This window comes from Notamacropus eugenii, chromosome 6 (genome assembly GCF_028372415.1).
Source record: "Notamacropus eugenii isolate mMacEug1 chromosome 6, mMacEug1.pri_v2, whole genome shotgun sequence".
In the NCBI taxonomy this organism is placed as follows: domain Eukaryota; kingdom Metazoa; phylum Chordata; class Mammalia; order Diprotodontia; family Macropodidae; genus Notamacropus; species Notamacropus eugenii.
Genome location: NC_092877.1, coordinates 217,304,087 through 217,448,265, shown reverse-complemented (window position 1 = coordinate 217,448,265; position 144,179 = coordinate 217,304,087). Strand labels below are relative to the sequence as shown.

Below are 144,179 nucleotides of genomic sequence, written 5' to 3'. Positions count from 1 at the left end.
ATGAAAGGATAAGTTGAAACCTACTTTTTCTAGAAATGCTTTAATCTCAATCAGTGGAGCTATACAGCCTGATTTTACACACACACACAGACACACAGATGTGTATATACAAACACATATATGTGCTTGTATGTATGTGTGTTGCATATGCCTCAGACAAGATGACTGTCTTCATAATTTAGTACTAGAAACAAAAATACATTTTAGTTAAAAGTCATTTACTGTGGGTTTTTTTGTACATGTGTATATGCAGCCCATCAACAGTCCCCATGATTGTTTTCTACTTTCTTTGCCTGTTTGCGCCCTCAGAGACCTGGCTTTTATGCTTCTAAAGTCCCCTTTTCTTTTTCAGACCATAGTGTGCGTGGGAAGTGTTCACACCACTTTTTATTAATTTACAATGGAGGCGAGAGGTAATCCACATGATTCCAAAGAGAAAAACAGCGATTTCTTGCAGGTGTGTGGGCAGAACTCACAGGTGCTGTTGGAAATCTAATCTGGGCACAAGGGTTTACCCTAGTTGGCACATAAAAGGCATATAATCCTTCAAGGGGTTCTTCACCTGATATCACATTTGTTAACATTGTAAGAAACTGTTTGGCCCTTAGTGTGAGGCTTGGTCAGGGTATAGCAACAATGGGAGATTATTTTACTGTAGTGAAATCACTTTGATAACAATTACGGATACGAAATCGTAATAGCATTGTGGAAGCCACTGCCCTGTGAAAATATGTTCTGAAACATAATGCTCCTGATCCAACATAAAAGAAGCTTTCACAACCATTCACACACCTCTCCAGGTAGTTCCTCTTTCAAACTGCTAACAGAGATGAAGCCAAGTAGGTTTAAGTCATTTACCTCAGTAGTTATGACTAAATTCAAAGCAGTTTTTTCAGAAAATAGTGGCTTGCAAATTTTCCATCTGATCACATTGGCCAGTTCTACTGTGGAATGGTTCCACTATATTTATAAGTATGAAGATTACTAGGTGAAGGGTAAAACAAAAAAAATTAATAATAAGAACCTCCCAACTATATAAAGTTTTATGGTTTAGAAAATGCTTTCCCCACGACCATTCTGTATGAAGTAGCTTGCTAAGACAAGTATTAGAGATGGAGAAATTGAGGTCCAGAAAAGTTGAGTGATTTGCCTCATGCAACATGAGCCAGGATAAGAACCCAGGCCTTTCTACTCCAAATTTAATGTTTTTTCTATCACCGAGTGCAAGCTCTACTGTACTGAGATATTTTGACTTTTCAAAGTCAAGCATTTTCACAGCAGATTGTACCTTTTAAGGGGATATATGACATGAAAACTCTAAATTCTTTAAAGCTGCAGATCTTTTAGATGCCTACATATTTCAGACTCCCACATATTCATTCCCATTATGTGTATACATATATATATTATATAATTATGCTAAAGAGTCAGCTATTCTACATACACTATAGAATTGCTGAAATACTGTAATGATGACACTAATATATGGCATTTCCTTTGGTCAATTAAAGGATTTTTTGTGTTTACTTGATTCGTTTTTAAATTGTTCTAACATGAATACTTTGTGTAAAAAAATAAACACAATTTAATAGAAGGAAATCACTTTCCCCATGGCTTTAAAAAAAAAAAAAACAGAATTGTCTAACGTTTAGTTTATATTCAGGTTTTGTCTGTCAAAATTCTAAAATATATTTTCACTTAAAGGTACTGTATTCAGATTTTTATCAAAATCACACTATAAACACAGTATAGTGTTATTCAGCATGTATAAGTTTCCTTCCTTCTCTAAAATTCTGATGGCTTTGGGACAGAACGTCCAAGGTGACTTAGTTACCAACATTCCAAAAGATTATCCTTATCGCCTATAGGCATGGCAGAATCACAGAAACTCAGAGTTAGAACACTGCAGTTAATAACATTCCACAAGATTATCCTTATCACCTATAGGGCACAGCAGAATCACAGAAAGTCAGGGATGGAAAGATGTTCTAATTGATATCTGAACAGGAGTCATCTCTGCAAAATTCTGGATAATTTGTCATCCAATCCCCACTTGAATACCTCTATTAAGGTCTATCTCACTCCCTACTGAGATAACTCATTACACATTTTCTTCCATATGTCAGCCCTTTAGTTTATATTATTGTGGACTTGACAAAAAATCATAAAATTAATATTTCCTCACATAAAGAACAGAAGGGGGGATTGTACAGGAAACTGTGAATTTGTCATCTCTATTGTTTAATTTTGAAATATGTATTAAGCTAAACAAAGTGGTTCTAACACCTCCTTGCTTGATTCCCCTTCTGGACTTCGTTCTGTTTTCTTCTATTTATTTTTCTTTTTTTATTAGTATTATCATCATTTCTCCACTCTCCCCTCATAACTCCACAAACTCTTTTCTCCCCCCAAAGACCTCCCTTATACCCAATAATTATAATCCAGAAAAGTGAATCTGCTGGCCATGTATGACATCCTTTCCCGTGTTAGAGTACCGTTTACATAAATGCTTTTCCCCAAGAAAACAAGCACTTATTAAGCATCTGCTATGTCAGACACCAAGAATTATGATTCCTCTACTTTTTTTATGGAAAAAATATTCCCAGTTTTTGTACTCACAGTTTCCTTTTGTGGCACTTTCCAATTCCCTCGCCATCCTAGCTGCCTTCCTTTGGATACACTTAATTTTATCAACAGCTTTTTTGAAATGTTGTACTTAAAACTGAACACAATTCTAGATAGAACTATTGCATTCCTCTCTTAATGTAGTCTAAGATCACAACAGCCTCTTTGGCTGTCAAGCCTCATTCTTGAATCATTGAGCTTTATACTTTTCCCTATTAAATCAGATTTTATTAGGTTTGGCTGATCATTCCAGCCCATCAAGACTTTTTTTTAATCCAGACTCTTTAATCCTTCCCAGATTCATGTTATCTGCAAATTTGACAAACAGACCATCTAGGCCTTCATCCAAGTCATTCATAAAAATTTTAAGCAGTTTAAGGCCAGGCCAGCACACATTCCCTGGAGCTACCTCTTTCCAAATTAATTTTGATAAAGGCAACTAGATAATGAAGCAGATAAAGCCACCAGCCTCAAAATAGTAAAACTAGAGTTCAAATCTGGACTAGCTTGGTGACCCCTGGAGATATCACTTAACCTCTGTTTGTCTCAGTTTCCTCATCTGTAAATTGAGAATAAAAGTAGCCTTACTTCCCAGGGTTGCTATGAGAATGAGATAATAATTGTAAAGTGCTTAGCACAGTGCCAGACACATTGTGGTAGGTACTATAAAAATGTTAACTATCATCGTCATTGTTCATTTCTTTCACTGACTATTCTTTGAGTCTGGTCATTCAATTATTTCTTAATTCAACTAATTGCATTCTCATCCAACCCTCATCTCTCCATTTTGTCCTCAAAGGCAGCTTGAGATATTTTATTAAATTACCTTAGTTAAGACAGGAAAGGATGGAATTTCCCTTGTCAGTTTTGTCAGGTTTTCTTTTGTCCAGAGTCTGTGGCAGTATTTCCCTGGTTATGTTTCACTGTAGTGGATACTCAGTTTGGATGCAAATTTATTTTGTTTTCTTGTGCCAGTGAAAAAAAGTTAAATTTATACCCACATATCCCCTGTCTGGTTTCATGTGATCAAATAGGAGCTGATTATTTTACTTTAGGCTATGGAAGACAAAGCAAAAAGGAAGCGTCATGTGAGCATTAAAAAAAAGTTAAAATATTCAAAAAAAAGACAAAATTTAGAGTTAAATTTTTTAAGAAAAGATAGAGATAGGGCTAACTTGCGGCTTCTTTGATGTAATGAACTGCCTAATTACAAGGATCAAGCTTGTTCTAGAAGGAGAGGTGTGAAATTATGTCTTCTTCATCTTTGCAGAAGTAAAAGACTACACGTGCAGAAGACTGCATATGCTGTCAGCCTTAGTTGATGAATTGGTTAGTTTTGCTATTTTTTTTCCTTCTCTTTTTTTTCTGCCTTATTTTTTGTTGTTAAAAATAATGGCTGCCATTTATATAGCACGTTAAGGTTTACAAGGGGCTTTACTATATGTATCTCATTTAATTCTCACAATGACCACATGAAACTAGAGGTTATTATTGTCCATGCTTCCTATATCTTGAAAATCTGACTTTTTTTTCTGAATAACTTGAGGGGAAAAAAAGCCTAGAAAATACCGTTTCTATCAGCCTTGTCAGATCTCATTGCCCTGGATAGGTACTTGTGTTTGGGAAAAGAGAAAGTGGGAAATGGCTAATGGCTAATGCTTTATCTTTCAGAGTGTGCTCTTTCCTGTTTCCATAAGAAAATATTTTAATTTAAAAATAATTCTTCTTTCATTCCTCCAGTTTTGTTGCCCTAGAACAGATGATCTTTGCTTTTCTGCTTTGTTTTCATTCCTTGTATCCTAGCCCAAATTATTTCACCACACTTTGAGTCTTTATTGCCAGACTGCTCACCTCTGTATTATGAGTTCTTTTGATATTCAAAAATGACTCTCCACCTTTTCCTTCCTTTCTTTCTGTCTCCTCTAAAGTTTATAACCAGCCACGCTGAAGTTTCAGTCATGGGAATGATCCCATACGCTTTGGTTAACTAGACTTGCTTGTTAACACCCACCTAGGTTGTTATAAGCAAACTATACAAGAGCTTGAATCCAGTCATTTTATTAAATGAATCATGTTTTTTAGTCATGTATTATTTTTTTTACAATAATTGCATCCTTCTTAATTTTTACTTTGGAAACATCTCCAGAAGCTGGGGCATTCAGTGACAATTTGTCTGGCCATTACAACCCAGCACGCCAGACAGATCTTTTGAGAATGTTGTATGGAAGGACGTCATCTGTATCAGTAAAGGGAAGATCCATACTAATGAAATTATGGCTCCATTGAAGTATTATACTACAGCATTTTAATATATCATCAACAACTTCAACAAATGTTAATGAAATTCTTACTACACATATATTACACTGAAAAGAGCATAAAGAGAACTCTAAGTGTGCCCCTCTTTTTGTAGATTCCCCAAATCTTACAAGTTCTATGTGCAATAAATTAATATTCTACTCATTTCATAAACATCGCATATTCCCTTTTATCATAGAAAACACTTATTTTACTGTTTTCTGAGCTCCAAAAAGAAAATGGTTTTCCTCAATCCATTTATTCATGACTTGTTAAAATTCTTCTCTCGACTTCGTTCATATTCGGCACAAGAAAGAGATGAGAGAACACTAACATTTTCCTACCCTGTGTCTCCCAAATAATTTGAGCTGCAAATAATTTTAAAATAACTTCCAAATAATTTGTCCTCATTTGAACAATTCTGAGCAAGATGCTACATAACACCAGTTATATAGCGATGCCTTCTCCTATCTGTACCTGTTTTTTGGAACTTATTAGTTATTTGTTTTTTAGTGGAATTTTTCATAGAATATGTTCAGACTAGACATGAATGTGCTGATTGAAGTAAATCACAATAGGATAAATGTTTCCAAGTGTATTTTTGTTTGAATATGTTTTCCTTATCAAAAATGGATTTTGTTTTAATGTTGTAAGACAACAAAAATAGTAAAGAAAAAATAAATCATTGACTGGAAATATATGTCACATTCCATTCCTGCCATCCACCAACATCTGACAGGAGCAAGCTTCATTATCAAGTCCCCTGAAGTCACAACTGCTCACTCATTGATTTAAATTCTGAAGTCTTGGAATGTTGTTTTCCTTTTTCTTTTTCTGGTCAACATATAAACCATCATCCTTGTTTTACAGATACAGATGCTTTGTTTTTCACGAATTCATACAAATCTTTCCAAATTTCTTTGAATTCTTCATGCTCATAATTTCTTACAGCATTATATTTTACATATATCATAATTTTATGTATATTATAATTTCTCCAGACATTGTACAATCAACAGGAACTCATTGATCGGAACTGGAAGGAATTACAGCTCTTTGTTAAAACAAAAAGTACTGCTATAAATATTTTTTGTGTATATTGGATTTTCCCTCTGTTTTTTGCCTCCTTGGAGTAGGTGCCTAATAGCATTGTTTCTGAGGCAAAAAGTACATATCATTTTGTGACTTCTTCAGTATAATTCCAAGTTATTTTCCAGAACAATATGACTAAACCATGGCTATTCCAACATTACACCAGTGTTTCTGTGTTCCCATAGCCCTCCTAACATTAATAAATTTTGTCTTTTATCATCTTCATAATTTTTTTGGTCTTTGGAACAAAACAGAGTTATTTTAATTTGTATTTCTCTGTCACTAGTGTTTTAGAGCCTTCTTTCATATGGTGTTTGTATACTTTAAAGCTTTTGAAAATTGCCTATTGCTTATCTTCTGACCAGTTACCCATTGGAGAATGGCTCTTATTCTTGTATCTTTGCATCAATTCAATATGTATCTATATTCCCATATGTAGATATATTTCTACATATCTATTTCTGTATGTGTGTGTATATATATATATATGCATATATATGTAGATAAAGAAATAGATAGTTATCAGACCTTTATCAGAGATACTTTCTGCAAAGATTTTTTTTTTAAAATAGGTAATTCTTTCTTTCCAAATCTGGCTATATTGCTTTTGTCCACACAAAATCTTTCCAAATTTTTGTGATTAAAATTGTCCATTTTATCTTCATTCATCTACTTCCTACCTATCTTGTTTGTCTAGTCACAGTTGTGTGAAGTTACTTGCCGCATTCTCTAATTCACTTACAACATGATCGCTTAAATTTAGATCATGTATTCACGTGCACTTAATTGTGGTATAGGGTATGTAGTGTTGGTCTAAACCTAATTTTTAACCAACTGCTTTCTAGGTTCCCTAGCAGTTTTTGTTAAACAGCCTTTCCTGCAGTAGTTGGTCTTCTTGACTTTATCAATCACTAGGCCAGGTGTGAGGAAGCTGGGGCCTCGAGGCCATGTGTGTCTTGCTAGGTCCTCAAGTGTTGCCCTTGGACTGAATCAAACTTCATAGGACAATTGTTTCTAAACAAAAGTTTGGCTTCAGTCCAAGGGCAGCACTTGAGGACCTAAAGGGCCACATGTGGCCCCAAGGCCACAGGTTCCCCACCCAGGCATTAGATTACTATGGCTAGTTGCTTCTCAGTCTTTCTTACCTGATCTGTTTCCTTGATTGGCATCTATTTTTTAATCAGTATCATATAGTTTTGGTGATTATTGCTTAACAATATAGTTTGAAATCTAGTTAGTGGGCCCCGTTTTTCTTACTTTAAAAAGATAATTTTCCTTAAAATTCTTGATCTTTTGTTTCTCTAGATGATTTTTTTTAATTTTATGAAATAATTCTTTTGTCATTTTCATTGGATTGTCATACTAAATCTATAAATTAATTTAGGTAGTATCATAATTTTTTTATTGGTGTGATCTAACCATGAACATTGAACATCTTTCCCTATATTTCATTTTTTGAAATTTTGACTTCAATATTTTCTAGATTCTTTGTATATATATATATACATGTACATACACACACACATATATATTATATACTATGTACTTAACTATACTAAGCAAAAATAAAACAAAGAAATAAGACACTGACACTTCCCTTTTGGAGTTGACTATCTGGTAAGGAGGTATGACCTATAGATAAATAGTTAGGATACATAGTAAGTGTGTAAGAGAACAACCTAAAAACTATATGATGTACAAGATGAGGAAGTTCACAACCAATTGAGAGAATGAAGGAAGACTTCAACATGCAGGCGTCGTTTGATCTAGACCTCAAAGAGCAGTTAGAATTTTAAGAAGCCATTATAGAGGGAAGAGGACATTCTGGATTAGAAAACATCAGGAATAATGTTTTTAAAAAAAGGTAAGAAATCCCAGAAGGTGAGGGGAAAGGGGGTATAGTGTGAGCAGTACAGTTTGACTGAAACTTAAACTATGTACAAAGGAGAACTGCGTTGGAGAAGCTTAGAAAAAGGAGGGTGGCATTAGGTTATAGAACACTGAATGACTATCCAAGGAGTGTATTCACTAGAAAGTCATTGAGTGGTTTGAAACAAAACACCGGCATGACCAGATCTGTCCAGAGAGAAGATCAAGGTGGGAACAGTATGAAAGACAGAAGGAGTGTCTTACAAAAAGTTAATGAGTGTTTTTTGAATTTAATTGTATGGCCTTTGGAGGATAAGGGGAGAAAAAGATCTGTTATGGGGCTATTGAAAGAGTGATGTCAGTGAGAATACAAAGTAGGAGACAGATCTAAGAAATCTTGGGGAGGTAGAATCAATAAAATATGACATCTTTGTACTAAAGGTAGGGAATGAGAGACATGGAAAAGTCAGAGATAATACTGAGGTTTCAAACATGAGTAACTGGTGAAATGGAATTCTACCTACAAAAATAAACAAGTTTAGAAGGGAGAGCACATTTTGAGGATAAGAAAATATCTTTGGTTTGACACATTGTTGAGTTTAAGATCCTGGTAAGACACCCAGATGGAGATGTCCTGTAAGAAGTCTGTGGTGCTAATTTTAATAGTTTTTTCTCATTTTTACTACTTTTTCTATTTCCCCCATTATCCTGAAAGCAGAGAGGCAGACTGACATAGCAGATAGATGGCTGACCTCAGACTCTTGAAGACCTAGGCTCAAACACCCCCTCTACATTGCATGCTATGTGACTGGGTCAATTCACATGATAAGACTGGCAGAGAAGGTGCCTACTTACATTAAGAGGGGCAATTTGCCCCATCTGAGTGTCTCCTATGTCAATGTACTCACAGGTATAGTCCTTAATATTTGCCTCTCCCCACTCCCACTTTAAAGTATTGGGATTTCTCAGGACTAAAATATATGAATGATAAGCACCAGACATAAAAGCATCACTGATTCCATGTACTAAACAAAACATTGGGAATTAAGAGTATTATAGCTTTAAGAAAGACATGGTGGCTGTTTCTTTGATGTGCCTGATTTCTTATCTTATTTTGCACTTCCTTCCAGGACTCTTTTTGCTTTATTTTAGCACATAATATTTCTTTTCAGGCGTAGCTTCCTTTGTTCTACTATCTCTGAATTTCATTCTGGGATATGGAAACCAAAGGATAGGTCTGGCCAGGACCGGGAAGGAGTTCAGCCAGATAAGAATGGGACTGACAGAAAATGGAAATAAGACAGGCCAGCAGTGATATCCAGGGAAATCAGTTAAGTCAGGAATCAGGTGGGTCTTGTGTGTTAAAGGAGGCTAGATGTAGCTGAGAATGAACAGTTTCTCAAACTGTAATAGTGCTGATCATACCTCTACTAAGAATCATCAAAGGATACAGGCATTAAGAGACATAATGAAAAATCAGATCCAATAACAGTTGCCCTTAGATGCTCTCCCCTAGACTCTCCACATCCCACAAAGGCACATTCTGAGGCTAGATAACAGGTACTCATGTAGATAGTGAGGATCTTTCCAGGGCAGAGGACTAAGAACATCTTACCCCTTTGCCACTCCCCCCCAAGCCCTCACTGTTTTTATCTCCAAAATCTGGATGCTTCATTATTCTAGGGGGTTTTGAGACAATTATCAAAACTAAGTATACATGACTGGGCTAATTTCTAGATATTTTCCCCACATTCTATTTTACAAACTTTTTTTATTCCCTTCCTCATTTTCCTGCTCCAACTCAAGTGTTTCTTCATTATAGAGCTATGTACAGCACTAGGTACTTAGTTGGGGGTGGGGATGAGGTAGTATCACAGTAGGACTTGTCTAAGCCTAATGGGCAAGAGGGATAATTCAAGGAAAATTCAACAAAGCTGGGATCAGGTACCAAGGAAGAGGCCAGGGCTGGCAAAGGTCTTGGGGTAGCACACACAGGTGGTCCAGCAAGAGGAATAGAGCTTGTTATTGATACGAGGGCTTTGTAGGATGGAGATTTCTTACATGCTTCCTGACTAAGAGAAGACATGGTCTCCAAATGTGCTCCAAGTTTTGAGCCCTCCCTTGAAAGCACATAAATTCCCTTGACTCAAGCAGAGGAATTGGAAAGTGGTGAACAAGTCAGTTTTTAACATTTCTGTCTTGCTTCACCCTAATTTGGGTAGATACAGCCTGACTTCACAGAGCCATCAGATTAAATAAAAAACATAGGATGGTAGACTTAAAGCTGAGACTGACTTTAGAGATTCTTTTTTGTGTAGCAGAGATAGCTAATAGGAGAGTTTCAACTGGAATGGACAGCCTATGATAAAGAAGAATAAGAAATAAGACAGGCGAAGTAGGTAGGAGTCAGGTTGCGGTCTGTAAATGCCAAGTTGAAGACTTTTTATTTTATCCTAGAGGAAATAGGGAACTTCTTGTTTCCATTTTTCTCTTTGAATTAATCATGAAGCATTTATTAAGAAGACGCTATATATCTGGTGTTATTATGCTAAGTTCTGTGGAAGATAAGACAGAGGATACTGCCCAGGGCTTAGTGTCTATGGAGGAAGACAAAACATATTGCAGCATCTGCTCCAGGAGTATTCTCCCAACACTCACTTGTGCTTGAGGATTGTTGGGTCCCCAGAGAATAGTCATTACTTTCTGATTAAAGCAGCAGCCTAAAACTGTGGCTCTTGAGCTCCTACCTTTGTGCTTACTTCTTAACAGTCAATCAGCTCCTAGCAAAGGCATTCACCAAGATGTCATATTTAAGAGTGGTAGCTACAAACATTTCCCCACAAATCCATAATTCCAAAAATATCATAGCTGTTTCTCAGTCATTTTGTTCATGTCTGACTCTTTGTTAAGAGTCCCATTTGGGGTTTTCTTGGCAAAGATATGAGAGTGGTTTGCCATTTCCTTCTCTTGTTTTACAGATAAGGAAACTGAGGCAAACAAGGTTAAGTAATTTGCCCAGGATCATAGAGCTAATATACATATATATAATATATGTGTGTGTGTATACACATAAGTACATAAACATATGTGTGTATATATACATATGTGTATACCTGGGATAGCTATTTCTTGAATTCACATTAATATCTCATCATATTTACTATTGTGTTAGGAGGAAGACCAAGGGAGACAAGGGAGAACATAGTGACAAAGTTCCCCCTACACTATATTTATATAAAACAATTAGGAAATTATATAAGAAAGTATATACAAAAGTATTAAATCGAATGTGCTGAATAAAAAGTGTATCAGAGAAGGGAAAGGTTATTGTAGACTGAAGAGTTAAGGAAGATTTCGTGGAGGAAGTGAGAATCAAGCTATGTATAAAGCATATAATAAGAACTGATTTATCATTTTGAAGCTATGAAATCTGCTTGTCATCTAACAGGGTCAGATGTGTGAATTTAGCTATATAGAAGCTTCTTATTTCTTGCTAACCACTATGTCTAAAATTCCATTTGCTTGCCATCAGATAAATAATGATAATGTAGACCCCACAATTAGATTTTCCTTAAATGTGTATAACTGACATAATATCTATACTTCTATATTTATACATTTTACCTATACTTCTACATTAGTTGGAATGTTTCTTTGGAAAAAATATTTATTGAAATAGCACAGGTATTTGATTACCATATATGCTAGTTATATACCAATTTAAAGATACAATATGGAGCAAGATTTAAAGATATATCACCCTGTAGGTACAAGTTAAGGATCTTCTCCCAGAAGATTTAACTACTTTAATCACTGCTTAATTTAACTCTGATATTCTTCCAGACCTACACTAAAATTTTATTCTCCCTTTCTTCCCAGAGCCATGAGCATTTTAGGCTTCTGGTGTAGTTTTGTAGATTTTCCAGGTTCTGTACTAAAAGACTCCTATAGATCTTTAACTAGCTGCTTGTTCTTATCAGAGCAGAGATTTCAGTTTTCCTCTTTATTTCTGTTAATTAACTCTGGAATCCAGAGGAGGCTATCAGTCTACTTCTTTTACAGCCAGCACAGAAACACCTCCCTGTGAGATCTTCTTTTATAGATAAAGCCAAAAATAGGACCCACAGAATATGGACTCAAATACGTGAAATGATTTTCTTTGTGATGACTGATTTCATAATCATCAGGAAGAGGTTATCCATGGGAATCAGGTCTAAAGACTGCTTTCCTGTTCTGGTTAAGCTGCACAGCTTGAACACTGAGGTAATATTGCATAGAAAACACTTATTTTGACTAATCCAGAAATGCCTGTTCTGGACCTCTTGCAAGTTTTTGTACATGAACATCATGTAACACAATGGGAATAAATATTTTTAAACAAAGTTATGTAGTGATTTCCTTGCAGAAGCACTTAACAAAAATGAAGCAGTAGAAAAAAGTGATATCCTTGGGAGTTTGAAGCATCTCATTTGCAAACAGCACGGATGCATCATGCACAGACAATAGAGACCTGGCTTTATAGTCAGAAAGATTTGGTTAAAACCATCCCTCTGACTCATGCTGACTGTGGGATGAAAGGGAACTTACCCAACCTTGCAATGCCCCAAGCAACACTTTAGTCTTTGAGATGCTCCTGTGTATCAGTGGAGGGAGTTTCTACAAGGGTAGAGCTCTACAAAAAGAAGGCTGTCATACTTTTATTGAGTTAAGAAATCAACAATAACCCTTACAAAGAAATAACTACTGCTCTCTATCATCCATCCTGCCCACTCCCAGTCTCAATCTTTTGTGTAAGAATGTTCTGTCAGTCAATGCCTACATTTGCTTCAGTTGGAAAAACCTTTGAGCCCATGAACTATCTCAACAAAAACATTCCAGGGCAAGACTAACTGTCTGCTAGCAAAATGTACATAAACTGGGCACATGTAAAGGTTAAACTATAGATATACCTTCTGCTTTTGCTTGGTAGTTTTAAAAAATGTGTGTGTGTGTGTGTGTGTGTGTGTATGTGTATGTATGTGTGTATATCTATCCTTCTATAATGCTTATCACCTTGACCCAGTAATAAAAAGGTTGAACTTCAGTATGTCTCTATCCCTTCTTTCAGCCTCATGTACCTTTCCACACCCCCATAGCGTCTTTATGCCCCCAGTTCTAGGATCTGATGACCTCCTGTTATTCTAAGCTGTCTGACAGGGGTATGGGAACTTCGGTTTCAAGGCCACATGTGGCCTTCTAGGTCCTTAAGTGAGGCCCTTTGGCCGAATCTAATCTGGGTCAAAGGGTCACACTTGAGGACCTAGAGGACTACATATAGCCTTGAGGCTGAAGGTCCCCCACCCCTAGTATGGTAGCTCAATATAGTGTTCTACTAATCCTGAGAGTCAAAACTTCAAAGTTCCCTATAAAAAACACATGCCATTTCTTATTCCCACAAGACCTTACCCTCCTTAATAAACAAAAATAGCATTTAATATGTTAATAAAATGACTGTTTTCTGTTAATTTGATAATGAACTAATATGTTCCTCCTTCCCCAGTTAAAATACGTGACTCTTTAAAAAGTTAATTCTAGGAACTCTGAACTCTGTCAGCCTGTTCAGAGGGATATTTTTGATGGATGAATGGCTTTATGTACTTACTCAAACACTCACTGCCAAGTAGCTGTGAACCTTACCAATGTTTAAGGCCAGCCCATAGCCTAGAATACTTCATTGGCTCCATGTCATCTTCCCATCTGTCCCAGTGCTCTGTGGGTGCTGTTACCAGCTACTTCTCTACCTATGCCTTGCCCCAAACCTCTGGCTAGGTGATATGCTTGGAACATCTCTGCCTGTACTTCTCTATATATCTTCTTACGTACAGCATTGGAATTGTAGGAACAATTAGTAGATATTAAATATCATAATGGCAGGTGTCATAAAATGACATGGCTCTTTGTGTACTTCTGTATGCTGGTGCTGTTGCCAGGCTTACTATTTCAAAGAATAAACCTGAAAAACCAGTTCTTACTTTGAGCCTAAGCTAATATCGTATCTTAGCATCAAGTACAAATTAGAGACAATAACAAAATCTAGGTAGGTGAATTTTCTCCCTCCTGTGCTTCAAAAGAAACACAAATTTTCCCCTTTGCTTTGGTATTTTTTGAATATATATGTAGTCTTGTTCTATTTAGTGCAATACAATGCAATATATTCTTATCCTAATTGCATTATCACATTTTCTTATATTATTGCATTGTCATTAAAATATAAATTTGTTTTTAAAAACTTTTTGATAATTTTATTTTTAAAGTAAATTTAAATAGATAATATAAGTAAATTTATAAATAAATTTAAAATAATGTTTTAAAAATAGAAATCACCAACAAACACATACATTCCTATATATAAAGAACCAGGAAGAGAATTACATATAAAGCCATAAACTTCAGTTAAGGGGTTTTTTTTTAAGTATATATTAAATTTAACAAGTTTGCCCTGTTTGTGAACCCTTCTGAACTTCTAAAAAATGTTTTGTTTATGAAACTTCATAGGTTTAGACAAGTTTATGGGGAAGAACAAAATATGTCTGCAAATAAAAGTATTGGTGTTGATTATTTGAAGCATTATATTAGATTAGATAATGAATTTATAAAGTGCTAACTATGTGACAGACACTGCTAAGCCCTGGGAATACAAACAGAAGAAGAAAGGCAGCCCTTGCTTTCAAGGGGATTCCATTCAAATATAAAAGGGAGTTGAGCTGGGAGGGGCAAGAGGGAGAAGAGGTATCCCCGTGGGAGAAAGGAGAAAAAGTCTGGAAGAGTTAGAAACTGAGCCAAGTTAGAAATGAGTATGGCTAGTGCTTCTTCAAATGGAGGTTCTTGGGAGTAACTCACCATTCAGAGGAGGGGTGGAGTCATCTCCAGTGTGGGAAAGTAACTAGGATATCTGTGGAAAAGTCTGGAGAATCAGGAGTCGAGTAGGGTTAAGAGTAATCATGAAACCGCAATTCACAGAAGAGTTGGCAAGAACTCTGTTCTTGAAGTCATAGGATTCTAGATTTAGATGAGGAAGGGATCTTAGAGATTATCTCATCCAGTCCAATCATTTTATAGATGAGGTCAACTGAAACCCTGTTGGTCAGTCGTTTCAATCGTGTCTAACTATTCAAGACTTCATTTGGAATTTTCTTGGCAAAGATACTGGAGTGGTTTTCCATTTCCTTCTCCAGTTCATTCCATTGATGAGGAAACTGAGGCAAATATGGTTAAGTGACAAGGCCAGGGTCGTACAACTAGTAAGTATTTGAGGCCAGATTTGAACTCAGAAGATGAGACTTCCTGTCTCCAGCTCCATCACTCTGAAGTCTACAGGGATTTAATGACCTATGTCAGGTTCCTCTTACATAGAAGAATTAGGGTTTAAAACCATATCTTCTGATTATGTATTCAGTATGCTTTCCATCTTGGGCCTTTGTCTAGGAAAGCTAGGTTCAAATTCCAGCTCTGAGACTTATTACCTCTGCAACTTTGGGCAAGCTCTTTAATCTCTTTGGCACTGGTTTCCTCGTCTTTAAAATGATTGGGTTAGATGAGATTATTCCTTAAGGACCCTTCCAGCTTCAAGTGTTATGTATAAATTGCCATATGGCTACAAAATGGCATATATGAATTATCTCATTTTATCCTAATAAGAACAATATGAGGCAGGTAGGACCTATACCATTATTCCAACTCTACCGTTGGAGAAGCAGGGGTGACTCGTCCTGCATGGCACTGCTAATAAATAACAGAACTTGAATTCCAACCCAGGTCTGTTGACTCCAAGTCTAAAACTCTTTCCACTACTGCATGCTGTTTCTCTATTGAAGATGAGTGTTTAGAAACTGTGGATATGGTTTTGTATGTTTTGAAAGAATGTTTTACTTAACCAGTCTTTCTACACTAGAGACCAATAAAACACCTCTTAAGCAAGGTGGAGAGAGTATGAGCAACACTGCCATTGGTAGCATACCATCTGCTTCCTGGCATAGAGTGAAAAGTTTCATTGGGGGTGGTTTCTCTTGCTTTCTCTTGTAACATGAGCTTTTTCTGGGGTGTGTGTGTGTGTGTGTGTGTGTGTGTGTGTGTGTGTGTGTGTGTGTGTGTGTATGTTTAGTTAGGCTTGGTTTAAATCTCCCATAGTTCACATGTTCACATACACCAAACACATTTCTCTGGGAGCTTTTTCTGACTTTGAAAATACCCAGAAAGAGAGGAAAGTTTAAAAGAAAATGAATGGGTATCATTTTTCTTCTTGGCTATCCCTATTAGCTATTGATTACATGTGTGCAGAAATAATTAAAAGTCTATGCCCCGTTTCTCCATTCCTATTAGAGGAATGAGACCGTAGCATAAGGGAGAAAGAAGACAAAAGAAAAATAAAGCATCCTTACCTTTAATCTTGGCTAACTCTGCAGCAGAAACAGCCCTGTGTTGGCCTGAGGGGACTTGAAATTCTAGTGGGTAAAAGTAATAGAAGCACTTTCAGCTCACACTCACAAGATTCCAGGGACTATAGGCCAGCATCTTTTTATGACTCCCACAAAAGGTAAATATCAAATACACAATGCCTGGACCATAATACTTTATGGGTTTTTTCCCTCTTGGCAAATGCTTGTTTCCAAAAACATTTTAGAAATCATTAGGTATACAAACCACATTTATTCAGCAGTTTTTATATTTGCCCACCTCAGTTATCATATATCACCTCTCTGTTAATAGGAGAAGCCTGACATACAATTGTGAAGTAGGGAAAGACTGTCTATAATCCCTTTGGCCTCTTTTTTTAGCTTTTATTCTCTTTTTGTATTAACCTGACCACGGATACTCGGCAGCACCCCCTACCCAACATACACACTGTAGCATCACATGAGCAAGAACTGTTTCACCACTAAAACTTACTTATCCTCATTCCTTCAGGGCTCTACAGGTAATTTAGGGGGAGAGAACAAACTCATGTACATGCACCTAATTCATGATGTGGTATTAATTGATGATAAGTAACTTGTCTCAAGTATATTTTTATTTTAACAAGGGGCTTCTTTTATTTTGCCCACAATCAATGCTCAATAAATTGTTGACTTTAAGAATCAATATTTGGTGAATTTATTTATTACTCAATGTGACACACATTGGTGTAGTGTAAAGAATGTTCCACTTGCAGTAAGGAGAGTTGTTGGTGTTGGCACTGTTGTCCAGTCATGTCCTACTCTTTGTGACTGTATTTGGAGTTTCTTGGCAAAGATACTGGAATATCTTCTCCAGCTCATTTTACACGTGAAAAACTGAAGTTAGCATGATTAAATGACTTGCCCAAGATCACACAGCTAGTAAGTGTCCGAGGCCAGACTTGAACTCATGAAGAAGTCTTCTTGATTCTAAGTCCAGTGTTCTATCCATTGAGTCACCTGCATGCCCAATAAGGAGAGCCTTGGGCTCAACTCTGATCTCTGACACTTGCTTGCTGTATGACTCTGGGTAAGGCAGTTCTTTGAACCTCAGTTTCCTCATCTATAAAATAGAGATCATGATATCTGTTGTATTGTATAATGCCTGTTGTATCGGTACTTTTTCGTGATGATCAAATGAGAACGTTATAAAGGGCTTTATAAACCTTTAAGAGCCATATAAGTGTCTGTTATTACTATCATTGCCTTATACTTGTATATTTCACAAATAACATTTACAAATGCTAAGCACTCTCATGTTCATTATCTCATTTGATCCTTTATCTTCTTAGACTAAAGGCAAAAATTCCTAATGATATAATTTCAGACCCTGCCGCAGACTTGTGGGAGTGTTTATTATTTTGGGAGGAAGTTGTATCCACCAAATCATGCCCCGTAAGCTATATACACGTTGAGTCCCTCCACCAATATTTGGTACTGCTTCCATATTGTGATGTATAAATTGTTCGTCATAATTTCTGAGTAATTATTCATTTTATTAATTATGGTTAATAATTAATAAAAGGATTGGTCATCTGTCCATCTCTTATGAACCAAAGATGGATCATGGTGGTCTATTGACACTTATCTGCCCTTGGAAGAGTGGATGTTCTTGACATATGGCAGTCAACTCTGATTGCTTAATAATTAATGAGAGAAAGAATATTATAATTCAAGGTGGACCTATTCTAATGAGAGACTTTATGTCACTCTTACTCCCAAACCACCCCCAGTCCCTGGCAATTTAGACAAAGAATCTCCCCACCCTCCCCTCCCTTCCCCAAGCCGAGTAGCTGTATCTTTTGATCAGATCAGATAAATTTGTCTGAACAAGATTGCAGAGAAGGTTAATCCAATCTCATTATCTAACCTATTCTTCGGGGAGTGGGGGGGGGGGGGGGCTGATTTGACCTAGTAGAAAATGAGGAAAGGGAAAAAAATTGTAGTTCTTCCTAATAGTAAATAGTTATTAATGTGAGAGAAATTATTACTAATGTTATTCATTATTTTTATTTTATATATGTTATTATTTATTATTAATTAACATTAATATAAGAGAGAAATAATAATTTCTCTCAATATCATTAGATCCAGAGAGTTGTAAATAGACAAAAATTGCTCTTGAGCTCTTTCACCTCTCTTATGATTCCCTTTCTCCCTACCCTACACTGGACACACAATAAGCCATAGAATCCAAACTGAAACCTCATTGTAGAATAGTTGCCTAATTCTTATTAGACCGTTTTTTTTTTTTTAACTTTCTGCGCACCAGGGAATATTTGCATAGTGCAGATAAGGTCTTCTTAGAAACTTCTGTCAAGAAATAACTTCTCTAGGGAAACTAGTCAACTGATTCATTAATTTGGCTGCTGTTACTTCCAAAATATTTACCTTAAGCCTCCTTCCTAACCCTTGAAACTATTTCTCCTTACCTATTACATAGTCTCTATACTAATAAAAATGGCAGCCCTCCCCCATAGATCAGCTCACAGCCCAGACCCCAAAGTCCAGGAAAAGAAATATCTCAATGGGGATTAGTTGGATTAAAGCCTAAAAATCAGAGTTTGGGAATGGAGTGCCTAGATGGGATATATCTCCCAGAGACTAGCATACAGTAGCAGAGGATGGGTCTCTGACTTATAGGAATTCTGCTCACTATTGAGGGAAAGTATGGCATCATAGATGTAGAGTTGGAAGAAACCTTAAAAGCCATTGAGTCTAGCTTCCTTATTTGCCCAGGATCCCTCTAGGAATAAGTGCCTGAGGCAGGATTTGAACCCTGGCTTTCCACACTCCAGGTCCATTGATCTAGGTACTATTCCATTATATCTTCAATATTTATATTAAATTCTTTATATTTTATTCCACTATAGCTTTTGATATTTGATTGTTGGCAGCCTTTTTTTCAGGACAACAGTACAAGATGATGGACTTTGAATTATATCAGCTGTTGCAATCTGTAACAGTGAAAACTCCAATTTTAGTATCATACATAAAAAACAAACTGAATTCCTACATGAAACACTTTTTAACAAAAAAAAATTTTGGATTTAGAAACTTCAGAGAACTGGTCATTTTTAACGTGTGAGATTTGTGTCTAATTTCTGGAGCTTGTAAAAGAAAATCAGTATATTGTGTTTATCCTGATTATTGTCCTTTAAGCATAATAGACGCTTTCAGCCTCAGGAGATAAGATGCCCCTTTGCATTTTCCCTTTTTTATTACCATTTGCCTCTGTTGGGCTCAGAGTAGGATGAAAAAACAACCATGGTTTGTTTGATTTGGTAACAACTACAAGGTACAGACATACATACAAGAATGATTATGGAAATGGGGTGGGGCAAGAATCAGATATTCATAGTCAAGTCCAGGGGTGGGGAACTGCGAGCCAGGGATGCCCTTTAGCCAGTTTCAACCTGTTTTTGTGAGCTGATTGTTAAAATTTCAGCATGGGTATCTATACCTCAAATATAGGCAAATGCTACAAAACAGGCCTTAACTTACTATTCTGTTGATTGTCTAGACTTAAGAAAGTGGTAGAGAAAATGTTAACTAGCAAATTAAAGTTTTGTCTTGTGCATGCTTTTCCCCGCAGGAGAACTAATTATTACTATTTCTCAACACACCCCCAATGGCCCACGAAACCACTAAGCTGCTGACAGAGGAGAGACAATACAGGATAGAACCAGGTTGGGGAGGAGATGATCTGGAGGGTGGCACCTAAGGAGAAAAAATGCTAAGAATCTGGTTGCTCCTTTTTTGAACTTTTTAAACTATGATTTCATTGATGTAGGAAACTTCTAACAAACAAATGCCATTTCCCAGGGCAGATCAACACCTGCTCTTCAACTTGCACTCTCAGGGAGTGGCTTAGGACACTGTAAGGTTGACTTGTTTGTCATTCGTCTTGATTGACGTTCAGCGTACCAAAAGAAAGAGAGCCCATAGACAGAAGGCAAAGCAAGAAATCTTTATTGAGGAGAAAAAGCTTATCATACAAGGGAGGATGGAACTCAGGTCTACTGGCATGCCTCAGGGTATTGGGTCCCCCAAACTTGTAAAGTCCACTGGGTAAGATTCTCATTTGGGTCCAGCAACATCATACATTGCAGCGAAGGAAAAGAGAGCATGGACCTGGTTTGTGGGTCAGAGTTGAGGGATTACAACTGATTCATGCTGCTGGGGAACTGAGAAGATAGTTGATAAACTACTTGTTGGTAGAAAAGAGGTTTTCAGTTCAGAGCTTACTTTGGCTAGATCCACTTAAAGATTGTGGGCTTCCCTAGCTTCTTTTATTTATCTATTTATTTCTTCATTCGTTTGCTTGTTTGTTTACTTGTTTATTTATTTACTTGTAGCAGGGAGGTGAGGCAACCCAAAGTCCTTAAATTTGCCCAGGTCACATAGGTAGTTTGTATCAGAGAGGGCTTGAACTCGAGTCTTTCAACTCTAAGGCTTGTTGTAGACCTGCTACCTCAAATTACTACCTTTATGCCAATCATTCTAACTAGGTGGTAGGCTTAGAGATTTCTACCTGATGGAGAAAAATAAATATTGTCGGTGCTTACTAAATTTTGGCGACTAAAGGAAAAGTCCCAATTGTTCTACTTTTCAGTATGGTCCTGACACCAATGTTGAAGATGGAAAGAGAAAGAGAGGTATAAAGAGTTACAGAAAACTCATAGCAAATAGAAACTTCATAGGTTCCCCAGTTGAGGTGACATAGAACTGGGACAGAAAGACTCAAAGTCCTTGACAAACAGTACAAGGTTGTTGGGGAATTAGGTGTTAAGTATTGAAACTAAGAAACTCATCAAGGGATTTACTAGTATGGATGGATGGTCCACTGTGGAAGTAGCATGCAAAGGGTTTTTATTTAAAGCCATAAAAAAAACCCCAGGCAATCTTATTAAATACAGCCATGCTCTTTAAACATGCCTTAATCATTGCTGTAATCATAATACCTGCTTGGCTGGCGATCCTATTTTTAAATAATATTGCCATATTTCAAACACTCTTCTGGAAGTCATTCTTAATGTAAGCATAAATGCTTCTCTTAAAAATAATACATGGGGGATGAAAAGCCATATGATTTTAATACATCCTCTTGTATGTCCTTGAGGTGGTGGTGACTCAAGGGTAAAATATGTACCTCCAGGTTAGTTTTTAGGGTGCAAACTATGTTGGTAGTCCAGTTGCTACAGCTGCCTTTCCTCATGTTAATGATCATGGTACACATGAGTTTATAAGTTCTGCTAATGCTTTGTAATACAAAGAATGAATGCTTACCACATCTTGGAATTCTCCGCAGGCAGACCAAATCACCACAGTGTGGTGAGATGCCACTACAAGACCATCTCTGAATATTATCCACCATCTAACTCAGTGCCACAGAGCTTCCTCTTTGGAAGCAGGGATTAGTGCCTATATCATGTACAGAATTAATTTTTAAAAGTCAACGTGTGACTGTTATACACAATATGAACTTTCTAACCCACACGTTCCTGGAAACTAGTATGTACTGATCTTTTCCTGAGAATCAGCCAAAAGCATAGGGAACAAAAAATACTCGGGTAAGTAAAATTCTTATTAACACAATCCTTATTATTCTTTCAAATATTTAAGGGAGGTAGGAAGAGACCCTCATGCCCCTATTCCCTTTATTTAAAAGGATTTTAGCTGGGAAGGAAATCAAGAGGGAAATGTCCCCTGTTTCTGTTGGAGAAGTTGCCTGTTAGTCTGAAACGTTCGTACCACACGTAGCCATGTAGGCCACATTGGCCAGTGTCCCAAGTGCCCAGACTTCATTGTCCCCCTTGTTTTTAAGCCCAGTGCAAGCTGCCATATGCACACATGAAAGTTTCTACAATTCTTTCCTCGGAACTGTCTTGAAGAAAACTACCAATTATAGCCAAGAAGCAATCTTTCCAACACACATACACATAGAAATGTGGGCAAGAAACCAATTGGAAACGTCTTGATTCTACCCTTTAAGGCCAGAGGCAGTCACTTAAGGCAAACTACCAAGACATTTCAAAGAACAGATAGACTAAAATTAGCTTCCTAAGCAGCTTGTTGGCATATTTGTAAAGCAATGTTAAAAATGTCCTGATGCTCAGTCACTGAGGAACGTGTAGATGGGTGGAATGTGCAAGACTATTCTTAGTTTAAATACTTTTTTTAAAAAGGTACTCAAGGAATATACAGAATGACAACAATTGCATTATTTATTTCCCTTCCGAAGGGAATCTTGGAGTGGTAATGGCAATAACTCATATTTCTATAGCTCACTCCTATTACTTATAAGCTGCATTCAAAGTCGAGCTCAAACGCAACCTCCCACAAGAGACCTTCCCTGATCCCTTTATTGATTATAGTTTCGCTATTCCTAACTTCCCCTCCCCCAGTCCTCAACCAAAACTTTATATTTACTATATATATTTTACATGCTGTGTATATGTTATTTCCCCAATAGACCATAAACTCCTTGACAGGAGAGATTCTTTTTATTTTTGCTACCATGTGCCCAGCACCGTGCTTGGCACACCATTGCTGTTTAGTCGTTTTTCAGTTATGTTTGACCCCGCTGCCGTTTTCTTGGCAAAGATTCTGGAAAGGCTGGCCATTTCCTTCTCCAGCTCATTTTAAAGATGAGGGAACTGAGGCAGATTGGGTTAAGTGACCTGCCTAGTTAGGGTCACACAGCCAGAAAGTGTCTAAGGCCATATTTGAACTCAGGAAAAGTCTTCCTGACCCCATCCACTATGGCACCTGGCTGCCCCACTTGGCACACAGTAGGCCCTTTGTGGGCCTATTAAAATGATTGAATTGAATTTGTTTATGAAGTGCTTTCCTTTCAACAACCCTGTGAGGAGGGTTGTACGACTATAATGCATTTCAGTTAAATTCACTTCTCTTCAGCTCAACTCAGTTCATTTTAGTTGCATTCAGTTAACATATATTTATAAATCATCTGTCGATGATTTATAGAACGATCCAGAAGGTCCTAGAGAAGACACCAAGTTTGGATGGGGGCTAGTTTATCGATTTTTATTTTTCAGTTTGTATACTGTCCTTATACAAAATTAACTAGTCAAACATAACTGTTAGTTAGCTTTTCTGGTTGAGAGTGACAAGATGTAAGTCTTGGGATATTAGCCCAGAACTAGCAAAACCCAGATGTACCTAGTCCTACTTTGCTCTCTGACCTTTAACAGCTTTCTTCTATTAGGTGCTTCTGCGGTATAGACCTGATACTTTCATTTTGGTTTGCTTTATGCCACTGAATTAAATGCATATCATTGAATTATACCTTAGGAATTCTTCCTGATCTACACACATTGCAAATGGCTAGCTCAAGGCCCCTGAGTAGACCTGTGACTTACCCTCCGTCTTGCAATGAAAAGCTCCAGATTCGGGAGGCTGACCTATTTTCTAGTATTTTTTCTCTCAAAATATAAATTATGCTCCATTTAAAATATGCAAAAGAGACCAAACAGCACTGATGTGTTCAAGCAAAACAACAAAATTCTGATTTGTAGGTTTGGAGAGCATACTGTTTCTTGAGTCTACTTATTAAATATCATTAAATAGAATGTTCAATTAGCCAGCTGGTAAAGGGCTGGACAGGACTAAATACTTAGTAGAGCAGAATGAAAGGTGATGTTCATTTTGAATTCCTTTTTTTTTTTAGCTTTCATGAAGGAACGTATGCCTCAACAGCATATCTGGGTACCAATATTACTTAGGAAGCTAAGAGGTATAGTGGCTATAGTATCACACCTGGAATCAGGGAGACCTAGAGTTCCAATCTAGCCCAGACACTTACTAGTTGTGTGACTCTGAGCAAGTTGCTTAACTTCTACCTGCCTCAGTTTCCTCATCTGTAAAATGGGGATAATAATGGTATCTACCTCCCAGGGTTGCTGTGACTGAAAAATGAGATTTATAAAGAGCTTTGCAAACCTTAAAGTGCTAATAGCTGTTATTGTATTTAAATATTTTTCTCTTCCTTAAAGATGGACAAATTAGGTTTGTAGGAACTGAGAACAAAATGAAACTGGGGCAGGAGCATTGTTACTCTAAAGATCAAAATTTTAAATCTTTTTTCTCCTTTGAGATAACATATATCTCTAACTTTTTTTCTTTTGGATAAATTTATAATTAAAAAAAATTAACCTAATTCATTTATATACAGTAATAGATATATCCTGATGATGTTGGCTACTTTGCCAGAAACTCTGTGATCAGAGGTTGGAATAATATAGGATGTGTTCCAAGACATCAGATAAGGCGGTCATATTATGGAAAATCATTGAGTACGGACTAAAATCACATTAAGTGTGCCAGAACGCATAATATATTTATCTATGAGTTTTGAGGTAGAAGGAATAAAGGGTAGACACTAGGTTAAGGTTATGGGAGTTGCATCTGTGCTCACATAAGACAGTACTTAGGGGGACAGGATTAGATGGCAGGATGACTTTTGCTAAGTAAAGGTAGATTCCAGGTTTGGAAAGAAAATAGTAAGGAAGTAACATGGGTCTTTCCATTCCCAACAGCTCCTACAATTCTACCTTGAGACAAATTGGGAAGGTCACTTTTCCATGGGAGTAAGGGGCTCGATGGCACCTTAGAGTTGGGCTAGTCTAAATGCCCCCTTTACAGATCATTAAGCAGGGGCCCAAAGACAACTGTCACCAGAGAGAAGGCTGTCTGAGGAACAAGCTATGGGCTTCTCATATTAGGTTCCTTATACTAGGTCTTGTGTCCTCGGTGCCCATGTAACTGATGTTTCTTGAAATCCCTAGGAGAAAATCTTTTTCATGTAACAGTTGGAGATTAGAGACTCTTAAGTGGGGATCTCAGTGGCTATTTAACTCAACCTGTACCTGATTCCCCCCAAAAAAAATCCCTTCTGTGAGGTACCCAATAGGTGATCCCAAGCTTACCACAGAATACTGGGTGGAGGAACCATTCACTTTAGTCGGAATGATTTTCAGTTAAAATCACTTCGATCAAGCAGCAAGTATAAATAACTGGTCGTACAGCCTACCCTGTTTGGATAGAGTTGGGGTAAATACGAGTAAGACAGACCCTTTAGCCTGCCAAATAAAGTGAGGCAGGGAGAGAAGGACGCTGGGGACAAGACAGATTTCACCGCTTTGCCTGGACTGTGAGCCTGTTCACCTTCAGCCAGGGTAGGCCAGGGCAAATAGGAGCTGTGCCCTAAGTATGGTACTTTTGGCACCCAGCTGCAAAAGCAAGCAGCGTTGTTTTACAAGGTGTTTGGTTTGGTTTGGGTTGGTGGTTGTTTTTAAATGAGGCTGACTTCACATAAAGGAGTTTCTCCCACACCCTCCAGGGGATTCATTAATTGAGACACAGCTATACTAGAATAGGAAAATTCTGTAGCCAACTTATACCTGTAGCCTTTCAATTATAGTTAAATGTATTTGGTCATGGCAATAATAAAAATTAAAAAAGGCAAACAGAATGATTCTTCCGTCTAAATAAATGTAATAATATATTATGAATAGATGCATTTTTTTTTTTTTACCAGATTTGGCAATGGAGCATCTAACTGGAATAAATGACTAGGGATAAGGAACACTGTATTACTTCTACAATCATATACGACAGATCTGGCTCTCAAGTGGAGTTCATAACAAGTTATTAAAGCAAATATCAAAAACAAAATTCCAAAAAGTACTTTAAGACATCAAGTTCAATACTCTAAATTTTTTGGGAAGGTATAGCTATATTTATGGCTCAGAAAGGTGACTTCACATGAGGTTTTTGCAGGATTCAGAAGTTGAAAACATAGCATTAAAAGCCACCTTGCCACTACTTTCCCATTACTATGCTTAACCTCTTGTTGACATTTTTCTAAAACCTGGACAACTATTCTGCCAAAAAAAAATATATATATAAAAAGTCATCACGGGGGTTCTGAAAAGTTGAATACTGAATACCTGAAACAGATACAGTATAGTGATGTTTAAAAAAAAGTTGAGTCGAATGGGATGGTGTTTCCTAAAATTTAGCAACTTTGTGATCCCTCCTTCATAAGGAGGTACTTTTTCTCTTATATCAACTCTGTCCAAAATGTAGGTGAAAACCATCAATCCCTCAAGGATTTGTGCTTTCCTTGCTTAGGAATCCCTTCTACTGGGACAGAATGCAATTTATAATTTAGAGAATTGCCCAAGGTTGGTTGAGGAGGACTTTCTTGTGGTCAGACAGGGTCTGGAGGCAAGATCTGAACACAGTTTTGTTTTGTTTTTTTTATTTTAATCTAGCAGTCTATTCACCATCCTCTACTGGCTCATGTTTAGGTAGACAAGTGGAAATTTCATTTCCTACTTAATTAAACCCATCAACTTTGATTCATACTGGGGAACTTGGTTTCAAACTGAGTGTTGAAAGCATGCTCTAGGTGGTGATTAGCGTGAGGATATCTGGTATTTACAGTAAATAGCACTTTAAGGTTCGTAAATGATAAGATCATAGAGGAAAGGAGCCTCAGAGGCCAAGTAATGCAACCCTTAGTTCTAGAGAAAAGGAAGCTGAGGCTTAGGGGACTTCCCAGGGTCCTACAGGTAGTATATATCAGGGGTGGAATTTGAACTCAGAACTTCCGACACCAAAGTTCTTAGAACTATACCTCATTGCCCTTTCATTCGATCCTTACAAGGACATGGTGAGGTAGGCGTTGTTATCTCCATTTATAGAGATAAGAGAACAGACACAGAGAAATTAGGGCTTACAAGAGTTAAGGGTTTTACAGCGGTCAGGATTTGAACTTAGATATTCCTGTCTCAAAGTAGGTTGCTTCATCCACTACCCCATGCAATCCCTCATCCAGCCACGAAGTACAACTAGAAAGCAGAATCATTAGCAATACTCAGTATTTTTCTTCTCTTTTTTACCCCTAGGGAGTCAGAACTCTGAGACAAGAAGTGATCTCAGAGATCACCTAGTCCAACATTCATTTTTCATTAGAGTCCCAGGGAAGTTAAGTGATTAGTCCAAGGTCAACAGGCATATCGAGGTCCAGAGCCCAGGCCCCCTGACTCCCAAGGCAGCGTTCTTTCTGCCACATAATGGTGCCATTGTTTAACCACAGATGATAGCCATAAGCCAGAGCCAGCTGATTTGATTAGGAGAGAAGCCTGAGAGAAAAAAAAAGCAAATCCTTCACCACTGCTGCAAACTCAACTAGACCATTCCCTACTGAGAGTAGTCAGTAGTATTTTCTCTAAATGCGCTGGGCCTCGGTTTTTCAGGGAAGAAAAATGGGAATTATAGAGCGAGAGCTGCCTTTCCCAAGTGGAAACTCTTAAGACAATTCCGAAGCAGTAGTTAGGACAACTACACATCTTTCCCTTCCTTTGCCACCACAATCCAATCCCACCATCACCACCAAAGTGCAGTGTCTTTGTGGATGAGTATCCAAATGATGCACTTCTGATTAAACGATGGGACAGTTTCAGAATGACTGGGTTTTTAAAAAATGAAGATATAAAATTATTTTTAAAATGTGTGGCTAGTTTTTCAGGAAATGATTGAGCTCATGGCTGTGTAGCTGATACTGAGGGCGATGTAATGTACATGCCCTACTTTGAAAAGTTTGTGTATACGGATCTCCAGAGAGAATGCTACAGGTAAAATGACTGATAATTACAGAGGAAAAGACTAGGGGAAAAGAAAAGAAAAGAACCAAAGAAAAGAAAAGGAAAAAAAGAGGAAAGGAAAATACTTTGAAGGCAATTTTTCCATAGGAAAAAAATATTTTATTTTTTAAGAACAAATTCAGTTTGAAACAGACGTGGAATGTGATTTTTCACGGATTTCATTTTCCGGGGGGGGGTGAGGGTGGGGACGGGGGAGGACTAACTGCGATGTGGAACTAAAGCAGATTTAAAAACCTATGACAGGCTATTAAAAAAAAAAAACAAAGAAAGAAAAAAATATTTATAACTCAAGCATAATACTGTGTTACTTACAAATTGGACAACAAAATTTTAAATAAATATTCATGGTACACAATTACGGCACAAGTAGGCAGCAATTTGGCAACCTTTTAAACCATTTTTTTTTTCCTCATTACAGTGCAAAGGGGAAAGACACTGCCTTTAAACAAGCTGTAGCTAAATACATTGCAAAATTCAAATTTTATACAAAACATCTTGCTTAGACTTTATAAAAAACCAACATTGCTCTATGTACACAATCTGGTTAAGAAAAGCCATTTCTGTCTTGTTTTCATGTGTATTTTATTAAAAAGGTGAATAAGGCTACTGTAACACCCCGAATCCATATACAGTATATCTGAACCTATTTACAGCATCTTCACTTAAACATGATGGTGCAAATTCCAAAGTCAGGTGACTAGGGATGATAATACAAGCAAGGCATTTACAGTAACTTTCCAAAGCTGAACCAACTTCAAATAAAGGAACAGTTGGTAGATTGTCATATTCTGCACCAGACACAAAACAGACACACAGTACACATTTTCAATTGGTTGCAGGTAACTCTTCATCGATTCATCTGATTTTTCACAGTTTAGTACATGACCAAAATGTAGCCAACTGATGATACATAAATTTGATTTTGTTAAAATCAGACTCACTATTCCCAGGTTCCCCCTTCTTTTCCCTCTCCCCACCCTGAAAATAAAATTTTAATGGCTTACAAGAAAATCTTGTATGGATTCACATAAAGAAGAAAAGGGTTGGGGGTGATGGAAAGAATTACATATGTACTGTGGTTAGTCACCATGGCAACATTCCACAGAACTATGATATAGATATATATAATATATATTGCAGATATATATTATACATATATGTACACACACGCCACACACCCATTCTCTCACACAAACACGCATTTTGGACCAACATCATTTTTCAGGTTCAGGAAATAGAGAGAATTATCATTTCTGTGACAGTTCATTTTTACAGGTACTCACTGGAGGTTTGAGAACCTTAAAATGCTGTTGCTACATTTTTTTTCTTCCAATTCAAAAAGCAAAGTGTTACCATAGTAACAGGACCATATTAAAGATGTCTATTTTGCATAGCACATAAAAAGTAGGTTTCATGTTTACTTTTATTCCTTCAGAAGGGAGGGCAGGGAGAAGGAGGGGAAGGGGAGGGGAGGGGGACAAAAGCTAAACTTTTAACTGGAACCCCCTGAATGTGACTTGCTGGATTCTAGCGAACACTTCAGCCATAAGGCAAGGGAAAACACAACACAGAAAATAAATGCCGGAACATCTTGTCATTGTTAAATATATGATGCACCAACATCGATTTCCTGGTATGTTGGGGCTTGTATTTCCTAGTCTACTGTTACGTGAGATGCCTTCAGAGGACTTCTGTTATTTTTGTATTTGCTCTCATTATTGTTATTTTTGGAATGAAGTTGTTTTTCCCAGAAGTAGCTGTCCAATTTAAAAAAAAAAAATAAATTTTTTTTTTTAAAGCACTGAGAGGTCAGACCATTTAACTGCCACAAATGAATTTCACATCTTCTGGTGTGCACTCTGTGCAAACTTAAAATATATATTAGTAATAATCTTTCATTTTATATCCCTTGTGTTCTATACACCTATTATAAATAAGTCATATCTTCCTCCTCCCCCTCGACATCATAATTTATTTCAGTCTTGTGGACCCTTAAGAGGTTTGCCATATGTGCTTTACTTTTAAACAGAGCACCGGGTGAACTGCTGTGTCAGTCACAGTACCTAGACTTCACCATGCAGCAGGGACAGCACCGCCATAAACCAAAGTGTCATAAGGCTTAAGAATCTGGGTCTCTGTGTAGGGGATAGGGGAGGGGGAGGGGGAGAGATCTGACCTACCTTTTATATATGAGAATTCTTTAATAATGTCAATGATGATGGAAATTTCAGCCCATTTGACCTTTGGCTTTTGAACTTCTAGGTCAGATTTGGCTCTCTGCTATTCTCCTAAATGCTTTCCCTGTGTTTCATAAAATGTGATAAGTATAGCAGCTGAGTCTGCTTTAAAAACCATCCCAAAGCAGACTAAGACTTTCCGACAGCTTCATAGCTGTGTCTCTTATTGCCAGTACCACAACAGTCCTGCCCTAATATATCATCAGCGGCCTACTATTGTCTTTCCCTCCAAGCTTGTTCATTTACTAACAACACCCCCCTTTGTTCTACTGAACCAAAAGGTACTATTTTTTTTCCTCTCTGAACATTGCTATTTGATAACAGTGAACTCCTTCAAATGCAGCCCTAATCCACCGCGTGTGGTGTTGTGTCTCCTACTTGCCTCTTAGAACTTAGCAAACCAGAGTGCTGTGCTACCTAAAAAATGTTTTGTTTCCAGCTTCATGTTTCAGAGGCAGCAGCATGGAACTGCAGTGGCAGTCAGCCCTTTCTCCCGCCCTACCCGCATCCACAAACTCCTAGTCTTATTCGGCGGACGGCCTAACTTCTGGCTGGAAGGCTCCTTATTAGCAAACACAATTTCTAGAAAATGTATTACCCATTCAACTAAAGCTGCTGTAGCAAATGGAAGGAGCAGAGAGCTCCCAGCAACATTAATGCTCCATTAGTGATGCCGGATGTGGAGTGAAAGGAAATGTTGTGTGAAGAGGAGTGGCAGGGCCCTGGATACAACACAAGTGAATGTACAGTGATGGACTCAAACCAAGAGAACTTTTAAGAGTCTTTCTGAGCCACAGAGGTCTGTGGGACACATCCAGTAGGCGCTGACAGAGAGAGAAATACACACACCGAGTTGGAAGACTGCACCTTCCCGGCATGTCTACAACTATCATCGTCCACAAGTCGCTCGTTCTTTCCTTGGCTTTTTATACATGCCCGAATGCCTGCAGCATCACATGGCTTAGAGGGTGATGAATGTGACAAGAGTACAGCAATCAGAATGGGTATCTTCTATATAAAGTCTTCCAGCTTCGAGTGAATATTTATTCACCAAGACAGAAATTCTACAGACTAGGTAAGCTGTCCAGCTCAAGAAGGCTCTCTGCGAAGGGGCTTGGTGCCTTTTTCCCCCACTGTGCTCTACTCAATCCTAATGCACAAGGTGTCATTAAAAACCCTCAACTGAAAGCATCTGACCAGTAAGTTTCCTCTGGGAAATCAAAAGGTACCACCAGAGAGTTCTTTCAGACCTTGTAGTAAATGTTTGCTGGACTCTGTGGAGGCATTTCTTGGACTATGTACACTGGATGCCCATAATCTCCGCTGACTTTTTCATAGTGGGGGCAGAAAACACTGTCTGCAGTCCTTAAGGGGATAATAATGTCACTGGGCTCAGAGCCGTTGTTGTTTCCACTTCGCTTTGGGGTGGCTAATGTACTGAGAGACAGTGTCGTCGTGTGCTGGGGTGAATGCTTCCTGTGTCTTCTCCGGTATTTAAGCAAAAGAACCACGAGCGTGATGATGATGACGATGAAGATGATGCATCCTGAAGCAATCCCTGCAAATAAGGCCACTTCGGAACCAAGGATATTGTTCCCCGAATGTCCAGCACTGTTGCCATCTGTGCTAGAACCTAGAGAGAATCAGACACAGAAAGAGAAAAAGAGAATATATCACTGTCCTCAATGCTGACAGGCTATTTCTGAGGCCCTTAAAAAAAAGTGAAAACTAAGCAGAACCAAAGAATTAACTGGCAGCTAAACTTTGACAAACCAATTACCCTGTTCGACAGCTGAATGCAAACAGCAGAAGTCAGCAATCAATAGGAAACAAGACTTTGTGTCTCTGGGTCTTACTTTTATGCTGCTTTCAAACCACATTGTTTTCCTTTTATACATCATCATCCATCAGGGGCAAGGACTGGCAATGACAGCCAGCTCTTGATTCATGCCTCATCTTTGAACCGATGTTAGGCTAGCCTGAGGCAGCAGCAGGGGGAGGAAAAAGAAAATGGCCAATTCTCAGCTCCGGTTTTACTGTTCACACTGGATTGCCCTGATGCCTTACTTTAAGGGTGGTGGTTTCATGGGAGTATTCTTCAAAATAGCTGGCTTCTAAGGAAATGCCCCGCCTACTGGCAGAACAGCCTCAGAACGTGAAAAAGATGATGAGAACCAGGAAAGTGTTCCACTCGTAACCCATTTTTATTTTTTGATTTGCACTTAAAATACAGTTGGAAGGCAGGAGAAACTCTCACACTGAACAGACTGCCAACCCAAATGTTAAGAGCTAAAAAAATTGCCTGGCATCATTATATTATCCATTTATCAGTTTGTCACAAGAATTTGACACATTTTGTCATAGAAAGTTAGAAATAACAACTTCCCTCCTTGACGCTTGATAAGAGATAGAATATTGCTGCAGATGCTAAATTCACATGACTACCCACTGGGCACACAGATCCCAGAGCACAAAATTGCTGACGTCCGCTCAACAAGTGCTGTATAAAAAATTCATTAGCATGGTAACAAATATACAGCCATGGCTAGAAGAAGACTGTTGAGAAAATGAAGTTAAATGACAATCAGGCTTGCCTGGCAGTATTCTAAATCTCTGTCAATGATCTGTTTGATTTTTATGTAAATTAAAAATGCAAAATATTTTTTAAAAGTGCTCTATTAAAAAAAAAAAAAAAAGACTGAGCCTAGAAAGCAATCCTTTAAAATCCAACTACCTGAAATGTACAAAAGGATCAATTGGGCTCTTTGTGGACTAGATATAATTAGATGAGAAATTAAAGCATTAATTACATATACGTTAATGTAAGATTGAAACTGACGTGCAAAACCAGCTTGATAATGCATTAGGAAGGAAAAAAGGCTGAAAATTACTCTGCTCTGCCAGGCTAGTGTTATAGACTAGCTCTTATAGAAGCTAAATAAAGCTATTTTGAGATACGTATAGCCCAAACTTTCTGGGAAAGAGATTTTATTCTTATTAGATGCAACTGATTCTAAATTTAACCAGGTGGAGCAGGGTGGTGAAGGAGAGGTGATGCGCTTGTTTCCCTGCCTACAGAAGCTTTGATGGGGTGGGGGAAACAAAAATATTTTTACTCTGTTATATTCCTAAAAGATTGCCTTCAGCTGATAACAGATGACAATATTTTCAACAAAATAATCAGTCAGACAGAAAACCCAATAATCCTAGGGTAATGGGGGGGGGAGGGCGGGGAGGGAAAGAGAAGTGACTAATTGATCATTTCGCTAGGATGTACCACCCCACAACAAAATCATGCTTATCTACCTGGATTTGGTTTTACAAAAGGACTTGTTGTTGAACTCTTTCCATTTGTGCCAGCTTCCAGCTCTGGACGTCTTGTTGGGTCGTTATTCCTGGTTGACCCAGAAGAACTGGCATCTATATGAAAAACAAATGATTAATTACTGCTTAGACAGCTAATGATATTAAGCTTTATGAGCTGGATATAGATCTCATGAGGCATGAATAGCTCTGAACAGAAGATTCTTTATGCAAAGTACTGTGAGATACAAGAATGTAATTTTCCTTTTAAAGCAAAATGGTTATACTAGTGATTTCAGAGGTTTAGATTGTGAGGCCATCTGTGGAAACTATAGGGATTCTTGCATTTGGCAAGCAAAGCTTTGCAGATGACATTTCAATTTAACTGAGCAAGTTGATTGACTACGATACCAATTTCTAATTAGAAGAATAATTCTTTCTTTCTGCACAATAGGTTATCTATATATGAAAAGACACAATGAACAAAAACCTCTTCTGTAGTCAGAATTCAGGAGCGAGCAAAACTGTGGAAACATCAGTTTTCATTTTATATCATGTAATTTTGAACCGTGGAGATATTTTGCTTTTGAAGAAAAAAAACCAAAAATACTGAGATGCTGGCTTCCTGGCTAGCCTTTCCTTTTAGAGGGCTCTCCAATGAAAGATTCTTATGACATTGACTTGAGGAAATCTGTCAGTAGCTCGGAGTACAGTAAAATAGGCTTTGCTTTCAAAACTCAGGGGAAGAATGAGTGAGCTAGACTGTTGGCACACACTGGTCCACCCTATTAAAAGAAGCCTGAACTCTACGTGTGGGGACTGAAACTGATCAAAGGGATTTCATGAAGCAGCAGATGGTCTTTACCTTGTCCAACTTTCATGAGGATCTTCATGGCTTTTGTCTGGCACACCCCTCCCTCCTGGTTATCCAGGCCCTCCAAAGACCCATTTGATGTAGCTGATTAAAAATAAAATGAACAAAAAAAATAAGGAAAGAAAAAATCAGGAAATCAATAAGCCAAGTTTACATGAACATGAAATGTCTGAAAACAATTTTAAAAAATAAGAATTCGCTCTCACTCAGTCAAGTTTTCCAGAAGGGTTTATTCCCCAAAAGGCATGAAATGCTCAAAGTCAAAAAGCAAAAGAAAAACAAAAGAAAACCAAAAAAACCACAAAAAATAAAAATAAAAATGAACAAATCGGCAGGTTGTATCTTTTACATAAACAGTGGTGTATGTATGTTATTAGGTTTCATATTTACTTAAGCACTTTCGTCTTCCTTCACAATTGACTATCTAAGCATTCTTATTCTAGATGAAAGGGATAGTGCCTTCCAAAAAAAGCCAACCCATCAACCATTTCAGGGATAAGCTCAAAAGAGCAAGGTACTTAATACAGTCATTTTTTAAAGTGACAATCACCAAACAACACCTGCTTCCTTCAGTATAGATTTCCTGTTGAAAGAACAATTGGTGTGAGTCTCCTCCCTCCACCAGGGAATATAAGTTCTCTGAGCGAAATACAGAGAGGGACCCTTTTTGTTTTCCCCTCAACCTCTCCTTACCCTTTCTTTTCCCTGGCTCCTCTACTGCATCTCAAAAGAGATTGATTCTCCTGTAAGTATGGTTACAGGTCCTGATGTCATTTTTTAAATATAGACATCTACTTTAAAAATAGAAAAAGGGTTTTCCTGCTAGTATGCTTTCAGAGATTCACAGCCTGGGCCCTGTCTTTCACACTAAGAGTCAGGTCTTGGGAAAACACTCAAGTGGATGGTTCCCACCCACAACACTATCTGCTCTATTCCCTATTCCAGGAAGGAATATGAGGTGACTTCTTTTTAGACACAACATGCCTCACATTCATCAATCTGGTGCCTAAGGGTTGAGAGTACAGGTAGCTAGGTGGGTGCACTGCTACTACCCATATATGGGGGACTGACTGTCTACTTTCAGTAGAAAGGAAAAAGGAGAGAATGTGGACATGGTGACAACCCTAGTTTAAATATCCTTTTATCTATTACATTTTTCTGTTTTTAAATGCTTTGTTCTGGCCCCTGTAATAGAGACTCCCAATGAGCTCCCTAACTGAAGGTAAGCAGTTGAAAGATTGGCTATTAGGGGAAGACTTTATTTAAATAACTAGGTTAGTAATATCAGTTCCAACCTCAGAGGACTAGAAGTTGCCAGAAGTAGGAGGTTCAGAAGGAGAATGTATTTCTTTCTTTTTAACTGCAGAGGGCAAGGAATGGAGTGTTTCATATGACAGTGGATTATTTTTTTTGTGATTAAAAAAAAGGCTCTGAAAAGCAAGAGAACTTTACATAGAAAATAGCTGATGCACTTTTGTGCAGGTAAAGGAAGGTCAAGGTTTTTCCTGGCATACGTGCAAAGAGCATTCTCCAATGGGGATACAAGATGTGATGTTCCAGAATTAATTTGTACCTGATCCCCATACGTGCACCTAGTACTTAAATATTGAAAGCTGATCCTTTCAAGCACCAGCAGACAGCACATTTACTACTCTTTTTTTCCCGAATTCTCAGGATTCGTTCTGCTTTCTGCCTAAGAAAGTTAAACAGGTGTTTCCCCATACGCATACTGGTTTTTGCTTTTCCCAAAGCACATCCCCCACCCCCTCTCCAATTCAATAAACTCCAGTGGCTCCCTATTACTCTAGTTACTTCCTTTCTAAGTTCTAATATAAACTCTTCTGTCTGGCATATTAAATTTGTCACAACTTTTTTTTAATCTTTTGAGTATTCTTACACATTACTCCCTTCCACACACTCTATGGTCCAGTTATGCTGGTCTCACATACAATGCTAAATATCTAGCCTCCTAACCCTTGCACTAGTGGGTCCCATTATTGGAATCTGTACCTTCTTCCCTTCCAAGTCTTAGAATCTCTGATATATTTATTTATATGTTCATGTTATCTTTCCTGCTAGAATGTAAGCACCTTGGGGACAAGAACAATTTCACTTATCTTTGTAGCCTCTGAACTTAACACATTGTCTGGCATATAGCAAGCATTTAAGAAATGCTTATTGATCAATCAATTGATGTTTATAATCCACCCCCAGTCTTAACCTTCCTGCTAGAGCTGGTAGTGAATTTTTTCATTTAACAGGCCCTTGCAAAACTAAGTTAAATTCTAAACTTAAAATAACTTTATTGCAATAGATTCCTTCCACAAAAAGCTCACATGAGAGCTGGATAGGACCTGAGGTCATGTGGTCCAACAAATGAGGAAACTGAGACCTGGAGACCTTAAGATCAGGCAGGTAATGAGTAGCAGACCTAGAATCTGAACTAAGGGTTCTCTAATTTAAAAAAAAAAAAAAAGCATTCTTACCCCTGTACCAAATACAGTCTATCAGCTTGAAAGCTCTACTAATAATATTACTAATCACATTATTTTACTGATGTACCTGAACTCACCACTAATTCAGAAGAAATAGTTAAATTAATTGCCATACTACTTAATGGTAACAACTTAACAGTCTGCATGAACCTAAGCAATAAACTGAATCTTTATGGCTTTCAAGAATCCAAGTTCATCATGTTTCATTAGAGTCCTCAGGTTTTCCTTTTTTCCTCCCCCTTCATCAAATTCAAACACAGATTTAAGATCTTCTCTATTTCTAATCTATCAATAAATCCATTCATCCTTTTCTTTTTTTAAAAATGCAAACACATTAGAAAACCACGTATTTCTCTAAATGGGCTCCCATCATCTCTGAATATAGATTCAACAAGGCCCTACCCTACATGGTTTGGTTCTTGACTCAAAGCTCTTCCCTCTTTTGATTTTTTTTTTTCAAATAAAAGAGGTACAAGAAGAATGAGATGTAGAACTGTGACTCATGCTTAGAAGATGACCTCACTTATTTATGTGCATTCCTCAGTGCTTTACAATTTACATTCATTAGATTGACTGCTTTTTTTCTTTGCCCCATCTTACATTTGTACTTCTGCTATTAGCTAATGAGTAGTCTTTCAATATGTCTTATTCTCTGTTGTAGAGATATAAGTACCCTCATAAAGCCCCACAATATGAAAGGGTTAAAAAAAAAATCATTGCTCATGCTGTCATATGATAAAAACAAGATCTGAAACATGCTTCCATAGTCTCCTCAAAAATAATGGGAAGAAATGTTTGCTTTTTTTTACATCTGAAAGTGGGGGAGAAGGGAGAAATTCTGGATGTAGAATCAACCATGCAGGTACCAAAAGGTACTTTTTTTATAGACCAAATGTGAAAAAACTTTATATACCTTGTGCCCAAACATACGGACAGGGGGAAGGCAGAAAGGAAGGATGTAATGATACATAGAAATAGTATTTTTAAAAAGTTGAACAGACATGCAGGTAATAGGTTCTTAATCTTTTTTGTGTGCATTAAGATCCAATTTGACAGTCCAGTCTATGGGTCCTTTCCCAGAATAACATTTTTAAATGCATAAAAATAAAATACATGGGTTTACAAATGACACCAATTACACTGGAGGAAAAGCTACGAAAGTATTGTTTAAAATAAGTTCAGACTCCTGGTTAAGAATCTAGTCTAGGTAGTCAATCCTGATTGATTCTGATTTTTGAGTGACTTAGACTACCAATATTTGGGTCACTTTAAAATTTCTTATCTTCTGAATAATATTTCCGTTATGTTGGGAACAGCAGGATTTAACCTAAAATGCAGTCAAACCAAACTCTCCCACACATAAAATCAATCAATCAATAAAAAAATAAATAGAACTAGTACCCATCACAGAGGCAGTTTGAGTTAACACTTCAGAGACACAAGAAGATAAGATGAGGTGAGGAAGGCAGACCTATCTCAGCAGTGTTACTGTATAAGACTGATCAAAACTACAATGAAGTGGATGTATGGTGTTGGTTTTTTATGACATCAAACTGGCTTTTGGTTTTGTTGTGTGTGTGTGTGTGTGTGTGTGTGTGTGTGTGGTTTGTTTCACTTTTGCTAAGGCCAGCTTTTGAGGTACTGATATTAGATGAATGAATCTTCCATAGAAACCATTTTTCCTGCCTTCCAATGGTTCTTCTGAAGATACAGGATATTGCTTAGAGCCATGGACTGGCTGCATATTCTAAGAAATGACTTTCAGAAAAGGACTAGGCTCTGCTCCTCCCTTTAATTAAACTGATAATTAGCCAAGGTTACTGGAGGAAATTATTTCCAAAAATGTCATTAAGACTGTCAAAATATCACCTGATGTATTTGTCTATGGGGCTGTTTGGGTGGGGGTAGCTGAAACCCACTTCTCTAGGCTTCACAGTGATGAAGGACTTCCATTTTATAAGGGAGAAATCATCTCAGATGTCAAAGAAAACACCGTTTCAAGATGTTAATACTTGTTGAAAGCTCAGTGTACCAAAGTGCAAAATATTCCTGAATGTTTTCAGCTGGTTTTATATTTGATCCTAGATGCAAATTACAAAGCTACCTTGATCCAATTCTCCCTGTCCCCAATCTATTATATGCTTATCTGAGGAAGGGAAAAGGGTAACCATAGTCCTGTAGCCCTCTTACACTGGCTTTGACTACAGTAAAGATTTTGCTATAGCACGGAGATTCCTTTCACTTTGTTATTTTGGGGTTTTTGTCATGATTGGTAGTTTTTTTAAAATGATGACTTCAACTGAAGGCATGAACAGTTATGAAATCATGAAATTAATTGTCTGCATTTGAAAAGAGAAATTAATACTCTGAGTCTTATCATTCCAGCAACACCACCATCATGAAGCCTTTAAAACACAGTGTGATTTGAAAAAAAAAAAAAAAAAAAGACATTACCCAATGCTTGGGAAATAAAACTTAGTAATAGAATTTTAGGAGCACATGAACCAATGATTTCAGCATCTGCTTTATTTTTTAAAAAATTTTTGTCATAAGAAAGCAAAGATACATTTATTCATTAATCCTCAATTAAATAATGCACCAGAAATGGCAAGTATTTCTAGATTATCTTCATCATAACCTAATGAAGCTACAAACATGAAATTGCTAAATGGATTGCTATATTTACTCAATTAAACAGGAAAAAAAAAGTCTGATTTTGTCATAGCTGAGCTTCTGGTAAGTGGAAATCACTACAAGCTCCAAGAAAAAAAACAATATATCAGATGGGAAGTTGCCATAAACAGTTCTCCATCAGGCAGATCTCAAAGCTTGATTTGCAGTATGTAAAGATCATTATTCAGTCATAGATATCCAGAGTCCATATTGTTTAAATGTCCCCAAATGTTTCTGAAAGCGACACTGATCAAATTTCGAGATTCCTCAGTTCTCTTCTTTTACACTTACTTGCAGCCCTTGCTAACTACGTGTGTACTGCCCTGGCTAGCAGCACAAAAAAAGGCAACCCAAGAAAACCAGAATAAGCAGACAAGAGTATTTCTGGCTATGATTTTTATACAGTCCCCATGGAGAGGAAGTAATATTACATTTTAATATGTCTTCATTCGATCCTTATTACTGTGCTTCCCAGGAGGCTAAGCTGCTGCATGGATCTTGGCTGTGTCCAGCCCATCACGTTGGTAACACTGCTCTAATCAGATGGAGAATTAAGCTGCTGGATTTGTGCCTATATATGGCTTTCCATTCACAAAGAGATTGGAAATGATGGTAAGAATGCAAAATCAAGGCTGTTTCACTCTAAAAACTAAAAAGAAAAATCCCTATTACCTTGATTATTTTTTTAAAAAAAAAATTAAACTATAAAACCCATGAAAATTCAAGCCTGGTACTTGAATACACTAAGCACTACTTCTTATGTGTAAATTACTTTTAAGTACAGATGGGCAGAAGGAGAGAATTGAAACCAGTTTGGTATCCTAAATTCAATAAAATATTCCTCAAAACAGAAAAGGCCAATCAAAGAGAGAGAGGAACTGGAAAACAGTTGAAATGTTTTCTATAGAAGTAAAAACTTGGACTTTGTGAAAAGCAGCATTTACTGTTATCATCAATTCAGTCTCATTTGATGGATTAATAATGACATCGTAATCTCACTTTCATTTAACTATAAAGCAAATTCATGATTATGGACTGCACTGGTGATTTCTTTGGTGCAGGGAAGGAGTTCTACCAGTGTAGGCCAGTGTCTTCTCTGTGCCTCAGAGCCTTAGAAAGTGTTAAGGTTAAGTGATCTGCCCTGGATCTCGCTGCCCAGCTTCAAGGCTAGTTCATCTGCTACGCTACCTCTGTGTGAAACAACAAAGCAAATCCTCTAAGGATCATCTCCTATGCATGCTGTCATGTACCATCCATGCAAGCCTGAGGTTTCTTTGGTCCTTTCCACCTCTATTCAGAAATGGAGGCTTGCAAGACAGATTTCTGATATCTCAATAAAGGGAAAGGAATAAGCATTTAATAGGGTCTTCTATGTGCTAGATCCTATGCTAAGTGCTTTTTACAAATTCCATCTCATTTGATCATACCAGAAGACTTTCATGTAGAAAATGAAGATATTAACACAAGATAATCTATAAAGAAAAGAAAGGCAAAGTGATTGTTAAAAATGCACATGAAATATGAACTGGAATATACTTCTCCTTTTTACAAATCTTTGGGTTTCCACTAGAAACAAAAATGGAATGAGTTATGCCAGCTAAGGAATATGTAGGTGGATAGATGTTAGGTTACTTAATACGAAAAGTATTGTGCAACAAAATCAGGATACATCTATCTTAACTCACTGTCATCAAATGTTAACACATTCAAAAATATACTTCAAGAGATGAGGACCAGAAAAAGAATGAACTTCTAGGCACCAAATTGAAGTGGCATGATGCCTCTGTCAGCATTAACAACACACAGCTCTCCTTTTCAGAGAGAGAGAATGTGGTCCAGAGAGACAGCCTTGTAGTGAAGCTAGACCTGCATTCAGGTCTACATTCTTCACACATGCTGACTATGTGATACAGGTCCACAATTCTCAGCTCTAGCAAACTCTCTAAGACTCTGCTGGGGAGAATGTGTCAACTGGAATGTCTTGACAGATGGAATTTCCTCACCTGGGAGCCTCCCATACCAATGAAAACAAAGGTCTACTTCCTATCCCATCCTTTCAAGGCAGCTAAGGACTAAACATAGTCATGGCCATATTCAACCAAAGACAAGTGTTAATTTTGCTTTGTAGCCAATTAAGGAATTTCAGAGAAAGCATGGCTAAAGGTACAAAAGCAGCAAAGAGCTTTTGGAAAATGCCCTGAATGAAGAGCGCAGTACTGCATGACTCCAAGAGGGCTGCTAGACTAGTCTGTCACAAGAGTAAGTCATCAGCATCCTTTCAAAACTCTACCTAGGAACTTATTCCCATGAAAGCAAATTTCACCTTCTTCTGAAGCAAACACTGTAGATGCTTCTATGTATTTTCCCTTTGCAGTAAGAAAGAATCAACCGGGACAAGACAAACAAACGTCTCCATGAGGAAATGTGCAATTCAGCATTTCTTTCCACTCCTTTGAATCTCCCCATCCATGTGTTACTGGTTTTGCTTTACTAAAATGAGTATGTTATTTTCACTTGTAAAACACTGTACCATGGTTGTGATTTTTGTATGTAAGAAAATCTTATACAACATCCAAGTGTCGGGTTCTAGTCGTTTTGGACTAAAAATTCAAAATGCTAATAATAGATACTTTTTTGAGAGGTAAAAGTAAATCATATAGAAAACTAATTTAAATGGGATTATATGTTGCAGCTGAAAGGACTCTCAGGGTCTTGTTTTAAAAATGGGGACTTGCCCAATGTCACCCAGATGGTAAGCATTACAGGCAGGATTTGAGCCCAAGGCCCCTGACTCCAAGATGTGTGCTCTGTCTACTCTATCAAACTGTCTCTAGAGTAACAAGCTACAATTTGATCTTTTCAACCAGTTTACTATTTCCCACAAACACCAAAAGGCTACTGTAGATATATTAATTCTGAAATAAAAGATAGTAAGTATGTAAGGGTCTACCTTCTCTACTAGTTTGCAATAAGCATTACGTATATAATAATCTATTCTACAAATACATTGGAAAAGGGAAGGATGGGAATTTACAAGTTTAAGATGTTTTTTAAAAGATACTTTGATATGAACATGAACACAAGATGTTTTCATGACACTTATTGCTCCAGCCATTCTCAGGTGAGAGACTCAGAGCTGAGTCACACTGCACATGCCTTAACTACACATCCCTGGGTGTCCATCTCAAAAGTGCAAGTAATAGTAACGATTAAGAAACATTAAATACATAGGATTCAGAAAACAACAAATTCACCTCATCTTACTCATAGACGGTCACAGTCTTCTAAAACCACATAGAAGATCTACAGCTTAGACCACCTAATTTCATCAATTTGCATTCCAGAAGTCATCATTAACTTTGTTTAAAAGACAAGCCATAACTGTCACTTCCTAGTCCTGAGAGCAAAACAACAGAGAAAGATAAAGTCCACAGTACCTTCCCAAGCTCTCTCCAACACATCCTACTTTCTCAGGAAGATCAAACAGTCCTAGCCAGGATAAATTGTCTGCCTTTCTTCAACTAGAAAAAATGCTAAAATGCGTGAAACTGAGCATGGTGTAGTTTGTTTTATTTTCTTCTCCTACCAAAAACTCTCCCCTTTGTGCTCCCTCTCAAAAAAAAAATCAAAAACAACAAATTCTCTAGCTAGATCCATCACTGTATTCCCTGTGTAATTAAGTTCTAAGAAGTGTATTCTGCTGGAGTGGAGAACCCTTTAATAGACCCCCAATTCTACTGCTAAAAAGTTAGAAAGACTCATGCTGGTGAAGTATCTCATTAGGATAAGTTCTAAAATGACTTTACCAGAAAGCGACTCATCAACATACTTTAAGAGATCTTCTCTTATTGCCATAGTGATTCAAACATGGTAAATAAATATGGAAAGATCGGATGTCTATATGAAGAGAGGATGCATTATGCATGTGAGAGGGAAATTATATCATCCACAAAAAGCCATTAATGAAGATGAGTTGGAGTTTCTTTAAGAAGGTGACTAAATGATCAGTTTCAACTGAAGTCAGTAAACATTTTACAAAGTTGGCCTTCTGGAAACAGTGAGAGGAGCTTCATTATACACAAACAAATATAAATAGAGAGAATTGCTTCCCTAGTGCCATGATGAGGTCTGCTTAACAAAACTAATGGAATTGGTTAACATCCAAGTGACTGTTATTTTCTCTACTGGCAGTTTTGGAAGAAAAAAAAATATATGAGATATATTATGCGAGGAAGCATTTTTTGTATCCTACCCTTTCCACACAGAAAACCCAAACTTCTTTTCTGACTGAATCTGCTGTTAAAAAAAACAAACAATTCTTGGCTTTTGTGTAATAATGGAAGTGCCTGGTTAAGAAAGGGTTATGGCAAAAACTTCATAATGGTAGAAAAAACCCAACAACCAACAAACGCACGAACCTCTTGCTCATTCCACCGTCACTAATCGCACGCAATGATATTAATGACCCAGTAATTGCCAGACGAGTGGCACTGAAGTGGAAAACATCATTCTGAGGCAGAGTTCATCTCTAGGTGGTAGGACATCACCACTGACTGAGTTAATGTCTACTGACAGTTTAGAATATAACACTAGAGATGAGAAAATGTGCCCCTGGGATGGTATAATAGTTTGGATGGACATGACGTTATTTGCTTTGACCATCTAGAGACCAGCAGTAACCCCAATAAAGTGCTACTGTCTGAGTCTGCCCTATAGATGAACCTCATTCCTTTCAGGGGAGATGTTCTATACTATAACAATCTAGAGCAATTTTCCACATGTTTGCTTCAATAAAAGAATACCTTCATCTCCTGATTTTACATCAGGCACAACATAACTGGGCTTCATTGCAAACACAAAAAGCTATTTACAATCCCATAACTATCCTTCAGTAACACATAGTTTGGCACCCCTGTAATCTGATCAATTATGATACTACCGGGGGATTTGCCAAAAACAGTAGCACTTTTACTTGGCTAAGCTAGTCAGAAGTTTAGTACATATGTGAATACGCATGTGCACTTAGGGGCTGCTGTTAGGAAGATGGAGATGGTGTCTGCTTTCACTGGAGGGTTTCACAACCTTTTATAACGGCACAGGTGTCCTGAAGAAATAGAGGTGAGGACAGTTAAGTCATATGGCTGAGCTCCCCAAACTGGTTACTAAGATGACTGAGAATCCAGATCTAACAGACTGCTGACTAAACCACAATGGCAGCGTACTTTCTTGCATCTTTCTCCATCATTTAAAAGTAATAGTTTAATTAATTCACCTTTTGTGGGGCTAAGATCTTTAGTTAGCGACCAAATGGTGCCAGGGACTAGAGGCCCAACATAATACAACCCTGGAAATCGTTATATGTTCAGTCTCTCTTCTCTCTTTCTCTCTCTACTGTCCCTTTCTCTCCTCCCCAAATACACAAATACACACATGGGCACATACACATAGATATACGTGACTATGTATCTCCAAATCTCCAAGGTTATGCTTTTTACCTGTTTTCTCCATTCCTAATATGTGAGAGAAAGGGGAATGTAGTAGATAAAGAGGGCTGGACTTGGAGCTATGAACTTTGGGTTCAAATCCCACCCCAGATACTTTTGAATCTGTGATTTGAGGCAGTTCACTTAACCTCAGTTTCCTCATTTGTACAATAAAGATAATATTTAAGTACTTCCCTCATAGTGTTATAAGGAAAGTGCTTTGAAAACCTAAAAGAGAAGGGTAAGATGTCATTTCTACTACATTGTTATAAATATGTGCCATTAACCTAAATCAAGGTCTGTTTGAAACAAAAGGTATGAATACACTATAAAAGTTCAATTATAGATAACAGTATTTTTTTTGGGGGGGGGGGGGAAGTGGCATAGCTTCTCTCCGACAAATGGAGAGTTTAATTAAACACATCCCTGAAGAGGAATGTTTTCCTCAACTGCTTTAGTTCTTTAATTCAGCTTCTTTTAATTCTTACAGCACTGCCAACTTTACTACAGGAAACTTGGCATGAGGACTTGGATTTAGGGAACAAATATGTGTGGCTTCTTAAAATTATGTAAATATGCTTCCACATAGTAATAGATATTTATAACGTCTTTCTACACCTTTGTTGGATATTCATTTCCAAAGCATTTCGTTTTCCTTTAAACTCTGATCTCGATGAATATTTAAAGGCTAAGAAAAGAATTTGTTTCCTTTTTTTGTGTTAGTACTGTATCTCCAGTATTGTTAAATCATTTATAAAGCTATGTGAACTAAAAAGGGCTATAAATAAATAGTAGCTTGGATATTAAATTGTATCTTATGAAATATTAAAAGTAGTTTCATCTTAAGCAATTCCTAAATAACTTTTTCCCTACTAAGTAATCATTCTTCATCTTCTGTCTGCTTTCACATCCATTTTACATATAATCTTTTTAGTTTCTCTTTGCTCACCAACCCTTCAGTCCTTTTAACAATCAAAAGATCTTGTTCTTTCATTTTCTGCCCAGATTTCCAGAGATACTACCTCTCTCTGGCTTTAAAGGAAATAAACCATCGCAACTACCCAGGTAATGCCACTGAATGTGAACAAACACCATCCATCTGTTTTTAGCCGTATTCTCTTCCAAGCTTTGTGTAGTCACAGACAAAAATCCCAATGGGCCACAATCCCATTAAGCCCTGGGGCCACAGCCTTGTTTAGCCACTAGGAGTGATGCAGGCATTAAGATTTTTCCTTCTCTAATAACATAACTTTTATGAGCTTTATTTATCTTCAGCTCAGTAAGTAGTTTTGCTGGTACACACCCTTTGGAGAGCTTTCAACCAAGTCAGAAAGTGACCTTCAAACTATCACTTTACATTACGAAATGACAGACATGGTTTATCTAATATTCTGACAGCGGGGAAAATCTGGGGAGTAATGTACTTCCTGGCCAGTCCCATAGACAAGACAGCTTTTAAACGCTTAAAAAAAAAATCTACAGGAGACATTTCAAACTACATTAGGCCACTCCTAAATTTTCAATTGATACAGTTTTCTTCATGTAAGGGGATGTGCAAAAACTTCTGACATTAGTTAGATGGAAATACAAGGTGGGGAGGAGAATGATTACACATATAGGGAGATTCCTCCCTGTCTGTCTCTTCTAGGTATTAAAAAGGATCTGCTAACATGCTGGGGCAATACTGAGTACCAGAGGATTCAAGTGAGTGTTTCTTGGTAACAGAAAACAGAGTGAGAAAAGTGCTTTATAGTAACCAGAGAAAATGAGTAAGGGAGGCCTTAAAATTGGATCACAAGTTACTGAAACTTATAAACTCCTTTATGTTTTATTTTATAGATGATTTTCAAATGAAAAATTACAGGTTTACCAAGCCACCTTCCCTAGGCCCTCTAGTTTTTGCAAAAGGACAGTTGTACCTTTGATTCTGCAGAAAATATTGCACTGTTTAGGTAACAAAGTCAGGGGAATGACAGACTCCTACAGACTGACTGGTGGGCTGTGGGGATCACTTACAAAAGCGATACATTTTAAGTATAAAATCAGAAAAGTTAATAGTACCATCTGGCAGTTACCTAGTACTTTAAGGTCTATAAAGAACTTTACCTGTATTATATTTCTACACTACAGACCTCTGAGATAGGAGTTATTAGTACTCCCATTTTATAGATGAAGAAAGTAAAGCTGAAGGAGCTTAAATGATTTGTCTAGGATATCACACAGCAAGTGAGTAGGACCTGAACTCAGGTCTTCGACTCAATCTGGTGCTCTATGCACTGCGACTCTTAATTGAGTCTGTTAAAAGGATCTTCAATCTATAAATGATCCATCAGATAACAAAAAATAAATGCATATTTCAGTTATTGTAAGTAAAATATAACTACACCTGAAACTGTTAGTATTTCCTTATCTAGCTGCCTCTTCTCATTAAATCTGGCTATTTCAAATAGTGGTCACAAAAATATACGCAGTGTGGGGTTTGGAGGTTTGGGTTGCTAGTTGGGTTGGGTAGGGGGTTGGACAAAGCATATAACCATTTTACTCAGGCATATGACTATGCTTCTACAAAAAAGAAAATTTGAAAGGTTAATTTATTAAGGCCAGATTACTTAGGAAAGAGGTCACAGAGTATATTAGCACAAAAGTAAAAGTAAATTCATACATACATACAAGGAGGCAGGGTATATCAAGTGCTCTCCTTTTTCGGTCTGAATGTTTTAAATGGACTATAGTATCCACTTAATCATTGTCATGCATTTTGCTATTCTGAATAGAAAAAAAATAAACTTTTAAGCTTCCTCTGAATCCTACCAATTTTATAAGCTGGTGCGAAATACTTATTCTGGAGAACTAAATCAACAAAGCAAGGTCTTTAGAATGTCTTATTCACTTGGACAGCAGTGTTTCTTACAGAATGTTTTACTAGGGTATGGAATGTTGCAGTGTGGCTCTGAGAGCACCACACCCATGTATGAATTTACTGGGCACACCTTGGTATATGCTTTATAAAAAAGAAAAAAAGTTCTTAATCAAACATAATCTTTGGGGCCTGGCTTTTTCAACTATTCTTTTGGATCAGGCACTTGGTGGTTTCAAACAAGAGACTACAGCAAACATAGAGGTATCTAAAGCCCATATAAAGACAAACCAAGATCTAGTCTCTTAAGAGTGACTTCTTTGTCCACCTAATGGCTTTGTCACAGTTATTATTCACTGACTTAAAAATTTTTATAAAACCAATAAAGTGGCTTCTGCTTTTAATGCAGTCTCTGACTTGAGACTATGACTAATGTCGGTCATACAATGAAAACCTCTTTATAAGCCTTTCATACGTACTTTGCCTGGCTGTTTCAGGAGGTTGGATGGCCAATCCACAAAACCATAAAGGGAAGGAGTCCACGATTGCCAAATCACCAAAATGCTGATTCATTCAGCTCTGGCTTACCTCCTTGAAACTCAAAATTTAAACCAGGCATGCAAAGTATCCAAACAGAAGCTCTATGGCTTAGTTATAAAGGAAAACACCACATTTTCCTAGAAACACTTTGCCAATATTAGTTTGAGCATTCACTAAATCAAAAAAAAATTTGCTCGCCTTTGGAAGATGAGCGACATATTATGGTACACAAGTAGTTTCTTTTTCACAACTAACAAGAATGTGTATTAAATACAAAAGAAAAACTATTACATAGTTATGTACACTTATTATTGTTGTTTTAAATCCAATGAACATCTTATTTAATTTAAGAGGAGGGGATCTTTGTAGGACCAAAGTGTAATAAGGCACTTCAAAACACTCAATGTATATGATTTAAGACTAAAGCCAATAATTTAGACAAGTCATTTGAAAGAAATTAATATTAAATATTTTTTAAGCCCGATATATCCCATTTTGCTGAATGTTAAAGCAAATGTTCTTCTACAGTAAACTATGATAACAAGGCTCCATCCACATAGTTTTTGCAAGGCTTTTCCAAGGTAGTCTGATAGATACTTTGTAGGTTTAATAGTGTAATTTCAACTAAAGAACATGATTTTCTTTTATCCTTCTAAAATGCCTAACTATGTTTCAAGACTTGGTAGCGCTTTAAACCAAAGGTCTTAATTATTATGGTCCAGAAAATCTTTAATAATTTCACTTGAAAATTAAAAAATCTCATGTTTGATTTACATTTCATTTAGGAGTTACTATATACTAATTAATAAATCAATTGATACTTTAGATTACCCCCAAACCATGCTAATTATATTCACCTTCAACTCATTCCTCCTTCCTCCATTGTAAAGAGAGCACAACGCTTTTCACTGTTATGGTATTTAAAACCTGGTTATTATGAAGAGTCTATTATATAGAGTTAAGTATATAGTACTTGCCTTTCATATTAAATACTCTTTGAATGAGTTAATTAATAAAAGATCCATGGTTTTAAAAGTCTGCCTACTTCTAAAATACAGAGTATTTGCTCTCTAAGCATCATAAAAAAAATACTAATATGGTACCATTATGTGAATGTCCTGTTATCAGAAGTAATAATTTTAAAACTTTAAATCACCCTCGTTTCTATGGAAAGTAATCACTTCTTATCTTAAAATTCTCCTTCCGGTGCCTTGGAAGAATATGAAAAAACAAAAGAATTAACAGTGAGATTTAGACTAGAGTTTTAAGTTGTTTTCCTTCCTGTACCCCCATTTCTAAGAAGTCTACATAAAAATCAGTTCTGTGGGGCTTAAGAGGAATTAACACCTAAATCTTCTCTAGAGTTATCAAAATAGGACTCATGGCACCTAGAAATCTCATCATGTTGCCTAAGCTACTTGTACATGTACAGATTTCAATATTAAAATTTAGTCATAAACATCTGAAATGAGACATTCAAAGTATCATATATGAACACAGTTCCTTCTGGAAGTAGAAGGAGGAGGCATAAATAACAAGCGATGGACATTCTCAACATCCTGCAGCTGGACCTCTTGGGACTCTGGGCACCAGAAGAACATATTGGAGAGATACATTTCTGAACATATCAGGGCTCCACTGAGACCAGTTACAAACCACATCTCATTGTGTGGGGATCCCCTGCTACAGCTTCTCCCCCACAGGCCCCCACCAAAACCACATACAAATGTTTGTAGAACAGACGAATGGATGAATTTTAATGTCTCCTGTTTTTATGATCGATCTACTTTATTGTATTTTTCCCAAGGCAGCATTTAAACAACTGAATTTATTCAAATTCAACTAAATCCAGTATGGCAAAGATATTACATTATGCATTAGAGTTATGAGCAAACAGGCCTATCTCTCCTCACTTCCCCCCAAAAGCAGTGAAACTGAGTCAGGCATGTACCTACAGCAACAACTTCTGCTTTCCAACCCTTTTCTGTTACGTCTTCCAACTCACACAGTTGCTGTTTTGAATAATGGACAAGATGAGGACTACCTTCTTTCTACTCTCCATCCATCTTCCTATATTTGCGTGCTCAAAAAAAAAAAGATGTGGGCTCAAAGCTTTCCCCTTCTTGGATAAAAGCTCTACTTACCTATCTTATTGAATGTTGGAGGTGGGGGGAGATTCAATTATTTTTGTTTAGGGCAAAATCTCAATCTTTACTAAGGTTAAATTTTGAGATTTATTTGTAGGTTTCCCCCTTAAAGCCTCCACCTCTTTCTCCTTTCTCCAACTTTCTTTTCTTCTTGACTGTCTACAAAGCGGTCCAAGGGGAATGCATTAAACCATACTTGCTCATCTGAAAATACTTTTTAATGAGACTTCCCTATGAAATTAATATCACTCCTTCATTTTGTGTCTAATTTCTAGATCTAGAACAAATTTTTGAGCCCTGCCTTAAAGCTTTAGCAGTTCTATAAAACACTACTTCTCACAGTCTTTTAAGGATAACAATGAGATGGGGAAAAAACCCTATGAGAATCTAACTTTTGGTTGCTTTAGCTGCTTAGTAAACTTCAGAGCCCAAGAAACCTTCTCTAATTATTTGATATTCACATACTAAGGTGTATAGAAACAGTTCTTTAAACTAGTTACTATGACCCCCTCCACCAGCTTAAGAAATACTGAAGGCACATTATTGCATCATTTTTTATAGTAAGTTATCATTGTTCACAAGCCAATCACTCAGATACCACCACTGAGTCATAAAGTATGTGTGTGTGTAATTTCTCTGATCTAATAGCTCAGTGTAAACTACTGATGTAAAAACTGAAATGCCATGGGTCTAAGAGGAACCCCATTTCCACCATATTAATAAAAATTGTACGGCCGCACTCACTTTTCCAGACACTTGGGTGAACTAATTTTATTTACTTGAAAGACTGCAAAATCTCCAGTCTGTTACTACTACCTATGTGATCTTGGATAAGTTGCTTAACCTTTCTGGATCTGTTTCTTTATCAGCTAAATAAGGGGGTCAGACCAGATCATCTTCAAAGTCCCTTAATAGCTCCAAATTCTATGACTCCATAAGCAACATTTCATGTAATTCAAAGTTTTATCTCTCTTATTAAATGATAAAGCTAATATATGGGTTATCTACCCCAACTAAGAATCACCTATAACAATTTTACTCATTTATTATGACTCAAAGGTCAACTGGAGAACAATATGTTTATTGCTTTAAAGTTCTATGGGTCTTACAAAAGAACTGGCGTAATCACCAGGATCATTTCACTAAATATTAATTCCCTTACGGGACTATAAATCTTGAGGACAAGGCCATCATTTATCCATATTTTCTCCTCAACCTATAACATAGTGCCTTAATACTAGAGTAGGAACTCATTATATATTTGTTGAATGAACAAATGAATGGATAGATGAATGAATTGTAATGTCTTCTATTATAACTGGTCTGCTCTGCACTATTTGCCCTAAGGCAGCATTTTTAAAAACTCTGAATTTATTCAAATTCAGCTACCTTTATTTAATAAGATATGTCCCTGTATGTGTGAACCATTCACCACCACCAAACAGTCTTATTCTACCACCCTGCCAAAAAGCAAACTGAACCAGGTTTCAATGGTCGGAGTCCCCACAAATCTCATTTCTGAAATATTAGTATTCTTACTTACATAGTAACTATGTCTTACTTTAAAAAAGAAGGAAAGAATACCTTGATATTATTTTTATACATTTCCTCTTTAATCTGCTTCTCTGATCCTTTAGACTGACTTTCATTTTCTTTGACCACAACTGTCCCTTTACCTACAACATCACTTTGCCCACTTTCCTTTTGGGTGACTTGTTCTGAATGTATCACTCTGAATTTACTTGGTTTAAAAGCTGATTTGTAGTATCTCCAGCATTCAAGGTTCAAAAAAAGGCCAAGAGACAAAAACTACACAAAAACTTGAAGACCATTTTAGTACTGTTTTTCATTTCAATGTAAAATGTTTTGATGCTTTTGCTTTGATTACAATGAAATATATTAGGAAATATCTGTTATTTGCCAAGATAGTCCCAGTAGAAATTAGAATAATATCCAATAAAGTATTAACTTAGTGTAATAAAATGTAGTAGTCTAGTGGAATGAGAGAGCCAATAATAGTTTCCAAACTGATTGCAAAAAAGTAGTTTAAGTACTGGGAGATTCTGATTCAATATCTTCTATTTTAAAGGCATTATAACACAAAAAAGAGAGAGGCCTTGTAGAGTACAGATTAAGAGCCAACCTCAAAGCACATAAGATGGGTTTGAGCCCTGCTTGAGCCACATCCTATGTGATCCTAGGCAAGTGATTTATGGATTGGTAATGGGAGTTTCCCCATTCCACTGTTCTCTGTTTCACTGAAATCACAGGTCTAGACCCTATCCCTTTAATACAAACAGAACCTGGTACAAAACTTAAGTTCTCCATATTTGTTGATTGGATCAAAAGATTTTCTAGGAGTTGAGAATAAAGACCTATGCAAATTTAAAGTTTAAATAATTATTTGTGCCTGTCAAACCAAAAATATTTTCAGTATTATAAGAATCCCCTCCATACCCCTGTCAAAACAAAGTATCTGGATAATTGGATATCCTGACCTTCCGATACTATGTTCTTACACAGCAGAGTGCCTTACTGACTTCAGGCATCCAATGAATATATGTTGACTTTATGAAATGGTTGTAGAGTTATTAGATTTTATTAATTAAAACTTATTAATAAAGGCAGTATCTGACCTGATCCAAGGATGCAAACATTCAAACTATATGCGATCTCTCAAAGACTGCTCTCTATGTAATACAGCTGACATTTCTGGGTTCCTATGATTTGCACCGTTTGTATACAATTCCCTCGCAGTTGTATACCACTTGGTTAAGGCCCAAAGTGTGTCAACAAAAATAAAATGAATTATCTTAATCTCTTAACTCTAACTTTCCATATCAAACATCTTAAGCCAATTTTAACTGGAAGATAATGGTGATGATCAAATTCTAAGACCAAAATCCCACTTGTTTTTTTTTTCAAGGTAAGATATAATTTGCACGGGATATAACTATCAAAGCTTCATAGGCAATCATTAAAGTAGATTTTGTTAGTAAGAAAGCAAAAATATACAAATATACAAATGTTTCAAGTAACTAGTAGCTACTAAGTACTAGTAATGAGGCAAACCCTTTTCTCATTTTATGCATGTATACACACAATCTCTATCTAGAAATATACATGTGCATTTAGCCAATATTATTATGATACTGCAATAAACCAAACTGAGCTTCAAAGTAACCATTTGAACACTGGTATCCTCAAGGAAACAGATTTACCAAGAAATCATTTTATGAAAACTTTTAAAAGCATACAAACCCATTCAGCTTATGTTTAATATTATAAATCAGTAGTAATATTTGTATTTTGTACTTACATATAATGTAATAATCTTTGTTTTTTTGAAATTCTAAACCCCAGAGGTTAGGGCTGAATTCTTGAAACTTGATGGTAAATTTAACGTCTTGGTCTGGCTTGGCACAGTTGAGCAGAGGTGTGTTTTCCTTTTTAATAGTGCATTTATCTGCTTGGTCTTTATCAACCATATAGACTTTATAATATTCATACTGGCCAACAGTTTTAGAGTCCACCTTTGGGCAGATTATGTCCAGTTTGTCTCCTATTTGTGGGTATAGTACCAGTCCTTGTCCAGGTAGAAATCTAAAAGAACCAAAAAACAGAAAAGAGATGACATTTGAATTGAACGGAAAAGCAATACTGCATAAGGCAATATTTCTAAAATTTCCCAGTGGGCAGCTCCATACCCTCAATAACCAAATTTGACCTATATCACATCACCCTACTACAGGATGGTTTACCACTAAAGCCTTGAGGATCAAGGTTTAAAAGGGCGGTAGGGCAGAGGAGTAAGTACACCCTTTAAGAGAAGCAGAGTGCTCAGTCCAGCTCAAATTATTTAACCACCCCCTCAGTCATAATGTTTCAGTAGTTCTTTGTTTAACTCTGCAAGAAATTTTCCTTGGTGGTGAGTCAGACCTTCCCACCTGTTTGTTTTGTATGTGTGTATGTGTGTTTAAACGAATTGGCAGCTTTCGTGTATTGGGAATTCCATACAAAGATCTCATCAATCTCAGAGAACAGTGGATGTACTAACACTTTGTGGTCCTGTTATTTTCCATTTGCAATGGATGTTAATTAACAGACAAGTTTCATCAAGAATGTTTCAAATTACTTATCATAATTAGTCAGTCACTGATCAGACAATGGGTTTTTTATGTACTGAACAAAGAAATGTCTTACAAACCCATAAAAGATAACTAGAAATAATTAGTTATAATATTGATTCAGCTGCAAGATGAAGGGCCCTCCTCTTGCAGGGACAACAGCCACTGTCCTTCTGTACTAATCTTTTTTTTTTTTTTTGGGACATGTATTTGCTCCAATGACTGCTCAGAAGCAACGCTTTGGAATGAAGGCTATTGATACAATATCCCCTAATGCCTGAAGCTAAAAGCTGCCCGCCCCTCTTTCTCTTCAGGCCCTCCATGCTGCTGAAAGATCTTTCTTAATGGAGAGTTTCTTTGAGAAGCTGAAACAAGAGTTTCCTAATGAACATCCTTCTACAACTGCTAACATTAAACAACACACTTAGAAATCCCAGCTCATTCGTAGGCAGCCAAGCCAGCAGCCTCATTAAAATATTAAAGCCTGAGAACAAAGCCCTAGGTTTTGAATTCTTCCAATACAATCCTTTAACTGAAGAAGCCTGCCAGCCATGATTATTATTGGGTCATCATCCACTAGTGAATATGAAAAAAAAAATATGGTTTGACACCCCCAACTTCAAATCCATATGGGGACTTGCTTGGTCCCATAAGCTTATGATTTATACTAATGAATGGCATTAATTTTCTCTGTAAGTGCATTATGTTAGTTCCGAAGCAGCATGTAACATGACAAAAGAGAAATTTAATTACAGGTTTATTTTTTTTAAATGCCATTTGATGGCAGGAAAACTGTATGTTGTATGCTACAGTACACCATTCTCCCTTGGGCTTTTTTTCATTTTAGAGCTAAAAAAACCCAATAACCCCCCCTCAAAATCCAACAACTCAATTTCCCCTTTAATGGCCCCCTTTGTAGCCTATTTACATTGATCAAAAATAAACCAGAAGTGAATCTCATAAAAAAAAAAGCCCTCCCTAAGGCAAAAATCAAAATGTCCATTTGGTTTTCATGCCACCGTTATACTAGAATTGTAAACCAGAAACTTTCTAGCTGTACCCACAAATTAACCCATGGTTTTTCCAGAAATGTCAATGGAGCTCATCACAGTATCTTCTCTATTTTTTTCCACTGTACACATAGTATTTTCTTTGGAAGAATCAATAAACTCCATCCCACCAGTTGACTGCTTGTGATGGTGACCTCAATACATTTTCTTATGAAGAACCTGAGTCCTAGAGAAATAAGGGAGTTGAACAGTCCACTGGTAGTAAACAGTAGAACCTGGGTTTGAACCTCCCACATCCGGCGCCCTCTCCCACACCACATTGCTCCATAGCTTTGAGGTCCACTTTCAGAGGGATCCAGGTAATTTCACCCATTCAGTAAAGGAAACAGAAATCTACCATGTCTACAATGTCTACCACTAAACTTTTCCTTCTGAAATCTAGCTCCTCATAGCCTATAATAATTAGGCATTGCGCTAAGCACTTGGCAATTATTCTCTCACCTGATCTTCACAACTCCAAGGTGAGTGGGGGGTGTAGGGTGTTAGGCACCATTATTATTTTCATTTTACAGAGGAGAAAACTGAGGCAAACAGAGGTTATTTGCCTAGTGTCCAAGGTTCCACTTGAACGGAGATATTTCCAACTCCAGGCCCAGCACTCTGTTCATTGTACCACCTCCTATTCAGTGTAATACCTTATTGCAAACTCAAACTAGCGAGACAGACATAAAACTGTTCTCTACATACATGCCCATTCTTTCCTGTTCTGTTTTACCATCAACCAACTTCTTAAGAAGCAGGAGGCATGGAAAATGCCACTAAGCCTTCTTTTACTTTACATTAGCAAAATTCTGCTACTTCTTTTTTTTTAATCTCCTAAAGCTGCCCTTTCCTCTCAATCACTGGAACCACACACACTACACTTCTGTTAAGCTTTTCTGAGGTCCACAGGCTTCAAGAGGAGGTCTATGACACCTGAGGTCTATGATCTTTTCCCAGACCACACTCCACTTCTAAATGACATTTGCCACACTCTCCCTTTTTTTCTTCATTCAAGAAGCTCCTGAACTACCTATTTTTGAGAATTTTCCTGAATAAGTGAATAGGTATTCTCCTTTAGCATATGTAGGCCTACAACTCCTGTGAGTTTCTGTATTATCCACTTGACAAAGTATGGCTTGCTCCCTTTTTTTTTTTTTTAACAAGCTATGTTTTATACTAAGAAAGTAAAATGAAAAACTAAAGCAATTTTCTAAGTAATTTAAGGGTTTTTTAAATTGCTTTTAAACTTTGATCACTTTTTTTCTTTTCAAAGTTTCATTGATATGTATTGTTTTTACATTACAAACATTTACAGATTACACCTACTTCTTGAGAGGCCTCTTGTAAATAAACAAAACAGTTAAATAAAACAAATACAGTGACCTCATCTGAAAGTACACGCAACATTTCACATGTGTAATACCCTGCCATTATTTTTAATGAACAGAAACCTATTCTTTCTTTCTCATTCTATATTAGAAAAAAAATTCCTGTAAAATATTCATCAAGAAAAATAAATTCCCTTAACATGTATATAAATGTATGTCTCACTCTGAACCCTAAATCTATCACCTCTCTGAAATGATCCAAATTACTTAAGACATTTTGGGGAAAGCATGGGGGGGTTGGGATAGGGTATTCCTTATGTCATCTAAACAACTGCCTCAGTTTTCTAATTCATTCTGCAAAGATAAAACTAACTTGCTTCATATTTTTGTAAATTTATCCTATGTTTATTGAGCATCATTTAGTTTAAAAAGTAAGCTCACGTAGGGTTATCTTTATATAGGAGCCAACATATGAAAACAAGTTCTTGATCATTTTAAAAAGTAATAATGATGGTAATCATGAAAATTAATAAAGCCAGTATCAATTTACATATTAAAAGACATGAATTAAAAAAGTATTGTTTTAAATATATCAATTATCCAGTGTTAGCACTCAAAACTGAAAATTGTGTCATTATGTACTTCTTTTATTTACTTTGGGAGAAACTGGGCAACAGTTGAGTATGCTGGTCTAAAGCAGCGATTAAACAATTCAGTAAAAAAAATAATAATTTATCTACCATTTACCAGTAAAAGATCCAATATCTTATATTAAATGGTCCAAAGAGTTTGACAAAGTATTAAAAACCTAAGCAACCACAAATTTCCACAAGAAAATGAGTTCACTCACTTATTATGCCATAGAATATATCAGAGAAATACATATCGGAGAAATATATCATCTCAGAGTTTGAAGGACTTGAGAGGTCATCCAATCCAACTCGTATAAGGACAAAGAATTGGGAACTCAGACCTGAGCCCAACTCATTCTTTTTTTTTTTTTAATTGCTCTAATGGTCAGGAAGTTTTCTTCAAGCCCATAAATGAGAATTCTCATGCTCTGAAAAATAATTGATTTCTCTACAGAAAAACAGTCTATGGTTGTCATAAAACTAAAAATGACTTCCTGATCCTCTTCCAAAATTCAATCTACTATACATGACAAAATTTTAAAATTAAATATTGACCTATCCACTGAATGCAGATCTTTTTTTTCCAAATGAATTTGTATACCCATAGACCGATCCTCCTATCTGTTAGGAACAGGAAGGGAAAAGTAAAGTAAAAGAACAGGAACTAAGACAAGATTCCAAAAATCATTATCAATAACAGCAACAAATATTAAATGGTTAAATAACTACCATTCAGTGAAGTTCAACATTTATTGACCACCTACTATGTGCAAAGCACAGTTCTAGGCACTTGTACAAACAATGAGGGCAACTGAGGGCACCAACAAGTATAACATCTGTGTGTGTTTGTGTGTGTGTGTGTGTGTGTGTGTGTGTGTGTGTGTGTGTGAGAGAGAGAGAGAGAGAGAGAGAGAGAGAGAGAGAGAGAGAGAACAAAATATATAAATGCATAAGCACTGTGAGAGAAACACTGAAAATGGTCATAGACTCATCTGCCCAAGGCAATACAGTTGTGCTAGAACCCAGGTTTCCTAATTCTCGGGTCAAGTCTTTCTCCACATTATTTCACTTTCTCCTGACTCCCTTCTAAAAGCTTATCATCTGTCTAGGAGGTAAGACACACAGAAATGCTACACACTAGAAGGTGGCGCTGGTGGGAACTGCTACAGGAACAAGGAGGAACGATCATTCTGGGATGGTGGTTACTAAGGAAAGCCAGATACAATGGTGAAGTCTGAGTTGTATCTGAAGGATGATGGAATCACAAATGGCTGAACTGTGGAGGGTAGGAATGCATCTAGGCCACAGAAGTGGTCATCTATTGGAATACTATTCCACTGCAGCAAGAGTTTGGGCATAGTGAGGAGAAAGGATCTCTTCTTGTCCATACATCCTCCTATGATGGAATTTAAGGTATATTGTATATTACCTCTTCCACCTGTTTACAGCATACATACATACGAAACCTACAAAATCAGTGACAAATATGATGAGTTCGGTTCAGTCCAGAGTCCCTTCTTTGTAAACTGTCCTGTCTAGGCTGCTTTGTCTTAAATTTTGCATTTAAAAAAAAAACACCTTCAATTTTGGGGTTTTTTTGAAGGCACTTTTAAAGCTGTAAAATGAAGTCAAGGAAAGTCAAGAGAAAGGAAATATACCACAAGGGCTCACAAGTGTCACGTTAAGAGCCATGGGGTGTAAAGCTTCAAGCCCTGAGGCTTCTTTTAAGGGAGACATCTGAGATTGTAGGATCATAAAACATTGCCACCTGGCATGTATACCTAGCCCATAGGGGCCTATAACCCAAAGCATGAATAAAGCAGGCTAACTGCATGGTGTTCTTTTTTACACAAAATTATAATTGATATTCAAAAGCAAACAATCTCTGTTTACCAATGAGAGAGGCAACTAATGGTGCTGTGCTTTTTCTTAATGACAAAGCTATTTTAGATCATAATAGAGGTATCGTCCTTGTGTTTTTAGTGTTTTGTTAATGGGATCCTTGGTGTTACTATAGGTCTATTCTAGCGGCTAGTCCTCCAGGGTTAAACCTGCTATACTGGAAATGTAGCCTTAAAAGCAAGTCATTGATCTATGTTCAAATCTCAAATACGATGGTTATAAGGTAATAAAATGTCAAGCTAAAATGGACCTCGAGGGTTCACCTCCTAGTCTGACCATTCCATTTCACAGATGGTGAATTTGCTGTCCAAAGTCACAAAGCCATCATAACCAGGATTCAAACCCACATCTTTACTCCAAATTTGTTGCTGTGTGATCATGGGCAGGCTACCTACTGTTTTTGAGTCTGTTTCCTTATCTTTAAAATAAAGAAAATAATGTTTCACTACCTACCTCCCAGAGTGGTTATAAGGAAAGTACTTTGTAAAAATTAAAGTGCATTATCCATGGGAACTTCAATCATTTGTGTATTTTTGCTACCTACAAATCTTTTGTGTGTGTACACACATCTATATGTCATTATATTTTTGAAGCTCAGATTTTATAGTGTAAAGTAGTTCACTGGTCTCTCATATTGACTTTGGAAGAAAACAAAATAAGTATAATAAGCCCTCATGACAGAGCACTGCACTAAATTAATATGATGCATCTGTATTCTCTAGGCTAAAGGTGAATTTCCACTGAGAGGTGACCCTATTGATCTTATTTTCAAAATAACAAAATAACTCTTTTATAATACTGCTTCTTAGTTCTGTGTTTGCAGATATGACTAACACTTTTCTTATAGGCATCCTTGGCAATGGCTTTATTGTACATCTGCAGTTGTTACATTTGAGGGGACATGATTTGATCTGCCCTCATGGTAATCAGTATAATAAGCCGTATTGTGAACAAATCCTATTGTCTTACTGAAACCTGGTCACCAGAAAATGAAAATGACAGTCCTTACTGTAATTCACCAAAATAAAGACCTGATAAATAAATATAAAAACCTACTGTTATCAAAACAGAGGAGAAATAACAACCAAAAAATGTGTGCCTTTGCACTGTCTGCTCCTCACTATGCCTGCCCTGCCCTCTCACCTCTACCTCATGGTTTCCTAGGCTTCCTTCAAGACTCCTTAAATCCCACTTTCTGCATAAGGCCTTTCCCAACTGTTAGTACCTTCCCTTGAGATTATCCTACTCCAATACCTAATCTATGTAGCACATACATGCACATACATACACACACAGAGTGGATGATAGAAAATATATATTTGTGAGTATATATACCCATATACATACATGAAGTTTATATCCTTATAGAAATATCACATATCTATCTATCTATCTATCTATCTATCTATCTATCTATCTATCTATCTATCTATCTATCTATGTCTGTCTGTCCATCCATCCATCTGCCTGTCTGTCTGTCTATCCTTTATCTCTAGTTATTTGTGCGTAATCTCCCATTAGACTATGAGCTCCTTGAAGATAGTGATTTTTCTTCTGCCTTACTTTGTAGGTACTGTGCTAAGTCCCTAGTATACAGTAAACACTAAACAAATGTTTTTTGGGTGACTGAAATTTACATAGTGCTTCAGGATTTACAAAGCTTTTCATATCCATGATCTCATTTTTACACACACACCCCTCTTTCCTCAATAACCCTGTGAGGAAGGTGCTCTTATTTTGCTACTTTATAGAGAAAGGATACTGTCTAAAGTACTATAGCTAGCACTGTGTTACTAGCAGTCACACTGCTAGTAAACTTCTACAGGGAAATCTAGAATTCAAATCTTTCCGAATCCTAGAGTCCAGTACTGTATCCACTGTACTGGGGTGTCTCTACAAGTGTGACCTGAGTAATAGAGAACAATCTTTCTCCTCCTATCCTTGTTCTTATCGGAGATGAGCTGGGCTATGTAACTGAAACTATACTTTTGGAAAGGGACAGCCATGTTTCAGCAGTTCAGGATCCATCTTCAAAATCATAAAGGAATTAAAAGGAGACACGAAAAAGAATCACTCCACAGATAAGGAGGGCCATTTGCCCTGTTTCTTATCTCCTCTAACACATATGACCAATTAGGTCCTTAAACATTTGTTCAGATTGAGCCAGTCAAGACAGAAGTATTTATCTAGTGCCCACTAGTATGGAGCCAAAAACACTGTGGATTATAGATTCACAGAGCTAGAACCAGAAGAGATCGTTAGAGGTCATTTCATTAAACACTGCCCTTCACTACATTTTACAGATTAAAAAACTAAGGCCCAGAGAAGTTAAATAATTGGATCAAAATCATATAGGTAGTAAGTAGGAGAGCTAGGATATGAACTCAAGCTGTGAGTGCACATGGTTACACTACGTAAGAGTCTAGAAACAGAGGGAACTCATACATGCAAAAGGAAGCCATTTCAAAACACTCTGAAAAGCAAGATGCAAACACGGGCAAATGACTGTAGTGCAAATTGCATACATAAATACAGTAAAAGTATAAGCAGTGACTATAAATAATAATGGACTATAAATAACAAACTTTTGTGTCTGGCCTTCCTTACAAGGGAGAGAAAAAGTAATGATGCTTCTAGGAAATAAACCATAAGGACATCTTACTTTCAAGATGCCAGTTTCTCAGCTCTTCAACTATTTCTCTGTTAAATGGTATTCCCATAAAAATCTTTTTTTTAAATAAATGTTCATATATCTGTACATTTATAGTATTCAGCATTTACCTGTGAAAGAGGGGCCTGTTAATTACATAACAGAATAAAAAGAAACAGAATGTAAAGGCAAATTAAATATGGCATTGAACTTTATCAACACCATTCACTTCTCATTTATTTTGCCACAGTTGGTTCCAAACCTATAAAAAATATGGCAGACTTCTATAATACATTACACAATAAAAACTAATTCTGATCTCAAGTCTGGTCTCCTAGAGTTGGCAAAATATTGAAATACATTACCAAAAACTTTTTTGCAATGAAATTTTGAAATATAAAGAGTGTAAACTGTATTTTATTAGTATTGATTTTGAGTCATTTATAAACATTTCCTCTATTACAATATCAAAATGCTTTTGCCCAGATTTTTTCATTGGATACAAGGGAAAATATCAGGTTTTCTTGGTATACATGGTGGATTTTAAATACTGCATGATTCAAATTTTCAAGACAATTATTTTTGTTAGACCCGTTTTTTTTTTTAATTGCCCATATGGTCTGTATTTTCAAAGAGATACACCAATGTGTATTTCAATTTTCAGTATTCTGTGGATCTTAAGAATAATTACATAGAATATTGAAAACGTCTATGCACTTTTAAAGTTTGGGGTGCTACCATTTGGCCTGCTATTTAATGCAACAAAATTATACCCTTAGTAAAATTAGTCCACAAATTCCTGGAATTGCAAAAGTACTGGTTGTTCTCAATCAATTTGTTGTGTTTGACTTTTATATTCTCTGAAGATAGGACTTCGGTAACTTTTCTAGGAATGTGAATCCTCACTCCTGTACTTCATAACCCTAGAAACTAGTAAACTAAGGATATATCCAGTCATGGATTTATTCACTAGTGACCTATATGTGTATTAAACACACTTCCAGTTTACTCTGCTTCAGGAGAGATGTATTTATTTCCTAAAAATTTTTCTTTTTTCTTTCTTTTTTTAATTATTAATTGCCAATGCCATGGGCCACTGGTTAGAACACAATCTTTATAAACTATTCCAACATTTCTGAATGAGAAAACACTCTGAAGGTTCATTGCAACTGGCTATTTTTTTTTCCTAGTTAACTCTTGATAAATGATGCATGCTGCTCTGGATCAAAGCCCAACTCTTGACCTATGACATTACCACACACTTAGGTACTTCAACTAGAAACCTCAACCTTAAAAGTTTTGTTTTGTTCTGGTTTTTCTGCAGAGACGTTAATTACGTTAATACAGAAGGAAAAGGAGCTCTATGTTCATTGGGCCTACAGATTAGGAAACGTTTTAAGTAGTTGAGACCTACATAAATACTTTTGAAAAAGGATGGAGGTCCATACTTCCAATGTGATGGCCCATTTCCTATATAGGCAAGATATTATGTTTTACGTTGATTTAAATGCTAGATTGTTTAATGATGCAGTCTCCAAATGCCAGAAAGAGAAAAAAAAATTCTTATTTTGAAATGAATAAATAAAATCAGAGGCCCAAGCATTACTACAGCTGTATTGGCTATAAAAAGAACCCTTGAAAAAAATGTTTCCATTTTTGTGGACAGCCCTTTACTGCCCCCTTTTGCACTCTAACATTAGAACAGGTTTCTGCAGATTCTTACAGTAAAAGCAAGAAAGAAAGAGTGGGGTGTAGCTATGGGGTATCAGGTTTATACTGAATTAAGTTACCAGATATGACTCTTGGAGCATCAAGCAATTACCTTAAAGCTTCAAGCAACCAGCAACACTAAATGTTCTCCTTGGCTTTAAAGTGCCAAGAAGGAAGGCAGAAATTGGAAGCTTTAACTGACATTTTCTATAAATGTGTATGTGGGTTGGGACAATTGCCTGTTTTCACAGGTGCCCCTTCTTTCACACTTTTCTAAAACAAAGATCATCTGCAACTTGAACCTAGTTTATTCAAGAAAAAGAAAAGCGGCAAGTCAGGGATTTTATTTGATTTGGGGCCATTAAAGTGTTAGGCATCTCAGAGCTAAAAGTGTAGGGGGTGTGCATTTCAAGCTTCACATCAACAGAAAGCACAATCTTTTTTTCCCCAAAGAAAGATGAGAACGTCAGAGAATCAAATGCGCTGTAAGCATATGGGCCAAAAACCAGTTCAGCAACTCTCCAATGCAGTAACAAATGGCAGGGATGTATCTGTGTACATGTCATATATAATATATATATATGTGTGTGTATATATATATATATATATATACACACATACATGTATATACATATATATATTTGAGAAAAGTAATAAACCTTCAGTCCAGAGGCTAGTTATTTACAAAATACTAATTCATAATGACAGAGCCAGAGGGCTCTCTCTTTGCTCCAATAACCTAAACTTCCATTTGACGGAGGCCATGTGCTATTGTGTGTACACTTGCATTTCAACTTAATCCATTTCCCTCTGTCATTCTACAGTTACTGCACAAGTCACAATAATATTAAATTTCACTGCCTACAGCACTGCACAATCGAACCTTTACTGTAATGAAAACTGACTGCCTTTGATATTAATGTTGGTGTTTTTCTTTATTTATCACACAATGTTTAAAAAAAGTGATGCTAAATTGAAGCTTTATTTTTAAAATGCTCCTAAGAAGATTATAATAGTTTTCCCCCTTTCTCCCAGAAAAAAAATCCAATTATTTATTGTTCCTCTTTATATTACAGTTTGATTACACTATAATAAAAACCTGTTCCACAAGGAGGGTGGTCACATATACAGCAAGCAGAGGATGAAAAACATATCTCCTGCTTTAAAAGAGATACAGAACTACAGTGCGTTAATCGCCTGAAAACAAAGCAGACAAACTAAACCCATGTGTGTGATGGACAAAAATCCATGAGATGTTTTCTCTTTACAGGTTAACACAGACCAGCCGGCATGGGCTAAAAAAAGTGAAACAGCCCAAAACAAAAAAACCCAACCCCATTACCTCTTTCAGAATGAAAACTGAGGTATTTATCTGGGTGATTCTGTAAAAAAACAAAACAAAACAAAATAGTTTTAAAAGTTTCTGAAAAATCCACAAATAATGACTGAAAAATTGGAAGTGGGGTTTAAAAATGATTGATATGCAGGACAAGATGGGGGATGGGAGAAAGCAAATGGATGATTTCATTCATACCATAACTTACTATGCTGGCTCTACTGCCTCCATTACTGAAACAAATATTTCATAACCCATGGACAAAAAGAGTTTAGAGTCTTCTCTTTCCCAACTGTAATTTATTCTCACCTGCACAGTCTTGTTCTAAGTCATGCTCCTAAACAAAAGTCTATAAAAGAGGGTGGGGACTGGTTACTTTTAGGGGAAGCACTAGACAATAGTGGATATTTCTCATATTTATGCATCTAAAGATATATACAATTTAAAGAGTATTTTCAGCTGGTTTTAAGGAAACTACAGAGATGAAAGAATTCTTAAATAATCTAGAGACCAAATTGTATTACTTATTTGAGAAAGCAAAACAATGAGATAGATAGATAGTAATAATTGTATTACAACATAGAATTGAAATGATGCATATTTTCACATCACCACTGTCCTTTCCACCTATAATTAAATATTTTTTCCCATTTTGAAGCTCTTACAAAAGGAAACATTCCTACCATTTAGATTTCTTTTTTTTTGAAGTATGTAGTAAGATAGAGTTCCCTGTGAACCCAGTTCAAAAGAGTGAATGCAAGGGATCATCTTAGATTCTACTCTGAATATTGTCTCCATGTAAGTTAGTATTATAATCCTGGCAACAGTTTTCCAGGGGACATGTTAAAACTGGCACAATAAAGGTGCTATATGGAGGAAGGTATTACCAGTCCTTCAAAATCAGGTAAGTGACTGCTGTGTAACAAGGGAATTCCGGGTCAGGCATCTTCCTTGCTTCTCTCTCTCTGTCTCTGTTTCTGTCTCCTTCTCTCTCTCTGTTTCTTCCTCTCCCCCCCCAACCCAAGGCTATCCCCAGCTTAGATCAGTGACATTACTGTTTATACTCAAGCATGACAAGGAAGACATTCTTTCCTTTGTAGTAAATTCATGGAAGCTATTCCTCTAAAGGTTTAAAACAACTCACTGTTTACTCCCTGAAAGTAGGAAGCTAAAGAAAAAAAAATATAAACACACATAAACTTCATGATTTGGTGTTATCCACCAAAAAAAAAAAAATGACACAGTGGAATGGTGAAGAGTCCTAGGTACAAAGCCAGTCCTACGTTCAAATCTCACCTCTTTGATTTACTGTGTCCCCTCAGACAATTAATTCAATTCTCCCTCAGTTTCCTCAACTGCAAAATGAGGTAAGGTTGGACCAAATAAACTTCTAGGATCCAATTAAAGTTCCTAATTTAGTGTCTGGCACAATAATGGACATTTTAAAAATTGCTTGTCCCCTTTCCTTTCTAGCACCCTTCCAGGCTCCAAATCTATGATTTTACTTTGGGTAATCAATTCATGGATAAATATATATTTTCTACTAAATATATGCCCTTGAAAAATATGATATGTGCTATAAAGCAATTTTGTGGCCAACATAGTTTTTCTCTCGCTCAACCACCCTGAGCAGCCTACAATTACCTTGACCAAAAAAAAAAAAAAAGTTAAGGGATGTGGAGTGATTAAAACAGGCTGCTATTGAACTAAACTGAACTTAATTGAACATGAAGAAAGCAAGTGAAGTGCAGACACTGAATGCAGTCGGGCTTCAGGACCCCAAAAGGAGTCAAGATGTTCCTGACTCCAAAGCTGTACTTTTTATCCAATCAGGTACAGAGACCCTCTGTTGCTCAGTCAATAGGTAAACAGAGGGCATGCACCAGTGAAAATGCAAATTCAAAAAGGTGCACCATCCTAGACCCCGAATTACAGCAATACACGAAGACAGATAGGTTCACCAGGATTCACTGCATAGCTTCCTTAAACAAACTGCTTCAAACTTGCAGAACATCAAAAGCCAGATGGGGTACATTGAATCAATCTACAGGCAAGAAGCCAGGATTCCAGTTTGCTGTAGAAATAGGCCTGGACTTGATTTGAGTCTTCTCAGCTCTGACAAGCTGGAAGCTGGCAAAGATCCCAAAATCCAAAATAAAATGGCATTTAATTGTGACTAGATTTTAAAAAAGATGTCATACTATCTCCTTAGCCTTTATACATGCCCAGTCTCTAACCAGCCCAACTCATTGCTCACCTGACCTCTTTTCTTTCCCGAAAACTGATCAGTTCATAAAACAGATGCCTTTTAATAGACAAAAGAGTAATGGAAAATAAATGTATTATTATCATATATTGTAATAAATGGATAGCTGCCCTTTAAGGGACTAGTAACTGCTTCTGGTCTCATTAGGCATAACCTTGTTATATTAATAATTAGAAAGAAACCATTTGAAAATCACTCTATATATTACAAAAAACTTTATGAATAAAATAACATATAAAAATGATTAACAAAGCAACAAAGAAATTCAATCTACCTTCCAACTCTTGTTTTGATCAGTGTTTTAACCACAAGAAGCTTAAATTGGTTGGGTTGCAATTAACATACCCACATATTGAAAGTCTCAATGGATATTGGTTGAATATGTTTTCTAAACAAGAGGGCTATTGCAGTAGAAATTAACTATATTTTCTATCCCAAAGATCAATTTCCATTTAACAGATTACTTAATTTTTCAGTGACAAAGAGTGGGATAATCATTTAGTATTTGTCCTTCTGTGAAGATGAATTGGAACATGACATAGGTAAGTCATTCATTTCTGATACAATGGGGAAACCAGTTGTGGAAGCTAATTTAATCATGTAATGATCTGGGGACGGGGGAAAGGTAAAAGGAACCGTGAATTTGAAGTCAGAGCTTGGTTCAAATCCTAGCCCCACCACTTACTTATTATAGGGTGACCTTAGAGAGTCTCAGTTTTCTCATAGTGGAAATGAATGAATTTGACTACATCTCTAATGGCCCTTCAAGTTCTACATGTATATCACCTGGGCCCAGATTTTATTTTCTTCACATGTACAGGAATAAATTTACTCTGACCAGCACGATTTTTAAATACTTTTAACGCATTAGAAGCAAATCTCCCTGTTAGGTTTCTAAGCTCTGATATTCTCAATAATTTCTAACACAGTTAACATGGAACTTACTACTCCCTAGCTCCAAACTTTATTTTGCCTGTAATGTTTTCACAGAACCAATTAACAACATTCAGTGGGATTAGGCCTGTGGATCACATCAGTTATAGTTAAATATCTACCCATTACTGTTTGGGTCCTTTCAGTGATGACCCAACTCTTCATGACTCCACTGGGGATTTTCCTGGCAAGGATACTGGAGTGGTTTGTCATTTCCTTCTCCAGTTCATTTTACAGATGAGGAAACTGAGGTAAGCAGGGTTAAGTAACTTGCCCAAGGTCACACAGCTAGTGTCTGAGGATGAATTTGAATTCAGGTCTTCCTCAGGCCTGGAGTCAGTTAGACCTGAGTTCAAATCTGGCCTCAGACACTTACTAGCTGTGTGACCCTGGGCACATCACTTAACCTGTTTGAGAAAAATAACCGTACCTACCTTGCTTATTAGCACAGTGTCTGGTACATAGAAGACACTGTACACATGCTCTTCCCCTTTTTCCACCTTCTACAAAAGTCCCTGTCTTCTACTTATTCCCCTTCATACGAATACATGTTTAAGCACTCAGGAGAGTGTAAATTTCTTGAAGTCAGGAACAATTTTTGTCTGAGTATTTTCAGTGCCTTGCTTAAATATTTACTGAATTGAATTTCTGCTGTAAGTTTCCTGAGGGCCATAATCTAGGTGTATAAAACAGTATAGCAATAAGTTTATGGATGATACATATAATACACAATTACCTTCATAGTCCATATTCAGGTTAAAATGTTACCATCATCTCATCTGGTTTTTTCTTTTCCTTATTTCTTACATTTACCCATGATCCTCCATTAAAGCATTACTCTCATGCTTCACTGTGTTACACAAATGAAACTGTGATGTTGGAGGCTAAGCTTGTGGAACATAACCTCTGGTAGTTTGGCAAATGAGAAAGGTTTCGAGTACGGGTCCAATGAGTATACGGCCATCACTTGAGAAACAGCCTAGGTTAAGTCTAGAGAGGAGACTGATTACAAATTGGCCACAGGGTAACTAATTTTTAAGATATAGCAACTTTAGAAAAAAAAAAACTTGTAATTATACAGTGTTCCAAGGTTTACATAGCACTTTACACATATCACCTCATTTGATCTTTAGAGGTAGGTGCTATTACTACTCTCATTCAGTAGAGAAAAAAAAACAGAGCTTCAAAGACTTTAGGTGATTTGCCCAGGGTCATACAGCTAAGTATTTAAGATCAGATTCAAACCCCTATCTTCCTAGCTCCAAGTCTATCCTTTAGACTACTGGTCATGTACTTACCAAATTAAAGAGGTTATAATGTGAATCAATGCACAGGCTGAAAACTGAAATCAGTTTCTTGAAACTGTTACAAAGTAACATCTACCCATAAGTGACAGAGATTCATAGAATGATAGACGTGAAACTGGAAGGGACCTTAGAAAGCCATGAAGCCTAGCCCCATCGTTTTAGAGAGAAACTGCCACACAACAGGGCTAGCAGACTGGCCCTACATTATACCGGTAGTAAGTTTGTAAGTTTAAGTGTCTTTCTCACTCCAAGTTCAGTGGCCCATTCCACTACTCTGTAAGGGCAAGAGCTAGGTTTTCCCACTGCTTACAAACTTTTTCTTAAGAATAGGATAATATAATCATTGGCTATGCCTTTAGAAGTGATCACATAAAAGATCTCTGGAAATAAATTTGGCATTTATTCAATATAGAAATTCCCATTATAATGAATAATCTGAACATTCCTTTTTCACATTTGTTTGGAATTAAGCCCATTTTTCACATATAGATATATCATCAATTGGGAGTATCCCAGGAAAGCCTCCTATATATATTTAATATGTAACTATTTCAGTTACCCCTTCCCCCAAAACTATTTAGAACTTTTTGTGGGGAAAATGCATTCTGGGAATGATATTATGAAACATTAGCAGTAAAAAAAAGCATCCTTCAGGTCTAAACTTCCCCAGAGTTTCTGAACTGAAAAACACACAGGAAATAAACTCTACCCATATAATCATTTACCCATATTCCTTTCCCCATGCCCTATACACATTGATCTGAATCTCAACTATGCAGATAAATGTCATGGTTTAGTGGAGAGAACAGGGACGAAGAGTCAAGATATATGAACTTCTTCCTAGTCTTGGATCTGCCACAGCGTAACTTTGGATAGGTCATTCAAATGAATTGATGATGATGATGATGAATGAAGATAAAAATCATACTTCCAGACGAGGCCCAACAATCCTCATTGAGGGGAGAAGTCATTGTGGAGAGGGCGTCCACCTTCCTCATTACCATCATCAACAACTGCTAACCAACTGCCACCAACAGGTGACAGCACCCCTCAGACTACCATTTCTGCTTCCCGCAAGCCCTCGCAGCATTGTCAAATAATTCAACAGCAAAAATCAGAATTTTATCAGTGGAAATGACATTGAAGAAAAATTACTATCTGCTCAGACTCTGCATCCTAAGGACCATGGGTCACTCCACCAGACTTGGAGCTGAAACTTTGCCTATTTGAAAGGGAGCTCCTTGACAATAGGGACTCTGACTTTTCTATATCTATGCCCAGCATTTAGCACAGTGCTTTGCACAAAGCACTTAATAAATGCTTTATTCCTTTATTCAATTCACAGTAACAATCTTTTTTACGAGTTTCAAAGCACTTTTGATATGATGTCATTTAATTTTCTCTATGGCCCTGTAGGGGTGGGCAGTGCAAGTATTATTCTCTCCATTTTACAGAAGAGTCCACTGAGTCAGAGAGAGGGTAAGCCACTTGCTAAGTGCCAAACAATTAGCATAGAACACTTTCTAAATCCTGTGCTTTTACCACCACAGTAAGATGCTTTGGGTCTCACTTTCCTCCCCTATAAAATGAGGGAGCTGTATTAACATTCCTTTACAGCTCACATTTTAAAAATTCTGTAAATCTGGGCAAGAGAAGCAAATGTGGGTGTGTGAGAAGGGTTTGTCTGAAGGACGTGGATAAAATGCCTCAGGTCTAATGCAGACCTGGCTAGTGAGAACTAGAGGAATGTAGCACAACCTCTAATTAAAATTGGCTGCCACAGAAGCAAAGCAAAGGGAGAATGTGGGTGATTGTTTTAATTAGAAAGAGAAAATAGAAAGGTTCTGTAGTATTGAAATACAACGATGGGCTTTCAAATCAAAATGTAGTGAAGGACACCTACGAGCTACTCACTCACTTCGAGCATTCATAATGTGTACCTGCCACTTAACTATTTTGAAAATCCACATATTTGCTACTTTGGAGATCGGGAACAGTAAAGCAATTAACACTTCATTATTGCCATTTGCCGGATCATATTTTGTTTAGAAAACTACTAAGAGCAGGACAGACTTGTTGTTCATAGTGGGACTTTCTCATATTATGTGTTTTTATTTGAAATCAGCATGAAGGCATTCACCAACTTCAAAATTCTCTGGATGCTAAGTATACCTTTAAATTTATATATAAAAATGAACAATATTTTGATAGTATAGAACCTACTGCTGACTCTCTGTAGGAGCTAAATAAATAGGCCTACCTGGCATTCAGTGCAGAGAAAATAGTTCATAAATGATCACCTACTCTTTCCTATGGTTTGCTAGATAGATCCACTACCCTTATCTATAATATTTCTGAAATGTGTCATGGCAAGTAGGTTGGAAAGCTAAATGGTGGATAATGGTAAGCAAACAAATGAGGTTGCTTTTTGCATTATTTCTTTAATCACTTTAACCCTAGTCCTAACTGAAAGCATAAGGCCAGAGTAATTCAGCTACTTCTTTTGTCATTTTCCTGCCATAAATATGCACCAGTCTGCATTTGAAAAGCTGAAGGAGGCCGCAAGCTTGCTGGACATTTATCATGCTCTGTTCCCTGTTAACAAGCAAATACTTTAGTTGAATGGCCCATTAGCAATCATTGTCAAATGCAGAATGTAAGGTGCTTGGATGTGACCAGCCTGTAAATTAGAAGTGGGTATCCCTTGGCTTAGCAGAGTCTGGATAAATGAAAAAAAAAAAAAGATCTTTTGATATAGACTACTGAAGGTTAAATTAGGCAAGGAGGTGGAATGCATCAGCCCTCCACAGGCACTGTCTATTTGCTTGTGTGACATTTTGTAAAACTCAAAACATCCCAAAAACCAAACCAAGAAGGGAAAAAAAAATTCCCTTAAATTCTACTAAAGAATAAATATGATTATCAGCAATTCCAATGTGTCTAGGGACTGGGTTATCAGGGCAGAAAACTTCAATAGAAATCTGAGGTCTAATTAAGATCTTTCATAGACTTTCATAGACTAAGTGTAGAAACTTAGAAAGCTACCATAACCAAGGTCTCCAAGAATACACCAGTTAATTTCATTTTGTCCAACGCATCTGAAATTTACTCCCTCCCTCAAAATACACCTTCAGTATTTTCTTAGTGCTTAAAGTGTAGGCTCACTCAAAGTAATGGTAAGATCTTTCCTAGCGGCACAAAATGACAGGCAGTAAAGCAAGAATTTCCTTTGGGGCTTGTTCCTATAGGATGTTAACTCTGCATGGTACCTAATGATAGGTTCAAAGGCCTTTTTTTTTTTTTAAAATAACTAAGTTGTAAGTGTGGAGGGCAAAAAGAAAAGATCAATGTCTTTACAAGGCTCCTCAGGATAGATGAAATAAAAGATGTATGTAGGAAAAGTATGTTGGATCTTTTCTTACTTTCAAAGCTACAGACCATTAAAATTGTTTCTTATGAGATCTTAACAAAGTCAAGTACAGCCTGTCTTCCTTAACTCAGAGATTGGTTTTGACATTTCAGAAGTAAAATATCACCTGGATTAGCCAATCACTTTTGGCATATTGGATTTACTGCTAATTTGAATTAAAACTGGATTCCCCCTTTTATTTTTGGTAGGGTGGGAAAAGCCAAAATGGCAGAAGACTTATCTTGCTGAGAGAGAGGGACAATGTGTAATGTTTATCTTTGCCTCTCCCATGCAGTGTGAGAGTGAGACCAGTCTGAAAGATGGCTGAAATCAAAAGGTCTCTGTTTTCTTTTCAGATAACCCCAGCCCTACCTATCCCCTCTGGTCTCTGTTCCTTCCCAGCATGTCCCTGCCTGAAGCCCAAATAGATTAAGGAAACAAACTCAGAGTGCAGCTAATCCTACAGAATGGCTGCTGCTGTTAGGCCAGGAGTTAAAAAGGAAAATCTTCCAGAGCCTAACAACTGAAGCGATCTGAAGTTTTAATCAGCCCAAATCTCCCCCAAAAGAGGGGGTTGTGGGGAGGGGAGAGAGGGGAAAAAAAAGGGCAGTAAATGAAATCTACCTTTACCATATTATACACCACCAATGAGCAAGAACTGAGCAACTTTTCTTCATTCCTTTAACCATCCCAGGCCACAAGCAGGCTTTTCATACTTTCTAATCCTAGTTTCCAAGTTCTCTGCAGTTCTCACATAATACCTAACAGCCTCGAGCAAGGACCTTAGTTTTCTACACCCTTTTCAGAGACATGTCATTTTTAACATCAAGCTAATCTATATGTTGCCATGGTATCACTCTTTATCTGCCTTTACATCTTATGAACTGCATGGATTTACCACATTATTTTTATCTGAAAGACAGAAAATGGTGGTTTTATTGCCATACAATCAGATTACTGCTGCTAGTTTCTCTATGCCTTTTTACCATACTTCAATCAAAAGGGATCAGTTTCTTTATACTCTGCCCTTGATTTACATTACATCTGTAAAGACCTAGTCTGGGTTGTAATCCCCTTATTAACTATGACCAGGGTTGATTTGCCTAAAAATAAAAGCAAATTGTGTCAGCCCCTTTCACTTTGTTTTTGATTCGGAACTACAAAATGGATTACTAAAGAAATCTTCAGAGTTCACACGGCTGGTATAGTGCTGAATTTAAAATGAGAATTAAATAAGTTAAGCAGGGGAGCCGTGTCAACGGTTTACATTTTCCATCATGGGAGAAGGGCTGAATTGCTTACGTCTTTGTATTCTCTGCCTTTATAGAGACAATGAAGCCACAGGAGTTTTTCCAAGCTGTTCTAACGCTGTCCCATTTGCCATCCTTCCTTCTTTGCTTTTCATATATGCCATCTCTCTTTTAATTCTCCCCTCCAAAAAAAAAAAAAAAACCCTCTTCCCTGAAAGAACTAAGTCCTGGCTAGAAGCTTATAGTTCTATGGGTTCTGCATATTTTAATCAAAATATTTTAAACAGTTGAACACTCCCATTTAAGTCTCCACAAAGGGTGAGCTCATAAGCAAATCTATGTAGATGTATGATAAGTGACCTGAAAAACTGGTTCTTTATGTCAGTAGCAAAGGAAGGCAGAGATTAGCCACACATGAAGGCCATTTTAATCATGATTTTTCTCAGAAGACCACTTTTCCTAATTTGCAATTAAGAATTATAAGAATAAAGTTTTCATTAAAAAAAAAAACTTTAAAAAAGTGATTAGGACCTATCATATGTGCTCCCTCTCCTTACCACTCCCATATCTGTGACTCATCACTGCAGTCATCCAGGGATTTCACATAGTTTCTCACCAGGTGAATGTTCTGTGAAAAGGTGGCTCAAAGTTATGTGTCACACTGAGGCTCAATGAGTCCACTAAAATATATCAGTGGAGAGTCAAGGTAAAAAAAAAAAAAAGCTTTATCACTTTCCTACAATGCCAACGGAAAGCTAATTACTACACTACCCAACTGCTTGGCCTTAGTAAAGTTTACAGATAAGAGGCTTTTCCATAATTACTATAAATAATATGCCAATTACACTCCAGTCGCTCCTGCTCATGCAAGGCCAGAGGAAAGCATTCCAAACTTCTGCTCTTGCTGGTCTAGAAGTCTCTTGCTAATTCACCTGCACTAATAACGCCTTAGAATAGGTGTCAGGAATACATATTAGGGTTGGAGGCGCTATTGGAATTTCTTTGCATTAGCATGGCAAGTGTCAACAGCTTGGCTTTGTGGAAGATTTAAAACCAAGTGCTTAACCAGTCAGTTTAACCTCTAGCTCCTACTTCTGAAGCTTGAAGTTGTAATGGCTTGAGGTTAAAAAGTGCAGTCCCAAGACACAGGATTCCCAAATAAATTCTACCCTGAAAAGAAGGCAACCCAACATGTTGTGAGATATCGCTTTAGCGAGTTCTTTGTGCTCTAGTTGGCTCAGTTGTCCTGTGAAACGACGACTGTCCATTACCTACAGTTTATCATCCTGACAAGATGTGAGGAATGTGGATGTGAAAGCCCGAACAATTCCCACCCCTGGTGCTTTGTCCTTTTTTTCTCTCTATATTAAGACCCGACAAGATTAACCCAAACTCAAACTGCAGAGCATAGTTCAAGGGGCTATTCAATCAGCAGTGAATGTGCATTTGTTTACTTACAAAAATAAGAATTTCGGATACAATGGCGGGGGGGGGGGGGGGGGGGGGGGGGCAGGCTGGCTAAATATATGCTACTGAATAGACTGTTTAAATAGGAGTCTCCATTGTAGTTTTACTTTATCAGTCTCTGACATGTTAGTATTTATTCAGAGGTAGACCCTAGCAGAGTTCATGTATTATAGGTTATCTGCCAATTATTCAGTCACTCTTTGTTTTTCTTGAGTCAATCAATATCGGGAATAGTGCATGATGTGGAGAAAGATCCCATGGAGAAAGAAAAATGCTTTGTTAACCTGACATGTGGTGTGCAGGGAATCACAACTTCAGACACGAAAAAAGCACTTTTTCCTGATAACCAGGCTACTGTACCATTTGGCCAAAATCATCAAGAAAGTGAACAGAGTTCATTCTAAAAGGGAATATGAAGGCACGGCCATTTCCTGAGATGTGAACTTGTAGAAGACAATTGGGGTGTACCATTTTATCTGAACAAAAACCCTGAACTGGGAGGGTGGTGGTGGTGGCAGAAATAATCCTTGACTTAAACATGTTAACGAAGTAATAGAAGCTATATCCTTCCATAGTCATTCTTGAATTCCCCAAAGGAAGACTTAATAGCCTCAAATGCTACCATTTACCTAAGTCAACTATAAAAGGTAGCAGTGTAATTTATATAATTTTACAGGGTAGTTACTATGTTTCTTTATGTGACATTCCTTTTCATTAATTCCTGAACGTCCTGGGATTTGGGGGGGATAGTGTGATGAAAGTAGCTATGGAGATGGTGAATTTGCAAAGGATTTTCTGGACCCTGTGCTCAAACAGCTGCTGCATGCTCCCTATGCCAACCACCTGCTAAAAAAGAATGACCTCCAAACTAAATAAAATTGATTGTATTTATATATGTTTCAGGATAAATCCATGATGGCACACTTTATATTCACCAGAGACATTAAATTTCAATGTATATGACTACTTCCTGTGACACCAGACTTGCCAATTGGAACTTTTCATTGGAAATGAACATGCAACTTCCATAAATAACCGGCTTGATATTAAAAGGCTGCAGCTATTATATTAAAGCTAAAAAGGGGTCCTATCTTAGTTTCAAGTGTCCATAGGAAAAAAAATATTCTAATTTCTCAAGTTAGCACTCCTCTTATATTCTCTGTGAGGATGACCTTTTCCAAGGGAAAAAATATTCAGGATCCTCTGAGCAAACAAGATTTAGAAAGCAATTCCTCTCTTGCAAAATGAAGCAAACACACCAATAGCAGTATTAGTAACGGCAGTCTCTTTCAAAGTCTAGGCCTCCAAGTGGCCTATAAATCAATGACTCCAACAAAAGAAAAAGACTAATTTTAATAGTGTGCTTTTTCACAATGGTGAAAAATGGTTCACTCATTCTATCCCCAAACACACTGACATAAATGAAAGGAAGAGGTTTCTAAAGTATTTGTTGAAATTGGGGGAAAAAGCATTAAATATTATTATCTGAAGGTTTTTTTTTAAAGTAGGACCTTTCCAAATCCAAAAACAGGAGGACCCCAAAAGTGTTAATGCTGAATCAAAGACACAGTTTAACGCTGAAAAACATAAGTCAGAGGAATGTAAAACATATTCTAATAAGGGTTAAATATCAATATTTCCATCATGAAAGCAAAAATCAACACCTAAGAAGAGCCTATTAGTGAAAGTGAGAAGTAAGGACAGCCTAACCAGACAGGGTACAGAAGAGGTCCATCCTGCTGAGAGTATTCGGTATTGGAAGAGTGACCTCTGTAGGAATGAACTGCTCACTAGCTCCAGAATACATTTTCATTCCTCCAGTGCAGTTATGTGCAACTGCTCCCAGCCACAGCAGGCCTACCAGTGCATCCTGTTCCTTGTACCTATTAAGTTTTTTTTTTACACTTTTACATTCTATTCAGGTGGCATATTTCATTTTTGGGGTGATTGGATTTTTAATCACTACTTTCTAAGTCAAGGAAAAAATAATAATTACCATATGTTTTTAAAGAGCAGATCCAGACAGGTAGGCTAAATTGAATTTTTACATTAACTTCTAAATTGCACAAAATGTTTAGAATATTATCTTGTAGCACTGAAGGTTTCTGAAAATTCCTGAAATCATTTCCTCCCTTTTGAATAGAGAACAGTGGTAACTTTTTTTGAGTGAACATCCAATCTTAACATTCTTGAGAATGATTAAAGAAATCTATAATAAATTTTCCTCTTGAAAAGAGTAGAAGGCAAATTCTTTACTTGGGAACGTCATTTCTACATCAGCCTGATAACACCCTTAAATCTAATTCAAACTTGCTTTAGACCTGGGTTAGACATCACAGATCTGGCTGGTAGTACACAGCTCCCTAATTTAAAAATCACTTTATCACAGGCTTTATGCTGGGGATTCTATAAAATAAAGTTTCACTGGAGCAGGAAGTGATACACATCCCTAGAATGGTTTAATATACAATACAGAATTTATATGTAAACACATTTGCCGCATTAGTTCTGGCTGTTATTCCTGAAAATGTTTCATTTAAGCCTCAGTTTATTGTAATACCCGGCACAGAAAGTTATTCTCTACAATATCTTTCTTCCGAATAGCCTAGAATTAAGGGTGGATAGGGTTCGAAGGTAGTAGGGAGGTGCTGGTAAATGAGGAAGACGTCATAAAACCACCCTTTCTCTAAATAAAACTTTGTTTAAATTCAGTAAATACAACCTAGATTGAGTTCTTCTGGAGATAAAACACATCTGAACATTGTACCTTCTCAGGAAGCCGTCATCACAAAGGAATCCTTTGCAGAACATCGGATTCCTTCTTTCTCAAAATTCCAATCTTTAGGATGCAAATGCATGTAAACCCCCTAGCTTTAAGTAAGACTCTGAATAAAGAGCCCGCAATTATGACTACAAATAGATCCCTTCCAAGGCTTGTTAATGAAGTGGTATATAGAAGCAAAGATGTGTGTATGCAATTTAAAATTCAATTTCTCCGGATGCAGGGTAGGGGTGAGAAGGAGATACAAGTTAGATACAAGTTCTGTCTTTGGATTCGCAGTAGTAGCTTGTCTGCAAACCCCACGGTTAGTAATGCCCCCGGTTGTCTGTCCAGATGAGGTAGTGCAGGATTGCCTATGAGAAGGATCGACGCTTAGAAATGGGGAGTGGGGGTGGGTGGGAATCAAATGGGGTTTTTGTTTGTTAATCCCTGGGGATTTCTTCATCTTTCTCCTTTCCACCACATCACCGCCACCCCATCACACACGATATTCAGCTATTTACGCTTCTTAATTTCACCTTCACCTTGCAAGCAAATCCATTCCTATGGATAAAAGAAATCTTTCCTGCCTTTCCATAGCTTCTCTCCCACTCCCTGTTCCCTCTCCTCACACACACTCCCACCTCTCCAGCGCGTAACATTTGTGGTGGCCAGAGTTTTTTCTCTCCCCCCACCCCCTACTTTAAAGGACTGAGGATCAGGTATAGATAATCTGACACCTTTCAGTGGAGTGAAAGATGAAACCCAAGGCTTTTAGCACCGGAGAACGCTTTCTTTGCTTTGCTTTGGGGGATGGGGAGAGGAAAAGGGTGGTCTTTCTTTCTTCCTTTCTCTTTCCTTCTTTCTTTTATTTTGTGTGGCCCAGAAGCTAGGGGATGCCGCTGCTCTAACAGAAGGCTCTAAATCAGAGGAGGGAGTCTCCACCTAGTGAAAAGTGACTATGGAAGGAAGGCTGGGGGGCGGGGAGAGGGGAAAGGGTTAAGGCTGGGTGGTTAGAGTCATAAAAAGAAGACGCGATCCGAGACGGCCTCGGCCCCTGCCTCCGGGCACAACGCACCAACCGACCCCGGAGGGGCACAGGGCCGCGGGCGAGGGGGCAAGGGCGCTTGGAATCTCCTCGTTCCATTTTCACGACGTTGACACCGATAGACATAGAGGAGCTGGCGAGAGAGGATGCGAGAGGAAGGGGAAAAGGGGATGAAATGGACGAAGCAAACTTACTTGGAGTTCGAGGAATTCCAATATATCGGTTCTAAAACTATCGATCTGGAAATGGCAGTCCTGAATAAAACCATCCAAATGCCCCAACAGTACTTCCAAACGGAGTCCCTCCTCACAGCCATGCTCGAGCCGCTCCAAGTCCCTTGTTTTGGCAAAGCCTCTCCCCGCTCCTGGAGATTTCCGTACCTGAATAGGACCAAGGATTGCGCCCGTAATTCCAATTCTTCCGATTAAAAAAATAAGAAAAACCTAAAGCAAAAGAAAATGATCTGTGCACTTGGTGAGAGCTGCAAGCCGATTTACTGAGTCATCTGAGTTTCAGCGGACCTTGGAGCGCTCCTCCAAACGAATGATTCCAGAATCCAGCTGTCCCCCCAAAGCAAAAACTCTCTCGGAGCCCCCCCTCCCGCCCCCCGCCGCCCGCCTGCTATCTCGGGGCTCCGGAAAGCAGCGCAAGATGGAACTCGAACGGCAAACTCCCGTGGGGATCCAGTGTGCCCGGGCACATTCACGGCGTCTGATCGTGGAGGGCAGCGGGAGGAAAACGCAGGAACGGCAACAAAAGCCGGAGAGCGCGGGAGCGACCCCCCGAAGAGGAAGGGTCTTGGGCAAGGCGTCTCGCCGGCTCCGCCGGGCCGTCCCACCGCCCCCAGCCGAGCTGGCCCCGCGGGGTCCCCGGAGAACCGGCCCGGGTAGGGGCAGGCTCTCGAGGAAGGCAGCTCCGCTCTATAAATCCAGGGGGATCAGCGCCCCAAGTCCATCAAAGCCACACTCGCAAGATTCCATGTCTCCTCCCGGGAGCGGGCTTCGCTGACTCCGCTGAAGAGGACGGAGAAAAGGGGGTTCGGGGGGGCCGTGCGAGACCTCCCGATCACATCCAGATCTCTCCACGGTTCTGCCTCCTTGTCTAGCTCTCCAGCAGGACGTGCGGGGCCGCGGACCCGTAAACAGAGTCGGGGGCAGAACGAGGGGAGGACAGCGCCTCGCTCGGCTTTGGGTGTGGGTTCAGCTCCGGCCCCAGCCGCCGCCGCTCCGGCCCCAGCTGCGGCTTGCCCAGCGTGTGTGTGTGCGTGTGTGTGCGCGCGCGTGTGCGTGTCTGGACCCCGCGAGCGCCAGCAGCAGCAGCCTCCACCTCCCGGCTCCGCGGGCTCCCAAGTCGCGACTGCTCCGAGTCTCCGGGAACGAAAGTAACCGCTTCCAGCTCGCTGTCATAGCAATATAAACGCAGCCCCTCCGCCCCTCCGGGCCGAGCTCATAGGGCCGCCGTCCTAGAGCTCGGCTCCGGTTGGCTGCCGCCCCCGTCCGTCACGCACCTCCGGCCGCCGACATTCGATCTGTGGGTGGGGCTTGCTGTGTCTGACAGGTAAATCCCCCCGCCCCCACCCCACCCCCACGCCCCCGAGCCCCGCATCCCGCGGGCGGAGCGCTGATACCCTGGACCACAGTCCCGTACAGTGGGCACCGCTGGGGAAGGGAGCATCCCCAGGGACGTTTATATCCACGGAACGATAATGGTTTCAACGGTGAAATACATCCTGCGTTTTTCTTCCGACTCTTGTGTGATTTGGGAGAAATACAGAGGGGAGAGAGGGAGCGGGAAGAAAGAGGAAAGGAGAAGAGGAAGGAGAGGGGACAGAGGGAGAGGAAGGGGAGAGAGAGAGAGAGAGAGAGAGAGAGAGAGAGAGAGAGAGAGAGAGAGAGAGAGAGAGAGAGAGAGAGAGAGAGAGAGAGAGAGAGAGAGAGAGAGAGAGAGAGAGAGAGAGAGAGACGGAGACGGAGACGGAGACAGACAGACACAGAGAGACAGAGACAGAGAGAGACAGAGACAGAGAGACACAGAGACACAGAGACAGAGAAAGACAGAGACAGAGAGACGAGAGAGAGACAGAGAGGCAGAGATAGAGGCTATTAATGGAATGGGATCATTATCCTTTCTTGATCTTTCGCGGCTCTGCCTCCCACAAACCGAGGGCTTTTCCTATCCGTTCCATCCTCAAAGTGAAACCGTTCTAGAAGTCTGGCATGCTTTTAATTTTCCTGCAGAATTTTTTGTGTAAAACTTTTATGCGTATAGGTAATATCAGAAAAGGGCAATCTTTTGCAGTTCTGAAAACAATTTATGATGAATCGTTACGTAAATGTTTCCCAAGGTCCCCTGAAACCTCCTAAACGCACCTAGGCACCTGGTCTCCTCTATTGTTACTCGGCTCTCTCCAGTATTTCCCACGATGCCTGCTAATAATGGGTTTCAAAATTTATTTCGTTACAAAACAATTAGCTAGGGGCCTTCCTAAGTAAACAGGCATGGAAATGCCTAGCAACTTCAAAAGGACAAGGCGCCTGAACCCGCCGCAGATAATGAGGGGCTCTGGCTTGGGTGTGAGTTTCCTCTCTCTCTCGAGTCTGTCAGTCAGCGCCACTTTCTCCCCTCCACACCTTTCTTGTGGGCGTTTTTCTCTCTCCAGCTCCTCACTTTTCTTGGGAAAACAACACGGTGTAACTTCCCGGAGAAGGAAAACTTGGCGTTAGCGTTCTTAATTAGCCTCTCTCTATGTGAGACTAACACTTTCCCAGGGGGGACCAGGACATTTAACCAGGGGGATGTGAGAGAGATAAATAAGTCCATTAGAAATGAGGGGACTTATAAATAGGGATCGAAAGGGCCCAGGTGAAGAGGGGGGCAGGAAATACTTCATGGCTCTCCTTCCCAGTAAATGTGTTTGCAGGAAGCTGAGTTTTGGAGCACTCCTAGGGTCCAGATCGCTCTCTCAAACTCACTAGAGCTCATTTCCACGGAGCCACAGCGCCCACTTGCGGCCATCTCCCCCTTTCTTGGGAGTAAGAGACTTGCCTGTTTACCAACCTACCCCTACCAGGGCTAGTAAACTCGGCGGAATATCCAGTCCCCGCACAAAAGTCCAAAGTATTTTAAAGCAAGTTTGCCAGCAAGACGCATATGGAAAGAATAAGACAATCCAAGTGAGTCTGGAATGATCCGTTGATCTAATTTTTTAAAAGATTGAACAAATATTATGCGCTAGATATCTATAAGAAGCTTTTTAAAGAGGGTGATGTATTGTCCACAGAACTGAAATCTTCCATATCCTAAAGATCTTTAACGGTACAAATAAGACCCTGTGTTGCGTATTGGTTTTCCTATTTGTCACCTCATTTCACAGGGGAAAAATAGTAATAAGGCGTTGTTTGGACACTTTGTAGATTATAAAAAGGGAATCTTTTTCTACACCACCTCCAATAAAACATTGAACAGGAGATAAAGCAAAACTTCCTTTTTCTTAGAAGTCTTGAAAGAAGCATCGCTTTTGTTATGTCATTGTACATTTTAATTTGGAATTTAGAACAATAAAATGAACAAAAGAGGAAAACAAAATGCTCTGAACTTAAATACTGGCGATGATTCAACACATTCGATCTAATAATGCTTGGAACGTGTCTCCTGAAGAGTAAAGAACTGAAACCCTCCCGTCCACTAATTGAAAGTAAACCCTTGATTTAACTTAAAATATAAGGGACTCCGATCTGGTGCAATTGTTTAGAGTTAACTGGCAGATTTGGCGATGCGATCTTCGAAAGGAATGAACTCTGTGTAAATCATTCAGGTTAAATAAGGCACATCTAGCAAAAATAACTTCTCGGTGGTCATGAAGGAAATAGTTGTTCAATAAACTTTTTAAGATGTTTTAGGAATTCACTTGAAATCTGGTATTAACGATGAGTCTGATTTAACTTTTTAAAGGAGGAAGAGATTCATAAAGATCCAAATGTCTGCATTTCCCCATTATGCTGTAAATTCATTTCTGTGAAAAAAGGTTAGTAAGCAGTTTTCTAAGAGTTGTGAGCTCTTCATCCTCCTTTTAAGTAATCGAGAGGAAACCAGACCTGTATTGTGTGAAAATACTTAAGGTTTCTAAAAATAAAATTTTGTTAGTAAATCAGATGTTTTAATACCCATCAGTCATCATTCCACTACCTGGATGAGTTGTCTTCTGATATTCCCTCCGTCATCTTCTAACAATTTAAAGGATGGGCACATTTTACAAAAGCCATTTTTTGGGGAAGCCTCACTGCTTAGCACGGTGCCTAACACATAGTAAGTGCTCAAAAATGCTTGATGACTGCTAAAGGTTGTGAATTGCATAAATGGGATAGAGTAATTCCTGAACTGCATCATAGCTGAGAAAAAAATCCGAGAATTAACAATTCCAAGCTGTCAAAATTTTAACACCTTGTAAAAATGTACATTTAAGTCTCAAAGTCTCAAAAGTATAACCTTGAGCGGATTGCTTTCGTAAACCTTTTACTCCTATTTACAATTTTGAATATATTATGCCAGAAATGAGGCATCATTTTAACACTATTTTCAGGTCCCCTGATAAAAAACGAAAAAGTGTACAGAGCTAGAGAGGATGTACTAGGAAATCTCTTAGTAGGAATTTTTACATATCTTTTAATGCAAAATGCAAAAATTAACTAGTCATCAACTTTTGATTATTTTCTATAGTCCTTGCTTTACCAGAACAAATTTCAAGGAATCAAGAATTTTAGTTTCTTGTCCATTTCTGAGGTATCTATGCCAGGTCTGAGAATTTCCAAAAAAACTGAAGCTTTTGTTTTGGATGAATGATGGGGATGAAAGTGACAGAGTAGATATGGGCAGTGGTCAGATTATCTTTGTAAGTAAATAAAAATGAAAAATCAAATTCTGCTTAAGAAAATATCCTTTCACCACACAAATACAGTGAAACCAAGGTTTGTTTGTTGTTTTAAGAGATCAGTGCTCTAGGACTTCTGCCCATACACAAACACTTATACAAGCATTTTCTTAAAAAAACTGCCTAAACACCAAGGTTAAAGTGACTTGATCAAAATCACTCAGCCAGTGTTATCAGAGGCAGGACTTCAACGCAATTCTTCCTTCAAGACTAGGTTTCAATTTACTCCACCAAACTGCCTCAGCAGTTTTTCTTAAAATTCTACTCCCAAAACTTCCTCTCTCCTCATTCCTATCCAGTAGTTTCCAAGATCTCTTGAGGAACTTTCACAGAACTAAAATAGATAAAATCACTTGTAATTTACTACAGATAAGGAATTGCATAGTTTGAGGTCATGTCACATTCTTGAATCCCTCAACAACAGAGCTGCCCAACACAACTCCAACTCCTTACTAAACAAAAAGTGGTTACCTCCCAGAATAAAAACCAGGAAAATATATATTTTTTTTCCCTCAATAAGTCAAGTATTTAAAATACTCTAGTAACTCTCCTGGGACTTTTTATAGGGCTTTCATCACTCTCAATACATCTACTGAAGAGGTATTGTGGTACAGTAGAAAGAGCAACGGATTTGAATTTAGACTTGGTTCAGAAGGTGGGCTTGTTAGGTGACTATGAGCAACTCATTCTAAGCTTGTTTCCTGTCTTGTAAGAAAAAATAACTCTTACATAAAATACTTCACAAAATTTGCTCAAAGTAACTTTGGGTAAACTTTAAGATTAGAAATGCTAACATATATTCTAATTTATAGAATTTAATTCTATTAGATTGTAAGCTTCTTTGGGAGCAAAGAGCCCATCTTTATTCATCTATAGCAATGCATACAAAGTGCTGAACTCGTCTAAAAAGACAGGTTTGAATCCAGCCTCCCACACTTATTGAGTATAATTCTCTCATTAAACCTGTAAAAGAGATAAACATACTACTCATAATTTTGATGTGAGGCTCACATGAGATAATGAGTGCTTTGGAAATCTTCAAGTGCTAATATGTATATAAATCTCATTACTCAATATTATTTAAATTAAAGTTTTGGCAAAACTTTTTTTAACATTTTATGGTGAAAGTTTTTAAATGTTGTGAAAACTTAAAATTAAGTTTTAAAAAGTACCCTCTCATTTCTGAAATTTAATTTTCCTATATTGAATTTTCTAAAGCATTACCTAACTTCTTTTTAAAAACCTGGAAAATATAAAAATGTTTTTTATTACTCATTTGCTGTTAGTTGTCATACAGGTCATGTTTTCATATGAAATACTAACATTTGTTAACTTCTTACTCCAGGTATGCTAAGTCTTCAAGTTTTTCTGCTTTTAACTCAACAGGTGACCAAATGTTCATCAATGCTAAATTTGGCTTAGTCTGTTTTGTAAAGAAAGCTGATCTTCTACATAGGTGCATTCTCAAGGAATGTACCTTCCTCTACTGACAATGTATATACCCAATAGAATATTAGCTTTTTGAAGCCAGGGCCTTTTTTCATGTCATCTTTTATAGAAATGCCAAGCATAGTAAGTACTTAATTCTTAATGGAGTGAATTCATGGCCAGAAAACTAAATGATGTTTTTATGGCCTAATACCAAAAGGTCTTCAAGTTCAATGACCCAACGAAGTCTTCAAGTCTCTTTGGATTCTTTCCCACTTCTGTCACCTGCAGGCACCAAAGTAAACTGAAAAACTAAAACTATTACAGGTACATGCTGGTTCCTCATTTTCTATAATTTACTATAATTTGAAGAAGCTATAGCAATATACAAATAACCATTACTTTCTATAGCAGCAATAACTTAGTCCATACCTAACTCCAATGGGCCATGATTTTAAAAATGGGTTACTTTGTTTTATATGAGAATTTGTACTAGTAAAAACTATTCCATGTGTTTACATACCCAGGAGGAGAAAGAGCATAAAGGAGTGACAGATGTCAAATCAGCAAATCTGTTAAAAAGGTTAAGGTATCTTACATATATAATGTCTGCCCTAATGCTAAGAACATACCCCAAGAGGAGGCTCATCTTCTTTCTTCTCATCCATTCCACATGAAAACTGTTTTTATTGATACAATGGTAATTGTCTTGATAACGTCAGCATTCTATGATTCACTTAAAACAACCAAATAATGGATTGTAATGTAACTGCACAAAGGTCACCAAAACAAGCACTCATACTGAAATAATTTTGCACAGCCATAGCAAAGATCTTACTGTTTAGAAGCTGGACAGTCAGCTCTCAATTATCTACATACCAGTGATATTTTATGGATTATTTAATCCCAAATCTTCTACCATTTGTTCCCAAATGATCCAGCTCCCCAGTTATTTAGTAAGTGTGGACTCATAACACTGATTAAATATTTGAAGCAAAACAATTAGGAATGCAAATCTGCTATAAAATCACATTCTATTAAGATGTCAAATTAGAAGCATCTTTTGGATTACCTACAATAGTGATCACCAGTATCAGCAATGAATTGAGAACGCAATAAATACTTTAAACTGCTAAAATATACAGAACTCATTTCCATCTTATCCAAATAAATTTTAATTGCTTACAGGAAGAGGAAAAGAATTCACAGAAGAGGATACAATGAGGTGTTAATCCCCATTCAAGGAGAAGACTACATTAGTACAAGCCAATTGTCAATTATTGTTTGGAAATCCAGTCTGAAAATTACTTAAGAGACCAGTTCTTTTGCTATTAGCAAGATTTGTTAATGTTCTGTTATGTGAAAACTTCCAGATTATGTTCACAACTAAGATTAGCCAATTTAATAATGCTGATGGCTCTAAACTCTTGGTTGTAAAAAGGAGATATAAGATGATGTGTAGAATTCCATTACCTACGTTAAACTATGCCCATTTTTTCCTCATATATTTATGAGTTTTTGCATTTTAAGAAATACTGACACAATGAAAGGCTAAGCATGTTAGTAGCAAAATATGTTTGTGTCATATTTACTCTTACTTTATAATGAACTTTTTGGGTAAGGTACTCTACCAGACAGGAAACTAAAATGACGGTAACTTCAATTCTAAGTCTAGTATTAAAATGGGAAAAAGACTCTTTTTCAGACATTAAAGAGTCTTCACACAGAGCTAATTTGAAGGTTTTCTTTATACAACTGGTATTCTTCAAACTTCATTTTATGTCAATAGCAATGGCATTTACTGCATTTCAGACATTTCAAGTTAACAAAAGTAAACAAAAACTTAAAATCAAATCATTCTAGGGTGCATTGAAACTTTTAAAAACAAGTTCTAAATTTGAGACCAGACTGAATCATTATTGTACATTCATTCTTAATTGTAAATAAAATGTGATATAATTTTATAGTACTTTTAACAAAGGCAGTGGATACATTAACTGGAAAGGAATTACTACATTGTTGCAGCACAAATAAGGACTTAGTATATATTACTTAACATTTATCATATTCTCTTCCCTGCAGCCTGGCAGAGAAGCAGTAGTTTTTTTACTGAGAACATGAAATATTTTAAAACCTATAGTCTCAGATGGCAAGCAGATATTTAATACAAACAGACATTTGTCAATATGCAACTTACTGTGATTTGACCATATCACTTGTTGCAGTAAGAAACAAGATCAACAAAAGGCATGAAAAGCTACCTATAATAATGTAAGCCCTAAACCATCTCTTTATAGCTAGTGCTGTGAAAATTCATTTGTAATTAAAAGCAAAATAGGATAGGTTAACAAAGTTCCCCAAACTTGAATACACAACTTTACAGCAATGAATCTGCATAAAGGACCACGGAGACATTTACACTACAAAAAACCTCCCCCAACGCAAAGACAAATTGAAAGCAACAAAAAACCCCACAAAGGTTTAAAAAAAAAAAAAAAAAGCAAGTGCAGCAATAATGAAAATATTCTTATCCTAAATTGCTTGTCCTTCATCCAGTAAAATAAAATAACTTTTAAGCCATTGACATCACATTTGTTTAAGAGCATGGGTCTTACAATTCAAGCTTATTTTTAATCGTGTGCCTTATTTTAAAATTTATTGTGAATGATATTTAACTGATCATGTAACTTTTACTTTACTGCCACTACCTTATCTTCATCCACAAAATAAGAATGGAAGTAAGCATGCAAGGAAAAGATGTCTAACTTTTAGTTACTCTGGATTGTACTGAAATTCCGTATGAAATAATATTACTATTTTCTCACTTCTACTCCATGACTCTCTAACTTGGGTAATCACTTTTTTCTATCCAGATCATTTTCTCAAATGTTTTAATATCAGTAGGTAAAAGGAAAAAAACAAAATCAAAAAACTTGAACACCAACAAACTGAGGGCATCAGAATTCCAGTTAAAAAAAGATATGACCATCACATGCTAAGAAACTTCTTAAATTCAAATATATACTTCTTAAAAATAAAATATATGCATGTATTAAAAAAAAAAAACCTGAAAACTTTCTAAATAAACTAAACTTTCTGAATTTTGGAAGAAAAAAGAATCCCAAACCCCTGCCTTTTAATTTAAAAATATTTTTTCCTAGTTTTAAGAACAATCTGTAGTGATAATTCTTAAATCCTAATTGTTTTAGAGGCACAAACCTGAGGATTAGAATTTAAATCCCTATCTGGGGTCCTGTAAATGATACAGTCAAATATGAATACTGAAGCTATATTCATTCTATCATTATAAAGCATATATTTATGAAAATAGCCAATAAATATTAATTCACAAGTTTATTTTAAATTCCATATTAAAGGTATAAACTGGGAGAAAAATTAGTGATCTAAAGTGTTACTAAACTGTTGACTGACGAAAAGTATTTTTAAAAACAGAACTTAAAAAAAAATTACTTAAACATATGAATTTAAGACTTATTTTATTCAGCAAATTGATTTATTTACACAATGGGGAATGCTGGTTGGATTTAGTCAATGTAAGAAAAACAAACTGAACAGAGACAATACTGAACTATATATATATACATATATATATATAAATATATATATTTATATATTTATAGCAGAGTTGACCAACTGATTCCTTACCTGTATCAGGAACATCAAGCGCAACAGTGGAACAGTATCATAGGACACTGATTTAACAATACACCACATAGGTCAAGTAATAATACCCTGGGAATTTACCAATGCAATTACCAACTTTTCCCTTTTTTTGTGTTTTTTTTTCTTTAAAAAAAAGTAAAAAGAAAAAAAGTCAGCAAAACCAGCATTATGGTCTAATAACAGAGTATAACTCTGAGGTGAGTGGGTCAGTAAAAACCTTATCAGACCATCCACAATTTATATAGTGACCTGATTTGCTTCAGACCACTAATACAAAATTAAAATGGGTGAAAATATCACTCTTTAGAAGACAACAATGATCTGATAAGGATTTGACTTAATGGAAGTTAAAAAGGGGGGAAAAAAAGTTGCAGAGCACAGCCCCTATTAGAACAAGCTAACTTTCCAGATTCCAAATTAAAAAAAACAAAGAAACAAAACAAAAACAAAACAAAAAAAAAAAACCACTTCAACATGAAGCTACCATACAAAGTTTTTCCATTTCTCTTTGTAAAAAGTTCAGAGTTTTCAGTTTAATCCTGGGTGGTTTTTATTGAGAAGGACAGTTTCGGCCTGGACTTCCCCTTGCCCAGGATAATTTTTTGCTCTTCTTTTTGTTGACGTTGTCTCTCTTGTTCTAGTTTCATCCTTTCCTCATGAATCTTTCTTTGCTCTTCAACAATTCTCAATTGTTCTTCAGCCTGTAAGTTAAAGCAAAAATAAGAACTCTAAATTTCATCAACTTTCACATAAAATTTTTATTCTAAAAATACATAAAGTAAACCTAAACATTTAAATAAAATATGTGTTGTATGTATGTATGCATGTGTATGTACACACACACAAATTCTTGGCATTTTTTAACAGAAGGTAATTAACTCCCTGGGTAAATGAAGGCTTGTTGATTGCTGACTGAGGGTGTGTCTGTCCTTCAGTCAGTAAGATCCTGTTCAATCTATTCCTTATATAGGATGAAAAAGGTTCATAAGTTTTAATTCTGAGGCATTAGAAGAGCATAAAAATAGATTAAATTATGCATCCACATTGATGAAATCGTTGATCTTTCAAAGCACTCTGTTTAAATAAGTACGTCTTAATAAATCTTAGGAAGTGTTTGTTTTGCCCCATTGCTGGTTCACCCCTAAACTTCCTTTTATTCTATTTCCCACTCATGGGACATGAAAATCATGGAACCAGTGTGACCTAGCTTATAAACTCATGCTAACTTCTAATGGGCACAATGTGCAACTCATTTTATTAATGCATTTATTGATTGCCTGGCACAATGATCACATTTGGCAAGTTATTTCAATTATCCTTTACCAAACTCAAAGCCTTTATTTTCCAGAATCCCACACTTCTTCAGTCTTGGTCAAATATTTTTCCCCCAATGGAAAAAGTAAAGTTGATACCACCTAGAAAGAGAAGCTCCCTATTTTCCTCTCCTTTCTAATTTAACCTCTTGTCTCACCTATTTTAAGCATAATATAGGAAAAGGATGTAAGCAATACCCTTTCCTCATCTTCAAGGCCAACCCTCTACCTCTTTATCCTTTACTCCATTCACTTCTGCTTCTTATAGCCTTCTCAATTTGACTGTTTCTCTGCAAGATCTTTAACCGTATAGTCAGCTGACAAATCATCTGTACATATACCCCCACTTCTAAACTCAGAAATTTTGTGACACCCTCCACTATTCCTGGGACATCTCACTTGACTTTACTGGTCTAACTACCACTTTTTATTAAGAAGTGAGGTCAGGTCCATACTCATTGCCTCTTTTTCTAAAATTACCAACGTCAGATCATTTCTCTATTAACCCTCTTGACAGCTCTACAGTATTTTACACTATTACCGACCACTTTTACATCCTTTCTATGTATTCTCTCCACTCCCCCAGCTACATCTTCTGCAGAGACTTTGTTGTGAAGCAACAATACTATATTACCAAACTCCTGCTGATCATTTGGAATAGGCTATGCAAAACACACCTAAAAAATTTCCCAAATCTATGTGGCCTCACATAGTCTTGATCTCTAACAACCTTAATGTCACATACAAGAACCCATGCTCTAACCAAACTGCTCTATTCATCACGGTCTGACCACACCCTGGTATTTCCTTTAGCAGATGCTTCCTTCTTTGACTACAAAAACTCAGACTATAAAAATCATATGGATTAAAGTCTATTTTAAATTAAGCCTCAGGATCTCTGATAATTTTTGCTCATTCTGCCTCACATTGTAGTTATGTTTCTCCCTCACCCAACTAGGATTAGAAACTCACTGAGTAGGAGAGAGTGTCTCATTTAACATTTTATCTATCTACACATCCAGTGTAAGAGTGCTGGGAGATATTGTTCTCTAAGATTAATGGAACCTAAATAATAATGAAAGGACCACTTTCTACTTTTCACACACCTAATTTCACTAATGGTCTGAAAAATAAAAGCAGAAACGAAATCATTGCTGGCTCAAATTATCAGCAGACAAAACCAAACAGAAAAAACAAAAACAAAACCCCAACACAGCCTTATCTATCTACCCAAATACATTCACATTTGGGGAGAGGAGGGGAAGGTGCGATCAAGCTCAGGAGGAGACCCAAGAGCAGGAGAGATGGCCCTTACAAACTGGAGAAAGAACTCAACCTGAGAAAGACTCATCACAACCAAAACGGACATTCATGAAGCAGTCCCTAATTCCCTAGCCCCATCCTAATCCTTAACTAAAAACTTTTTGTCTTTACATCTAAGCCAATTATGATTTGGCCAAGGTAACCTAGTATACACATCTAGTCAAAATCTAATGTTGTAATGTCTCAATGCTGTAATGTCAAATGTTTTTTACCTCTTCACCTCTCTCTGGCATATCTCCCTGGACCAAGGAATATAATTCCTCCACTCCTCTCAACCTGATATTTAGAATAATTTTTGCAATATAAGAATCCTTCAAATATTTGTTGAGTTACTGAAGGAGATAGTAGAGGGGATACAGATTTAAGTCATGTAACATTTATGGATTATGATCCCAGTTTTGCTACAAAGCAGCTATGTGACTTGGTAAAATGTTTAAATGCTCAGGGCTATATTTCATTAAAACAGCCAGACCATGGATATGTCCTTAAATATGTCAAAAGAAAACATCAATAACATCTTGGTATGCGAATGTGTTAATAATGAAGATAGAAGATGGATAAAGTAAAACTTGGGATTAAAATAAAGGAAATTAAGCCCTTTTAAAAAAATATTACAATCATCAAATGCAATAAATATCTTTGAGTGCTGGACCTGAAGTTAAGAAAAAACCTAGGTTCATAAAACATTTCCTTTATGACCAGGATGCAAGTCATTCAGTCTTTCTGAGTCTCAGGTTCTGAATTAATAAAATGCAAATAACAGTGGTACTCAAATAAGACAATACATTGTAAATTAACTTGTAAACCGAACTTTCAAGTGCTATATAAATGTCAGTTATTAATAATTTCATTAACAGATTTAAAGAGAAGGAATATCACTAACATTTAAATTCACTCTTGAAACCCTTATGTTCATATAGCTTTAAACACCAGAGTTCCACAGACCACACAGCATTGAAAACACTCCTCGAATGAAATTTTCAACTAGGGCTCGAAAGTCTCCATTTTACAAGTATTTTAGTTAACTGAGTTTCAGAAACAGTATAGAAAAATCACTAGACTCAGAATCTATCTAAAACCTATAGGAGACTCCTTGGCTCCCAGAAGTAGTTTGTCTTCAATGCAGCATCTTACCAAATTTTCTGCTCTTTGACTTCCAAGAAATCCAACACCACCATTCTTTACAGTGGAAAGGGGACAGGACATACTTGGCCTCTGACACTCACTACACGTGTGACTTTGTGTAAGTTACCAAACCTCTCTAGGGCTCAATTTCCTCCAATGTAACGTTAACTGCTCTCTAAGATCCTTTCTAAATCTGTAACTCACACTTCAAAATTACCTCTCATTCCACCTTTTCCCTTAATACTTTATCAGTAAATTAAGCATACAAACTAATTCAACAAGATTAAAGCCTGAATACTTCAACTACCCCATCCAATGAGGAAGACTTGCCAAACTCTCAAAGCTGAGGATCTGAGTATCCTGACCTATCCAATAGTCTGTGGCTTACTTACCCCTGCTAAGAAAATCAAGTGACTTGCATCACAAGATTCGGAAGATTTTCAGAGGCAGCAGCTTCTGCCTTTAATTCAATAAACATTTATAAAATACTTCTGTAAGGAATGCTGCTATGCACAAAGATAAAACACAACCTCAAAAATTCCAGGCCCACAAGGAGCTCTAGTTCTACAAAAGAAACGGATGTGATATGTATGAAGACAAATATAAAAATGTGATGGGATCAAAGAAAAAAAAAAAACCAAACAATAAATCAGTCAGCATTTATTATCAAGTGCCCTACGTACCACTGGGTATACACATGAAAAAAAAAAATTAAAAAAAAAAAAGCTTACTCTCAAGGAGCTTCCTGGGGGTAGACAAAATGTACTTAAGTATATGTAAAGTAAAAATAACTGAAAGAGCTTAAAAGAGAGACCAGGAAAAGGCTTGTGTACAAAGAAAATAAAGGATTCTGTGAAGCCAAAATGAGAGAAGTGTGTATTTCAGGAAGAGAGAGTAGTGCGAAGGCAAGAATACTCCAAAGATGGAGTACTTTGTGTAAGGAAAGAAAAAAAGGCCAGTTTGACTAAACTGGGCAATATGGAAAGTATAGTTATTTATAATCAGACTGGAAAGATAGATTGGGATTAGGTTGTTGAGCTTTAGAAGACCAACAAAAAATTTCATAATTAGTTCTAGAGGCAATAGGGAGGAAGTGGAAGTTATTGGGGAGTCCTATGATCTTTGAACTTAAGGAAAAGAACTTTGGCAACTGTATGAGGGAAGAAATCTAAGGTAGAAAGAAGCAAGAATCTACTAAAGTATCAGTCAAGAAAATGATCAATAAGGTATTAAGAGGTGACATGTGGAAGTATAAAAGACAGGGTCTGACAAGTGAATGGATATATGGGGGTTGAGAGTAAGGAATCAAGGACAATGAAGTCAGGAACCTAGGAGACTAGAAGGAGAGTATTCCTTTCAACAGAAACAGGACATAGAAGACTGAAAACTGGAAGATTAGGATGTTTCAGAACATCAACACGAGGAAGATAGTAAGCCAGGTGCTAAATGCTTTGAAAAAACAGGGAGAATGAACTGGGGATCAGTAGGCAATAGCCACCATGAGCATTATAAGGCGAAAAATTTTATTGGAATTCTGGAGAAGTTGTTCAGTGATGATTGCACAGAGAGAGTTGAAGTGACCATAGGAAGCAAGGAGTATTTTGACACCCTCCAAAACCAATATCAGAAATTAAGATAAGAGAAGGTAAAGTCAGTGTAAAATCTAGTCTTTCTACAATTTAATTTCTGGTCACCTACTCTTCAATTCAATGACACTGGTATCCTTCCTGTTTCACAAACAAGACACACCATCTCTCATTTTCAGGCATTTTCTCTAGCTGTTCACCATGCCTGAAAGGCTCTCCCTCCTCTTCTCTGCCCACTGAATTCTTCAAGTTTCTTTAAGTTGCACCTACAATCAATCCCATGGTCTACAGGAAACTATTTCCAAATCCTCTTAATGCCAGTACCTTCTTTCTGTTAATTATTTCCCATTTATCCTGTATACACTTTCTTTGTAAGTATTTGTTTGTTGTGTTGTCTCCCCCCACTCTCCCCCCCTTTGATTGTAATCCCTTTAGGACAGAGAATATCTTTTGCCACTTTCTGTAAAAGGGATTGGCTTTGAGTTGAAGAAAATGGAAATATGAGAGAAAAGGAGATAAGTAAACTTCCCTTAAGTGTTTTCATAGGTGGTTGGGCAATCAGGTAATAAGGAGAACAAACAAGTGAAACACATTTGCTAGAAAGAGGTAGTAATGGCTGGTAGATGAATGACACTGATGAGTTCCCAGGGTGGAGCTGTTAGTCAAAGGTGAATGGGGGTGGGGGTGGAGAATAGGATGACATGCTTGCCAGCCTCTGCAGGAAGAGATTCAGATAAAAACTCTAGAAAAACTTGGGGAGAAAATCCTTACAGTTAAGCTTCATTTGCCTCCTCATTCCTTCTACCTAACCATAGCAATGTTCATCCCATCTTTAGGTTGCTCAGCTATTCTATTCATGGACCAACATCTCTTGATTTCAGTTACCTCCTGGGATCTGAGATGACATGATAGGGGCTATGATGTTAGCAATAGGCACCTCTTCAAAGATGCAAATTATTCACAAATTCTCTATTTTCTTTTTTCCTTTTAAACATAATATACTTATTTTTACCTAATGTAGAATAGTCACCTACTCACTTCATAAGATATATTCTATTTTTGATTTCTATCATTAAAACTAGCTATGACCCTGAGTTCCACTGAATTCTCACAATGAATCAGGTTATTTCCCTGATATATACAACAAAGATTGCTAAGACAATCAAATATTTAAATGGAAACATTTTTAAAAGTACAAAGCACTGCAGAAATGTAAGCTATGCATCCCTTTCCCCTTTTTACCAAATAAGAACCTCCAACCTTTTTGTTTTGCAAATTTTCAGGAAAAAGTGTTCCATAACCACCTATGCCCAAAGAACACTGATAATGAGCACCTATTTTATTAAGATGTATTCTGCTACAATAGTTAAAAAAAAAAAGAGAGAGAAAGAAAATCACAGGAACCTCAGTCCAGTTGGAATCCAATATGTCATCTAAAGTTAAATTCATGTTTCCCCCCTTTAAAGGCCATAAATGAGTACTGTTTACAGATAGATTAATTTAATATGTTTAAAGAATATCAGAAAACTCGTGAAGGTAGGAAAGAAATATTACTTTTATAACCACGTATTTTAAATTTAGCTTTTTAGGGCTTCAAACTGTTTATAGATATTATTTATAAGCATACTGTTAAAAAACCAAAAATCTCTTAGGAAAAACTAATAGAATGCTTATAATTTAAGAGAGATGAATAATAGATCTTTGAGCCACCACCTCAGGCTTTTTGCTCTTCTTTTTACTACTACACCACCACCTCTCTTACTGGGTTATTCAATCATTTCTTTTTCCTTGTGTATGATCTTTTACTACCTACTTTTGACCAAAAAATGTAGACCTTTCCTTACTGTCTAGTAAGGTACCCTGAAGGACTGGTCTCTAACTCACTTTTATTCCTTCTCTCTGAGAAATCAACAGGTCTTCTCTGAATGGTAGATAATGAATTTCTTGTGGCACACTATCACATCTCCAAACTACTACTGTACCCCCTATTTCTGCAATATAGATAATCTGGAAAAAGTAAAATCCTATTACCTGAATTTTTCTATCAACTTCTCATACAAGGATAGCTGTACTTAAAGATGACAAGAAAAGGAATGTTCTATGCACATTTAAAGTACTTAAAATGCTCTGAGATTCATACATCTAGACTTGGAACGAACCTCAGAGCCTAGACCTCCCAGACCTCCCTAGACCTCCTTTCTGAGGACCTCCCAGCAAGTTTTTTAAAAAACATTTTAATGTGGGGTATAGAGATTGATATTTACCATATTGGAATAAAAACATCCTATTATTATTATGGAGTTTTGATATCATAGATCCCTGAATCACAATTTGAGAGCTCCTGTACTATATCATGTTAGTCAAAGTAGGAGTAATCTGAATCTTCCTTTACTAGTTAAGAGTGCCCAACTACAACTAACCCTACCTTGTATTTACCTGCCAAATACATGAGCCAGGACAGATATGGAAGATGATGATTTTGACTAGGTTTTGGAGTTCTGGGCTAAGAATAAACCTTGAAGTATTCTGCTGGACATAATTTGAAAGGGCTAGTTTATTCCTGTCACCAATCATTGCTGATCAGTGAAAATCATTAATTGTGTTGGGTATCTGCCTCTCCAATAATTGTGAATATCAATAAAAGGCCATCAGCAAAATTTCAGCACTAAACTGACACACTAAATTCCACCAACTGATACTTTAAGTTGCTTTCTTGGAAAATGAGGAAATCACTTGGATGTTAACATCAGGCTGACTCCTTTTCTATTACTCTCATTTCCATTTATTTTTTTCCTCTTCCCCAATAATTCTATTTTTTCTCTTTGTCTTGCCCTACACCTCCACGTTGATCAGAGTTGGAAGGGACCTCACAGACCACCCCATGGTCTAAAGACCTCAAAGTGAGGGGAAGCCCACTATCTTCTGATAAAGTCTATTACACTTCTGGATAGTCCTGTTAGGAAGTTTCTCCTTCTATCAAGCTGAAATGTCTCTGTGCTGCTGCTACTCAGTGCTCCAAGTTCTCCCTGCTTGGTTCAAACAAAAGTTCCTCTTCCTCATGAAAGCCTTTCAAATGTTTGAAGAAATCTATCATGTCTTCCTGAAGTCTTATCTTGTCCAGAGTATAAATGCTAAGACCAGCATCCTACTACTACATCTCCAGCAATCAGGGATAATAAATCCCTCCTAAAGTATGACAAAAAGAACTGAACATAATTCAAATATTTCCTGTGTGCAGAACATCACTGTACTTTGTGTTTCATATGTATGAAATTATGATTTTATGTTGAAACAATCCTTGATGCCTACAGAACTTGGCAAAATTGGGTTTAGCTGATTTATAAGATTTAATACAAATTCTGGTGTTAAAAAACAAACCAAAAGCCCTAGCATTTTTTCTAAAAATATCGTATAATGCGAGCGGTTTACTCCATACTGAAATGAATTAATGTTTTACTAAAAAGTTAAATGGCACATCTAAACTATCTGTTTTCTCATATGTAAAATGGAAACAAGGCTTTTGTCCTCATAAGAGTTACTGTGAATATCAAATGAAATCAAACATATTAAAGAGTTCTGAAAATTCCTACTAAACTTCAAGGTTTTTAGTAAAAAGATTTAGGATTGCGTTTATGCAGAGTAAAAAGTTACACCATTTCAACTAACTATGGACACTAAAAATTAGGGGAAAAAACACACAAAAAACAAAACAAAACTGAAGGTGAGATAAGATAGGGAAAGAAATTGGTGACCTCTCCCACCTTTCATGCCACTGACTTTACACTAGTCTTCCTATCTTCATGACACACTACAATTCTGATATCAAACATTTTCTAGTTGTTGGACTTTGGGACAATTACTTAATCTCTCTAACCTTTATTTTCTTCATTTGTAAAATGGTTATACTATTTGTGCTAGCTATTTCATAGGGCTGCTTTTGAGAAAGTCACTTTATAAACACTATATAAATGAATACAGTAACATATATTACAGGAACAAAAATTTCATTTTCTGAATGTTCACAGAACTGGAAAAGGCATTTAAATTTCATGTTCAATCCCCTTATTTCAGAGTTGAAGAAACTAAGATTTAAGAGTAATTAGGAACTGGACTAAGGTCACAGAGATAAGCAAGGACTACAGAATACCCAAAGATTATCACAATTTTTATATTCCCCTTGCCAGCTTGGCCCCAGGGCTAAAATCGTCATTATTTTGCTTTGATAATGACAGATTCTCATTTTAGGAAAATCTAAATCTATGAAAGTAATAAAAGATAAATGAGTCAGAAGAGAAGTTTCTACATGTGCAGTTGTATCTATAGTAATATATAACCTTAAGTTTTAGCTACTTATCAGAATTTAAGATGAAGCACATAGGCATGCCATGGGTTTCCGAATAAAAAATGCAAACTGAACATGAAATCAAAGATCCTTGTGGTGGCTAACATCTACTTTTTCATTTTCTATTCAAAATCATTAAATGAACCTCCACTCTTCTTTGCTTAGCTGAATTCAACTACCTCATCTTTGAAAATTCTGTTAAAATTTGATCTTACAATCATACAACCTTCTTTAACAATTCTAGCCTAGTAATCTCATTTCTAAAAACACGTGTAGCATTACCAAAACTACTTAACCCTTTCATCACATATAGGCTTACAGAGTTAAATATTGTTGTTCAGACTTGTCTGACTCTTAGGGACACCCAGGGGCAAGGCATGCCAGGTCCTTCTATCCTCCACCATTTCTTTAACTCTGTCCAACTTCATGTTCGTTGTTGCCAATACACTATCTTTTCCATCTCATCCTCTACTGTCCCTTTTTTCCTTTAAATATACTGACTCCAATTAAACTGTAAACTCCTTGAAGAAAGGTTCATTGTATTCTATTTCCTTATACTACCTACAGTAGATAGGTGTGATGCTCTTTACATAGTAGCCATTCATATTGTATGCTAAGTCATCTGAAATAAATTAATAATGGATCTCAAGGTGGAAAGGTAATTCAATTTTAACACAGCTTTTAAAAAAACTATCACATGAAGGTAAGGTTTCTACAGCCTGTTTCTATTGCCTGTTAAGTAATCATACTTCCTTGCAATTTCTGACCCTCCCCTTTTCATCTCTAACATATGGCTAGTTACCTATTAGCATTGTTTTTTTAAACATTTCATCAGCTTCCTCTTATTCATTGCCAGATCTATTCTTTTATTATCTTTTCTCTGGACTACTGTACTTCTAGGGAAATCTTCAGAATTCTTAACAGAATTTTTTTCCTCTACTTGAGATCTTGAACACTCAACACTATTTAATAATTTTTTCCCCTTTTACTTGAGATCTTGACTATATACCCCAAGACTCTAGACATTATTGCTTTTACTGATTAGACCAAGCTCTACAAATGTAGTCCCTAATTTCTTAATCAACTCTTCTATTTAAAATTGAAAAAAAAAAATAGTCCCTCTTACAGTTCTCATTTTAGATCGAGGATCCTATATCATTTGTCCAATCTAAACTATGAACTTTATTTGACCAGGCAAATCTCAAGTGTTTCTTGATACTATCCACTCCATGTATCACCTTTACCTAAATGGAAAGGAAGTAATTTGTCTGAACAAGCAGTTCCATTTACACTTAACACCTCTATCAGTACTTCTAAAAAGAGGCTAAGCATAGTTTACTACTTACAATATAAAAACCTGTTTAATATAAACTTTATACACAGTAGGGGCTTAATAAATTTCTTGCTGAATAAATGAATTATAGAATCTAAAGGGACTTTAGAGAAAAAATGTGTATCAATCCATCCCATGCTTAGCGACTACATTGCCCCAATCAGTCTTCTGGTTTTTGCATCTAATTACAGGTGTTAATAGGATTAACCTACCTAAAATCCATCTACCAGCCCAACCTGATTCCCATTCCCAATCAATTTTCCCTAAATGGAAAGAAAGCTGTCCCTTGTACTTGATTAGATTTATGTGGCTTCTTGGGCACCTAAAGGCTAATAGTTCCACCCATGAGTCGAATTCCCTTACTGTTTCTAGTCAATTTCCTCTCTAGCCTTCAGCCTAATCATGTACAAAATGAAGGGGCTGGTCTAAATGAAATATGAGGTCCATTTCAACTCTATAGTGCTAACATACTAAATCCACCCTTATTTAGGTTAAACATCCCCAGTTCTTTGCCAACCAAGTTCTGATATGATACAATATTCAGGAAGTTAGTTCACAATCCTGGACACTTTCCTCTAGATATGCTCCCTCCTGTCAAAATCCTTCCTAAGAAGGGGAAGGACCTTCATCTTCTGAACACTGTATACATTTTCGGGGAGCTAGGCCATACGGTTTATTCATATTAACCTTGTACTACATTAAAAAAAAACCAAAACAACAATATCTTTTAAATATGTGTAGTTTTCTAAATGTTCTAAAGAAGGATCCTTTTCTACTTCAAAATACAACCAATCTAAATCTTCCCTCTCAAGGTTAATTTTTCTTATTCAAATCTCCACCCTTACTTAGGCAGTTGTAATTTTTTTCAAGCCAAAGTATGACTACATTTATCCATATTATATTTCATCTAAATTGGTTGAACTGACATTTCTATGATGAAATGTGTTCAATCTAGCCTTCAAAGTGGCAGAGTAGCACTAGATTTGGGTTTTGGAAGACCGGGATTCTGCTCCTGCCTCAGAAACTTAATAGGTATGTGACACTGACATTTCTCTTAGCCTCAATTTCCTCATTTGTAATATGGGGGATAAAACCGCACTGATCTCGAGTTGTTGTGTAAATAAAATGTGCTTTGAAAAACTTAAAATCCTTATAGAATTGTCAGCTATTACTGTTACTATCATCTATCCCTCTCCAACTTTCTCTCACCTATAACTCTGAATTAAAGTTACCAGTGAACTGAGGAACAATATTTAATTTAAACTTCCAGGGTGTTTCCCTAGAAATTCCTTTAATTATTAGCCTCAGACTTAAAACATTTAAAGATCCCCTGGTTTTGCAGTCAAAGGATCCTAAGCTAAATTCCACCTCAAATAGATGGATCTAGGATCCTATAACTGGTCTAGTTTCTTCTATCTGGTTTACAACAATAACAATGCTGTCAAATGCTAGATATATGAGACATTTTAATCCATATTTTTGCTCAGTTCAATTACAGAACCACTTTTAAGATGGTTATGTGTACTTGACCAAGTGAAGTCTTTGTGCCATGCTTAAAAAATTTAAAATTTAACAAGTCTCCAGAGTTATCTATTTTTACTCATTGTTTAATAAATGAATTCTCTATACAATAATCCTTGAGGAGTGGTCATAAATCCTATGCCTAAATGCTTCTACTGACAGGAACTTATCAAACTTAATATGGCAGCCTATTTTCTTTTCAGATTACTCTTACTGTTACTAAGTTCTTTATATGAAGCCAAAACTTGCCTCACTATAATTTCTATCAAATGATCTTCAGTTTATCAGACCAATTCCTATTTTGCACTGTAAGGTATTGAAAAGGCACACCTGTTTTCCTAGTAAGATTAGATGAAATTAACTGTCCAGATATATACACAGCAAAGTCCTTCTTTCACCTACTTATCACCTGTTCCTTTTATATAACTTAAATTAACATTCCATCCAAGTGCCTTCCAAAAATAGAATTACTCAAACCTAAGGTATAGTGGTATAAACCTGAGAGTAAAAAGGAAGAAAAAAAACATCAGGAAGATACAGAAGTGATATCAGAAGAAAATACAAGAAATAAGTCATAAAATGCAAGCTCTGAATCTTCTGATTTAGTCACAAGAACTGTCTGCAAAATGAGGATAATACTTGTACCAGCCACCTCACAGGGTTGTTGTGAGAAAAGACATCATTATTCAAAGGCTTCCTTTAAATTTCTATTCCTTACTTTTTGCTTGTCTCTGTATCCCCAGCACTTAACACAATTCCTCCTACATAGGAAGCACTTGCAACTAGGCAGAAAGAGCATTAAAATTAAGACAACTCATCTTTGTGAATTCAAATCTAGCAGCATATACTTTTAGCTGTGTGATCCTGAGCAAGTCACTTAACCCTGTTTGCCTCAGTTTCCTTATCTGTAAAATGGAAAAGGAAATAGCAAACCAGTCCAGTATCTTTACCAAGAAAATTCCAAAAGGGGTTAAAAAATTCAGACATGACTGAAAATGACTGAACAACAAGCTTGATTAACTTCTCACATGTACTTCAGCCCCATTTCTCCAGAAGACATTAGGATACCTCCACTAAAATGTCACGCCATCAAAATTAATTCTTATCCCCTCAAAACCATTAAATTCCCAGTGACCTGTACGGTGCCTAGTACATAGTGCAGTAGGCATTAACTTTGTCAACTACTGAGTAACTTCTACATGAACTGTCAACCAATCTCACCAGTGTGCGATTTAGGAATAGTGGTTACAAACACCCAATCACTCCACCCTTCTGCTACAAGGGTGAAGAACCTGTGGCCTTGAGGCCAAATGCGGCCCTCTAGGACCTCAAGTGAGGCCTTTCCACTGAGTCCAAGTTTTACAGAACAAATACTTTTACTAAGGAAATTTGTTCTGTGAAGTTTGGATTGAGTCAAAGGGCAGTACCTGAAGACCTAGAAAGTCACAAGTGGCCTTGAGGCTGAAGGTTCCCCACTCCTGTTCTAGGATATAATTTCTCAACTTCAAGCTTATCCTCTTCTAAATCCCAACCTCTCATTGCCTTATCATGCTAATACTGATACATTCATTCTTGGGCAGTCTCCCTATAGCTAGATTTCTCCTATCTAGTACACAGACCACTTATTATTTATGACATTAAACCCAAATTCAATCAATTCAATAGGTACTGGAGTGTTTCAAACTGCTCAGGTTGACATTTTAGACCCTCAATATCTCCATATTCCACCATATCTCCCCAACATATTTGGTATTTTCCAAGAATACCAAGGTATTCTCATCTGACTAGGTTCTTCTCACCTCATAAATAGACTTTTTCTTAATTTCAACTATAGGACTTAACTCACATCCTCCCTTCTAGAAGATCTTCTCAATCTCCCAATTCAATCTAATTCTTGGCCATCATTCATAAAGCCCAGGTTCAGACTGTTGCTATGAAGCTTTACCAAATTAGAATCCTGGAAGAGTAGCCCTTCCCTTACAGTGATTTCCTTAAAACATTAATGAATAATATATTATCACACACTTTCTCATGAGTTTTCCTTCTCCCTCATGTGCTATATATGCATACATGTATATATGTGTATATCTATCTATCTTGCCATCAGCCTATTTTTTTGTGATCCTAGCTGATGGGAAAGAGCAAGAATTGCATCTTATTTTTTTTTAAAAATAACACAGGAATTATGATATTCATAAAAGACCCTAAATAAAAGTTTATTGCATAAGCTCTTGAAGTAAACTACTCTCCCTCCTGATTCTAAGGGTTCTAAACAAAATAAAGGAACAGTACCTAGGGAACCAGATTTGGTGCACAGCTAAATTCTGAATACTGAGAACGAATCCCCTGAAGTACTGTAGTTACATTATTTGAATTTGCACTATATATTTCCATTGGGCTGGAATCAATTACAATATTTTACATAATTATAAACTCAGAAAAGTATCAATTCAAATATATGCAACCATATCAAGGGATTCATTATTCACAATAATTGGAACCTAGCTATAATAGCAAAGAGTGCTAGAATCAGAAGACCCAGATTTCAAGTCTCAGCACTGTCAATTACTAGCTCTATAACTTTGGGCAAGACAGTTTCTTCAGATATGAAATGAAAATACTGGATTACATAATCTCTAAAAGTCCCTTACATAACATTTTTTTGTAATTTAAGAAATTTTCCATATTTCTTCTACTTTAAACTCAAGAGGAAATTTGGGAACTGAAGTTGCACTTGTCCCACAGCCTTGCACACTCCAAATAAGCTGCTGGCCTAAGTTCTCTTCATGGCCAACACAATGTAAATGTGACCTTTGGGAGCTATTTTGCTTTCAAAATCCAACTCTGCCATTTAATGGCAGATTAAGTGTGTGCCCACAGGCAAGAATCCTAACTTCTCAGGGCCTTAATTTCCTCATGTATCATATGATAAGAGTTAGACTAGATAATTTCTAAACTCCCTTTTCTATCTAATGACAGGATTTTTTACTTGAGCCTGAGATAGCCCTCTCATCAGAGCAAGGCATTTTCTATAGAAAATACAGCCTCCCCATGACTAAAGTGAATGGATTATTTTTATAGTCCTAAAATAGTTCTCGTGAACACTTTGAAAATCAGCCTCTAAACTCTCAATATCCAAAGGATAAAAAAAACTTATTTCTCCTTAAAGATTACTGCATTAGCTTTTATTAAAGTTGTTCAGTTAGACTTAAATGATCAAATTATAAAACAAATAGAAAATTAAAAATCTTAGTGTCCTATAATTAATAAGTTAACTAGTTTTGTTTTGTCCCTTAGAAGTTGCTTTTAGTTCCTTAAGTCCAACGTGGCCTTAGGATTTAGGTTAAGAGAAAGCAATCCTCACTGGATCTAGTAAATTTTTTGTTTGGTCCCAAATTACAGATTACTTTGGGAGGGAGGGGAAGAGGGTTCAGATTCTTGGACCAGAGGCTGGCTGAAACCTTAATGACAGCCTGTCGCCCACCACCCCTCCAGCTTAACAAACTTCTAGCTTTAAAGAGGCATCTAGTGGATAGAACTCTAGGCCTGGAGACAGGAAGACCTGAGTCCAGACCTACCATCAGACACTTAAACCCTGGGCACTTAACCTCTGCTTGCCTCAGTTCCCTCATTTGTAAAATGGAGATAACAACACTTACCACCCAGGGTTGTTCTGAGGTTCAAATAAACTACTGATCATAAACTGCTCAGCATAGTGTCTAGGACACAGTAATTTCTATGTAAGTGTTAGCTACTACCATTATCATCATCTGAGTCTACTCCAAGCTTTGGTCAAATGTGTCAAATTATAGGGAGCAAACCCTCCCAACCAACAAAAATGTTCATGACAACTGATTTGGAACCCTAGAGTTTACATGTCATAAGCATTCTTTTCATTTATGGATTTTTTTAAAGGTACATACCAGTTTGGCTTGTGCATCTGCAATTTTTCGATTATTCTCTTCCAGTATTCGCTCTAGTTCCTCACGTTTTGCACGCTCTTCCTCCTAAACGGGAGGACATGGTAAGATGTTAGAAAAGTAAAGTATTTTTTATTTGTGCATCTTTACTAATCTTCCTCTGAATTTTTTTTGTGAACTGACTTACAGGGCAGCTTTATAGCCACCTTTTGTCTGACAAATGGTAAACTGTGCAGCCACTAAAATTGGTTCTAGTACTAAATTTAAATCATCCCTCCCAGTCCAAACAGCAACCAACTAAACCCTCCCTAATCATAGATTCCTGATAGTTATTACTAATACTTTAATATCACACAAATCAACAAGGACAACTACAAAACTGGATAGTATTTACCAAATTAAAAAAATAATATATAAAATATAAATAAAGTGAATATTTGTCTCACCAATTATGTATACCTACGTATTCTTTACCTATACTCCTTTAATCAGCATTAAAAGTTGAATATTTACTGTCTTGTCCAGTGTCCTGCAGAGTGTGCTCCTCGGCTGCCATACGCGCCAGCTTCCTCTTTAAAATGATTTGTACTGTTAGCTTGGCAATACCTGCATCAGCAGCTCAACCATTTATAAAGAAACAACATACAAGGAAGGCTGAGCTGAGGAATGCAGATGTTTATGGTAAGAAGGAACAAAAAATGTAATTCATCATTCCTAAGGCAAACAATTAATAAGAAAAATACATTTACTGTTAGTGAAAAATACAAATGGTAATCCATACTTCATGGAACTAAGGGCTTCTTCCATGGGGAAAATGGACTTAACATTCAGTATGTTGACAATTTCTTAAGGCAGCTTAAATTGTCATCTACAGTTTGAACTGGAATTCAGGAATCCAGGGGAGGCATGGTCAGGAAATAAAGTTCTGTAATTTATTTTTCTTGGAGAATTTAATGAAATTTTGTTATGCAAACTATATGAATACTGCATGATGGTTTGGGCAGTGTTCAATTTACAGCATACATGATTTTAGTATTTGGAAAGACTGTCAGAGGATTGTGTCCGTGTGAAAAAAAAATTGTTAATATGAAACAAAGCAAGCACATGAAGAGAAAAAAAATCTTACTATGATTAGTAACTCGCTACATGACAGCACTATTACTCCAAAAACATCTTATTAAAAGCACTGATATATACCACATTTAACAAAATTTATGCAATAAAACCTATGAAATTAACTGGAATCCACTGTAGCAGAGAATTGTGTATTTATCTTGGCAAAGTTAACATGAGAAAACGTAAAATAGCTTTTAAGTTAAAAGCAAATAGGACTTGGTATTCTGTTGTCTATAACCAGAAAACATCCAAGATTAAGAGTGACTATTAGTCACAGAAATTTAAGAACCACTACAGGGTTTCCTGTAGTCATTTTCATTTCTGCCAACATAAGTGGAGTAATCACTCAGTGCTGTAAGTTTTGCCTCAAAAGTCTCAATGACTTTTTAGAAGTTTTAGAAAGCTGGAGTAATTGGTGCAGACAAGTCACAGAGACTTCAGTAGCAAATTACTGTCTCACAGAAAGACATTTTCAACTTCTGCTCCAGCTGCTGATAAAACAAATCATGTGTTTAGCTTGACTCCAGACAAGGACAACCTGTTCCTTCATAACTCTCTAGAGAAAAAAGGAGTTGTTAGTAGATACTAAAAAAAAAATGGATAATGATCTGGACATTTTTTCCTAAAAAGATTCTTTGAAACACATTAGGACAGTGGAGGGCCTTAAGGATCAGAATGCCAAGAATTAATCCATTGTGTTGAGGCAGGATTTGAAGTTTTTTTTTTTTAAAGGGAAAAAGAAGAATGAGAAAACCTATTTGTCAAAAGCAGGTACTGTCGCTCAAAGCTGGGCCCTGCTCTTTTTAATCTGACTGAAGGCAAGAAGCCTCTCACAGTCTAGGTAAATAGAATGATAAAACAGAAAAGAAGAATACATAACCACAGGTGGAGTTTAACCTTTTCCCTTTACCAGTCTCCAACCCTCCTCTTCCCCCGCCCCGAAAAAAAAGAAAGGATTGGTTGTAGGTCCTGCAGCCATGGCAAAAGTTTCAAACACTTCACAAATATGTAGGCCAGTTCCATTAAAAATCAAGTATCCTTGAATAGGTTTTAGGAGAATAACTGTTTAAAGCATCAGTCAGTTCTTCTGAATAGGCTAAAAATTAACTTCCACAGCAATGCAAGTTATTATGAGAAAGGAATTAGATAGTCTGTATTCCATCTCTTTCTGAACTGAGCAGGAGGCACAACCCAACACTGAAAGTTTTGCCATGGACTGTCTCTACTTTCCAAACGACCGAGCGTTACCTCTCTAGCTTTTTGTGCTGCAAGCTCAGCTTGTCTCTGTCGCTCGAGTTCTTCGAGCAACTGCTTTTCCATGATGCGCTTAGCTTCTTCTACCCTTCGGAGAACTTCTCGCTCAATTTCATCCTTCCTTTTCTCCAATTCTTCCTCTACTCGTTTTGCCACAAGTTCTTCTACCCTTCTTGCTGTTTCTTCCTCAATGAGCTTCTCTTCTATTTCCTGCTGTCGACTAGCAAATGAAAGGGAAAAAAACACAATAAAACATGTTAATTTGAAAGACACAGTAGTATATGCTTTGTCCCCAAACTATCAATTGTAATTTACTTTTAGATTTAATAAAACAAGGGCAATTTATAACCTCACAGCACTACATGTTTATAAAGTATTTCCCTCACAACTGTCCCTTAGAGCATTTCCCTTGTAACAGATATGTTTTAGATACAACCATTATCTTGTCCATTACAGTTAAGGAAAATGAGGCTCAGAAAGGCCCCACAGGTGTCAGATACAGGATTCCCATCCAGGTGCCCTGATGCCAAATCCAGGAATCTGCTTTAGCACTGAGATCAAAGGAGTATTGTATAGGCTATAAAGCTGAAAGGGACACTCAAGATTATTTAGTCCAATTCCCTCATTTACAAAGAAACTGAGACACAGAGGTCACACATCAGCTGTGAGGTGGAATTCAAATCCAAAGAAATTTTACTTTTTTTTTTATTTTGAAGACCTCAGAAAAGAACTCTTCCACACAATGTACTGCTAGCAATATTGATTTTGTGTAGCTATGAAAAAAATCACACAGAAATTAAAAACGAACAAACTCAGAAAAACTAGAAAGGAAGATTTAGAAGCAAGACCCATCTGTGCATACTAGATAGTCATGCTAGTAGAAACAGTAAATTAATGTATTTGAGCTGAAGGACCTGTACTGGCATCTTAGCTCTACTACAACCCATTGGACTTTGAGAACAAGGCATTTGGCCTTTCTGGGTTTCAGTTTCGTTATCTGTAAAATAAGAGGGTTTGATGAGCTCTCTGAGGTCCATTCAATGATCCTATTTAAGTCATTTGTTATCAGCTCAAAAAAGAGGAGACAGCCTCTGACTTCCAAGTAAGTTTTCCCTATTCCTTATAAAACATACAGAGAAAAGCAGATGTGCTTGGTATGGCTGTTTTATGCTAAATGGTTTTTGCAAGAATTAAAAGGTTTTTGTCCCTTTGTGAAACCTCAAGGGATAATTCTGTGAGATATAAAAAGATCCACAGAGTGGGTCAGCAGAGAACAGGGTAAGGAGGGAAGCATGGACATTATTTCTTGCTCATAACATTTTTACCCTAAAATAAATCGTATATATTGGGGAAAAAAAACACAAAAAACAATGGAATGAAAATGAAAAGATCATTCGTTTTACAAATTTTCAGAAAAATTTGTCTTGTTAACATCTATTTGAACAAACTTTAGCCTATACCATGTAACAATATCATATTCTTAAGAAACTATGATACTTTTCTATTTTTCAAAGTACTTTTTAAATACATATATAGTGTATGTGTTAGAAGGATATTTAATTTTGCCTTAAAAATTCTTTACAACTACAAAGGAATTTGGAATGCCACAAGTTGTGAATTAGTATTCATTTTGTCATATACAAAAATACCAGTGTTCCTAAGTCACAAAGGCAATCCTCAACAGATCCAGTCTAACAATCTGGAGTTATTATGATCATTTGAAGAGTTCTGGATATTACCTCTATACTGCAGCTTGTGCTTAGTAAGTGCTCATTGACTTCATTCAAAACTACAAAATACTGAATGCCTTTTAAGAGCCACTGAGGATGGCCATCACCTATTTTATTCCTTTGACTTCTACCTCTCAAAGGTAAGTGTTAAATTGTGGAATTTTCTATATTCCTGTTTTTCCCTTCTCTTTTCTACTATCTATTTTTCTATGTTTTCTTCTTAGAAAGCACTCTATACTAGGAAATCAAATAATGTGCTTATTAATGCTTTACATCATCTATTCCATAAGGTCATTATGAGGAAAAAATCCTTTGTAAAGTACAATTGGATGAATTCTTGGAGGCAGTCACTAGGATAACAAATCTAGACCTGAAAGTGATCTGTGAAATGATCTATTCTAACTCTCCTATAACTTCAACAGGTTAAGAAGACTGAGACCAAGGGAGGATAAATTACTTGCCCATAGTTGAAAAGGAAGCATGAGAAGTACAACAACGTATTTAAGACATGCTAAGGAGCATGGGAGAGGGTAGGGAGGTCTACAACCAACAAGGCTTGAGAAGATTGCAAACTGGCAAAAAAAATAATGGAAGCTGGTAAAATTGTAATACTTATTTTCAAGGGTGCTTTGACTTCTAAACAGGACAGGATACTGACATCTGCTACAGCCAATAAGAACTGTCTGAAACAAGGAGTATTGGAAAGAACCTACTGGGTTCAGTTTGATGAATTTACACAATATAGTTACAACTAAAAATCAAGTCTCTGTGAATCACAGTATTATGTTTTATTGTTAATTCTTTGCCCTTAAATGCTCCTTCAACCTCTTGTTTGATCACCTTTTACTGTTTTATTTAACAGCTTTACCAGTATGTAAAAAAATGGGTGAAAATTAAAATTTCTATTTTAGAGGCTCCCAATTAGAAAAGGCTAAATGGGACAAGTTAGCAGAATTACTGGTTACAAGAAAGCATTATTCAAAATGATAAATTTGTTCACATTAACTCTGTCAAATAAGCTGTGCTATGCACATAAGTTTTACTGATGTTGGGAGATAATTAATTAGGAAGAAAATTCTTTGAAAAAAGACTTAGTCAATCAATATTTATTAAGTGCCTACTATGTGCCAGAAACAGTGCTAAGCAATAGGGATACAAGAAGAGACAAGAAAGTCCCTGCCCTCAAGTAGCTTACAATCTAATAAGGAAGGTAATGTGAAAAAAAATATATAACAGAGCAATAGGAAATAATCACAGAAGGAAAGGCAATATAGAATTAGGAGGGGTTGAGGAAGGCTTCTAGTAAATGATACAATTTTAATTGGGACTTGAAGCCAGGGAGGTCAGGTAGGCAGAGCAGAGAAGGAAGAGGTTCAAGGGATGGGGGACAGAAGGAAAAAATGGCAAGAGCTGAGAGGAGTACCTTATTTGTAGAATAGCAAGGAGGCCGGGGTCACTGGATCAAAAAGTATATGCTGGGAGAGTAAGGTGTAAGACGACTGAAAAGTTGAAGGGGGCTAGGTTATGAAGGACTTTGAATGCCAAACAAGAGTATTTTCTATTTATTTCTAGAAGCAATATGGAACCACCAGACTATTCTTGAGTAGGAGGGTATGAACAGACCGGTATTTCTGGAAAATCACATTAGTGGCTGAAAGGAGGATTGATTGCGAGTGGGGAGAACCTAGAGTTAGGCTGACTTGCCAGCAGGCTACCGCAATTATCAAGGCTTGAGGCGATATATACAGTGGTGGTACTACCGGAGAAGAAAAAAGTGTGTATTTGAGAAGTGTTGCCAAGGTGAGATTGGCAACTTGAGTTATAACTTGTATATGAGCGGTGAGAGATAGTGGGGAATCTGTAAGCCTAAAGGACTGGGAGGATGGCACTGCCCTTTACAGTAACAAGGAAGGTTGGAGTTGAGAGTGTGGGACAAGGATTTAGGAAGAAATTAGATGACGAGTTTAAGTTGTCTACTGGATACCCAGTTTGAGAGGTCAGAAAGGCAGCTGGACATGCAAGATTAGAGGTCAGGAGAATAGGGTGGGGCAGGAAAGGTAAATATGAGAATCAGCAGAGAAATCCATGGGAGCTGATGAGATTACCAATCAAAACAATACAGAGAAAGAAGAAAGCCCAGGACAGAACCCGGAGAAACAGCTAAGGTTAGAGGGTATGATCTGGAAGAGGATCCAGGAAAGAAACAGAAAAAGCAATCAGATAGGTAGGAGAAAAATGAGGAGTTGTGTCCTGAAAATGTAGAGGGAAGACAATCAAAGAGAGAGTGTCAATAGTGTCAAAGATTGCAAAGAGGTCAAGAAGAATGAGGATTGAGAAAAGGTCATTGGATTTGGCAACTAAGATCATTAATAACTTTGGAAAAAGAACAATTTCAGTGGAATGAGAAGATTGGAAATCAGACTATATGGGTTAAGAGGAGAGAAAATGGAGACAACCTACTGTAGACAGTTTTTTCTTCTCCTCCCCTGATTTTATTTAACCACATAATTTACCATAAGCTACATTATTAACACTGACATATATGCAAACTAAATGTAGTCACAGTTTTTGATATTTTTAAGTTACTCAATATTATCCTTACACAAGTAAGTACATATTATGGCAGCTTCCACTGAAAATTCTTCCTTTCTTTCTGTCACATCTGACTGATTTCAGAAAATAAAGAATCTCAATTGCCTTACTAGAATCTGGTCTTCTTGAATTAAAAAAATATATATACATATACTTATGTATGTTTTTTAGTCAAAGACTTTATTCAATGCAATTATATAACCAAGCTAGCCTTTCCTTCAAAAGTATAAAAAATATTCACAGGAGGCTGAATGCGGTGACCAGTTTCATGACTCGGAGGGAGGAAAACTTCAAAATGAAAAGGTCCTAATTTGTGCAGTTTAATCATTCTTCTTGAGCATGTTCCCTTATTCCATAGAGTCCAGCCCATTCACTGGATTTGTAAGATTAAGGGAAATCTCTTGCTCATCGTATGCCTGAAATACCTGATTTGTGTTCATTTTATTAAACAGCAAATATACTCCAATGATTTCAAGAAGTTCAAGTGCTAAAATTCCATTAACTATCTTTCTTGCCAGTGATTCATTTGAGAGACGCCCTGTGCCACTTTCAGCGCCACTGCCACACATATCCAGTAAAGACAGGCCTGTAGACAGTCTTTTCAAAGAATTTAGCTGCAAAGGAAAGAAGGGTTATAGGATGATAGGAACAAGGGAGGCTCAAGACAGCGTTTTTTGAGGAGACATGGACATGTTAGTAAGCAGTAAGAAATGCACCAGAGAGGAAGAGACTGAAAATAAGTCAGAGTGGTGATAACAGAGAAGGAAATCTGTTAGAAGAGATGTGATGGAATAGGATCATTTGAACAAGTTGAGGGATTTGCCTTGGCAAGGAGTAACGACATCTTATTATGTGAATCAGGGTTCATGAAGGAGGAGAAAGTGGCAGAAGGCATGAGTGATAGGAAATGAGGAAGAGAGGAAAAGAGAGAATTAATGGAGAATGGCTTCCGTTTTTTTCCCTGTAAAATAATGAGGCAAAGTTCTCAGTGTTGAGAGAGTGGGGAAACAGAAACCATGGGAGGTTTAAGGAAAGATAAGATGGTTTGGAAGAGTCACTATAGAGTGGGACAATGAGTTGATAAGGGAGACAAAGTAGAATTGTCTCTCAGCAGTGAGGATCCAGTGGAAGCTGTGCAACATAAATTTGTAGTGGACCAAGTCAGAATGATTGCATCATTTTCTCTATCCTCATTTGACAACAACAGAACAGAAGTAAAAGTGGGAGTGAGGGAAAGCTGAGGTTTGGCTGAACATAATCATTGACATGATAGCCAGGATAAGGATTCAATTCAAGAGAGGATGACAGTACAGAACTGAATTAGTTCACGAAGGGGTCAAGATGGGGAGAAGAGATGATGATCCAGGAACAGGGTTATATAAGGGAAGGCAGAGGCAGAGGTAAAAAAAAAACCCAATAGATTATGGATGGATAAGGGAGTCTCAGAATTCTTGAAACAGAGGTGGTATATTTGAAGTTAACAGTAAGATCAAAGGTATGACCACTTCTGTGTGTGGCTGAGGTGAAGTGGAAGAGTATGTCATGAGAAATGGGCTTGTTAAGGAACTGAGTGGATATCTGAGGGAAGAATCAGTATGCTGAAGTCCTTGAGTAATAGGGCAGAAGTTAGGGAGGGCAGAAAAATCATGAGCTACAACGTACAAAAATTTAATAAGTGATTATTACATGCAAAATACAGTGCTAAGTTCTAGAAATATAAGTACAAGCAAAAAGAAAATTCCCGATCTTACGGATTCTAATGGGGTAAGACAACACTTAAAAGGGAGCTGAAAAGGGGGATAAGCAAGAAATCCAGCAGGAAGGGGGTGAGCTTGGAGAGGAATGGAGGAAATAAGTATTTATTAAGCACCTATTATGTGCCAGGCAAGTGTTTTACAAATAGAAGTAGGAACTACTATGATCCCCATTTTATAGTCCAAGGAAACTGAGACAGAGAGTAAACAACTTTCCCAGGGGTAACACAACTACTGAGTTATCTGAGATTGCATCTGAATTCACACCTTCCTGATGCCAGACTCAGGACTATACCCACCGTGCTACCAACTGCCTGGCCTGGGCACATCACCAAAATAAGATTCCAGGAGGAAATCACCAGAGGGAAAAAGGGACTATAGGAGCCAGGGTGAAAAGGCTTCAGGACAGAGGGGTTTTCCAATATGAGAAGACAGCTGAGGGCTAGTTGTTGTCTGGCTTGGTCAATTCCTCAAAACGGAGGTTCAGCTTTTTATTCTAGCACAGAGTAGGCACTTAATAAATGTTTACTAACTCTCACTGTCCCTTTCTATATTTTATTTGAATTATCTGCATATAACACACAAAGAAACTCAACAACTATATAGATTTAACTGCAACATTAAACTAAATGAAATGCCCTTGAAAATACAGCATTTTTTCAGGAAATAGCATAGTGTAGTAGAAAAAGCACTAGATTTAGAATCAAGAGGAATTATTAACCTCAAAGCTTCATTTTTCTAATCTGTAAAATTAGATGGTTAGACTAGATAACTTCTAAAGTTCTTTCCAGCTGTAAATACACTGTCACATTATCCTACCTACATGAATTTTCTGTAACGCTACCACTGCACAGAGGAGGTATGAAAGACTTCACTTGGAGTCAGAAAGTTTAAGTTCTGCCTCAGACACAAACTAGCTGTGTGATCCTAGGTTAGTCACTTACTTCACTGCTCAGTGTGCCAAGCAAATCTAACTATAAATCACTGAACTGTATAGGTAGAGGGGCAGTTGACTTCACTAATGAAATTTTACACTTAAAGCAAGTCAGTTTTCAAAAATGTGGTTTTATAATAACTAAGAAACATCAATGATTTATTTGAATCAATGTGGCAAGAATGATATCCCAACCCTTCCTCACAGGCAAATTAGGCTAGCTTTTCCTGAAAAAAGTATTTGAGATATTACTTAAGATTTGGCTGGCTCAGGTGAATAAGGACTCAGATCTTACTCAGCTCCTGAATGCAAAGCAGTCACAAAGGACTTCCTGGAGCCCTCAAATATTTAGCCAGTAGATCATGAGGGGGGGTTTTCTCTAAGCTAAATTAATCCAAGGTGTTCCCAATGCCTGTACTTGTTAAATATCCTGCACTAAGTAAATCTCCTTGTTAACTGCTGAATGATCAATAAGCATCATATTTTGTTCCAATATGGAACCTAAATTACCAGGAGAGGCCCAAGTCAGGTGCAGTACATCAATATAAGAAAAAAAATTATGTAATTTAAAAAAAAAAAAAAAAAAAGGATACTACCAAATCTCAAAAGGAGTCTTAATCACTTGGCAGACAAGTGAGGGACTAACATGCAGAAGGAAAAGACAAATTTTCAGGCATTCAACATGCTGATTTGTTTTGCTTGAATATATATGTGTGTAAAAATAACATGTACATACAAACATGTACATACAAACATGTACGTAACACCTATCTATGTATGTCAGAAGGCAAAATTCCTATTTGGGGGAAGGTGAAATTGGTATATCATGATAGTTAAAAAAAAATTAAAAACCGAAGAGAACAAAAGTTCAGAAAGGGGACAGAGTAAGAGCAGTTTTGTTACTAGTGTGTTAAATTAATTTAAAATACATGTTAAACTGTTTAAGAAGTTGACTTTTACATATAAATATTCTATTTATACACTGGAATGCTGATGTTGGTTGAATTCCTAATAAAAATTATTGTGATTTTATTAAAAATTATTTATGATAATGGATAATTGTTTCAGAGGGAAAATTCAAAACACACTTTATGAATATAAAATAGCAAGAGAGCCAGCAAGTCAAAATAATACAAAACCATATTTAACTTCTACCTGTGTAATTTTTTTTACTTGTTAAGTTTGAGGGTTGAATGAGATGACTAATGTTCTGATTTTTAAAGATTAAATCCTTAATTCAGTGAATTACTATTGTCTAAAACATTTGTACTTATAGATGTGAAATGAAGCATAACTTCAGTGATCCATAAACCAGTCCCTAGCCCAGGAACTTACTATACTACTGTGTATCACAGGCATAGAAATAAGTAAATACATATTAACCAGTAGGACAGGTCAGTAGGACAAAGGTAAAAATAATCTCAAAAACTAACCCTTTCTTCAGGCTAAGAAAATACAACTACCCATCAGCACTCTAGTTTTGTTACCTTCAGGTAGCCTTTGACTTTGAGACAATCTTTTGAGGAAGTTAGAAATAGATGTTAGTACTTAGAAAAAAAAACAAAACTGTTCATCCACATATTAACTAACCCATGGTCCCTAAATAAATGGAAAATATGCTACTAGCATTTAATAAATGTTTGAATAACTAAACTCCTTTGAAAACTGATCAAATTTTTAATCACCAAAAGTTTTAGGTCATGAGTGTGTGAATTAAAGAAGGCAAGATAAGTCAACTTTCGTGTTCTGATTAACCTTTGGAGCACATAATTCACAAAGATCTTATCAAATTAAAAAAAAATACCAAGCACAACCAAAATATTGTATAGTATTGTAAAAGGGCTCAGAGGCCAGCCTGCTCAGAAGTGAGTTCTGCAGACAAAGCTCCAATTATACAACGTCCTGATTTGATCCTTCAATTAACTCTATCTAGGTTTCTAATGACTTATCTGAGCCTGAAAACTCAAGGCCATGCTACATAACACATTTGCATTTGTTCATAAAGGTATCTTTAGAATGGCCACCTTTACCTCTTTCCATGGAGAGAATCCATCCATTAGATAACGTAAGCTCTTTTAAGGGCAGGAACTGCTTCCTCTTCCTTTTGTATCTTACATTCCCAGGAACATAAAGTGATTAACACAGGCCAATATGGAGGTGTTTTAATTTAACTGGATCATATTGTGCTGTTCCACAGTTTTGGATTACTTGCTAAAAATAGGCAGCAATGTTACCCAAGGGCTAGAAATGTCCTGCTCAGGGATCACTCACCTATGCTAAGGGAAGAGACACAAAGTTCTTCCTTATATCCTATCTTCCTAATATCCTTTCTAATGTTATAAAGGATATACGAATCAATATGAGCACTGAATTCTCAATATTTTTCTGTGCCCTTGCAGGTCATGTATAAATTTTAGGATTATAAAAAAATCTGCATTTCTGCCCTTTCCCTCTCCTTGAAGAAAACTAGAATCAAGTGTACAGTACCCTATGGCACAAAAGTAGTATCACTACTCTTTGCTCCACATACATAGTACCCAAACAATGCTGAACAGTACCAGTTGGTTTGTTTTTAACAAGGCACAATGGTACCTTCAGGTATTACTTAAGTAGAATGGATGAGGCTGTTTGCACCACTTTCCCAGACAATTCGACTGCATAATTACTATTTTACCTTGGTCGTGGGCATGTGTCTGCTTCCCTCTTAATGTTGTTCTTTTCCATTTATTTTGTCTATTCTATCTCATCATATTTTACTTTTATTGACTTTTACAGGAAAAAGTTGTCTTTTACTTATTAGTTCTTTGTCCCTACATAGCAAACACAGCAATTAAAGCAAATCAGGTTGATTTTAGGGCCTTTATCACTTCTCCAACTATATTTACCTATTGCTAGGTACTTAAGGGCTAACTAGTTTTTCCTTTCTTAGTAAAATCCCTACTTTACTAGATACAACTCAATCTCTATCTCTGGAATGTTACCATATTCTCCCTATCACAATACCTGGACTACAGCCAGGAAAGACCCTCTCTCAACTATGCATGATTATGTTAACAGGCAAGGAAAGAACACTAAAGATAACCTCATGATTTAGAAAATGAAGGACTTATAATATTCTTAAGGAGTCCAAACGTAGTCTACATTGGTAGTTAAGTCTTAAAGTCTAGACTTAAAGGATCTACATTACTGGAAAGGAAATGGACTAAAGGTAGCAAGGGTGGAAGTGAGAAGAAATGTGGACATCACTGGAAAGAAAAAATAAGAGGAAGGAGAAAAAATAGATAAGTAAGATAAAAAGTAGATCTATGGTAGGCAATAGCAATTTTATCTGTACAAAATCAAGTAATCAATAGGTGTTTTATTAAGTGCCTACTATGAGTCAAGCACTTTTAGGGGATAGGGATACAGAATCAAAAAAGTGAAGCAATCCGCGCCTATTTTTGGAACTTACAATCTACAGAAGAAACACAAATGCACCCCAAATGAAATATAATACACATACACACGACAAAGTAATTTACACTGGATTGGGAAGGAAACACTAGTAATGAGTTCTGGGGCTCAATGGTATAAGTACTCAAGCAGAATTTTATGTAGGTCAAAAATGAGAAAATATTTGTAGAGCACTGTGCAAACATTAAAACATATTAATGCTAGCTGTTACTACTATTGTTTACTGCAAATTACCAAGGGTAAGCTAACTTCTCAAGAAAACATAAAAATGTACACACACATGCATATTCCAAAACTTCATTCAGCAACTTGCTAAGTTCAAAAAAATTCCAGTGATTTCCCAAATGTGTTCTCAAGGTCTCTGTCCAAAGAGACGCTCAGTAGCATTAAGAAAAAAGTCAAACAAGGATAGGAATGAGTAAAATGGACAGTACTCTAACCTCCAGCTTGAGAAACAAAAAGAAAACTAAACTGTATTCTCAGGGCATCAGAGACCTTACTCAAAACAAAAAAGCTACATTCTAAAACCAAATATGTCTTTCATGATCTTCGAGTAAAGGTTCCTGAATTAAACTAATTTTATGTGGACAAGTTTAAAAAGCAGCATGATATAGCAGAAACTCTCCTAGATACTGAGTCAGGTATCTGGATTCCAATGGGGGCTCTGCCACTTCTTGTAAAACTTAAGGTTAAGTCACAATCTCTTTTGGGTTTCAGTTTCCTCTTTTATAAAAATGAAAGGTCTTTATCTTAATATTATCTTAACATATGCTAGCCCTATGATTGTGGGTATTTTCACCCTTATGAACTTCTGTTTCCTCGTAAGTAGGAAAAACAATATTTGCACTATTAACATAGCACTGCTCTAAGAAAATGTTTTTTAAACCATTAAGAGTTACATTAATTTGAGCTACTATCTCACACATTCAATGGGGTGGAGGTTGTACAGACTGTTCCATGTAGTCAGTCAAACTCAAATGCCACCTCCTCCAGAAAGCCTTCCCAGTAACAGCAGCATGACTTAACAGTTGTTTATTCACAAACCATTTCCTTCACACAATCCTGTGAAGTGGTAAAGGGGTCAGAACCTGAGTATGATCTCCCTCCATTTTAAAGAAAAAGAGGAATGAAGTTCAGAGAAGTGACTAGCTTCCAGGTCACATGGCTAGAACCCAAATTCAGACTCCAAAGCTCTTTCCATGATATCTGCTCTCCTCTCTTATCCCACTCCAAAAGACTATAATAACCTTGTCTCCCTGCAGTTCACAAAGCACCATTTGTACCTTTATGTACTTAAATCTTATTTTTATATGTGCTTATGTATTATTTTATTATACTGATGCATCATTTTAATGTTTGAGCTATGTCCCACATTACACTCATTTAAACACCATTTTTACAGATAGTGGAACTGAGGCTCAAAGACACGACCAGATTCAAGGTCATTATATGGCTAACACGCTAAAAGTCAGAATTCAGATCTTCAGACCCTAAGCTCCTGACATGTTGCCTCTTAGTCCACAATAATCTGCCCCTCCCTCTACCTCACGTAGCACTTTTCATATATAGTTATGTTACTATGTTGTGTTTGTTACACACTTTTATTAAGCTTCATGAAAGCTCAGTTATGATTGGAGAGGGTGTTCTGCACCCAGCCGAATCTTTAGAGAGGGATAATTCCTACACTACAAATTACTTCACAGGGTTTTTGGAAGGCACTCACTCCATCAACTAAGTATTGACACAAACAATTTAACCACTATCAAACTACTACATTCAAAAGGAAGTTTAACTTTCTCTTTCCCTCCATAAAATTACAAGAGTATATTAATTACATTAACTTGTTTTCTAAACAAAGAATAAGAGGGGAAGGTAGGACAGTTGCATAATAGCTTTGAATCTTTTTTCCCCTTAAAGGAACACACAAAACTCTTAAAATATGTACATCAAAACCTCTTTTGAGTTTTGATAGCGTAGAGGACCTGCTTATCTGCACAATGGGAAAAGTTCCCTACCTTAGAGGATTTCCTAAGTAGTGCACAACAAGAAAACTTAGAACAGATCTTAGAGAAAGTGTAGACATTAAAGAGGATGTCTTCATCTGCACCACAGGGACAGGTGGACCAGATGACCTCTAACATCTCTTACCATTTATAAATAGAGCATCCTCAAGCTCCCAGAGTAGTGAATAACCTAATACTTAAATCTAATATTTAAAATATTTACGATTTTATTATAAAATGACTATATATTATAAAAATCGTGCAGCACCGAAATGTCCTACTACTGTTTCAATAACACGAGCACTGCTCCCCAAACTAATGGTCAGGATGGGGAGGGGGGAACTTAACCCCAAAAAACAGAAGAGCCCGCGCGGATCGCCCCGCCCCCAGGGGCTCCCCTCCCCTCCCCCTCCCCCGCCCGCCCTGGAGCCCTCGGAGCCCTCGCTTCGGGCAGGCCCGGGCCGCGGGCCGCGCGCTGCCCCTCCCCCTTCCCCTCCCCTCCCCCTCCCGGCCGCGGGCTCACATCTTTCGCTGCCGCTCGAACTCTGCCTTCTTCTCCTCCTCCTCGCGTTTCTGCTTCTCGTCCAGGCTGCTTCGCTTGCTCACCGTGCGCCCGAAGATGTCGATGCGGTCCGGGGGGGACGAGGCGCGCTCGCGCTCCCGCTCGCGGCGGGACACGGCTGCGTTGGTGGAGCGCGAGCGGGAGCGCGACTCCCGGCGCCGGTTCCTCTTGCTCTCCCGGGACTTGGAGCGCTTCCGAACCCGCTCCTTGTCCCGGGACCGCGACCTCGACCGGCTCCGCTTTTTGTTGTGTTTACTGCTCTTGGTGTGCTTGGAGCGGGACGAGCTCCGACTCCGGGACCGGCCCATCTCCGCGGGCCGACGACCGCCTCGCGCTCCCTGACTTCTCTCTCCCCGCTGTCTCCGGACGCTGGCTGAGAGATCGGCCGAGATCGGAAGTCCGGGAGCGGGCCCGGTAGGCCTTAGACCGAGCTTCCGTGTTCACCACGGCCACGAAGGGCTTTCCCCCCCCCCTCGGACGCGAAGGCCGCAGCTACAGGACTTCCCTAAAATGGCAGCGACGGCACCGGCTGCCCTTCCCACAATGCAATGCGTGGAACCGGCCGTCCGCTTAGTCCCGCCCCCTTCCGATTATTGCGGAAGTAGCTGCGAGGGTAACGAATGCCTTCGGCTGTTTCCGGGCGCTCGAGCGGAAGTAGCCACGGGGTAACGAACCCCTTTGGATGTTTGCGTGCGCTCGAGCCCCTCGGGGTTTTAGTATGATCTCTGGAATTCTAAAATAAGAAGAATTCATTCCTTTAGTTTTGGGAGGGACAGAAGAGAGCATGTGCAGCCTTCCAGTTCATATTTGGTAAAGGGTTAGTGAACAGCCAAGTGACACGGCTTGACGAGCACGTCCCACGGCGCCGGGTTCGGCTCGGCCTCCCCCGGGGGCCCCAGACCGGACGAGAACTGGGGTCTTAGAGGCCGTTCAGCACCCCTCCCCCACTCCGACGTCTCAGACCCCCCCCCCCCATCCCGCTCCCCGGGGAGGCTGGCACGGGTCTGAGCGCGGGGGAAGGAATTAGGAGAGAAAGGGGTTAAAAAGAGACCAGAGGAGGCCTCAGAAAAAGCCATGAGGAGAGATGGAGGCCTGTTGAATGAGGATGTAAAGTGAAGGGGCTTCAGCAGTCATGTATGGTGTAGGGCAGAAAGAGCGGCGCTTAAATGGGGGGGCAGAGCCCTCGGGCCCGGGAGCGCCTCACGTGGGAGTGGGCTGGGCGCCAGGGGCGCCGGGGCCGGCCTCGGGCCCTGGCTGGCCGGCACCCAGCGCACCGTCCTGCGGGACAGAGGAGCCGGAGCCTTCCCCAAGATAGCGAACTTGAGATGCCAGTCGGGGTTCCTAGGGTTAACCCTCAGGTCGCGGAGCGCCCCGAGACAAGGCCTTGTGTCCGGGAGTCTTCAGACCTGGGGAGAGGGCAGGGAGGGAAGCAGACTTGGGCTGGCCAGGCCGTGACCCGGAGCTTCGGGATCTCTCCTTCCCATTCCTGGGCCATGTGCTTCAGGAGTCCAGTGTAGCGTTGTCAGAGAAATGGCTCCACAGGAAAGCAAGCAAGCCAGCCACCTGCGCCGTGCCCGGGAGGGGCTTCCTGGGCACCCCACGCACGGAGGAGCCTTGGCAGCAGCCGAGGTACGGTGGCCTCGGGCCCAGTGGTGGTGCCGGGCCTCCTTTAGCCTCCATCTGCCTGGTTTCCTCGACTGTAAAATGGGGTGACAACAATGCCCACCCCCACGTGGTGAGACTCAATGAGCTGTTCACGTGATGGGCGATGGGTGACTGTTATTAACTGAATTGTTAATTGTTGTTCCTTTGCCCTGTTCCCTTCAGAGCAGTTTGGATTTTGTATTCGCCTGTAGGAGAGGCTGGGATGTTTTAATACCGACTCTTAACTGTACCACCTTAGCAAAAATTCGTGTCTAAAAGCTACTTAAAGGTAACCTTGGGGAGCGAGCACACTTGTGGGGGATCTGAGGCGCCATTGTCATGAAAGAATCCCCCCTGCTCCTCAGGGGTACTCCTAGAACCCTGAAGAGGAAACGTGCCCTTGTTCTAGGACCTGCAGCTGGTTTGGGATAGGGGTCCTCAGATCATATGATAATCAAGCCACACAAATCTCCATGTTGATCATTAAGAACATATTCTAATGAGAAAATGTAGTACAATTGTTGGAAACACGTTTGACACTAAAAAGATGCCAAGGAAAATTTGTCGCAGTAGAGTTCGAAAGAATTGAACGCTTGCGGGCCCCACCCCTCTTAAGGAGGAGGGAGAGCTGGGTGCAGAAGTGAGAGCATTCTTATACTGTTAGTTCAGGATAGATCCTCCCCAGAGGATGGACTGGTCCATTTTCTTTTGGGTCACCATCTTTTGACAGGCCCACTGCACATGCAGGCATGTACCCCTCCCTTGTCATAGGTCCCATGACCAGAAAGCGGAGGCATAGTTTTATGTGGGGTGTGTCTGCTTATATGCATGAGGTTCATTAAACAAGCACAGTGAAGAAAAACTTTCTCCCAGTTATTCTAGGTGGTTTCCCTTTATCAAGGACTTTGTGATTTTCTGAAGGCCATGGTCTGTCTCCTGATTGGTTGAGTCCACCTGAGTCAGCTAAATTTCTTATTATTTGATTTATTCTCAGTGACTTCATCAACTAGTAACTCTGTGGAAACTGAACTTTTTGCTGTCTCACACACAAGGGAGCTGGAGTTGGAGAACAAGGGAGAGTAAGGTTGGCCCTTACAGTTGAGTTTGGGACTCTGGTGATCACAGGGTGTCGCTTGCTGGACAATATCAATTGAAAGTTCACATATCACAGCACTAGTGTTCTAGGATCAGTAGTTCAAGTTCTAGTGCAGGGTGTCAACAGAAAATCCCAAAACCTTGGTGAAAACTATATTTATTAGAGGAGAAAAGAACATGCTTGTGGAACTCAAAGAGTTCACAAGTCACACATAAGTTTGCATATTTATAGCAGTAGGACAGTAGGAGGAAACACAAGTCTGCACTTAAAGGAGCTTGCATGGGAGGAGGAAATGTTCAATAAAGGTGGGGGGGGGGGGGCGGGGAAGGAATGGCTATGGCAAAAGCGTCATTCTTTTCTCTTAGGAGCTGCTAGACCATGAGGATATGATGGTCTGCTTATCTACAAGGGTCCCAGTGGCCTAGCACAGACTGGCGGTACCTGTCTTGACTCCCAGGGACTCCCAGGGATTCCAGTTTGAGATGCAAACAACAAATTATGTCACCAGGTGGAGGCAGGGGAAAGGAAGAGACTTTGTCCTTGATTCATTCAGGGCCTTCTGCATACTCTGGGTCCAGTATTTCTAGAAAATATGGCAACTCAAAAAGACAAGTTCAGGGAACCACGTAACATTCCTCAACAAAGGTAGAGGAGGACAAGAGTGGTTGTGGCCTAGGTTAGAGCCCTCTGTTAAGATGAAACACATCAAGGAGCCGGGGGAAAAAAAACAAAAAAAGAAATGAACTCTGAGGAGTGTCACCCTTGGCATCAAAGAGAGCCACTGTTGATTCAAGAGGGGATTGCACCATGCCCTAGATGAATAGTGTGAGGGCACCATGAGAAGAGAAAGAACTTTAGAGTCCTGTAATGCTAGAGGAATGAGTTAGCTTGGCAAGACATTACCTCTCACTGCGACCTGGCAACCTCTTGATGATACAACCTACCCAGATACTTTTTTCAGCATTGGTTGCGCTTTCATTTATTCCCCTTAAGTAAATGGTCAAGGCAGGGAAGTAAGAATACTCCTTGATCTCCATTATCACTTCCATGTTCTACTCCTACCACCATCACTCAGTAACCTCTTCTCCTTCCAGGTCTATGCAATTTACATTTAATCAATCAGTCAAAGTTCTGGTAGTCTCCAAACCCCCAGTACGCTCCCCTACCTTCCTCAGTGGGTTCAGTATCTGACTCACTATCTTTCTTCTCCAACTCCTGTTCTCAATTCTAGGGGAATTCAATGTAATATTGATGCTCCCTCAAAAACCCTAACCTCCCACCCTAACCTACTCAGCCACACATAAAAATGGTCAAATCTTGGCATTAGCCACAAATGTACCACCTCCATTTCAAGAACTCTGAAATTCCCTTATCTGATCACAAAGTTTTGACTTTCTTCCTCACCTATACCAAACTCTCCTCTTCATTCACACCATCATCTCCAAAGTCTAGATCTCTCAGTTTTGTTGTAGGCCATCACACTTGAATCAGCCATATCCTTGCACATCTTTACCCATCAGTGAACCAGTTCAGCTGTATACTGTCTTCTTGACTCTCCAGCCCTCATATAGTCTGTTGAGCCCTGCTATGCCTTGGCTTTGAGTCTTTTCCATTATCTGCTTACTTTCTTCTTATACATGTGCTGCTGAATGTAGGTAGAGAAAACTCATACGAATCTACTAACAAATGTATGATGTAAAACTTCAACTGAACCATTACTGGTCCGAGATAATTCTTCTACACCACCCTTATCAACTCACTATCCTGGTCGCCACAGCCACTCTTCCAGATCTTTTCATTCTTCTTCAAAACTCCCCTGGCTCCCCTTTCCCTCACCCTTTCAGGTGAAAATCTTGCCTCATGTTTTACAGAAAAATTGAGGTCTTTTATTGTAAGCTCCCTCTTTTACCTCCTCCATTAATATTACTCAGATGTCTTCTGCAACTATCTCCCTTCACACTTGTCTCACAGAAGAAGTGATCCTTCTTGCCAAGGTAAATTCCTGTACCTGTACAAATGATCCCATTCCATCTATCTCCTCCATCTCATTGTTCTTTCATTCCCACTCTCCCGGATCTTCAGTCTTTTCCTTGACTGCTTCCCTACTGCCTGCAAACATGTCCATGTCTCCCTCATCTTCAAAAAACCCTCACTTCCCTTTATCAACCCCTAACTTTTGCCTTTTGTGACTAAACTCGTTGAGTCAGCTGTGTACAACAAGCATATCTACTTCCTCTCCTCTAACTCACCATTCACCCAGAATTGCTTTCTTCAAAGTTACTAATGACCTCTTAATATTGCCAGATTCAATAGCCCTTTCTTAATCCTTATTCTCCTTGACTTGAATGCAGCCTTTGACGCAGTTGATTATTCTTTATACTCTGTTATCTCTAGGTTTAGGTGTGGGTGTCCTTCAGGACTCTGATCTGGACCTTTTTCTCCTCTCCTTCTATACTCTTTCACTCAGTGATCTCATCAGCTCCCATGGATTCAATAATCCCCTCTCCAGTTATGGAGCCCTAACTTCTCTACTGACCTCCAGGATGTAGTTCCTTTGGATCAGGTGACAAATTAATTATGGGAGACTGGGTGCTCTCTTACTATCTCCTTACTTACTTTGGGTATCAACTTCCTGCTAGCATTTTTCCTTGTATCATTTCATCACAAAGGTCATTATCCCTAGCAGAGAAAATAGAAGCAAAATAAAAACTGAGTAACCTTCCTTCTCTCTGATGATCCTCTTCCTTTCCTGATCTTGACATAGCAAGGGGGGAAAAAAGTCTCTCTTCTTCACCAGCTTCAGATCATTCTGAGCTTTATCCTTCCTGACTTTAGAGAACTGTGCAATGCAATGTTCTTCCTCTTTTACCAACCTTTGCTTCTACCTTCTACACATTCCTTTTAAAAATTTAATTTTGTTGAATTTCTTTATGTATTTATATCAGTCTCTTTAGACAACTTTCATTTTTTCCCCACTCAGCAGAACTGTTTTCCTTTAGAATTTCATTCTTGAGAATTTCTTATCCCTCTAGGGATGACTTCTCCCATTTAATTTCAGTCTATGAGATACTATCTCTGGCCCCTCTGAAAATTTTCAAATATGCACTCTCAAAACATAGGAAGCAAACCAGATTTGTCCTGCTTTCTTCTCTATCTCAAGCACAATGAGTAGTTACATACCTGGAAGTTCCCATTATTTCTACCTTAGCAACCAATTTCCCCTTCTTAGTGAAAATCAGATCTAAAATTGAATTTCTCTTTGTTGATTCTTCAGCTTTTTGAAGGATAAAATAATCATTAAGGCATATCAAAAAGTTATATAACTGCTCTGCTTTTGGTGTGGAAAATTGACACCTCCATCACTCTCTTTCTTGTGCCAGATCTGTGATCCCTTTAACTCTTTATCTATTTCTTCTTTCTGCCTAAGTGGTCTGTAGTGTTCTCCAATGGCAAGGTTGTTTCTTTTTCCATTTATTGTCACCCACATGTTTTCCATCATGTTTCTGTCTTTTCAAGGTCCTTAATATACCTTATATTGTAATGTATACTTAATATAATATACCTTAATATACATGAATGATGGCAGGCACCAGTAACCTGGTTATATTGCTATGGCAACGTAGCTATAATAGTAACTGTAAATGCCAGATAGACTGCTGCAGAGACACAGAATCCTTTCTCTCCCCTTCCCCATTTTGGGGAGTTATTTTTTTTTAACACGTGATCAGTTCATCATCTTTTTTAGATCATAATTTCTTGATGATGTCCTCATTTGTTATGGGCTGCAATATGTTGACACCTACCATGAACCCTCTCATTACTCTCTGAATGGTGTTATTTTTGTTTCTTCAGTCATTGTAGTATTTCATGCATCTTAGTCATAGAAAATACTGGTAGCATGTTGGTATTAAAAAGATGGGCCTTTATTTCTGGAAGAAGTTTGAGATGCTTCAAGCTGAAAAAATTCCAACCAACTCTCCTGCTTAATTCTACATCCAGTTCATTGTTCATCTGTATTGTCTGTCTGAGATCTATATACTGATGCATGAGTTCTACAGGTTGTCTATCTAACGTCATGTCATAATCTGTACAATTAGATGTTGTTCGTCCACTTGGTATTTCCTGTGCATATGCTTAGACCAGACTCTTGAATGGTTACAGACCTTTTCCAGACGTCTCCACAGTGTTCCAAGGCTTGATGAAAATAGCAAAATGTATGCCCAAACAGGAACATCTGGAGCACCAATCATAGGGAATTCCTTTTCAACTTGGACTTTGTATCAGATCTCCTACATGATAGTGGCAAGCACCTTGATATAGTAAATATGCGTTTATCACATTTTAACTTGTATTCTAGTTATTTTTGTAAATGTCTCATCTCTTTCTGTAAATATTCTGATGTCTGCAGTCATAGGCAGAAATGCAGGTGTAGTCTATTAGATTATAAACTCCTTGAGGCTAAAGACTTTACTATTTCATTTTTTGTATACACCTACTGCATAGCACCATGCCTTCAACAAATTAATTGAAAAATGAAAATAAAATGCATCAAGAGCTTTCTTTTGTTTTGTTTTCTTTTCTTTGTTTCTGAGGCAGCTTCCTGAACTGACACTCTGGGATTCTCAGTGTCTCCCTTAGTCTTGCTCTGTATTCCCTTGCCTCCCTGATGATGAGAAAGTTGGACTCCATTGTCATATTGGCTCTGAAAATTTTTTTCTAATAGCACTAAGAGTCTATTAACCTCTTAGTAAGCTGAATAGTCAGCACAATTTGTAAATCAATTGATCTTTCCTTTCATTTAGGAATTCATAAAGAGATAGGGTTTCTTTCCCATTAGCTTCATATAACCTCCAGAAAATACTACATCTTGAAATTATTATCGAACCTTTCAGAGAGTCTAGCAAAAATCTTAGCTTCTGCACGCAGGCCATGCCCAGTGTCATGTGACTTTCTTGAAACAGAGACAGTCTTTATCACTCTTAAAACTATGGAGATCCTAGCATAATCACTCTTGACCACACTATCCTTGTCAGGGAATATAATAAGCATAACAAGAACAGCACTGAAAGCTAAACTTGGAATCATTCATTCTGAGGTTCTCATTCCTCCCTAATAGGCCTAGGATCTCAAATCTGTCAGATGCTGCATTTGTTATCAGAACAACTCTAAAGGTCATTTGCTCTTTGCACTTCCCTAGTCAGGCAATAAACATTTAAGTGACTACTTTGGGACACTGTGCTAAAGGGCTGAGTATACAAAAAGAGACAAAAGATAGTTCTTGTCCTCCCCCAGGGGGGAGACAACAATAAAAAACAAGTTATATATAGGATAAATAGGAAATAATTAAGAGAGGGAAAGGACTAGAATTAAGAAGGTTTAGGGAAGACTTCCTGTAAAAGGTGAGATTTTAGTTGGAATTCCAAGGAAGCCAAGGAGGTTAGTGATCAACGTGGAGTAAGAGTGTACCTGGCACGGGGGTCAGCCAGAGAAAACATTTGGAGCTAGGAGAAGGGGTGTCTCGTTTATAGCACAGTAAGAAGGCTCGTGTTACTGGATTGAAGATTGTGTTAGAGAACGAAGCGTGAGAAGACTGGAGAGGGAGGAGAGGGCCAGTTGATGAAGGGCTCTGAATGCCAAACCTCATTTTGTATTTGTTCCTGGGGTCAACAATAAGCCACCAGAGTTTATCGAATGTGTCCATGTATTTGGACAGGGGGTTGTTGCTGTTGTTGTATTCGTCCCTCATTTTTGAAGAAGACCATGACATCAGGGAAATGTTGAGTTGCACTGGACTTTGAGTGAGGGAGGGCTGTGCAGGTCACCAGCCTCACTCTGTCCTCCTGAGCCATCTGAATCCAGTGACCAGATATTCATCAGGATGACTGGAGACAATCCAGGATGCAGTGGGGGACCTTGGCATTTTCATGTATTCATTGAGAGGGAGGTGACACCCATTGAGTAAATATGTCTCTTTAAGAATTAGTCAGGGAGTCATTCCCCAATTGATAAATGGTCAAAGGATATGAACAGGCAATTTTCGGAAGAAGAAATTAAAGATATCTATAATCACATTGAAAAATGCTCTAAATTACTATTGATTAGAGAGATGCAAATCAAAACAACTCTGAGGTACCACATCACACCTATAAGATTGGCAAACATGACAGAACAAGAAAATGATAAATGCTGGAGAGGATGTGGGAGAGCTGGAACACTAATTCATTGTTGGTGGAGCTGCGAGGGCATCCAACCATTCTGGAGAGCAATTTGGAACTATGCCCAAAGGGCTACAAAAATGTGCATACCCTTTGATCCAGCAATATCGCTACTAGGACTGTATCCCCAAGAGATCATAAAAATGGGAAAGGGTCCCACATGTACAAAAATATTTATAGCAGCACTTTTTGTAGTTGCCAAAAACTGGAAGTCAAGGGGATGTCCATCAATTGGGGAATGGCTGAATAAATTATGGTATATGAATGTAATGGAGTACTATTGTGCCATAAGAAATGATGAACAAGAAGACTTCAGAGAGGCCTGGAAGGACTTATATGACCTGATGCTGAGTGAAAGGAGCAGAACCAGGAGAACTTTGTGCACAGCAACGACCACAGTGTGCGAGAGTTTTTTCTGGTAGACTTGGAATTTCGTAATAACACAAGAACTTCTTAAAAAAAAGAATCCCAATGGTGGTTCTCAAGGCAAAATGCCTTCCACAATCAGAGAAAGAAATATGGAAGTCATTCGCAAAATGTAGCAGATCATGTTTGTGTATGTGTATGTTTTTGTGTATCATGTTTTGATTTGTTATATGATTTCTTTCATTTATTTTAGTCTGACTACATAGCATGACTATAGTGAAAATATACTCAGTAGGAAAGTATATGTAGAACCTATACAGAATTATATGCAGTCGTGGGGAGGGAGGGGGGTAGTGGGGGGTAGGTGTGGGGGGGATAAAATCTCAATTGTATGGCAGTGACTTAAACATTAAAAAATAATAAATAAAATTTAAAAAAATGCAAAAAAAAGAATTAGGGGATGACCCTTTTAATTAGCAAAAGAAAAAAAAATAAATGAAGCTGGGGGGTGGGGGTGAGGAAAGAAGCTGTTACTATTGATAATCACTCTAAGCCAGCCATTAAGTGGAACTTGGGCATTGAAAGTGAAAAGCAATTTCTCTAGGAGCCCCTCCATGGATCTGCCTAAAACTGAGGCCTAGAGTGTCTAACGAACATTGTATGCGCACCCACAAGTGTCCAAGGACAAAGAGTGACAAGTCTTTCAGAGGCCTTAGAGGAGGACGGGAGGGTGAAGAGGAGAGACATATTCAGATCTCCATTTTAGGAAAATCACTTTAGTTACAGAATGGAAGATGGATTAGAGTGGGGAGAGACTTGAGGCAGGAAGGCCAGTAGACTATTGTAGTAATCAAGGGGTAAGATGATGAAGGCCTGTACCAGAATGGTGGCACTACCAGAGGAGAGAAGGAATATATTTGAGAAGTGTTGCTAAGGTGAAATCAGCAGGTCTTGGCAGCAGCTTGGGTATTAAGGATAGGGATGGGGCTGAGAGACAGCGAGGAATCCAAGGTGACTGCTAGGTTGTAAGCCTGAGGGTCTGGAAGGATGGTATTGCTCTGTACAATAATAGGGAAGGTAGGAGCAGGGGAAGGATTCTGGAGGAAAGATAATGAGTTCTGTTTTGGACATGCTGAGTTTAAGATGTCTACTGGACATCTCGTTCAAGATGTTTGAAAGGAAGTTAGACATTCAGGATTGTAGGTCAGCAAAGAGATTGGGGCTGAAATGGGAGACGTGAGAATCATCAGCATAGAGATGGTAATTAAATCCGTGGGAGCTTATGAAACTATTAAATGGAGTAGTATAGAGGGAGAAGAGAAGGGGACCCGGAGCAGAACTGTGAAGGACACCTATAGTTAGAAGTCATGATTGGAGGAGGATCTGACAAAAGAGACACAGGAGTAGTTGGATAGGTACGGAGAAAACCAGGTAATAGTGAAGGTCCCAAAACTTAGAAGAGTGTGTCGAGGAGAGAGTGATCAACAATACCAAAGACTACAGAGAGGCAGAGAAAGAATGAGGTTTAAGAGAGCAGGAGTTGAGGACAGAAAAATGATGAACTAGGTATTACATTCATTGAGGAAGGAAGGGGAGTGACCTGGGGATTGGTAAACAACAGCTACCAGGATTTTGATTAAGTGATATGTATGAATAGCAAGAAGCTCAAAAGAAGAGAGGTTACTGAGAAATGGAGGAAGGGAGAGAACCTGGAATTGACAATATGAAAAAAGAAGTACTAAATTCCCCTGCCTCGAGCAGTGAACAGGGGAGAATGAATGAAGGTGCAGACAATATGGGAAAGGGAAGCCAGAGAGGCTTTGTCATCAGGGGAAAGCCAAGTTTTAGTAAGAACTAATAGATATAAGGATGAGAGAGGAATAGATTTAAAATGAAGAGAAGTTTGTTGCCGATGTAAAAAGATGTTCTAGAGAACACAGTGGAAGGACTGGGTGGAGTTAGGATAAAACTTTGGAGTGGAAGGGTTGAGTGAGATAGGAATAAAGAATCAGGTGATAGGGGATGTGGAATGGGTTTGGATTATGATCTATAAGAATTTAGAGTCACCGGATATGAAGGGTATGATCAGGTATGAGAATGTTCAAACACTGAGTAGAGGGTGCCACTTTTCTGTCATCAAAGGACAGGCACATCAGGTGATAGAAGACCTAAAGTTGAAGGGAGGGTTGCTCTTTGCATTGTAAATTCTCCATATCCCAGTTGGGAGATTGGACTGTCAGCAGAAGGTAGAAAATAGCTTGCCCTACTGTTGATGGAAATGATTTCTTTGGGGCAAATGGAAGATGCCTTGCCTGGCCAGTAGCAGTCTTTCCTCAGAATAACTGTGAATGACTAAATTACTTTGAGTATTAAAAATACTCATATCAACTACAGAGTAAGATGCTGTTCACCTCTGGGGAAACAACTGATAAATAGAAGTATGCACAGTATGATTTTACATACATACACATATACATACACATCTGTGTCTCTATATCAATATAAATCTGTGTCAAATAGTGCCTTTCTTTGGTGTGGGGTGGGGAGGAAGAGAATTTGGAGCTTAAAATGTAACAAAAAATGAATAAAATTTTTAAAAAAGAAAGCAAGTTTGTTACCTATGAAGTAAGTATTCCATAGTGGAAGGGGTAGGTAGATTTAAAGTGATATGGGGTGTGGGAGGGCTGGATTGAGGGGGACAGAGATTGCTGTTGTTGTGTTTGTCCTTTTTTCTGGAAGAGGACCATGACATCAAGACGAGGAAGTAACTTGCAGTTGACTTTGATCAAAGTGAGGGAGGGCTGTGCAAGGTCACCAGTCTCACTTTCTCCTCCTGAGCATCTGGGTCCAGTGGCCTGATATTCATCAGGAGACAGGATGCAATGGGAGACCCTGGCCCTTTCAGGCTAAGGTCTTATCACATTCTCACTTGGAGTGAGATATACCCATTCAATGAATAGATTTCTTTAAGTTACTTAAGGAATGGACCCATTAATTAAAAAAAAAAAAAACTGGTTGGGGAAGACCCTCAGGGTTCCTTGGTAAAAGAGAAACAATTACTATTTAGTTATTACATTCACTCTATGCTAGGTGGGTGGGGGACTTGTCCAGTCTATGAGCTCCAGAGTGAATTGGGTTTAAAGCTTGATCTTTGAGCAATGTAGCCGGTAAATCCAAAGGAAAAAAAGGCAGCTTTTGGCCAGGTAGTTTACCTTCCCCTGGGCAGAACACCAGAGGAGAAGAGAGGAGAGGACAGAAGAGGACAGAAGCAGAGGCTCCTCCCCTCTGGGATGGAGATACGGGAATGGTCAGTGAGGGATGGAGAATGGACTTTGAAGATGGCAGCTGGAGATTCCGGATCGCTGTGACTGGGTGGGATTTTATTAATTACTGACACAAATTCAAATAGATCATTATGATTACTGGGGGTTCTGTCTTATGACCTATGGTGTCAACTCAGGGTGTTAGAGGGGATCAGTTGGGGAAGCTGTTTAGCTGCCTCATCAGACGGCTGAATAATTTTATAGCTTCAGTGCACAAAACTTCCTATATCTGTTCCACATCCCCTGTTTTCTCTCCATTTCTACATCCTGTACTTGTGCAGTTTGTTTTTTTTATTTAAGTGTGAAGCTTTATATTTATCTTGATTAAATTTCATCTTATTTGTTTTAGTTTTATTTTCAAACCTGTCTATTTTTGGGGTGGGGGTGTGAGGATTTTGAAATTGTCATGTAATGTATTAGAAAACTATCTAAACTTCATGCCATTCACAGATTTGATATGCATTTAATTTATTCTTTTATGTAAGTTATTGATAAAATATCAATTTGGTAAAAATGTCAAACAGAACTAGGTTAAGGGACACCTCACTGGACACCTCTATCCATTGTGTTCACACAGGGTATTAATCAATACTCTGTTTTCATTCATTTGATCAATAAGGAATATACTGTAACTACCTTCACTATTATCTAGCACACTATCCTTTACCTGCAATGTCTCTCCAAATGGATATTATGAGCAAGGAAACCTTGTCAAATATTTTACTCAATACAAATACACTTGCCATGTTTGCATGATTCCCATTGACGTGCCAGTCTAATAGCCCTGTCAAAAAAAGGAAATATTAATCTGGTATGATTTGCTCTCAGTGATGACTTGTAATAATCAACTTCCCCTTTTTATATGCTTACATACTCTTCTTTTAATAATCCATTCTATCATTTTCCTAGAACTTAACATCAAATTCACCAGACAACAATTTGAAGAATTCACCCCTTTTTCTTTTCTTTTTTAAACTGAGTCATCATTTACCTCTCTCCCATTCTGAAGTCTTCTTACCTAGTCTCCAAGATTCTCCAAGGGTCATTAATAATATTGCAGCAAATATAATTGCAAGTTATTTTAAGGGGTGTAATCATTGGTATGCTGGTTAATGTTTAACAACTGACTCTTCAGTGGAAAAAATGTACATGGTACATTTTAAAAATTTAATCTTAATGATTAATATTTTTCTCTATCACTTTCTTCAATCTAGACAGTCAGCAAAACAATAAATCAGGCCTGTTTGTAGTGTTCACAGATTTCTGGAGTGTAAATGCTGACACTTAAACATTCAACAATATGCTTTCTGGGTCTGAGCTGGCCATCAGTACACCCCTCTGTGTTGGGAGTTTGGGTCTGCCCACCTAAAGTTATTGAGGGCAGTCAGTCCTTACTCTTTCCTTACTTAATTTGGATTTTGTTAATATCCTTGCTCTGAAGTTTTCTCCTTGACAGAGGAAGATAGGGAGATAGGAGTTAAATAGTTCTGCCTTTCCCCAGCTGCTCCTGCCTGTATTCTTAGGCTCATAGATTGAGAGCTGTAAGGACTCTTAAAGGGCATCTAATCTAACCTCCTTATTTTGCAGATAAAGAATCTGAAGCCAGGGGGATTAAAGAACTTCACCAAAGTCTCACAGGTAGGAAGCAGCAGAAGCAGGGTTTGAACTCATGGTCTCTTACTCCAAATTCAGTTCACTTTCCAAAGACTGACTGTATTATGGTAGCTCATGAGATAGTATCATCATTATTTTATTTGTCTTTCACTTCCTTGTCCTTTTCTTTTGAATGTCTCCATGAGTGAAAAAGTACCTATATATGGGGGTATATATATATATATATATATATATATATATATATATATATATATATATATATATATATATATATACCTATACCTATATATGATAGGCACTGTGTTAACTTCTGAGGATACAAATACAAAAGAAAGATAGTCTTTGCCATCTAAGATTTTTTTTTCTCTTATGGGGGTCAGGAAAAGGAGAAGAGGAGGCAACTACAGGGGAGTGGTGTCCAGGAAAGGAAATTTTGGTGTAGGGAATCTCAGTAGAACTTTCATGCAGCTAGGGACCACAATGGATTTAGAGTTCTGGAAGGCCAGAGCTGAAATCCAGCCTCGGACCCTTACTAACTGTGTAATCCTGGGCAAGTCCCTTAACTGCTGTCTGCCTCAGTTTCCTAACTGTAAAATGTGAACAATAATAGCACCCACCTTCTAGGATTGTTGTAAGGATAAAATGAGATATTTGTAAAATGCGTTGCATACCTTAAAGCTATTAACTATTATTACCAGAACGAGTCACCTGTAGCCACATGACTTTCTTTATTTGAAATATCAATATATTTAGTTTTGTCACAACAGCCAAAATCCAAGAAATAATCCTGACTAGGATGGCTCTCACTGACCAGACATGTTATTTTCCATTTCTGTAGTTAACTAATTGTTTCCTGAAAGGATGAGCGTGCTTTAGTTTTGATCCTTGAGTGTAAACATTGTCTTTGACCCGAACACATTGTTGTCATTGTGCAGATGGAACTTCTGGTCCAGTTTTCTTCACTTGGTGTCATTTCACAGGTCTGCCCATGTTCCTGCGAAATTTTCCTATTTGTCATTCCTCTATTTCTCTAGACATACAGTTCTTCTTTTGCTTCCTCAGGATTTCATCCCCAAGAACCTCCTTCCTATCTTTCTCTTCTTATCCTCATTATGCACTGCAGGGTCTCTGGAGCCTTCACTAGGGAAGACCACATGCCTCCTTCTAATTGTATGCTCAGATTTATCCTGGACTTTCTTCCTGTTTTCCTCTGTTCGAGGACCAGGCCTTAGCCTTCATTAACATTTCCTATAGGGAGGAGGAAAGGGAAGTGTATTCAAATTGGCTTTTGAGACCATGACCTAAAAATATGAAATCCTTCAGCTGAGGCTATATCTGTCTCCTTGGTAAGAAACTCCAAGCTTCCTTTGACAACACAACCCATCTTACCTAATATAGTCCATATGCCATTGAAATATTATTTTTTTAAAAAGTTATTTAGTATTTTATTTTTCCCCAGTTACATGTAAAAATAATTTTAAGCATTTGTTTTTAAAACTTTTAGTTCCAAATTCTCTCCCCTCCCCCACTGAGAAAACAAGTACTTTGATATAGGTTATATGTGTGTTGTCATGCAAAACATTTTCATATTAGTCATGTTGTGAAAGAAAACATAGATTAAAAAAACTCAAGAAAAATAAAGTAAAAAAAGTATGCTTCAATCTGTATTCAGACACCAGCAGTTCTTTCTCTAGGAATGGGTAGCATTTTTCATCATAAGTCCTTTAGAGTTGTTTTGGATTGTCACATTGTTAAGAATAGCTAAGCCATTCACAGCTGATCATCTTACAATGTTGCTGTTACTTTGTACATGGTACATTTCACTTTGCATCGGTTCATGTAAATCTTTTCAGGTTTTTCTGAGAGCATCCTGCTCATCATTTCTTATAGCATAGATTTGATTCCATCAAAATCACATATCACATTTTGTTTGGCCATTCCCCAATTGATGAGTATCCCCTCAATTTCCAATTCTTTGCCCCCAGAAAAGAATTGTTATATATATTTTTGAACATATAGGTCCTTTTCCTTTTTGATTTTTAACTCTTTTGGGATGCAGACCTAGTAGTAGTATTGCTAAGTCAAAGTGCATGGTTTTATAGCCCTTTGGGCATAGTTACCATGGAGATATTCTTGACACTCTACATCCATACCTCCTTCCCAGGTATATACATACATACGTATACATATACACACACATAGAGAAGGAGGTATGTAGATATCTATCTGTATCTGTATCTAGATAGCTACTGATATATAGATATCTACCTAGACAGATAGAGGATATCTATTTCATAGATAAATATCGATATCTATCCAGCTATCTGAGATAGATATCTATATACTGATATCTAAAGACTTATTGGTATTGATATTTATATACTTCAGTGGCCAGAACTACTTCTGCTGAATCTTTAAAGCTGATACTACTACCTGGCTACTTTATTTTGACAAGAGATAGCACAGTATAGTAGGTAGATAGAACCCAGGAAGACCTGGATTTAGGTCTTACTTTAGATGGTTACTTCTTGTGTGACCCTGGGCAAATCACTTAAAATTTCTGAACTTGTTTGTTCATTTATACAATGAAGCTGATATAGCACCCACTATACAGGGTTGCAGGAGGGATTTAATGAGATTTTATGCTGTGCAAAGGGTACTGGTTTAGAGTCAAACGAGCAGGGTTCAAACCCCAAATGTGTAATACAAGGAGAGAGCACTGAATTTGGAGTCACGCAACTTGTGTTCATATCTCCACGTCAGGAGGGCTTCAGGGTCATTGTCTTTCTCTTCCTTTCCTACTTGGTGGTCCTCCTTTAGACTTCTTCCTCCCTTTCCCTTTTTTGCTTTCCTTTCTTGTGTTGTCCTATCTTTTTAGAGTTCAGTTTCCTCAAGGGCAGGCATCTTTTTCTTTTCCATATTTGTATCCCCAGCACTTAGTATTTCCATATTTATGTCCCTTACATATAGTAAGTACTTCATAGATGTTTATCAATTGCCTGAACTGTTGACTGCCAATTTACTACCTGTGTGAACCTGAACAAATCTCTTAAAATCTCTCTGCATCAGTTTCTTCATCTGTAAAATGAGGGTATTGGACAAGTGAACCTCTAAGACCCTTTCCCATTTGAGATCTAGCTTCTGACGAACCTTGAGCAATTTACTTGACTTAACTCGCTGAATCCGAGTTTCCTCATATTTAAAAGTAGAGACTAGACCATCTCTAGGATCCCTTGAAGGTCTCTAGTAAGTCTAAATCTATCATCTTAAGTATTATGTTAATGCCAGTTATTATTATTCTGTCTACACAAAAGATTCCCAAGATTTAATGGACCAGTTCTGAAATAAAATCAAAATGAGTTTCCCATAAGAAATTCATTGTTTTTATCCCCTTAACATTTGGCTCTTTCTATTGAGTAAAAAAACCAAACCCAATAACAATAATTCACAATCTCTTTCTGTAGAGCTTATTGATATTAGTAAGTCAAAAGTGTGAAATTCACTGTCCTTTTCAATGGTGACTTTTGGATCTGTTTTTGTTAAGATATGCATGGTAGGATAAGAAATCTTTCCTACATGTTTCCTTCCAAATTTACATAGAAATACATTGACTGAGTGTCCTGTAAAAAAAAAAAATACTTAAGAAGATGTAATCTTCATTTTATGAATGACGAATTGACCTAGAATTAAATGGGAAGAGATCAGATTGAACTTCATTTCAGAAATTACATAGTGATTTCAACTGCTCAGTGTCATAAAAAGTCATTTCTTTATAACCAACATTTTACTAGTGATACCATATTATGTGTTTATGAATCATTGGCACACTATAATCTTGGAATGATTAAAATTGCAAATAATCCAAGCAACAAAGGAAGAAGACGTGCTGGTTATAAGTAGACCTCCTGTTTATCTGGGACTACCCTTGCCTGTAATGGCTAGTCTCTGCTTTAGATATACCCCTTCTTCCTTTTTGTTATCCCTACCCTGTTGCTTTTTGAGCCTTTCATCTCTGTGATTGTACATGCCCAGAAACTTCTAGCCTTGCTAACTAGTACTTCCTTGCCCCTGATATCAGGTTTAAAAAATCAGCTAGACGAGTCTGAGCCTAGCCCCTTTCCTCCCTTATTCATACCTGGCCTATTTCTTAGACTTCTTCCACCATTAGAAGAAGTGCACTATCCATGCTTCACTTCAACCATGCCTACTGTCTCTCTCCTTCCCTTGCCCCCACCCCCTGACCTTTTTCTTTTCCTTGCCCACCCAGGAATTACCAGGTTGGAGAAACCTTACTGCTAAGACTCTGCTGATTAGAGACTCTCTCTAAAGCCCTCATTGTAGGAAGTTCCTCAGCAGTCTCTCTCTCTCTCTCTCTCTCTCTCTCTCTCTCTCTCTCTCTCTCTCTCTCTGTCTCTCTCTCTCTGTCTCTCTCTCTCTCTCTTTCTCTCTCTGTCTCTCCTCTTTTCCCCCTTTCTCCTCACCTGACACATTCCTACACTCCCCACCTCCAGCTTGGTTCCTTACCTGCTTCCAGCTGCCCTATACAGTGCTGTCTTCTTATATTAGAATATAAGGGTAGAAATTTTTTTGTTTAGAAACTTAGAATAGAGCCTGCCACATAGCAAGTGCTTGATAAATGTTTCACCTGTTTATATAACTTAGTAAAAAAAAAATTTTTCCCCTCTGAAAATTCAGTCTTTTAAATTCTTTTCTACCTAGAATCCCAAGTATACTCTTCCCTCGTTCCTCTTTGGTTGCTGCTGAGGATCTCAGGTTAAGTCATAAGCCTCCACTTTGCTGAACAAAGGGGCTATTACTTTTAGCATCATTGGACAGTGTATCTTTTGCTATTAGTTACCAAGTCTAACAAAAGCAGAAATAATTGATTGGGAAAGGAATTGGCACTAGGAATGGGTTTGTTGTTAACAGAAAAGTGCCATTTTCTTCCTTTTATTATCTTGATTAGAGACCTAGGATGGACATTGGGGGACTGAGGCTCAAGTCTCTTGTTTGTGTCTCTCTGTCCTTCTGTCTCTTTCACATGCTCTCATGCCACATTCCACCTTCCCCAAATGCCTTCCTTCTTAAGTTTATTTTATGCATCGTCTTTTTCTTCCCTTAGCCCCACCTAGTGTTGCACCAAAAGATGAACAAACAGAATGTTTATGACCTCTTAGATCATAGAAAACTCTCTACCCTTAGAAACTTAGGAGGTATTCTGTTGTTACATGAATTGTCTCTGGGGAATTTACTGAAAGACATAGATAAGAATTACATAGAATAGGAAGACTTGCAGAAGTTGCAATCAGCTTGATGGAAGGGGAACCATGAAATAAAAATCCATTAAAGTATCAAATTAAAGATAGGATTTTTTTATAATAAGTCATACCAAAATAGATTTTTTAAAAAAGTAAAACCCAGTCCCTTATCATTTAATTACATTATATACATATAAATATGAACCATATTAATCTAGTTTAATTTTTTGTTTTTGTGTCTGGTTTTTCAAATATTTTCCTATTGGATAAAAATTGTCAGAATTAAAAAAAAATCTAACATCTATTTAGCACTAAGAATTTCAGAGTGTTTTATATATGTTTTTATTTGAACCTCACACAGCAAGCATATGAGGTAAGTGCTATTATTACTCCCATTTTACAAATGGGAAGAAGGAGTGTAATGGCGGTGGTTTTCACCTCTATCCTAGTCAAAGTAATCTTACAAAGCCAGGACATCTTGACTGAATTGATCAAACAATCAAAAGAATTAGTGTGCAAAAGACTTTAATCAGTTTAAAAACATCATAGAAGTTTTGAGAAAAATATAGATGAGCCCCAGTGGGAAATAACTTGTGACTGGCTAAAAGAGGCAGATACCCTCTGGGCCTGTGTATGTCACAGGACACCAAGGACAATAGACCAGGGACCATAAAGTTCTTTCTGTGAAGGCTATATAGTAAACATTTTAGGCCATGTGGACAGAGAGATAAAATTGAGGATATTATATAGGAACTTATGTAAGAAGAGAGAAAACAAATTTCCACAAAATTTTTATTGACAAATTCCAAATATAACATCAAATAACTACTTTTTTTTTTTTTTGGAATAAAAATCTACTAAGGAGAAGAATGCAATTCTTTTTGAGGGGATAATAATTGCTTAAATGGGCTTCAAAGTTGGTATTCCCTATCATCAACACTGATTGTAAATGTTTATCTTTTAATGCTGACCTGCAATGAGATTTTACATATTTCTTCTTTGAAAATGTCTTTTCCCATGGATAGGCCCTGCCAAATACTGATGTCAGTTCATAAGTCTGACTTTAATTCAGGATATTCATCCCTTGGAAGGCATTTCTAGGATCGCATTTAGTTCTTCTCTTGATATTTGCCATGTCAGATTAATCACAGATGGATCACTTCCAATTGAAAGTTCAGTAGAAGCTCCTCCACTGCATAGTTGAATACATTTTGAAATTTATTAAAGTTTCTTTTGCATTTGCATAAAGGTCTGAAAGTACATTGCTGAAACTGTAGTTTGAGCTCGGAACATATGTCTGCTCCAGATTTGTGCGGAGTGGAGGTCTCAATCTTGTTTTAACCTTTGACAGCCATGGGAGGAGTATGAAGCAGCTTTGACACTACTTGTGATTCCAGTATCAGTTGTTCTCCAACTACCTTTACCACAATATAAATGTAAAACAGTAGAGCTTTTACACAGGAATGTTTACTTCAGAAGGTGTGTCACAAACACACAAACACCCTCCACCCCCTGCCTCACTAACTCAGTCCTTGGAGCAAGAAAGGGATTAATTAAGTCTATAATTTAGCCAATCCCTGTTCAGAGTTCACAAACCCTTGGGGAGGGTATGTTGGCGTTCGAGGAACCCTGGCTTTTCAGAGTTTCAGTGTTGAGATGACTGACTGCACCCACCACACCTGGAATCCTATCTCCATTCTCCAAAATTGCCAGTGCTTGAACTCCTAGTTGGTGAGGATCACCATCTCAAAGGGGGAAAAAGAGGGAGAGGAAGGGAAGGGCAAATCCCTTACCCCCATTTGCCTCTGATTTCAATTCCTGGCAAATACTCTGGGTGATATAGATAGGAATCTCTTAGAGGACTGCCAAAAAAAAGTGGAGGAAAAAGAGAAAACTGGTTGGGCACAGTAGTGTCAGTCGTGGAGGCTACCCCCACCCACGTGGTAGGGATGCCATGGACTCCATGTTTGACCAACGAGGCATGCTCAAACATCAGGTTACAAAAATTTTGCGTAAAAGTGCTGTTTTGCCTCCTAATTTTAGGTTGAACTCATTAAGAAACATCAAGTTTGCAACAAAATGCTAATTTTTAAAGTCACTCTATTTGATAACAGTGGATAGAAAGCTGACTGAGCATTTACAGTGTCTCCTATTTGCCAGTTACCGTACTAAACGCTTTTTACAAATATTATCTCATGTGATTCTCACACCAACTCTGTGAAATAGGTGCTGTTATTATCCCTGTTTTATACCAGAGCAAACTGAGTCAGAGAGAGGTTAAGTGGCTTGTTTGGTGTCATCAAGCAGAGGCCAGATTTGAACTTAGGTGTTCCTGATTCCAGGCCCAGGAGTCTATCCACTGCACCACCAACTGCCTTCCCTCCTGCTTTGAAAATAGTGGTTGCAGATGATTCTTCTGGCTTAGAAAGTTTTCAGACTTGGCCCTGAGCTCAAAATAATAATAAAACTCCCCTGCCCCCCTTGTCCCCCCTTTTTTTGTTTTGACATGATGGATCTGAGTGGTAATAAAAAAATGAAATGTCTTGGCATAGTGATACATGAGGCATTCAAAATGCTGTGTAGTTATAATTTCATCACCTTGTTTTGTAGCAAGCTAAGAAGTAGTATGAATCCATGAAAATATCATGTGTGATCTCTTTCTCACCTGCTCAGTTCTGCTTCTCTATGAAGAGCACAGCTATAGACATTGCATAAGTAAAGAAGTGTGCTTGTGTATCAATAAAACTTTATTTATGGATGTTGAAATTTGAATTTGTCAACTGGATGGAACCAGCCTCTAACCTGTGGGTGGTGGGAGAAAAACAAGGCAGTCTAGAGACAGGAGAATCAGGAATCAAACAAGTTGAATTGAAAGTGAAAGAAATGACTTGAAAGGAAGGACATGCATGTTTGGAGCCCTGCCCC

At 37.7% G+C, this 144,179-nt stretch overlaps 2 protein-coding genes and 1 long non-coding RNA gene across 5 annotated transcripts; 1 reads left to right on the top strand and 2 right to left on the bottom strand.

The window, feature by feature from the left end:
• Positions 1-28,127: 28,127 nt before the first annotated feature.
• On the bottom strand, positions 28,128-80,164 carry EFNB2 (ephrin B2). The gene is made up of 5 exons (XM_072621997.1): positions 80,033-80,164; positions 53,980-54,263; positions 34,457-34,549; positions 33,595-33,708; positions 28,128-31,921 (listed from the first exon to the last, which is right to left on the bottom strand). The coding sequence occupies exons 1-5, from the start codon at positions 80,152-80,154 to the stop codon at positions 31,533-31,535; spliced, it is 1,002 nt and encodes a 333-aa protein (XP_072478098.1). The 5' UTR covers positions 80,155-80,164; the 3' UTR covers positions 28,128-31,532.
• A 1,535-nt stretch (positions 80,165-81,699) lies between these two features.
• On the top strand, positions 81,700-111,338 carry LOC140512683 (uncharacterized). 2 transcript variants are annotated; one of them, XR_011969876.1, is made up of 3 exons: positions 81,700-83,011; positions 83,790-83,862; positions 110,863-111,338. It is a non-coding gene; the product is annotated as an uncharacterized lncRNA (long non-coding RNA). The 2 variants fall into 2 exon arrangements; XR_011969877.1 differs by having other exon boundaries at positions 81,701-82,411.
• On the bottom strand, positions 89,674-122,330 carry ARGLU1 (arginine and glutamate rich 1). 2 transcript variants are annotated; one of them, XM_072621998.1, is made up of 4 exons: positions 121,700-122,330; positions 108,705-108,930; positions 106,344-106,427; positions 89,674-90,578 (listed from the first exon to the last, which is right to left on the bottom strand). In XM_072621998.1, exons 1-4 carry the CDS (start codon positions 122,044-122,046, stop codon positions 90,411-90,413), a joined length of 825 nt encoding a protein of 274 aa, XP_072478099.1. In that variant the 5' UTR covers positions 122,047-122,330; the 3' UTR covers positions 89,674-90,410. The 2 variants fall into 2 exon arrangements, 1 of the variants encoding a protein (XP_072478099.1); XR_011969875.1 differs by lacking the exon at positions 89,674-90,578 and having other exon boundaries at positions 106,383-106,427; positions 106,854-108,930.
• Positions 122,331-144,179: the final 21,849 nt, after the last annotated feature.

What these genes read in the sequence shown, in the direction of transcription:
- ARGLU1 (XM_072621998.1), bottom strand. Translation starts at nt 122,046, where the DNA reads ATGGGCCGGTCCCGGAGTCGGAGCTCGTCCCGCTCCAAGCACACCAAG. An exon ending in TTCGAGCGGCAGCGAAAGAT is followed by an intron (nt 108,931 to 121,699) that starts GTGAGCCCGCGG and finishes TTCATTTGCTAG; the next exon opens with TCGACAGCAGGAAATAGAAG. An exon ending in CAGATGCACAAGCCAAACTG is followed by an intron (nt 90,579 to 106,343) that starts GTATGTACCTTT and finishes TTTAACTTACAG; the next exon opens with GCTGAAGAACAATTGAGAAT.
- EFNB2 (XM_072621997.1), bottom strand. Translation starts at nt 80,154, where the DNA reads ATGGCTGTGAGGAGGGACTCCGTTTGGAAGTACTGTTGGGGCATTTGG. An exon ending in TGGAATTCCTCGAACTCCAA is followed by an intron (nt 54,264 to 80,032) that starts GTAAGTTTGCTT and finishes TGGTTCTTTTAG; the next exon opens with ATTTCTACCTGGACAAGGAC. An exon ending in TTTTGTAAAACCAAATCCAG is followed by an intron (nt 31,922 to 33,594) that starts GTAGATAAGCAT and finishes GATTCTCTCTAG; the next exon opens with GTTCTAGCACAGATGGCAAC.